Here is a 138115-nt window from a genome sequence, read left to right as displayed (position 1 = left end):
TAGATAGATAGATAGATAGATAGATAGATAGATAGATAGATAGATAGATAGATAGAAAGCCATGGTGGTTGGCCAGCACCTTAGTAGCATCCGTCTCATTTTCACAGCTGGGTTCTTACAAGCAGGGCCAGGGGATGGCTCATTCTGTCCTTCTGATTTGAGTCTGTGCTCTATGAGTAGAAAGCCATGTGGGGTTTGTAGGCGAGACTTCAGATCCCCTCTGAGAGGCTGAATCCCCTCCACCTGTGGGTTGCAGGATCTCATGGGGACGCAAGGATTGGCAATACCCATCTGGGGTGCTGGATCATAGAATCATGGAATCATTAGAGTTGGAAGGGACATCTACAGCTAGAACAGGATGCTCAGAGTCCTGTCCAGCATGACCTTGAATGACTTCAAGATCATTAGAGGAGAACAAGGAGAGCAGATTCTTGAACTACATCTTCACAGAGCAAGGAAATTGAGTGGAAAAATAAAACATCCTGCTGAACAGAACTGTGCTGGGGAGGGAGAGTAATCAGGAAGAGAGAGAAAAGCTCCCTTCTGCCTCCAGCTATGGATATGATCAATGATCCTCATGGAGCAAGGCACACCAGGAGGGAGGTTTGGGTGCTGCTGGCAGAGAAGTGCAGCTGCCATGGCAGAGCTACAGCTGAGGGCGCAAGCAAAAGACCAAAGTCAATGTGCACGACACAGGTATCATGTGGAACCATTCTGGATGGGGATACGATGCCTGCATCACCCACCTCCAGCCAATGCCATCACCCCCTCACTGTCACCACCACCTGCCCCAGCCCCTACAGGAGCCACATGTCACATTTGCCATGTGGGGGTTTCCATTTCAGACACTGTGATTCAACTTTTCGGATAAAGTTATTAAGGCAAATTTGATCACAATGACACATGGATTACAGTGTGTGTTGCAGACTCTAATCCTGTTTACTGTTCTGGGGGAATGGGCAATTATTACAAAAGCTGGGACAGAGTGTTTTTAATAACATTTCTTGTTAAGATTTAATTACAGGAAATTGTATTTTCTTAATCACTGAAAACTCAACTGCCTGGGAAAATTTTTTATATAATTTCATTTGCAGTTTATTAAATCCTTGGGTTATTTCTTTTCTGAGGCTTTGTTTTAGTCATTTACTAAATGCTCCTTAACATGTGTAGGAGCAGATTGCTCAGAAGCACAAAGAAACAAAGGGAAGCAGAGTCTGGAAGGGTGGGCTGGCCTTTGACAAAGCAGATTTCTGAGCAGGATTTACAGGTCCTAAGGTGTTCTTTAAAACAAAATTCAACCACTTTTCTGCCCAATCTCTGCCTACGCTGCAGCCCAACATGTTGCCTGGGATGCACCTCAGCCTCCTCCTCTCCTCACCAGCTGATCTGTCCCTTCCCAGAGTATCCAGGGAACAGCCCTACAGAAAGCATCTCCATCCTGCTGGGCAGCTATCTCATTCCGTCCATGCTCATGGATGGTCTGAATGTCTACCTCCACCTCTCTGCTATGAATGAGTTCACCCATCTATCTCCCTTTCTCCAACTGTGCTTTAAGGTGCTGATTTTCTAAATCTTTGAGGTACAGAAGAGACAGCTGGGCATTTCTCCTCTGCTCTTTGATGTGCTCTTCTAGTGGCCTTTGTTTTCTATTCCCAAGCAGAAGTAACCCAGCCAGAGAGGACGGGATGTGGAGAGTGCTGAATGCACTGCACCCTGGCCCCAGCCCAGCTCACATCCAAGCTGCTGCAGTACTGGTAGACTAAGAAACATACTGAGAAATGTCTGCCCAGCATTCTGGGAGAGAAGAGCACATAACTGTCAAGGTTGCCTCTCTGTGAATGATGAAGCTGTAGGTGATGTTTGTGTCCAGAAAACCTGCAAATCCTAGAAGGCAATGCACATCCCACATGCTGAACATGGCATCCCCTGGCACCTGTCTCGGTGCACACTGAGCACCATTAGCTCAACACTCACAGCTCCGTCCCTGCTCCATGGCAGTGACAAGCAGCGATGTGACAGCTTTCCCAAAGCACTGTACTCTGAATTTCAGGACATAAGTGTTGAAAAGCAGCACCACATACAAACATGCAAGTCAAACCTTTATGCTAAGCCTCTCTTGTAATGTTGTTCAGCTCCAGCAAATTCCAGTGCACTCTGTTCTTCCAGCTCTGTCTATGTGAATTTCAGTCAGGGCTGTTTCTTCCAATTCATCGTCACCTTCCTTTGTCTAGTTTTTTAAATCAGAGCAAGCAATTTCCCCCATGAGAAACTTCTGTGTTCACAGATCAGAGACTCGTATTAATTAAACAAGGTGGGCTTATGTGGAAAGAGCATGGGGAAAGGAGGAGGTAGAGCCCCCATTCCGACTGCTTGCTTCAGGTGATTGGAGGAGAGAACAGCTGTCAGCAGAACAGATCCTCACCCTCATCCCACTGCCCATGTCCTTCCTGTTCATCCCATGGATCTGAGATGCCCAATGATACATGGCACTGGGAGCTGATGCATGAGCTTCTCCAGTGGCTGTGTGTGAGCCTGGCAAAGGTCGTATCTCAGGTGATTGCCTTTGGAGGATCCTTGCTGCTAAAGTCTTGCATCTGTCACAAGGAGTATTTCCCATCTGCTGCGATTTATTCCAGGTTCTCCTGGACCCAGCTGATTCCTGCCTACCCTCCCTGAATCAAGAGCAGTCACATCAATCTCTAACCTGGCTTCCAGTGATATCTGCAGGGCAGGACCTGTCAGTGGGAGCGCGTGGGCTTGCACACCATGAATTTCAGATGGGAACCTGGCCGATTACTTTGCAGAGCTACAGCAGTCTGGGTCTCTCTCATGTCACCCAGGTATACACACAGTGCTGGCCCCAGGGCTCACTCCTAAGGTGCACTCTTCCCGGGATGCTCTGGACTTGCAGGCTTCCCTCTGCGAAAGCTGCACGGGGAGACTGCAGGCATGCAGCAACATCTACAGAAAATCAGGGTGTACTGCAGGCCTGAAAGAGGAGCAGAGCCAGCAGGAGCTAGGAGCCAATCGGTGCTCTTCTAATATACATCAGCCTTCCACATCACCACCTTCCCATGGCAGCCAGAAATGTGAGAGACACATCTCAAGCGCCAAGCAGTAATTAGAAAAGGCGAAACCGAGCTTGTTTCCATATCTTGAGTATCACAGCTTTGAAGTGAGGGAGGCTGTGGTGCAATGAGTATGGAAATGTTCCCTGCAGTCTCCTGAGCCCCAGGAAGCAACAGCTTTGCCTGCTTCTACAACGGAGAAGGACACAGTGGGCTTGGTGTGACCTGTCTTTGGCACTGCCAAGTCCCAGACTCTTCCAAGGGAGACAGAAAGACAGCCAAAGGCATAACCTCCTCCTGGGGAAGCTTCCCCCATCCCAGAGCAGACAGTGTGCCAACCCAGAGCCACTTGAGGCTGCAAATAAGCAAGGGCATAGTCAATCACACTCCCAACTACCAGGCCCACTGAAAGGTGATGCCCCTGCATATGAGCAGCTTGGCCACCACCCCTGATATTGCTCTGCTGTGGAGTGCACTGCCCTTTCTGGCTCTGGGTGCTCCCGCCAGTACTGGTAGGCTGAGCCAAGGCCAACATCTCAGGCTGGCTGAGTGCCTATTAGAGCCAGGAAAGCCAATACATTCAGCATATTCATGGAAAGGAGAACAGCTTTGAGTAATAGCCACAAGTGCAATGGCATCATTACTCTAAGCTGCAGCCTCGGGGCTGCTGCTGCAGAGGCTCTTTGTTCGGCTGGGGAGATGCACTGTGACATTGCTGTTTATCTATGATGCAGAGAGCAGAGGAGCACAGATCCCCAGCATGCCAGGGATTCTAGTCTCTTAGCACAAACATCATTGTGTTGTTCTTTCACTGCTGCAACTATCAATAAAATACACACCTCTATACCAAAGAAAAAAAAAAAAGAAAGAAATGACACTTCTCATCGGACTGATACATCAGTGCTTTGTTGTTCCCTTTGGCTTGTGATTAACTGTATGCCACAGCTCCTCCATTAACTCAAAATGAGATGTAATAGTGACCAGCATGGGCACGCTGGGCTGAGCATCTTGCCTTGGATGAAGGCACTTGAACTTCCTCTGCCTCTGCCCTGTGTTCGTACGCTCCCAGCAGTGACAGCTGGGCAGCAGTGACTGATCCAGAGCTCACAGCAGAGGTTGGGGTGGGTATGTCCAGGCCTGACATGGACCACTTTCTTGGTCAGAAACCTCAGCTCTGCAGAGGCACAGCCAGGAGAAGGAGGAACAACACATCCTGCTCCTCAGGCTATAGACAGCTCCAGGAGAGCAGAGTAAGGCTGAGGCAGTGACCTACAAACAGTGTGAACCACCATGCCTAATCCAGAAAGCTCAGAGGGAACATGGATATTTCCTGGTCCAGTATGAAGAGTGGGGAGCTTTGGTCTGCTGTCCATGCCATCAGAGGGCTGTATTTCTCAGCTGTTTGCCCAGAGGTGTGTAACTGCCAAATGGAGAGTTTTTCCCAAAGAGCACAGTTAAAGATATTTGGTGTATTATGGGGAAAGATAACTCTCCAACAGCAGGAAATACTGCACAAATCCCCAGCAGTGAGAAGGGAGCATCAGAGAGGCAGCCCAGGCCAATTATAGTGACACATTTGATTTCCTGGAACCTAGATTTACAGCAACTTAGAAAAGTAGGGAAGATTGTATTATAAGTCCGCTATGACTGTGCTTCTACTCCAATTTGGGAAGCCAATAAGAAAAAGTGAACTTTCAGCAAGGGCTTAAAAATGATGATTTAGAAAAAGAAAGGGTATAAAACAGAAGAGTGACTTGCTAATACCAAGAGACCCTCTCTGAATCTTGGGGTTTGGAGAAATACTCTAAAAGCTGGATTTGTCCTTGGCAGTTTAACAATACAGGACTGCAACTGAAATACCTGAGCTCAATCCCCTGCTGCCTCTGGCAAGCAAATGACCATGTCCTATCACATGTTGACAAGCTCCTTCTTAAATCCCACTAGAGTTTCTTCTCTCTGTTACATCCGCTGGGAAACTACTGCAGAACCTCACAGCTTTCTGATGCTTACAAAGCCTTTTCCAGCCTACTGCTATTTGAAAGCCCTCCTTCCAATGGCAGTAGCAGTTCCCAGTCTTTGCTGGAAATACCTGATTTGAAAGGACTGGCATTTGACGTTCTCCTGGCTGACTCATTTTCACAGAGAAACACAGGAAGGTTGAGGCTGGCAGGGACCTCTGGACCATTGGGCCCAGCCCCTGCTGCAACAAGGACACCCAGAGCAGGGAGCCCAGAGCCATGCCCAGGTGGCCTCTGAAGATCTCCAAGGATAAATCTCCACAGCCTCTGGGCAGCTTGTGCCAGTGCTCCATCAGCCACACAGTGCAGAAGTGCTTCTTGGTGTTCTCTCGGAACACCTCCTGTGTGACAGTTTAGCCCACAGCCTCTTGTGCAGGCACTGGGTACCACTGAGAAGAGCCCAGCTCCAACCTCTTGGCATCTTCCCTTCAGGTTTCTGTACACACTGCTGAGAAATCAATCCTTATCTTTCCAGCCAATACGCAGAACCCCCAGGGTCTCCCTCTTCCTGATCATTTCAAAGACACCAACACTCAGATTATAGCTGAGCTTTTCATAAGCAGTTCCTAAGTGTCAGACTTTACTACCACTATACTATCCCACTCGTCAGAATGATCCAGTTCATTTTGTGTGATATTCTGATCCTCTTGTGTCCTTGTTGATGTCTCCTGTCTTTGTGTGAATAACAAACTCCATCAGAGGACAGCTACACTTTCATTAATGAAAATACTAGATCAGTCTTCAGATTCATCCCTAAGAAACACCATTAGACCTTTAAACCTTGTCAGTACACTCCTGTGAAACACACTCTGCTGTCATATCTCTCTCGAGACAGTTTTTTTTACTCCACTTGTCATCTCTGCTAATCTCAAAATCCTTCAGCTCCACTGATTTCTCAGTGGCACCCCATCAAAAACATATTTGAAGTGTACAAAGATCTTCCACATCCCTTTTGTCTAGAAAATCAGCTGCCTTCTCAAAGAAAGATATCAAGTTGCTCTCCTATCATCTGTCCAGGACAAAACCAATGCTTCATCTTATGACCTTTTCCATTTACCTCTGCTAATTTGTCCGTCCTTCACAAGTTTCTCAAAAGCTTTAAATATTGCTGAGGTCAGACACGGGCACGTACATGCCCAGAGCACATTTACTGCCTTTATTAACTAAAGATACTACCTGTGCTAATCTCTAATCACATATTATTCACAGTTTGAAAGATGTATCAAAGCTCCATGCCTGCTGCTTGCCATTTGCATGCAAGTCCTCCCAACATCTGGAAATGCTGATTACCTGTGCCTCCCAAACTGACTGTATCCAGCACTTGAAGTCACACACCACCTTGGGTGTGATCTGGTACCTGATGCTCTCAGTTGGCCATCAAAGGGAGAAAACGTGCTGATAATTTAATACAGCTGCTTCCAGCCAAAAAGCAAAATGAGAAAGTAGCAGCATTGGTAGCTTGTGACTGATGGGTGCAGGAGGCTCAAGGGTTCTCATGGGTGTCACTGTGACTGCTTCTCCACAGGCATCATCCCCAGGCATGGTCTAGGGCTGAGGGGAGCTGCAGAACAGAAGGAGATGTTTTATTTTATGCCCTGCTTTAAGAAAGGCTGTTCAGCCGGCAGATGGGTAACTGTTGAGCTGAAAGGTTGTGTTAGAAATTAAGTAGGTTAGGAGTAGCAGATCAGATTAAGAGAAAAGCATGCTAGTAACTTGGCTGAGGAACAAATGAGGACAGCATGTAGCATCAACAGTTAGAATTAAACATGCTGTCCTCATTTGTCCCTTAGCTAACCAGGCAGGGCTTTGTAAATGTTGATGTTGGATTATCATCTGTGCATGCATAGAAAGAAAGTCCAGAAAGTATCAGTGTGATGGTCCAAGTCTCCAGAAGCTGTGCCATCAGTCAGTTTCCTCAGGGTACTGGCTTTGTGTAGGCATTAGGTAGATGGGTATAAAAGAGTTGTCTGGCTCCATACTGGGGATATTAGAACATGCCTTTGTCTTTATGTTTTCCCCACTCTTCCTCTACTAGAAATCCTGTTGAGCAAAGAAGCAGTCTCTTGTGCATATTCGTGCAATTGCCATTTCTAACAATATCTGTGAGGACTCTCATTTTTAAGTTTGAGAGCTTTTACAATTGTTTTAAAATTTTCCTCTCTCTGCACTTAAACTAAATAGGTATCACACAGTAGAATGAAGGTGTTCAGACACCATAGCCTGAGATCATAGCAGTGTTTTCTACTTTCTGCTGGCTGCCTTGACTCCATCCCTTCTGCGTGTTGTAGGAAGACTAAAGCCTGGCTGAGCATTGGATGTTCAGTGCCTCTCATCCCAAACTATGGACAATCCAAGCTGGACAAGCTGGGAACTTCTTGTGGAGTACAGCACATATCATGAAACCATCTTAGCTCCATCTCCAGACAGGTTTGGACACAAAGGTATGTACCTATGATGCTGCTGATGAACATGGGGTTATTAGGTGTGATTAGCTATCATAGATTACCTAGTGCCAGCAAGACAGAGTATATTTTTAAGTGCAATACTCAGATCCATATATTAAAGTTCCTAGGTGTGACATTAACAGGAAAAAATAGGAGAGAATTCTGCTGGGGGTTATGGGAGCCGCTGTTGTGAAACCACCATTGGATTTCTGATATAGCAGCCTACAGGTATGGAGAAGGCTGCTGAAAGGCAGATACATACACATATAAAATCAGTATATTAAGAGGCAAAAGACTCATTTGGCAGATAGCAAGCTTGAGAAAATGAAAAGGAAATGGGATGCTAAAATGTTTTACGTTACATACTCATCACAGAGAAGGGGAGTTGTGTTTTTAATGAGCAAAGATGTATCATTTCACTTTTCGAGCCTTCCAGCTGATGATAAAGAGACTTGCTTTAGAGCAGCAGGATTAAACAAGGTACAGATATGGATTATAAATTGCTATGTACCAAATGTGAACAGATTGCCCTTAAATGTCATTCTTATCTACATAAATCAATCCTAGTAGAGAAGAACAATTCAGCATGGGAGGAGGTGAAGGAAAAGACAATGTACCTGGATCCTCTTATACCTCATGCAGGATCCAGTTTAACTCAGAAATCTGCTGCAGGCTTTATCCACCCATGAGGTCACTCTTAAGGCCCTGGCACGTGTGTTGCCATCTCCACAGTACAGAAGGAATCTGGACAATAAGAGGCTCTGGTGCTAGCCCCCTGCACAGACCACACTAAGCTTCATCAGCCTCCTGCACCTAAGCTTGAACCACGCACCGTGCACTAGACAAGATGGCAGCAGCCTGCATGCCCTGAAAGCTATTTCACACAGTTTACCCGGTTCACACAGAGCTCCTCATGTTAGAAATGTAGGTCTTGCCGAGGCAACCTGAGTGGCAGGGGAGCATGAGAAGGCAGCTGGCCCAGGGTCGCTCTTTTCAGGCAAAATGGTGGCATGATTTTAAAGGGCTGAGAGAACAAGTGCAGGAACAACCTCACAAGTTCACAGATCAGGAAGGAGAGCCTCAGTGGCTTATGCAGGTCTTCTAATTCTTACGATATTTCATTAATATAAGCAACTGTACTGAAGGAGGATTAGAGGGCAGTAAAAGCATATCTATCTTGAAAATTGGCATTAGTGGTGATCCTGGGAATTACAGACCAATGAGTTTTATTCTGAACTAGGCAAATTAGCTGAGAAGATAATTAAATTGCAAAGAATAAAACATCTAGATGACAGTGATGATATAACAGGAACAAACCAACACCACTTCAGCAAAAGTATTCACGCCTCACACGTGTAATAGGATGCTTTGTGCATGTCAGCAAAACAGCAGATAAAGGGAGACTGAGGTGGTGGATTATTTGCATGTTCAGAAAGCCTCCATCCACTCTCCTTCCTCTGACTCTCACTGTTTGAAAGCAAAGCAGTCAAAAGAAAGATGTAAGCAGCTATTGAAGATCAAAATCAGGTTGAAAGAAGTGCTAAAACACAATCAGTGGTCAATCTGGTGAGGATTTCAAATGCACCAGCACCTGTATGGGTAATAGAATTAACAAATGATCAAAGTGGTAAGACTTGAGCAATCTCTGCTTTCTGCAGCTTTAATATGAGAGTACCTCTGTCAGCTCTTTAGATCACATAAGTGATCTGTCTTGGAGAAATGTGTTATCCATGGACTTTACGTGTTTCTTCCACAGACTTTATGCTACTCAACAGATAGGAAAATGGGAGTCTCAAATCCTCACCTCCTGGAGGTGCATTTCTTCATCATGAGCATCTTGAGTTGTTTTGCCCCTAGCAGTTAGGAAAGGAAAAAAAAAAGTTAAAAGGAATCTCAATCCAAAAAAAAAAAAAAAAAAAGTCTTAACAGCGATGTGACTTCAGGGACAAGTTTACTTTGGAATTGCCTCCTAACTGATACATTAGAGGATTGTAATCCCATAAGAATGGGGCACAAAGAACAGGTCCTAATGGAGCAAGCAATGCTGATGGGCAGAGCACTGTCCCTTGCAAGATGTGGCATCTCAAAAGGTGTCCATAAGGCCAATGTCACCCAGGCTGTGTGCCACCAATATCAGCTCAGTCTCTGGATTCATAAAGGATGGGATTAAAAACAAACAAACAATCAAAAAAAAATTTAACTTATAATGGCCGTTCCTTTGTCATTTCAGTGCAACCCTGTCTGATCCTGCAGGACTGAAGCCTAGGACAGGATGAGTTTCTTCTTCTGGGTTTGACTATGATAGCTCAGTTGCCAGAATGCCACAGCAGAAATAAAGCAGGTAGAAAAACAATTAGGAGGAGCAAGTATGACCTCCTGAATGGGGGGACAGAGAGATTGAGGCAGGGTGACATAGAGAAGGATGGATAAAAGTGATGTGAAAACCAGGTACGAAATACCTGGAAGGGCAGAAGTAAATCATTCCCTCACATAGACTGTCCAATAATAGAAGAACAGAGCACACACAATTAGAGCGAAAGGCACTGCATTTCAAACTGATAAAAGGAGAGACTATTTTTACACAATGAATAATTAACCTGTGAAGTTCACTACCACAGGATTGTACCGAGGACAGAGGCTTAGCAGCATTCAGAACAGGAAAAGCCATTGATATGAATAATGAAAATATCCACCATTACACTTGACAGAGTAAAATCTCTCTGTAAGGGGTTTTAACTCATCCTGGCCCAGTGTAAGCCCTCCACTGCCTGACTGGCAGGAGAGAGAGTAGATATCTGCTGGGTGCTGATGGAGGCTGCCATGTCCACCTCTGCAGCTCTTGGTGCTGGCAGGAGAAAGGGGATGGAGACCAGGCAGGGGGAGAGCAGAACTGCTCTCATATGGTAATTCCAGTGCACTGGTAGAAGGGATTTCAGTTGCTTTTCATTTCTGTTTCTGCTTTGTTCAGCCATCTGTTTGTTCCTCCAGCCTGAGAAGCCTAAGGTCTCTGGAGGAAAAGAGACTGCAGCCTGCTACCTGCCAGATGAGGCTGTTGCTTTATCTCTTGCAAATTTGACCAAAGCATTCCCCTTTAACAGAAGAGTTGGCCAATTTTCAGCTAATCATCTTGACCTCATCTGTGCTCCTTAGAGTTTTCAAAGGAAAACCAAAGTTATAAAATACTTCAGTTATCTGAAGATAGAGAGCAAAATGGTGCAAACGACCATGTAATGGATTTACAGAGGAGACTGGACTTGTTTCTGTGCCATTTTCATTCAGCTTTTACCCTTTCTCATGAGAGCTTGGCTTTATACCACCATTCAGCAAAGATGGCTTCCAGTGAGATGGAGATGCATTTTCTCTCCTGTCCAAAACAAAGTGTGTCAGAGGGATGTGGCCCACCTGTCCCAAAGAGGAGAGCCACTATGGATCTTATAGGCCTTCATGCAAAGGCCACAACTCCCCTGTCGATAAAACCTCAGCTTTTGCCTCTGTAGATCATCTTCTACCCTAAGAACACAAAACATTTCATCAAGATTACCTAGGCAGCACAACATGCTGAGGAAGCAGGTGGGTGAATACCATCTCCATTTAGGACTGAAAAATTAACCCTGTGAATTAAGCAGCATGGGTGAGCACAAAATACACATCCTTAAAACATCCCTACAGAGCCTGCAGGCTGCAGTTTCTGCTTCATAAGCCGCTAAAAGCATTGCAATATATAAATCAGGCATCCCTCCACCTGCATCCTTCTCCCTGCAAGGCCTCTTCAGCACGTACTGCCAAAGCACAGCTGGGCAAATAGTGCTGCTACCCCACAGTGCCGTAGCTCGGCAGGTAACAGGCACAGCCCAGCTGTCGTTTCTGCCCCAGCAGAACTGGGGAATGGCCTACTGTCATCAGCTCTGGTGTTCTGCTCAGCGGCTCCAGTGAGATGTAGACTTGACTCCAGGGAGCTCAACTTGTTTCCCCCAGCTAAGGTGCATGAGCTGCATCCTGACACATTTGCTCCCAGGGATTGCTGAGGGATATACCATGTCATCTCACAGGGTCACCTGTAGCATCAAGCCTACATGGTGCTAGGGAGTAAAAACAGGCAGAACCTAAAAGCGTAACGCAAAGCAAATGAAAAGCAACTGTTTGCAACAGAGCGCTATTATATTATTGGAAGAGGTGCTGAACTTTGCCTTAAAGAACTGTGCAGTATGTACCAGGCACAGGGAATAGTCCAGAACCCATGGGGGTTGTGATAAACCCAGGAAATTATGAATTTGTTTAAAGAAGAGGGAAGAAAGAGATAAAAACATTCTTCCTACAGAGGCTAAAGTGGATTTCTATAACTCAAGTCACAAGGTATCGGTGCTGTTTTTGTGGATTACTGCAGGAGATTATGTACAAGGCTAAGTAGGATGAAGTCAGACAAGGGTTGATTGTCTTCTGGGAAGACATGAATTAAAGAGATTTTGGAAGATGAACAAAGAACTCCAGATAAGGCTCTAATGGATCAGAAAAGACTACAGCCATGCTGTTGCTACTTTAGGGTAAGAGCTACCTGGGGGAAGCTTTTCATTAGCAATAAACCCTCTTGTAAGTAAACCTCTCTAAAATGAGTTGCAAAGGCATGGTGCTATTGCACTGCCTACAGATTTCGCCTTGCAATGCCTCATCTCATGTTTTTTTGTGTTGTGCAGACAAAGGTAGCCAGCAGACACTTCAAGGAAGGCCATGATTTGTCCTCAAGAAAACTAGGGAAGAGCACTGCTGGTGTCCCACCCTCTGCCTTGCTTTGAATTGGATCTGGCCTCAGGTTTTAGTGTTCCAGCTCTCAAAGAATGCTGAATTCCTTGCTGGCCATAACCAGAAAAGAGAGAAAATCTTGGTTTTTGATACCTGTACCTACATCCTGGGATGTGAACTGAGGCCTTACCTAGGCTGACCACACAGGAGCTGCCATGCATTTGCTGTGCCTGGATAATATCTGCTGACAACAATTTGGCTACATAGAAAACAGTCTTTTTCAATAGAGGCTAGAAGACCTGAATCTCTTCTTATCTGAATAAAGCAGGGGACAGTTAACTTTCTTTTTTTTCCTGAAAAGTTTCCTTTACTGAACTTTATGAGGATGGGAAAAAGCTAAAGTAAATAACCTTCAGGCTTCCTGCTGTGACCAAAACCCCTGGCCTTTGTAGCAGGACTTGGCCAGGTCTCAGACTGGCTATCTGAGCAGGATCGCTGGGTAACAGATCCTAAGGAAGTTGTGCTTCTCAGAAATGCCCCTTCTTGTGGAGGGGAGGACACTGAGAACCAAAGGCAAGGAACATTTCTGCAGGAGAGACAAAGCCTCCTGCTCAGTGGCGGGGAACTGAGCTCAGAGAGGGGAAGGGAGAGAAGTCTGTGACAGCTGATGCATGTGACTGCCCCCTCAGCTGGGAACAGCATGAAGTCCTACAGCTTGTTTTATGCAGGCAGGATGAGCTAACACTTTGTCTGGCTCACAAATCACTGTCTGTGCCTGCGTGTCTCTGAAAGAGCCATCTTTGGAGTGGCTACAGAAAAGTAGCCTCCCATCCACACATCCCTGTCCTAGCCAGGCTGAAACATGACAGGGGTCACATCCAACCTGGGCACACTCCAGCTTCCTGTGATGACCAGTGCCTGGTCACCTGCAGAGCACAATCCTTCTGCCAGCACTCTGACAATCAGAAGCACCAATATCACCTAGAGGTGCACCACAGAGGTAGGAGGAAATGCACTGCACTTGTACCTCAGTCTCCCTAGGCACAAAAGACCAATTTTTTAGCCATTTTTCCCAAGTAGTTGCAACCAATTACTAATTAGTGTCTGCAAAATGCTATCAAGCTCCTCAAAGGGAAGGTGCAAAAGAAGGACTAACTATCATTAACAGCTTTATTTTACACGCAGCAGAAATTTAATGAGGTGTTTGCTCCTTGTGAACTGCAACTCCTGCACTGCTGAGAAAATTCTGCTTTCATAGCAGGTATGGACATATCTCTGTTCCTGGAGAGGTATTGTTTGAGATGTTATCCTGCAAACGGAACCACACTAGCTCCTGCTGCTTGCTCTCAAGCCAAGGCTGTGGAGCTGCCATTCACAGCTCTCCTGTTCATTTCTCTGGAGTTCCTGGGGTGCTAGTAACAGGACACAGAAACTGGAGGGGGAGAGCCAGGAGATATTTCAAAGGAGGTGCGGTGTCTGCTTCTCCAGGCTCCTAATAATAAACTGCAATGGGTGTCAGAAATCAGCTAGTATCAGTGTCTGAATTGAATGGCTCTGAAGACTTCTCCAAGCGGATCATCCAGACTGTTTCTGTTGCCAGTCCTCCCTTGCCAGAGCTTTCAAATGGCAGCTTTGTGTTCCTGCTGCTTGCAAGTGCTGGCAGCCATTCAGGTCTGCAGGAAAAGTCATTTAAAAAAAAAAATAGCTCTAGATAATTTAAAAATCAAGTCTCCTGTTGAACACCTTTGGAGCTGGAAAGAGACTTGCCTCAATGCACACAGTTCACAGAGTGGGTCTTACCTCTGCTGGCATACTTGCTGCCTTCACGTGCCAAACACGTGCCTGCTGGGGACAAGGACACAGTAGGTGCCAACCAGTCCCCAGGCCATTCCAGGGCTACGCATCCAGGGCTGGGTTTGGGGGTCTATTCCTGCAGCTGTGCTGCACCCTCTGCACCCCAAGTCTTCCCTATCCTCTCTTTTACCCCGAGGCTGCAGCTGCCACACAATGGACTCCCAATCACATCATCTTTCCTTGCCTAGACACGGGGCTTCATTGGAAACAGAGGGCTGAGACAAAGCAGCCAAAGATGCTTGAAGCCAGGACAGTCTAAGCAGGAAAGTGTTGCCTTTGCTGCACCCCAGTGGACATGCATATGGAAAATCCCAGCAGAATTAGGATGACTCTCTGAGTCCTTGTTTCTAATCCATTGTGAGTTCTGCTGCTGGCAGCGACCTCCAGAGGCTTCAGAGGCATGCTTTTTCAGGGAAGGAACTGAATGACAACCATCTGTAAATTTCCTTGCATCACATAAGCAGTGTGGCAGGGGGGTCTCTCTGTCTGGATGTGCTCCAAGAAAAAGATCCAGACTGGGTCCTCCTTTAAAAGGTGTTACAGCAACCCTAATGCATCAGAGGCTGGTGCTCTGTGCCAAGGTCTCAAGACATTCCAGTGACATACGAGTCATTTTATTTAGAAAGCCCTCAAGAGAGCATTTGTCAATGCAGATGAGGTCGGTAAGGTATGATGTTGGCCAGGCTGCATGTGAACTAAGAGAAAGCAATCCCCTTTGAGATAAACTGCAGAGACAAATGCATGGAAAACACTCAAGAGCTCTCCACCTGAGAGCAAAATATGGCTAAGTTGTGTTTGTCAGTCTTAGCAGCAGCTGGTACACAAAAGGGCTCTACCTAATTGCTTCCTTTTTCAGTGCATTCCCCAGTTTTGTGGCACTTCTCCAGCCTCTCCCAAGCCCCTGACAATGTTTCTGAAGCAGTATGCTTGATGTTATTTCAAGGACTGGGCATTGGAGGTTGCAGTTAAGTACTCTGGCTTATTTCCTTCTTCCTCCAGGTTGTGAAACCTGGGAACAGTTGAGTCCGTTTGTAAAGTCATCAAAATGCATTTAAATCCCACCAGCATGTGCCACACACGCTTCAAATCCCAAATTAGAAGAGAAAATGCATGCTTCATGATGCAGACACCCTCCTCTACTGCTTCCCTTCATGCCCTGGTCTCCCTCCTGCCTGCCAATGCTGCTCCCATGGCCAAGGGAGACACAGCCCAGGGCAGCACAGCACACACTGGTATCTGGCTTTGTCTTAAAGATGTGCATTCTGCCCCAGTTTTACTGCCATCAGAGGAGCACAGAACAGTCATATTATTCCTGGGAGAGAAATGAGACAGCCAGGGTAGCTGCTCTATCCCTAATTTGTGAGGCGGGAGAATTGCTTTTCCTGATGTTCTAGCTGTTCTAGCTGGAAAAGACAGATGAACTTTTGGGTGTTTAAACTCTTTCTCAGGTCTGAGATGCATGTAGAGAGAACATCAGGCAGAGGATGGAATGGAGAAAATGGTACTGATTTTTAACTTCTTTCATTAATCACCCAGATAATCTGAGAGGAAAAGGCAATGAGGCTATTAACTTGCCTCACACAGCCACTGCCTCTGCTGTCCACGGAAGGAAAACCTTGTTGAAAAGAGAACTCCCCTTTCACACCAGCATCCTGACAGCTGAGATTCCACCCTTGAAATAAGTCAGGGGTCCATCAAACTGTGCCTGAAGCACGTCCCAGTTGAGCTAAAAAGTGGCTCAGAATGTATTCACACTGCTCTATCAGAGCAGCCTCCAAAACCTGCAATAAAAGGGAAGGGTACTTCCTGCACCCAACCAGTGCAGCTTGTCCACAAGGCTGTCAGCACTCAAGTAATGCTGAGAGACTGGCTGCAGGGGTGAGTTGGAACGAGTTCTCAGCAAGGGCAGAGAACCTGCAAGCATTGCGTCTGAGCTGAGCTCAATTCCTGTTCCCTCAGCCAGAGCTGTTCTGGACCAAGGAATGGCACCATTGTCCCAGTGCAGCGCACAGCTCCTCCAAAGAGACAGGATTATTGTTGATGCTTTTTGTGTCAAGAAACACAGTCTTTGGGACTCACACACAGCTGGTACACCTGAGCAGAAGAGGAAAAACATTCGGTTCTTAGCACTGATTTTAAGAAGATGCATCTCTTGGGAGGCACATCCAGCAGTCTTGCTTAGAGGAGAGAACTAGAGGTGCTTGACCATGGGTTCCTCTGACATCTTCTGTTAGGGACCTGCAAAAGCTGAGGAGGTGCAAAGCATCTGTATGGCAACTGTTGATCGTGGCCTGAACTTCTGATTGACCACCTGAGGCAAGCAATGAGTCAGACACGGAGCACAGGTGAAGGCAATTCACCTGCACTGACGGAAGGGGTGGAACCTGGCTGCACCTCTCCTAGACCTATTTAAGTGCTGACTGCCTCTAAGGAGGGATCTCTTTCTGGAGATTGCTCCTTGTGGAGGTTTTTTTGTGAGCCCATGGCACTGGTGAGCGTTTCCATTTATTTTGATTCTCTTTCCATCGTGATAATCTTACAATGTCTAACCTTTGTACACCTATTGATTGTACAGCATCTCTGAAATGAGGGCAATGTCACATTGCCGGCAGGCGGAAGGAAGTGGAAACAGCCCTATCTTGCTAGCAATTTGACAAGAAGCGTGCTCACGCTGTGCCGGAAGAATCCCAGCAGCAATTGACAGGGAGGATTTCAATCAGAAATCCATCTCCTATAAGGACTACTCTTGGGGCCAAATGGAGAAAGCAACCTGCAATCTACTTTGTATTGCTAAACAATAATGGGGCTGGCTCAGATGGAAAGCACAGCTCAGAGAAAGTGAAGATGGCTCCCCAACACTGGGGAGAGTGGATACCATCAGAGCACTGAGTGCAGCAATATAGGCCAATGCCTCTTCAACTAACTCTGCAGTAATCAGAGCCTAGCTCTCACCCCCCTCTACGCTTGCCTTGTGACATTCAGCTAGCGAGAAAACATTTTCCTGACCACAGACTAGATTTAAAACTACTTTGGTTGCATTTTATCCCAACGAATGAAAGAAACAGAGTTGGTCTGAGTGTGTGACTCTGCTCTGCCAGCAGACAGCTCAGTGCAGAGCAGCTTCTGATCTTAGCAGAATTAGCACCCAGCAAACTCACAATGTGGTGATGAGGCACTGCCTGACCATTGCTCTGTGTGGTTCCTAAACCACAGGTGGGATACTGGCCAAACCAACAGAGACGCAGACCCATGTATGACTCTGCTATACATCACCTGGGAGGAAGAAGCACCCTGCTCTCCTCGCCCTTCCTTCTCCATCTCCATTAGGCATGGCGCTTGCCACAGCATCCCCTCGAAGCTAAGGCATGGTCAGAATGGACCCCCACTCTGCCTCAGGACCTCTGTTCTTCCTAAGGAGCCTTCGTAGCTCCAGTTACACCTCTGTATGGGTGGATAAAGTCTCTGAAAGTTTTATATAACAGTGGAACCGTTTCTCAGGAAGTGGTATTTGTGTCATCTTTTTATATTTCGAGCCTGTTCCAGCTCTCTTATCTTCTTCTTTTTTCTTTCTTTCTTTCTTCCCCCCCCCCCCCCCCAACACTAGCAGCAGCAGTGTACTTAGCCTGGTAAATAATGCATACTGCTCTGACTGCTATGCAGACAGACAAAGGCAGGTAGTGTATCAAAGAATAAAATTGTACAGCGAATTGCAGTGTAATAGCTGTAATTTAGTGCCCTGTGGGTGATCAGAGATTCAGAAAGTATCAGAGACCCATGCTCTGCGCTGACTGGCAAGGTGACTGGAGATACAGCACGGTATTTGACCCCTGGATTGTTTCCAGCCTAAGTGAAGCCATAAAAAATTCAGGAGACCACGCTGTCTCCCAGCAAAATGGTTTGTGGGGTGGATAAATAGATGGATTTTGTGTGTACGCACACACAGTATTTTTATATGGGCGCACAGAGATAATCAAAGAAACACTGATCAAGACCCAGATTTACTTATATAACAGAAATGCCTGGGGATGCTGGGGGTGAATCTGGGTTGGTTTATATTTTCTGCTTACAAGAACGAAGGGAAGTCTTCATTAGCGTGCCAGCTGGATCCCAACTCAGGAAATCTCAATTCATTTCACATACAGCTAGTGGCTAACGATGTATGTGTGTGTCTCTCTCTCATTTTGGCTCTTTGGCCATCTCAGTCTTGGGGGCATACAGATTTTTTTCCAGGTTCCAATTTTTCGAGCATTTGTCTCCACCAATCACCCAGGAAGTCATCTGAGGAAGCAGAAATGATGGCAAGAGACATAATGCTATTTTCAGACTCACTAGTAGCCCCTTGATCAGAGGCAATGAGCCGCACGTTCCTTTGGAGCCCAGCAGATACCTGGAAGGATGTAATCAAGCTCCTTCTACCTGAAGAAATGACAAGCATGCAGGGATGCAAAGTGCTGTCCCCCCCCTGTTTGCAGGCATCTCTGCATAGGAGCAAATTTCTTCCTTGTGTCTGTTTGGAGCACCTCCATCTTCACAAGTCTGTCCTGTTGCCCAGGGCAATCAAAAAGCAAGGGATCAGCACATCCTCCTAGAAGCACGGGGTCTGCCCACAAGCAGTGAGCACCAAGCTGAGCAACGGGGCTACAAAGCAGGACCATGGGCAGCAGTTAGCACAGTTACCATGCCCTTTCTTTTCAAACATCCATCCTGAAAATCACAGAATACATAACAGGACAAGTCCCCCATCAGTCCTGCAGGTGAGAACAGACTCAGCCTTATTTATGCTCAGCAGGTGGCTGAGCCAGGGAATACATCTTACATAGTTGTCCTCTCTCATAACAAGTGACAGCTCTGTTTGCATCAGCCGTGGCACTCAGCAGCCTTTTCAACACACGACAGGCTCTCAGAAGGAACCATGTAGTAAGAGGTACAGATTTGGCTTCTCCTGCCTCTGATAGCAATGCTACGAAATCCTCAAGCATTCTGCTACTCCAACAGGATCTGGAATCTCATAGGACACATTTCCCATCGGACCCAAACAGAATGGTGCTGTTGATGAACAGCTATATGGTTCAGCATCCTCATGGCTTTTCATCAACAAAGAGGTAGGGCAGGTGAAAATGTGGTGATGGGAGCCAGGAATGGAGGTTGTGTACACCAGATCACCATGCCAGAAACTAGCTGTCCAAGACCAGAGATGTTATTGCTGCCTCAGTTGCTGAAACGCATGTGAGCTCCACCTCACCAGGCCAGGCTCAGCAGCCAATGCCACTGCAGCCTATATGCCTAATAAATAATTTTTTATTTTCTTGAACCCTTTCAAGATTCATAAATCTCCAAGAAAAGCTCAGGCTTTTGTGCAGGATTCCCACTGAAAAACACAGCTATAAAGTCAGCCACCCAATTCTGAACTGGCATGGAAGCCATCAGGTGTTTCCTCAAATGACCCTCCAAGCTTCCACACACATCAGAAACGAACTCATCCTGAGGAGCTGTGACAGTCACGTTTTTCCTCATCTGATGCTTGCCAAATGTTAAAAGCAGGGCAGGCTGTTCCACTCAGCCATGCCCTAATTTAGAAATTCACAGCTCTCCGTGACTTCCCGGGCAATCAGTGAGGCCCTGTACTGTCTCTGCACCATGGCACGCATCTCTGTGATGGATGCACCTCCACTGGCTGCAGAATAAACTCAAGTCACAGGGTTGTGGCCCCAATAACACAGTACTTCATAAAGCTGCTTAGGTCTCTCTGTTCTCAGATATTTATAAGGAACCCATGCCCACAATATATCTAAGCACCTCACAGCCTATCAGATATTTCTTCCTGTAACTATGCACTTATCCGTGTTCAATAGATAGGAACTACGCCTGCGCGGCTTTTCAGACTCATGAGGTGCTGCAGCATGTTCACAGGAGGATAGCAATGCTTTCATAGAACAAGTAACACAAGTGGCTGGGGCAGGCTCAGAAAAATGCCTGCAAACTAGAACCTGGCATAAGAAAACTAGGGCTGGTACATCCTGAGTGAACAGAGACTAAAGCAATAGGGCATCTCCAATTTTCAGTAATACATTCAGGCAAATCAGAACCCCAGGTTTGCAGAATGGGACCCCCCAACTGGACCCCTGAATCCCCCTTGGATCACATCTCTAAAGGCCATTCCAGCTCTCCTGTATTCTCCAGACTAACACAGCATGACTTGGAGTTCAGCTTCATTCAGTATCAAACTGAGATCTATGACTTCATGCTGTCTCTGGCTCTGCAAAAAGCAGGACTCCATCTGTTCCCTGCTGCAATTACTGCACTGCATGGATAGTCAAGATCTTGCATGAGGCGCACAACTCCTCAGAGCTCCACATGTTTGACCGAGGCATGTAGGACACAGGATTTCATCCAAACAGAATCTATTGATGAGAGCAGACATCATCCCTGGCTACAGAATCCCTTCTTGGCTCAACTCTGTATTTCACCAATGCTAGTTCTGTCTCAGGGTAGGTTGTTTTGATTAATTTCATTTAATTATTTCCATAATCTCAAGCTGTTCCCAGAATCTGTGTGGAGCTCATCAAGGTGGAAGCAGAGAATATGATGCACACAAATGAAAGATACACTCCACTGGTTTCTCTATATATATCTTCCAAGAGGGAAAAAGCACTCCAGTACAGGAGCATCTTTCAGCCTGCGGAAGCCTAACAGTGCTATCTGTCACTCTTCTGTTACCCGGTGGCACTTAATTCTGCTGTTGTCCCCACGAGGGGCAGACATTTCTGCACTGGAATTCACTACCTGGTCATTATTAGAGAACTGGAATTTCATCCCTGCTTATAGAAAAGGAAGGGGAATATATGAGTTAGTCATATAGGAAGGAGATGGGAGAAAAGCAAAGCCCTTGTTGACAAGGCATCTCTAAACACAGGGTATTTGTCCAGTTTCAGCTCAGCATGTCTTAGCAGCCATTCATCAGCTATTCCCAAGCTCTTCATCATCCAGCTCAGATCCAGCTCACAGCATCTCTGTTTGCTTTCTCTCTCCTGATCACTCAGCCCTTCCTTCTTCCAGAAGGTCAACACACATCTCTATTTCAGCCCTGGTGACATTTTCTGCCAATTCCTTTGTCATGGGTATCCTGTCCCAGTGACCAGCTCCATTTAAACAGCAAGGCTGGGATGGGAGAGGAGTGAAGGCACCGGACAAGGCACCTGATATGTTAGAGAAATCTGTTCTCAGAAGTTTCATGGGGGTCCCTCCAGTTCCACAGTTCACAAGGCACTGCCTGACAAGATGGAAAAGGAGATGCCGGGGGAATGGAGGAATGGTCTCCATAGTACAGTCTAAGATAAGAGCCCAGGCCCCCAGACTCAGCATCAGCTCAGCTACTTATTTGCTGTAAAGAATGGGCCAGATATTGTCTCATTCTTCACATCTATAAAGTCAGGTGTCAGCCTCAGCTTCCTCTCAGACTTGTCAGAGGATTGATTCATTTGTGCCTAGAGAGCACAGTGAATCTTGCAGATGGAGAAGGCAAAAAGAGGTAGGAAGATTGTAAATCAGGAGTGCCCAGGAACATTCTCCTAGACGCATCCTGCAAACTAGCATTGAATGGCTCACATCCATATTATTAAACCCTTTCACCTCTGAAACAGTGACCTCATGCAAAAGCCTACTGGGAATGGTGCTTTGCCTGTGATAGCATCCAAATCATGCCTAACTGCTGTTTCGGACTGTCCTAGGGGGACCAAGCCAAATCACGCTGAGGGTGTGCTGACACTTAACACAGATGATTGAGTTTGTATTCTGGGAACATTGCTTGACATTATTTGATTTACTAGTAAAGTCTTAATTAGTAGTGAAGACTTAATGTCTGTTCTATTAAATTACCCTCAAAGTCAGCACTGCCCTGATAAAAATCAAGCATCCCTAAGCCTTCATGAAAATATTGCTTCTTCAGCTCTCAGCCATTACCTTTCCATCTTCTGAGTGAATGTGGAACAAATTATTAAATAACCTAGGGATTAAAAAAAAAGAAAGAAAAAAAGGCAGCTGAGTGAAAACCAAGAACAAGCCACGTCAAACTAGGTAACTTTCTTTGCTATAGTAACTGGAATAGTAGATATACCAGGAGCAGCACTGAAAGCTACTGTGATGCATAGTAAGGCTTTCTGAAACAATCCAGTATGATAGTTGTTATGGGTATGAACTCTGAAAGCAGTTACCAGTATTCTACAGTTAGAACAAGAGGACTTACTGAGATCAGTTCCAGGGATGCCACACCAGAACAACTGAGTATTTTCTTCAATAATTCAGATAATGAAATACAGAGGTATACCAGTCCCATGCCTGGAAGAGCTTGCAAGATTCAGCACTGCAAACCAAAAGATCTTGAAAAACTGGAGAAACATCTCACAGTCAGTCAGCTAAAATTCTGTTAAGAGTGGTATAAAATACTGCATTGAGATGTATGAAAATTAAATGCACCGGTAAAAAAAGGAGGGGGAGAAGAGGTGACTAGACCACAGCACTGAGAAAATGGATCAAGGAGTTACAGGGATCAAGAACTGAACACCATCATTGTGAAGACGTTGCATAAAAAGGCAAATTTCATTCTTGGGTATGTTAATAAGGCATACTTTATAGAAGACAAGGGAGTAATCTTTTCTTTTCTTTTTTTTTTTTTTTTACTTTTTCAATACCAGCAAGGTCTCAGTTAGAGAGGCTTAGTGCAGATCGGGAGAGGAAGAAGGTAACAAATGCTGATGAATTCTTCCTTGTTTCCTGAAAACAGGTCGAGATGCAACAAGCTCAATTATGTTGTAAACAGGAGGGAAGCCTTCCTGGGCAAAGAGCAGTAGAATGGGTGTCAAAACAGTGGTAGCATCCCTGGTGTGTAGGTAAAGCAAACATTCACTTGGGGGGCATCAGTACATCTGATCCTACCTTTTGGTGCGTAGATGGAATGGCCAGTGAACGTTCCTTTCAAAAGCTGACTGAAAACTACCTCATTCTTTTACTTCTCTTGCAACAAGCATGCTCCACAATCTGATTGCATTCACAGCCAGAAACTTCTGATTTCCAGTTTAAATATGCATGTGGCTTGTCAGCAGCCACTTGATATGGAATCATTCAAATTCATACTCATATGCGTATATATTTAAAAAAAAACACAACAACAAAAGATTATTGCATGTGAAAAGCTTCCAGAACTGTTCTTCAGGTTTCAAGAAGGAAAAGATTAAAAAATTGCAGAGGAAGTTTCTTTCTTTTTTGTGTTAATGTGTAGGTGACCTGAATGATATTAAAAAGGAAATGAAGATGTAATGCAGGAAAAGGCTGAAGAGGGGGCGCCTGCTCAGGGCAGAACAAGGAGATCTAAGACCATGAGAGTGGCATAATGAGATTATCAGCCTGATGGATTCAGAAGGGCCAGGAGGAACAAGACATGAATTAAAATCTATAGTTTGTTCATGAAGAAGGAACCACTTTTCCCCTTCTGTCTTCCCAAAAGATGTGACAACACATCTTTTGTGGTCACACTCATCTGCACGCAAAATAGGATGTGTGTATCTGTGACAAAGCGTGCATGTAAGAATTGACAGACCTCCTGTGAATCAATAGTCACCTTCGTAAAGGAGAAAATGCTTTCTGTTGAGTTGCAAACCATAACAGATGAGTTTTCTTCAAGCCTTTATGCATTTTAAGATTGTATTTACACTCACTAAGCAACTATTCTGTCTAAGAGGCGAAAAAATGACAGACTCCTGCTTCTTCATTTTCTCCCTGCCCCAGTGCTTTTCCTAGGGCTGCTCGCCTAGTCCTGCTCAGGTTCTTCACTTCCTTCTGACTTTCTTCTGTGTCCTGGAAGGTGGAAGTTCAGGCTCCTTTGGGTTCACACACAACACTGCCAAGCACCTGAGTGGGAAGCTGAAAAAAGCACAGATGCTCTTACATTAGTTTCTACAGAGAGAAAATTAGGCTGCTGCTGACACATGCCCAGCTAGAGTTGAATGTGTAACATGGGCGCTCAAAGGACCACTGATGGCTCCCATCAGAGGAAAACTGCCCTGTCAGTCCAGACTCGCCCTCCAACAAACCCAGAGGCATCTGGCTTGTCAGATGACAGGACATCGCTGACTACTGCCAAAGCCCAGCCGTGAGGAACCAGGGGTCACCTAGAGAGCGGAAAATCCAATTTACTCGGACACCACCACACGCCCCGCCACCGCCATTTCTGAACTAATGGGCCGTGAGGCGGCCAAGCAACGCCCTCACAAAGATGGCGGCCGCCTCACAGCGCGGCGCCTCACCAAGATGGCGCCGGCCGTGCGGACGTGGCCGCGCTCGGATGGGGAAGCGGGGCGCCGCTCTGCTCATGCGCGTGTGCGGACGGACCCGGGACCATGGGCAGGAAGCGTGAGGGGCTGAGCGTGGCCCAGGAGGTGAGGGGTCGGCGGCGCGGGGCGGCTGAGCCCGGGGAGTGCTGGGCTGTGCGTGCCTGCAGGGCTTGTCTCTGTTGTACCCACGGGGGGTAGGCAGGGGGTGGAAAATAAAATCCCTTCAAATCAGAGAAAGCGAAGCTTCTGTTTCATTACTGACATCATAATTTCAGCTTTCCGTCCAGTGTTACCTCCTGAGCTGCTGTGGTTGATAAAGCTTTCTGAATGAGTCTCCACGTGATGTGATCCCGTCTGACTGCTGCCCTGCAGAGCTGCTGGGCTGATTCGGGGCAGGCTCGCTAACTAGATAGACTCGAGGCTCAGTGAAGAAGGAGACCCAGGGCAGCTTTAAGTGGGATCCGGCCCTTTCTCCTTTCCCAGCACAGCAAGCTGATCTGCTGGATCTATTTTAGACCGTAGTATGGTGCCTGGTATGTATTTTCTAGCCTGCTGTGGGTACAGCGTTTGTAAAATGATTTGCCATGAAATGAATTATTCTAAAAGTGTGGTGAGAATGGGTGTACGTCCGTGAACCACGAGTTAGCATTTAAATGTAAACAGTTCAAAAAAGTAATCTCTGCTGGACCTACTTTAACAACGTAACCTAATTTGTAGATGTAAGAACCACTAATTCCTCCGTGAAAGGAGCTGCTCGAGTGTGCTGGCGGGTGACGAGGCTGCTCGGGGAACGTCTTTCTTCTTCACCCCCACCTCTTCGTTTGGCTTTGATCTGTTTTATGAGGGTCAGAAGACAAAAACCTCATTACCTGACACTGCTGGATGTCAGCGTATGCGTGATACGGCGCTTTGCCAGTGTCTTAATTAGGGAATTCATAAAAGCGGAGGGTGGATGCCAGTTTCTGAAAAGTGCTTTTAGCCTTTCTGCTGGAAAGAAAGCTTTTATTAATTCATTACAAAATGTATTAAAAGGGATCTAGCTCAACTCTGTAAGCAAAGCAGCTTCCCTCTCTCTTTTCGTCTGCCTTTATGCAAGCTGTTTCAGGCTCCCTGTCCAATGTGGTCCTGACAAATGAGATTTAATAAGGGTGTAAGTCAGTTTGGACTGAAGTGCACTCTGGGTTCCTCTGTTTTAAGAAGGTCTCCAGATTACAAGTAAGCATTGCCAGAATTCAGTGAATTCAGAGGCTCTGAGCCTCATCATATCTTTTGTAGTGAGGGAGGCAGCAGGCCTGAGATGTTTGTATACAAATGAAGCTGCTGGGACTTGACTTTCCATGGGGAGAGGAAGGACAGCTCTGTGTCTCACCTTATTTTGCAAGCAGGGAAACTGAGGCACTGTGAATACATGACTTCTTAGGATCCTCACTCACAACCTTCCTTCCAGTCCCTAATGCCCCAGACCAGCCTGAAGAAAAGAAACAGCAGGATTTCAGAGGAAAAAAGAATATTTTTGTTCATTCAGCAGTCTATTCCTCCTCCTTTGTCTTTCTTTCATTGTTATTACTTTCTGTCCCTTGTGCCCCTAGCTCAGCAAAGCTGATGGTGCAGTTCAATGGCAAGTGGTTTATTAGCAAATTATTGTTCTCCAGCAGGGGAGCCAAACTTTGGGTTTGATTTAAGAGCAGTAAAAACAGCTGCATCTTTTAAAGCATTGTGTGGAATCTGGAGATTTTTAGTCAGCAGAAAGTAAGAGCACTGACAGAATTGGGCAGAATATCTTTTGTTATTCTCATGAAATGATGAACCAATGGACAGAGAGTGTTCCATTGAGAACGACTGCAGACTGAGCAGGAAGAATAGTTCTGGTGGAGAGGATGGAGAAGGCAGTGGCATGGATAATTTAGCAGTGGGGCTAGCAGCTTCCTAACCAAAGCTGCTCTTAAATTGTATTAACATGGTTTTTAAGCACTGGTTTCAGAGAAGGCATGGTGTATTGTAATATGTTTACTGTCTAAGCTGCATCCAGGTGACATAATGCAGAACCTCTTGCTGGGTGTTTATGAGTGTTTCCAGCAGAAGTGCCTTTTCCTTCTGAATAGAGATAGAACCATTTTAGCTGGGAGAGGAAATGACAGTGACTGATGTGTTTTCCAGATTGATGAACTGGAGGAAAAGCTGTCACTTTGCAGACAGAGCATGGAAGAAGTAGATCTCAAACTGCGCAGGGAGAAGCTCAGCCATGAAGGAAGGTATGAATGACCACTTCCATTCACAGCTGTGGCTGCACACTTCAGTTAGCTTTCATCCTGCTGTGGCGCTGAGCAAGAATGGGAATGCATGCTTCCTCTTTACAAGACTGTCTCCTCCCATCTTGGAGAACTTGCCAATGTGAGAAGTTCAGTGATACATGGAGAGAGCTTTATCTTACAGCCTCCCTCTGAAACCTGCGTCGCACTTAGCCAAGCAAAGCTTAACTGTTCATTAGCAAAGCAGGGTCCTGTCCTGCTGGGAAACATCTGTGTATGAAAGGCAGAGCTCACTGCCACACTGCTACTCAAGCCTAACTGAAGCTGCCTGAGTTCAGCTGGGGGAGATGTGCAGCAACTACTGATGGCCCCAACCAGGTTGTGCTGCAACTGAAAAAGGGGCTGAGGGAAATTACTCTGGTTGTGGCAGTGTTGCAAATATGTCTGGATATAGGGATGCAGTGACACACTGACTTTTCTTGGGAAAGGGTAGAAGGAAAAGTGCTGTGAAATCTGTTACAGATGTAAAAGGGGCAGCTGTAAAATAGGAACTGAGGACAGGACTTTCACCCTACTATTTTATAGTAGGCACAGGCAGATCTTTCTTTCGAATGTTAAGCAAGAGATGGTAGATCTCCTACATGATTCTCAAATTTATGTGTCTGTGGATGTTCTTCCAGCATCCTATTGCTCTGCTTCTGTCAAAAAGGCTGGCAAATTCAATTGCAGGCCAAGGAAAGGAGATTTCCTGTTGCCTGTTTAGTTGTACAGAGCACAGTTACAAATCATCCTTGCAGTGACAGTGTTTTCACACCCTTATGTTCACCACCCTCAGCTTATATTCTTTGTTATTCTCTTCTACTCAGTTGCCTTGCTCTGCACTTTCATTAAGCCACGCTGTTTTTTTTCTCCTCCTTTATTGGTGTCATATCCCTCATTTGTATTTTGACAGGGTCCTGTGTCACCCTGTCACTCATCTCTAGCTCCCCATTTCACCAGTCTGTTATCTAGGCCTAATTTTTTTTTTTAATGCTTGTTGTCTGCAATCATCTGCTACTGAAGTGGCCAACAAACCAACCTATGGTTGCGGTAAATTGACAAGATGGGATATATCTGTATGAGTTCTCCTTGAAAATAAGAGCAAAGAATTCAGATACGGGAATTCTGGGACCTTTTCTAAACTGTACAACTTCTATGGAGTTGGAAGTGGAAATTCTGTTGCCTAATTCAGTACATTCACAAACCATGTCAGAAGGTACCACGATCAAAATTCCTGGCGCAGCATATAGTTCGTGAAGGAGAGCTCTGCTTTCCCACTTTGAAGTTCAGTTACCCATATTTTCTTCCTGTCTCATCTTCCAATCAGCTTTCTTGACTCTGTTTACAAAGAAAGTTTCTAAGCAGCAGCTCAGCCTTGTTGGCAAATGTCTTCTCACTTCCTCCTGGGTGCGCTCTGCATTTCCTTTCCTGACTGCATGTAAAAGCGCTTTACTCTCCAGATGCTGATGAAGCCTGCTTTCTTGCTGTCTCTCACTTAAGAAGATGTACACATAGGTTAAGAAGATGTACACAGGTATGGAATCTGTTTCTACAACAGCTCCTTGCTCTGCCCCATAGGGAACAACAAACTATTATGCTTGCCGCCTTTTCTGTCTGCTCTGAACGAGGAGATGATTTGCTGGTACACATTTGTTTATATGCACACAATCTGAAAGGAGTGGCCATGTCCTCACTGCTGTAATGGGAATGCTGCTGCTCCTAGGCAATTTGTTTTGCTTTTATATTTTAAACTGTGTATTAATTAATCATATTGTGCAAGAGCTGGTAGGCCTGAATTGCTTTTTATTAGTAGTACCTTGGGACTTCAGTCTACAGCAGGTTGTTTAGCTGGTTGTTACGGGCTTGGATTCAGCTCGTTTCTGGGTTGACCAAGTTGTATAAATTGGATACCACTGACAAAGGGATCCCAGCTTCAATCAGTGAAAAGAATTAGCATTCCAGCACTGGGACAGATGTACCAGAGGGGCAGGATTCCATAGAGAGCATGTGTGGATCCTGCCCCATCTTGAAGCCACGGCAGAACTTATCCTACCTAGAGGAACAGAGAGAATTCACTGTTGGACAGACACTCCTGTCCTGCTGACCTGTAATGACATTATCCTGAAAGAGAGACAAAAATATCTTGAAAAAAGTAAAAAGTCATCTAAAACTGCCTTGTCTCTTCTCTTGCTCAGTTGGGAGATTCTAAATTGTCACCTATACACAGTGAAAGTGGTGATAAGCTCATTCTGTTAGCAAATATTCCTGCTAGTGGGACAGTCTCTCTTCCATCGTATAAGTAAAGAAGTAGGCTGTTTTGTGCCTCACGGGTAATGAACTTTTCTTCTCATTACAGAAAGTCACTGGAGAGAGAGAGAAACCTACTAATGACCAAAGCTGACAACTATGGTAAGAGCTTCATTAAAAATGGTCCCTCTGGGCTGAATGGCATCCGTGCTGCAGCTGAGCTTCATCTTCAAGCTCCTGCCATCTCTAACTTCTGCCTTTGAATTTAGGCTCAACCAAAGGGAGCAAGACTGGGGGAAATCTTTTTAGCCCATTTTGCATCTACTTGAGCCACGATATTATAAGGGAGAAAAAAATTAGGTATCAGCTGATGAAGGAGGTAAAAAAATCCCTTTCACATACCCCAAGCTACCACTATTTATAAAGTCTTAGCTGACAGATTGGCTTGAGAGACTTTTAACAATTTCTACCCTTTCTTTAAAAAAAAAAAAAAAAAAAAAAATAGAAAATTGCTGAGCAATCTTTTAAATGCTGACTGGAGTACAGCCAGGTGTACTTTCCTTGGGGAAGCTTCTCCCTGCATTGGTCTCTGGGGGCTATGCTACGCATCAGCATAAGTTCACATTGAATTGCTGCCTACAATATCAGAGCACCAGGGTCATTCCCTACTGCAGACAGTTAAAACAAGAGTCCTCTTGAGCTCCTGCATGTTTGACAGTATTTTCGTGCTGCTGGGGATGCTGCCTTGCATGTTGTCATGCTCTGGTTGTTCACAGCCCAGATTTCCTAGGTGAGCATCAGAGCAAAACTGCAGTTGCCCGGAGCCCTACTGTGCGCACTACAGGAAAGCACTTGGAGTGAGGGGCATCATTGGACCCCACTCCCTGGGTACTCAGCCCATGGCATGTATATTTATAAGGGAAGATGAGGGTTCTGCCTCGTTCACAGGAGAGGAGCTGGAAAACTTAGGCTCCACCTAGGCTGCTCGAGGGCAGAAGGTGGGTGAAGGGGATCTGGTCAATATCAGCATCTGTGGGGGAGCCCAAAATAGACCAGATACAGCAGAATGTGTACTTCCACAGTGGCCATAACCCATCTATGTTGAGGCTGCTCTGACAGAGATAGATTCATGTAGTAAGCTAGAGGAAATTTAATTGCCTCCCAGCTCTGAACAGATCCACTCTGCAGCAGTGCAAGCACCAAAGCTCACCCAAGGGACAGAAGCACAAGTGTTCTTTAAGGCTCAGAGAGTTGAAAGTCAAGGTACGGCCACTAAATTTGAATTTAAAATTTTAATTGATGTTAAAGGATTGCTTCCAGAAGAAGAACAATTATTTTAAATACATTCAAACCAGTTCCCTAAGGGCCTAACACTAGAGGAGAGGCAGGCTGTGGCTGCCACCTCTGTACCAGCAGTCAACCATCACTGCAGCCATCAACAGAGCAGTCTAACAGGTTGCTCAGACAGCAGCAACAGCCTCATCTAATGATGGCTGCTCCTTCTGGAGCAGAATAGACAGTGCCTCTGCACACAGTCTTTTTAGGTCATCACTCTGGCCTCTAATTAAATCCATGCTTGTTCCAGCTGACATACTTGAGGCTATGATTACAGTGGTTGGGTGGATGTACGAACATGTACCAGGCAAAGAACAGGGGCAGAAAGAACAGCTAAAAGCCTCTTTTGATAGCAGTGCTAGTTTGTTGTATTTTAAGTTAGTTAAAGCACTGAGAAAAGATTGGATTGAGAGTCCTGAAATTACATCTAGAAAAGGGTAAAAATAACTCTCTGCCCTCTCTGTCCTCTTCTTCCTTCCCTAAAGGAGCAAACAGTTGTTCTAAAGAACAAGCCTATCCTTAGTATGGTCCTAGAACAAGGTCATTTGCAGATAGGAACTGGACTGGGACTGAAGCAATCCTAAAGACAGCTACTGAGAGTGACAGGATGTATTAGCAAATGAAAAGTTCCTGCTAGCCTCCTTCCTGCCCAGGATATTTTATAATTAGCAGACTCAAGAGGAGGCCTTGATGAGGTAGAATTGTGCTTGTAAAACAATTTTTAAAGGAGATTTTAAAGGAGATCTTCAGCAGCAAAACACAAAACAGCATTCACAGACTAGGGTTTTGATTTGGGTTTGGGTTTTGTTTTTTTTTTTTCAGAGAAAGAACTGAGCGTGCTTCGTAAGGAAAATCGCAAGAATGCTGCCCTTGCTGTGGCCATGGTGTTGTTGATTGCTCTTATTTACACCTGCTGGACAATGTGATTGCACTCAAGAATTCTCCCTGCTGACCAAATGATTCTACTGCAAGGAGCTCTTCCTTCTCACCACTGCACCTTTCCTGAGAGTGAGGATCAGCATTTCAGACTGCTGTTCTTGCTTATTTTCTCAAAGCCTCACCTTAGGGAAGCTAAAATATTCTCTGAGAACTGAGGAAGCAAACTAGAAATCACATCGCACTCACATTGGGAAAACAAGTTGAGCAGAACTCCAGCTGGAACTCTTACCCAACTTGTAGTCAAGACACTCAGGCCTGATGTAGGACTGTAGTATGTTCTCCCTTTTGAAGAGGATCTCTCTGGTTGCAGACAAGTGCTCTCTGCCCAAGCTAGTCAGAACACATGCCACCTCCTTGGTTGTTGTGTCTCAACCCTAAATTGGAGGGGCACCAGGCTCTTTGAATCAGAGTAACCTTTTGCACTGTGACATGGACACCACGTGTCTCCAAAGCTGAGATAAACACAGATAGTTCTTCTTCCATTTCAACATAAGAGGACTGAAACCACCCTACCCCTATAAAAACAGATGGGAGGTAGGCATCTTTTATGCAGGCACATAGCAGCCAACTTGAGATCTTCAGACTTGGACTTTGAAAATACCTACATACCTCTCTTGTGTGTCAGCTTGGTAACTATTTTGTGCCTCAGTCAACATATGCAGAAAAGATTTTATTGTCAACTCCCAGGGATGGAAGTGCCTTTGTAGGGCTTTAAATAAAGTAATTTGACATTGCAGCTTTCAGCTTTTCATTCCCCTTTTTGTTGCACCTCCAGTTTTGCAGCAGGCCTCGTCTCAGGCCCCTGGTTAGGATCCTGTCATCCTGCAGCCTCCTCTGTTTCTGGTCCAGTGACATACCTCAGGTAGCCCTGAGGGAGCACTTGCCAGGAAAGCCTTTAGAAGGGCACCATCTTCAAAATTTTAAACTCTGCAAGGTGTTTCCTATTGCCACACTAACACAGGCTGCTAGCCCAAATTTTGTGGGAAACAAAGTAAACAAGCAGTGAGGTGAATTAAAGGGGCTGTATTGGTAATAGAGACAACAAAAGCAGAGAAATCAACACAAAATGATACACAACCTAATGACAATACATTGTACCATCCACATACATAAACATTCCCTTAAGCAAAGTAGCATGGTGCCTTACATTTACCTTCTTGAATTGGGATTCAGAATCAAGGTTCAGTGCATCAAAAATAAAAATAAAAGCAAATTAAAACGGGGAGGAACTGGAGGCAACAGGGCAAATAGAAAATACCTGCAAAAGCCAGACTGCTCATCAGGTTTCTTTTGCGTCCTCAGAAGCCTACAAGCTCTACAGTACACTTCCTAGTCACCCTTTTTTCTGCTGGCCCAGAGGAGAGTCAGAAACCCCAAGTGGAGGACATAATACTTACCAACGCAGCCTGGCAAAGGGAGCAGCATGCTTTGCTGGCATTACAGCAGCCTCAAGGCAAATGCCAGAACTCAAGTTACTCACTTACAAAGCCAGCTGCTCACAGGCCTGGAAACCACACACCTGGAGGTGCATTTTTGCCCACTAGAGAGTCATAGAGAGTCCTCTTCATCCCCTGTGGAAGTGCTTTTGCCAGCAAAAATTACCAGTTACAGAGCTCTTGTTCTTTGGGTGGGGGGAAGGAAGCCTGCTATTTCTCTCATAGATGTATTAGCTATACTTGAAAAGAGGACAGACTGTCATCCACAGGACACAGTAACAACATGCAGTCCATCAACTGTTCCAGTAGACCTGTATCTAGGCATTAATGACCACCAACATGGGAAAAGATCCTTTTATCCACTTCCATCACTTTAGGTCGGAGCTTGAGAGAAAAGAATAGCTCCCTTGCACTGTATTCAGGGCAATCTATTACCAACCCAGCCTCCTATTCACTCCCCAAGTTTTGCTTCCACTTTTCATTCACCAACAGACATGCCAGCTTCTGCGCTGCTTCCCTAGCCAGGAGCTGTGGTTCTGCAGTGAGTGAGCCCGCATCTAAACTTGCCTGGTGCAAGGACTTGTATCTGTTACTTATACCAAACTGATGAAAAGAAAAAAACAAAACAAAAACAAAACAGAAACTGTGGTTTTATGGAGATGATGCGCTTCTAAAGACGTGGAAATGCTCTAAGCTCAGAGAGCACAGCCACCTAGCAGGATGACATTCACTACATGCTGATGCTGAAGACAAAACTCATGCAGTATGCTGGACCTTAGAGGGTGGCTGAAAACAGGACTTCTACAATGTGCACCTTGTTATGGCCTCTTTGGGAGTGGGGCAGGGCACTCATCCTATCTATAGAACCATGAGTGAAAATTTCCATGTCTTACTACATAAAGCTCGTTAAAATATTACATACAGATTTGGAGGGAAAAATAAGAATCTAAGGAACTGCTATAGTTCCAAGGAGACCTATAGCTTTCTTTAAGGCACAGTTCAGACTATCCCAAAATCAGTTTCCTCCCTATTGTCAATCTATGTTTAAAAAGAAACAAACAAAAAAGGCAACTTTGCTGCTTGGCTGAAAGCAGTCAACTTGTGTTAGCTTCTGATTTAAGTGGAAGACCTGGCCAAAAGCCCCATGGAAGCCAGAACTGAAGGTACGTCATGCAACGGAAGAATATTTTTCAGCTCAGCGCAAAATAACACTGAGAAGTCTGTTGAAATAAGTTTCATGCTGAGTGTCACAGCACTGTCTTCACCCTCTTCACCCCAGGTGTAGCTCCAGGGCCAGATGAGACATGGAGAGTGTCAAAGCTCACTCTGACATTTAAAAAGGAAAGTCTGATAACCTTTCCAGTGGGCACAGTCAGGGGAGAGGATTTCTTCTAATTAACCAACGTGGTCAAAGTCAAGATCTCTCTTCACTGAAGCCCTGGGTCTTTTAACAAAAAAAATCAAATGTACCCATGATTTCCTCTGAACACTTCTAGCATCCCCATCTTCCTATGTCTTCCCTCCCACATCCACTTTCCTTCCTGAAGATTTGGGTAACAGCATGAAGTACTAAGAACCAAAGCACCTTGGTCTCAGAATTACCATGAGGCATAAAGACTTGCATGAATTAACTGCAGGCTGCTGGTTCAGGATCAGTCACTGACCTGCAAAGGAAGAATCCTTGAAACAGCAGCTTGTGGACATCTGTGAAAATCCTGGCACTGAAACATCAAATTCGTGCCAGGAAGTCTACTCATCACCTGTGCTGGCTTCTGTCCAACAGGATACCATCACATCGGAATTGCCATTGGCAAGCCAAGTGCCTGGAAAGCTGATGTGTTGGAAACACCAAAAGAAGTTCATGTTTGCACCCCAATGCTAGCATTCCCCAGTGAATTAATAGCCTCCACTAGGCAGTGAAGGCCTTTAACAAGCCAAGGGGACATACAGCTGCCAGGTACAACGCAGGGTTGCATCGACGTGCTGTTGCCCAGCACTGCCACTTTCGTCTGCTCCTTCCCACTGCCAGGGAAGCACAAGCCTGGAGAGTCCTGACTCACAGAGCTCCACAAACCTTGCTGAATATTTTAACAGGAGCAAAGAAAGCTGCTAGCCTCTTGGCCTCATGCATGCAGTAGGTCAGGACAAAAGGGCATTAGGCCTTCACTCCAGGAGCCACCAGAAGTACTCCAGCAGCAGGCACTACCTGGGTCATACTCTTATATACACTGCCAAGTTCAGAGTCTTGTCCTATGTCTTCTGCACGTCATTTCCAGGTTAGACCACATCCAGGGAATCAGCTCTGGAAAAGGCTAGGACAGTTGTGGAGTCTCCCAGTCTTGTCAGTCCCTGAAGAATCCGAGCTGGGCTCAGCCTCTTCCCAGCACCCTTCAAGAGAGCTGGGGCTAGGGGTAGTGTGCTTGGATGAAAGACAGGACATTCTCCTTTGATAGCTTCTCTGGATCTTGCCTTTTCTGAGAGTCATGCACTTTGACGCCATCTCCCCACTCCCAGAAGAGACGGCTGTAATGACATACACTGTGAACAGAGAGGAAAGTGAGATTAATATGGCAAGAGAGTGGAAGAACACTCATCACAGCCAGAAAGTGGAATACAGAGAGCTTCTCTTGCATTGGGAGTCACACAAAGGTACTGTAGATCTAAAGAGTGCCTTAGAAAAAGACAATGCTTTCATTCATTCACCTTGCAAACTCCATGGCCCATAAGGTACAGAAATTTCCAAGCCTAAGAGATTTCCATGGAAACAAACTTATTAATTTCTAGCTTCGCTCAAAATTCGGTTCAGTATTTGCTGGAAGGAGACAGATCATTAGGAAAAACATGCCTTCCCCCCACAAGTTTTTTCAGAAAATGTCAATGCAGGCAATAGAAAGGCCTTAATGAAGAATTTAGAAAGTCTGCCAGCAGCAGCAATCTAATCACTCACCATAAACCTACTAGAATCAGTAATAGCTGTCCTATGGATCTTTGCAAATGAACAGCTCTTTGTCCTGTACAAAAACAGCTAGGATCATTCCTCCTCCTGTGTGAAATAACCAAGCTCCATCAGCAGCAGAGAGTTCTGATCCTACAACACCATCTCTCACTTCACCCATCAAGCACAGCCCTCCCTCACTGCTCTGACACAGTCCCAGCCATAATGAAAACAGAGCTGCTAATTACTGCTGACACAGCAGCCTTGAGTTCTGTACAATTACTGACAAAATATTCATAGCTTATTTAGTGCTACTGTTCTAACAAAGCGATACTAGCACAGTGACAAGAGCACATGTCAGTGGCTAATTACAGACACATTAGTATTCACTAACCACAATACAGCACAACTCTTCCTACACAGGCAATGCAAGTCCTCAGCCATTCCTACAGGTTAATACTAGCCTATTTCTGAGTGCACAGGCCAAACTAACTCCACCTCGAGGCATGAAAGGAAAAAGCACCACCTGCCTCTGCTTTTACAGTTTTAAGCCCCTTCTTCTATTTAGCTGGTTAAGGGAAACTTAAGAACCCTATTTTCAGAGGCAAAGTCCTTGGTAGTGGCAGGCATCTCCTGAGACCAACTGAAGGCAAAGAATCATGGAAACATCTCCACCCAGGAGCCCTGACATGCTAGACAGACTCAAAATTTTCTGTACTCAAGAGATTGCCTTGGCATGGTACTCAATCAGATACCAGTGGCATTCAGCAGCCACAGTGCTGACTGCCCAGTGCCCAAGGAGACACTGCTTTTCTCCCTCACTCCCTCATTAAACAACTCCCAGTTACCTACAAATTATACCAGAGTTTGGGCTAAATCAACTGAGGCTGACTTTTCAATTAACAACTTCCAACCAATTATCATCACATACAGAGATGTAACAGATTACAGTTACTGGACTCAGCCTCCATTTCCTAGGGTGCCAAGAGATTCAATCACTTGCGTTCTGCTGCAGACAGAGGGAGGAAGTTGTGAGATGTGTTACTCATAGCAAAATTCCACAGATCCAGATCAGCAGCTTTGTGCAACTGAGGTTGGTCTATGCAGCATGCTATGCTTGTGACCAAGCTGTGCTTACAGTGCAAACCCAGCTCTCGTTCCTTAGTCTCAGCTCTGGCAATTGCCAGAGCTTGTACTCACTGAAAAGGTGCGATGGATTCAGATGGGAGGTCAAATGTTGATTCGTTGGTCATCTTGTTGAAGAAGAATTTCCTCTTGAAGTTTTTGCTGTATGCCATAGTCCAGGGATCTGGCAGAAAAGTGTCACGGATCAGACAGAAGATGGAATGGGGAAAAGGGTACAGTTATAAATGCACATATAGTGCAAGCAGGAACAAGGAATCTATAATGATGGTGATTCTCCTCTTACTTCTTTTCCCTTTCCTCCCTCAAAATCACCCACTTCCCAAACTATTTGCATTTACCGAGAAAACTGTTTTCTCTGCATTTAAAAACTGACATTCCAAATAGGACATTTTCATATATTCTTAGGGAAGAACTATGATATTAAAAAAAAAAAGTGAGTCATGTAAATAAATTGAACTACCCACACAATAGCTAATCCAACTGACACAGAAAAAGCTATCACAAAAATACCCTGAACCATGTCCCAGTCCAAGCTATGTTCACTACAAACGATTAATCTCTAGCCACTGGAATACCACCATTAAATTTTTAAGAAGTTATAGAAGGAGTAAGCTTCTTCAATTATTTTTTTTAGTGGAAGATACAGAAAAAAGCAAGATAAGAGCAAGAGACTCTCTCTTCCTACCATTCACAGTCCGTACAATGTAGAGTCCCGTGGGTACGAAGTGCCGGTCATCTCTGCCTGTGTAGGATAGCCGGGGTATTCCCCCTGAGCCCTTGATGACTTTCATCTCTAACCTGAACGTTGAGAGAAGACAATAACAGAGTGATGCCAAATGCAGCATCTCCTGTTTCTTCCTTTACAATCATCTTGCACACAACATGCCATCTGCACACTCTTTCCACAGTGAAAATACACCAGGATCAATCATCACATCCCTGGAGCATCCAGTCTCTTGCCTCCCCTATGCGTCTAGGGAAAACAGCCTGAGCTGTATGGATATGGCAGGTAGCAAATCTAGCACTGCTATGTGGGATCTGTGATAATCTACCACACTTAATCCAAATGGGATTCCCATTTCAGGTTTGAACTCAAACTTTCAAGCCACTTCTGCACAAGTACTGAAGTGCAGTTGCTACTTCTACTACTGCAAAACACTTTGGCTACGTCTATGGTATTACAACTGAGCAGGAAGATTCTCTGAACCAAAAACAGTAGGTATTAGCTACAAGAGCTGTACAAGCTCTTTCTCCAGGACTCCTCAAGCACATCTCTCACCTATGATGTCCATAGGCCCTGAAGTGCTTCATTTTTGCTGGTCACTTACCTCACAAAAATCTTCTCCATCTCCTCCAGTCTGTACACTTCCTTCACTCTGGGGGGAAAGCAGAAGCAAGACAGAAATGTGTTGTAAAAATATACATTTTATTTTTTCTTTTTTTTTCTTTTTTTTTTTTTTAAAAGAATCATCTTTTCCTATCTTAGCCACAGGGAGCAGCTGAGCAGTTCATTTTGTACAGCACAAGGTGGTCAAGTATGACTAAGGTCAACCTTTCTCCTCAGCCTAATGCCTTATATTTACTGGCTTGAGAAAATGTGACATCTGTACACTCACAGCCTCTCTTACACTATGAGCAGACAAGGATGTAGAAGACTTTGCAAGGATAACACTAACTGAGCACTAGATCTACTACAACACACACCTGAGATCTGCACCAACCAGCCCATCTATGATGAAAGCACAAACACCTGCTGAGTGAAAGGAAGGTACAACTTCTCCACTACCAACTTTGTTTCAGATATTTAAAGATCTTCCAGCCTTTTTCCAGTGGATGTAACAGAACTATGCATTTCAGTTTGAAATTTAATTCCTTCAGCTCCTGATCTTCACCCTCCACCACAGTGAAACCAAAATGTGCAAGGCTGAAAAAGAGAAGCACTCACCGGATCGGATTCATATCTGGTCGGCTAGGTTTGGAAACCGCTTTGACAAACTTCTCTGCCAGCTGAATCCTGACCAAAAACAGAAAGAGAATCCTACAGTCTAGCTAGATCTTTGGCACACACAGAAGATAACAGTTTGATTAGACACTTCAATACTTGCACACCATCCCCACCCCTAAGCCAAATAGGTACTGAGCAACAGGGGTTTGTTTTTTTTTTCACCTCACTCTCTCAGTTCAGTGCCCAGTGATACTGGCTGCTATCCATTAGGAATGGGTCTTCATTGCCTCCTCTACAAGCCCGTGTGCTGTTGAACTCATTGACACACAAGCAGGAAAATAAGATAACTGGAGACATCATAATGCTAATGAAGGAAACAGGGGAGTTCTTTCCTTCTCTCTAAGCCACCTATCAGCTGTGTTATACATGCTCCCAAGATGTTCTGTTTATCCATATTGTGCATCACCCCAGACTAAGAAAGGAACTAGACCTGATCTCAATACATAGGGACAGTATACACACACACAAAAAAAAGCTCTACCTACTTCACTTCTGAGATGGTTCGTTCACAGTGCATCTTTACAGAAGTGGTTCAACCAAATGCTCTCACCTACCTGTGCTCAGTTCTCTTCCATTAGTATGAACAATGTTTCTCAGTCACTCCTACTCATGTAGGAGAAAGAAGCTTCTCCAGAGATTACATACCTCTGGTTGAAGTGCTGGTTTCGGACATCATTGCCATTGAGTACCAAGACATCAAGTATGTGGATAGCACTGATTTTTCGTTGAGCTTTCCCCTGCAGAAAGGAATAGACTTACCACTCAGATTGTAGTCCATTGCTATTTCAGTTTTGGTTTATAGCCCATTTGTTGTTTTTTGGGTTTGTTTGTTTTTTTTTGCCAGTATATCATTATTTTCTAGCAAGAGAGTAACTTCCCAGATACTAGAAGCAACCAAATTCCCTGCAGCCCACTGTACATTAACTTGCCATCCTCCAAGAACCAGTGTGTGTCAACTACACAATTGTCTCAATGGAGGGAAAGACAGAGAGAGCAGGACCATAGCTATCATCCTTAGCTCTCTGGCATTCTCTCTGAGAATACTGCCTCATCAGGGAGCACAGCATAAAGCCCAGTGTACCAGCATCTTCATTTGAAATGCCAGAAGAGAAATAAACTCCCAGGTAGCAACAGTTTGCATTATGAATATACCTTAAGGATGTTCTTCCAAGGCCTGCTCTCTCTACTGTGCAGTTATGTACCCAAACAAAGATCACTTTAAGACTTAGTGGCAACATTGTCATCTGCTGCATGTAGGCCAACAGCATGTCAGGTACAAAGGAATTTCAAAACAGTGTTAAAAGCTCATCTCTCTGACACTGGTCAGAAGGAACTTAATCCAAAATCATTTCTCTAAATAACAAATGCAAAAGACTCTCACCTGTCGCACATGGAACATTTATTTTGCAGTATCTTGAAAAGAATAAGTGAGATTGCACATTATATTTGTAGTCACTCTGTAACAGAGAATAGCTTCCTACCTCTCCTTTCAGCTCATGGACAATCTCCACAGACAGAAGGGTATCTCGTGGCAGCTCAGTTTTCAAATCCAGTTTCGTCCAGCGGTCTGACTGGCGACCATCCCAGGTGTAGATCTGTGATTTCTGTGTACAGAAGGCAGTCAGATTTACCCAAGGCTTCATGAAGGGATGTGTGGAAGAGAGACCTCTGACTAACTCCAGAGCACCCCTCAGAGAATCTTTTCATCCTAGGCTGTCACAAGCAATTTCTTTGTGGAAAATTTTAAGGAAGAACCAATCTCTACAGCAAATGAACAAAAACATTGATTCTAATCTGTCAGTGTCTTTTCATATCTACACAATGAACGAAAAATAGAACATCTTTAAAAGGACAGCGAAGATAATTAGAGACACTAGCAAGAGTACAGGTCTCTGTGTAGGCTGGAATTACAAAAACGGGGTTAATTACTGCGAACAGCACTGAAGTCAGGAGGAAAAAAAACCCATACAATAACTAGCACTGTTCAGCGCTGTCAGTGAGGATTCTTCCTGACCTTTGAGGTCAGGAAAGAATGGGATGAATCTGCAAGGCAAAACAGTACCATTAAAATGAACCAGCAGAACTCCTACACGTAAAGTCTGACTGTTCTCAGGCCTTACCCCCAGCCCCAGGAGGAACTTCTGCTCACTTCCAGACACCATACACCGGTAATCAAACACTTGGCGGATTTTCTCCAGCGTACTGGAATTCAGAGGAGTGGGTTTGTAACTGAAGGTATCAATGTCTGTGCCCTAAAGAGCAACATATAATTAGACAAAATACATTAACAAGTAGGTGAGTGCAATTTTTGCACAAAACAATAATCCAGATAATCCAGGACTAAGTTCTTCATCATTTAATTACTGCTGGAAAAGGATCTATTTGCATGACAGAATTCAAAAGAAACTTCCATGTAAGGTCCCACCTGAATCAGTTCAAAAAACTTGGACTTGGGATCTGAAGATGAGGGAGCAACACGAGCCTGATCAGGAATCTGGAAAAAAAAGTTCAAACAATTGATAATAAAGGTTATTCATTTGCACGTTCACACAAACCGTTCTGGTTTCAATGTGTGACAGACCATCCTGCCCCCTAAAACTACTGGTCTTGGGACTCCAGTTACTGGAGAAGTTACCTAGCAAACCAAAGTCTCACATTTTTCTCAAATTTAATGCAGGCATGCCACATTTCATAAGAAACAACGGACAGCTTCCAAAAGTTTCAGGCTAAATCTTTGATTCCATCCACATTTCAGTGAAACACTACCGTATGTATGATATGACTGCAGTCAAAGGCTCAGGAAAGAGACTCTTCAGATAGCTCTACCACCTGGAAACCACTAAGTGCTAAGTTCATTCAGTATTATATAAAATCTTCTCAATTGCAGCAAAGCAAAGCAATTAGAAGCCCACTCAGTTAAGTCATACACTGAATTCACAAGCACCATCCTCTTTGTTTACGTGAATAGCTTCAAATAATCTTTGACTTTCCTGAAGGACAATGTATTAAACCTCTGGCTAGAAAGTTTCATCTGCACAGCAGCTCCATTCTTATTTCATCACAGCAAGGAAGCCTTCATTATCTCTCTGCTTTACAGCTTACTTACCCCCCATAGTTGGAGACACTCCTTTCGGATTTCAGCCTGTCGAGGCTCCATCAGTGTCCTCAAGAGAAAAGCAGCAGACTATTAAAACAGCAAAGTCTCTTTCCTTGTTCTTGCAGCATTAGCATATCCCAACCCTATCAAACTTGCATTTTTCAGTGTCTGGTTTGGGAATGACAAACAAGCAGTGCTCCTCACAAGGTTATTCTCAAATTGAGGATCCTGCTTCCCTCTCCACACATTCCCAACACCCTTGTTTAGTTTTGCTTCAGTATATATCACTGATACTCAGCCTCTATCTGAAAGCATCATTAGGCATCAACACTTTGAAGAAGTGAAGTGTTCGTATGAATTTATGATTATCTCCAAGAACTGGAACCTACTAGCCCTACTTACGAAGAGCAATGAAGACAAAAAACAGTGCTAATGTTAGGATTAACTCTTATGACAATATCTGGCTTTCAGGCTTTCTATTATGTATTCTCTCTGAACGACACCCAAACTTAAAAGCCACGACAGGGAAACAGCTATACATTGCAATAGCTTTAGTTTTATATGAAAGACATTTTTGTCACGTGCTGTAGGTAGTTCTAGGTATGCCACTTAAGTATACTGAATCATCCTTGAAAAATTAAGAGCTATGGACCACAACGACATTAGGTGCAGAACTGAACATACCAGCCAGGATGGTGTTGCTCACATTTTAAGCTCACAGTCCTTCTAAGAAGCAGGCCCATTTAAGGTACTCAGAAAACATGCAACACATGGAAGCCATCTCAGCAAGGGTGATAACAAATCAACTTTCAGGACTCCAGCTACCCACACTTTTTCTCAAGGAGCTCAGGCAGAGACACAAACAGAGCTACCTAAAAGCATTATTAATTTTCCTGGCTCTAAAGGCCAAGCAGTGTACCAGCTCAAATTAAAAACACATTGAAGAAGGGCAAAACAATTTGTTTACGGTAGGTTAATTCAATATCCACCAAAAGCCAGAGGAATATACTCACGTATCTTGAACAAAAGCACGAATTTTAGCTAGTGCCTTTATCTGAATTTTGCAGTGGCTGAAAGAGAGGAAAGTTTCAGTAAGACAACAAGCTGATTACTGCCATCAACATTATTCTACGTGGAAGATCGATGGAACAACTGAAGGAAACCAGCCTGACCCTCAAAGGAGTGACTGATCATCATCAACATAAATCCAAATGATATGGTGGCCACTGGAAAAAAAAGCAGGCGGTAGCCCCCTTTCTGCTCTATATAGGAGGACAGCATTCAGAGACCAAACATTCACTGACAGCATAAAGTATTTTTCTGTGCAGCATCTCTTTGCTCTGCTAAGCCCCTCGGGCAGCAAAAGCAGAGCAGCGTCAGCAGCATCAACAAGCACCTCCATGAGTGCAAGCAGCTGCAACTGAAAGCCAGCCATTTTGGCTGATCTGCCTACAGCAAGCAGCCCTCGCTGCTCACAGGCACTCACTTTTCATTGGACTGGACAATATAATCGTAGAAATCCTGGTCATCTTTGATCACATTCAATGGCACGACTAGATTCACATCCACATCGGAGTTGCGCAACTGGTTGAGTCTGATGTTCACCATAAAGAGATATTCTCGCACGTCATCAGTCCCCAGCTTTAATCCTTTGCATACCACGTACCTGCACAGAATGCCAGAGACAATTTAGGTTCAGGTTTTTTTGACACAGTCAGTTTTCCTGCCATGCTGTAACTGTGAAGACAGTATTCCAAATCCCAGGAATTCTGCCCACCCAAGTATCCCCAAGAAGGTGAAGTCTAACCAATCACATCATTACATATCACTTTCTACTCTCTGAAAAGATAGAGAAATTCAACCCTACTAAGAAAACATCACAGAACTCCCTAAAATAGTAAACTAATTGCGCTAAACTTGACAGGTATAAAAATACACATAATAATTTCTGGCTTCGATGGAAGCCTAATTGCTTCATGCAGAACAGACTTTATTACATACTTAGTTCTGCTGTTTTCTTTACAGATGAATCTCAGTACAGGCAGGGAAAAGCAAGCAGACTTTGGCAAATACTTTCTTTACCTTGTCAGAAATCAGAATTTGCTAGCCATCTAAAATATTTCCTCCTACAAGACAGTTGACAACTGCGTGAAGTCACAGAGTTTCCATTTAACCAAAACCATCTGTCATTGTAATTAGAGATCAAACCTTGTTTAGCAGGCCCTCATGCTCAAGAATCTCACCTCTCTGAGTTAGCAGGGCGGCTTGTCACAGGTTTAAAGATGCACACACGCTCAAAGCAGCAATAGAGCAGATAAACAAGCCCCACGCTGAATGGAGTAAACAGATCAAAGGTTTTGCAGACAAAATGTCCTCCTGGAGCAGAGAGAAGAAACAAACCAACATCAGCAGACTATAAAGATACAACGACATATCAGGCATCTCCATAACCTTATCCTCCACAGGAAAAAAAGATAGGTGGTTTTGTACAATAAAACAGCAACTAAAACACTTTCATGAAGCAGGTTAGAGGGGCTCCATGAACCATCCGTCCCGTATCTCTTCAACAAAGGGACAAGCAGTTCTCTGACCATGCTCAAATCAACATGCATTCTGCCTCAAGAACAAACTTTCCACCCATTCTACACCACCCTTTCCCAGGCCCAAACTGTACCCTATGGTATTGCAGCATGCTATATAAAAGCCTTTGCAGACAAAGAGCTCTGACATGCGGACCAAGAAGCTTCACACTGGAGGAAGAAACTAACAGATACCACCAAAATAGAATAGAAAGAAAAACGTTTGTGCCACCCTTTGTCCTCAAACAAGTTTCCCCATTACCCTAAGCAAAAAGCAGTCAATCTTACAAAGTTGTACCTACACAGAGAATAAAGACTTCCAAAAAGGTTGCTCCTTTCACCATATTATGCTCAAGCAGATACTGCTAAGCAGATCCTTGGCTCAGATGTTGTTCATCTGAACACAAGGCACAGGACAAATGATAATATGATAATTATTTTTTATCTTCTGCTCCTGCATATGTCAGTGCCAAATGCTAACTAAACTCTGCAGAAAAGAGGAATCATCATACAACCATAAAATCCATCACCTGGCAACGATGGAGTATACCTTAAGACAACATGAGGCATCAGCTGGTGTTGATCACAGAGATGGCAGATTTAAAGGAGAAAAGCCACAAACTAAAGGGAAAATGAACTGAATTGCTACTGCTCAGCTCCAAACCAGCCTGCCAGAATATTCATAAAGCAGCTGGCCCAGCTGATAGCATAAAACTCAAATATACTGTCCAACAATTACACTAGTGACCTTAGCCCAAGACAGCTACATAAACTATTGTTAAAATGCATTAGTTCAGAGCTTTTACCTTCTGCTTGTAAAGAAAAAGCAAAATGGACAGCCTTATTTTTCTGCCCTAGTTCATTTAGCTTTGTGACAACTACCTCAGAATGAATGCATATACATTCAATCCTGTGCAACCTAGCCTGACAGCACAGCAGATGTTATGGTATGTTAATAAAAGTCTACAGCACCCTTCTGCAATACCACCCACACCTTAAAGAAGGAGGAATAAGATTGATGGATAAAACATACCTGTCCGGACAATGGACAGTGCCATAAGAAACTGACAAAGCATTAGCTGTTTGCTTAGGATTTCTTGCAAGTTCTCCTGACCCTCCACAGAGAAGCCCTACAAAGAATACAGCATATAATTAGCATTTCTTTCGCTCAAGCAAACAATTCTGTACAGCTGACTCGTGAAATCACAATGATTTCTTTACAACACAGAACACTGCCACCAGGAATTTTAATGGCAAGCCTTAATACCACATTGATACTACAAACACATGTCAAGTATCTTAACGCACACAATCTGAAGTACTAGTTTTGGTCATGAGTGCAGAAAGAAAAGGGAAGGGACCAACCCCATCAGCCATTAAGAAATGCACTCCTTTGTGATCTGTATTGTCCAAAACAAAGTTCCGGAAAGCAGTAATGTTCTCAGGGCGAGTGATATCTCCATCCCCATCAATCCCTCCTTCTCCTGTGGGGAAAGAGCAGACAATTACTAACATGTTTGCAAAGCCGACTAGAAGAGGTGATCTGTTGTATTCAATCAGTACTTAGTCAGAAGCTACGAAGACCTTGATAGGTGAGTAAGCATAAATACATACATTCCCTGGTTCACCACTAAAGATGCTCGTTAGACTAGGAAAATTATTCAAATGTTGTGGTCAAGGCTAAACAAAGCCTAATAACCAAGCTCAAAAGACAACTTGTATGTTAGCTGCAGCAAATGACAAATCCCTCACTGCCCTCCTCTGGGTAAAGAACTGCATTACAACATAAAATCCTCAACCAAGGAGAAATGGCAAATAGCTGAATCTACTAAAAACATAGGAGACAATTTCACTGAACAGCTCACCTGGTACTAACATGCTGTTTTGTTTTTGTTTTTTTTACAAGCAAGGCAAAATTATTCACATGGTGCACTGGTAACCTTCAACTAAGAATTAGCATCAATCCAAAGAAACCTAATTATCTACATCCAAACACAATCTAACCTAGAATTTTAAAAAGCAGCCTCAAAAAAAAAAACATTCATATATAAACAAGTTTGTAAAGGAAGTAGGAAAATAGAAATATAGCTTATATATATTATATTTATATGAATGCAAAGTTTTTCCATATGTTTCCATAAAAGGATACACTGTCCCCTAGCCTGGCATTGTAGAAAGCTAAGCTAAGGTATATTCTAGAGGCTACCAATTTTCACTTTGAAGAAGCCTGAACTTCTAGTTGGTATTAGTTTCTAAAAATCTTCTACAGCTATAGTTTCTATTAACTATAAGAAGAACTGCAAGAACAGAAAGAAAGATCAGGATGCACGATTGTGCTTTGATGACTAAATTCCTCATCAATCATGCTGTCACTAAGCAAAGTGACACTAGAATTTGTTACCATTCTTTACAACACAAATATCACGGCAGCCTACTTTCTTCCCATCACTCGGAAGAGAGTTTGTACACATCTCACTAGACTTTGCAGCATAGCAGACAGAAAAGGAATCAAGAAAATGCATCAAAGTCATGGGGCTACTCATTTCTCCATGTATCTTCCCTCCCTCATAAAAGCACCAGTCTGCAGTGAGTTATGAAGATCCAAACAGTGCAACCACTAGAACAATGCATTTTGCTGCCTTGCTACCCTTACCATGAACCTTTCCTTTAACTGATCTAATCTTGAAGCACTAATTATACTCCAAGAGTTCATGCTTAGAAGCCACGAGTGGCAAATTGGCTTTTACCCTTTTCTCTGTAGAACAAACACATTTGAGTTTCCTTCACATAGCCTGAAATAAGCAGCAAGACTATCAAATCCTTGTATTTCCCTTCCTACTCCAAGAGGCTATGCAGAAAGGGGGCACACACGTATCATACAGTGTAACAGGCTACCACACACAAGGTAAGATGCAGTAATTGTCTGTGTATGCACAGTCTATCTCAAAGACACAGTAACATCTTAAACCACTTTAGATTACACAGGTCATCTAGTCACAGTGATTCAGATACAGCTTCTAGCTTTAATTTGCTTTATTTAACATTACTGAGTGTCCACAATAAATTATCAAAGTAGATTTACAGAGGTTTGATACAGAAGCATACTGCCAGTCAGGCAAGTAAGGCTTCTACCTCTGGCTTTGCTAATAGTCTTTGGGCAAGTCATCTCATTCTTCACATTTCAGAACTGCATAAGTGAGAAAAATTATTGTCAAACAAGCATGTCCTCTGCAGCTTTCAGATGTGCTCAAGTACGAACTACTACATCAGGACACGTTTTCTTAGCAGAATGGAAAGAAGCACAGAAACATGACTTGATGGGCAAGTTCACCAACCTCAACTCCCTTCCCCTGTCAAAGGACAGCCCTTTCCTACCTTGCAAAATGATTCTCCAGAAACAAGCTTCTCTCAAATCCCCAGGCTGGTATCAGTACTCCTGATACAGAAGCCAGAGCACAAGCAAAAACATCAGACAACACTTATGCACGCATTACGTACCATAGTAAGGTTCAAAGAGCTCACTGGAAGCAGAATAGAAGTCCTCAAGTTTAAAATCGTTTGGTCCTTTCAAGGTCATGCCAAATCCTTTTGCATGCCACTTCCTCCTCCACAAGACGTACTCAGAGAAGCCCCCAGGCCCAGCACACACATCAGCAAAGTAGAGCAGCTCTGCATCTCGCTCCTTTATCAAGGGCCTCTACAAAAGGAAACTGAAGAAATTCTACTCGCCCAGTAACAGCTTCCATCAGTCAAACCTATCAGCTGCACTGCTCAGCCAGAAAATGTCTTTCAAAAACTTGTTTTTCCAGCTAGTGCTCTAAGGATTCTCCTTTCTCCCCAGTTTCTCCACTCTAAGAAAGCACTGCTTTGAAAATTAAAAAGAGGTCCTCACCCCCTGGAAGTCCTTAGGATTTGTAAACATGTAGTCAAAGACATGGTCCATATTTGCCATCTTCATCGCAGCTCTGTGAACACATAAATAGAGACCTGTGAGTTTCAACTTTGGCTCCCACAACTGAAAGTGGACATAATGGGAAGAAGACCTACGTAACCACAAGTGCTACAGACCTGTTCAGAAAAAAGACTCCACGGATCATCTCATAGGGGTTAGATCTTGTTCGGGCTCTGCGCATTTCTTCTCCATCCAGCTCATCAAATACACTCTGTGCAAACAGAAACCAAATTAACCTGAATTTGGCAAAGGCTTAGAGGACAGATATTAAACTTAAGGAGAGAGAAGCATGAGGGTAATAAGATGCTTAGCGTTCTATGCTACTGATTCACCAATATAGAATGTTTTCCTGCCACATACTGATACAGAATCATCGAATCCTTGGAGTTGTAAGGGACCTCTGAGGGACATCCAGTCCAACTCCCCTTACAATGAACAGGGACACCTTACCCAATTCTTACTCAAATTTAATGACACTGAAGAGCTCTGTACAGACAGCTCCCGAGACTGGCAATGCGGTAGCCATCTTAAAAGTAGTCACAGGTGAAGGTATTTCTCTCACACATACATACATACACTCTGAAATTCATAAGGGCATGATCAAATCTAAAAGGAAAAATGGAACACGCGAGAAAAGAAAGGAAGTTCAGTTTCTTAGCTCATTCAAGCCTACAGTCTTTCAGTTGAACTGACTAAGAAATGGACACCAGTGTTTTCATTCATCTCTTTGAAGGCTGAGGTGTAAAAACAGGCATCTGAATAGACAGTGGCAGCCAAAACTCCAGGTCACACCAGTGGCACAGATGTGAGAGAGGATGTATAGAGCTCTTGCTGATCACCTAAGTAAATTCAACTATTTATTTCACAAAACTTCAATTCCTCTCCAAGAAAGGGGACTCACCTTGCACCGCAGGACATTAAGTAAAAGCTCTTCATTGCAGAACTCTGTTTCATCTTCAATCACCATCTTCCTCTGGAGCAGGATGAGAATACGTAACAATTAACAAATATGCTACGAGTCATTTCAGAATGCAACATGAACATGTGATGGATGGAGCCTGCCAACCACATACTAAGTGTTATTAGCAAGAGCATAACCAGCAGGCTGAGGCACTATTCTCTCCTATTTGGCATCTCACAACCACACTTGAAATATTGCATCCAGTCTAGCACTCCTCAGTACAAGACAGACACTGACATATTGTAGTAAGCCCAACAAACGGCCATCAAGATGACAAGGGTGCACTAGTATCTTGGGTTATCAGACCCAACTGTGTAGTAGATGCCCAAACAGGCTGTAAGACTTCCATTCTTGGAGATATTCAGAACTCAATCAAACAGGCTCTAAGCAACCTGATCTACCAGGATCTGCTTCACGTAGGAAGTTACAGTAGCAGCTTCCAGTTTCCCTCCACCCCAGATTATCTGAGGACTCTCTGACAAGGCATTGGCTCAGGCAGAGTATTCATTCCTGCGCCTTCTTAAGCCGAGAACTAGAATCTAAAAAAACTACCTTGCCCACAGTCATCCACTCCTTCAGCTCCTGGGCATCAGGGATTTCTGTGGTACACTCAAGGCACCAATCCACCTCCTCATAGGCACTAGGCTGAAAACACAAGACATAGGAAGAGTCAAGGAAATTTTCTGCTAGCAAAATGTAACAACCAATTGCTCCCCAATCCTATCATAAGGGGTGAAGCCATGACTTGCGGATCAATCTCTAATATTATTACTAATTACTGAAAAACAACTCAAAGAAAGAGAGGAAAGTACAATCAAGTGCAGCATAAATAACTTGACAGCACTGCTGCCCTTGACTCACAACAGCTGGGGCCTTTTGGCTTGCCCTCCAGCTGACCAAAGCCCTAGGATTCTGTGCTGTGCTCTTATTTTTTTGGCTTGTTTGTTCTTCAAATACAAACATATAGCAACTATGTCACATTGAATAGCAGCAGAACGAAGCTCTGCTTTCCAGACAGCACCTATTTCAATTTTCTTCCCTGTTGAGGAGCTCGCCAAGATACAGGAACAGGACATCTCAGCATTTTTTTTTGGAGGATTATCATACAGAAACAGAATAAGATACTAAAAAACATCACCTATTTGAGTATGAAAAATGATGACATACAAAATAAAACAAAACAGCTTGGTGAGTTTTCCATCATGTTCACTGCTACAAACCAGGAACAAATCATACAGATCACAGCAACAATCCATCTGAAACTGACTTGGTGCCATAAAATACACTATACCTGAACAAAATAGAGTGTGGTTCTATTCAGCTGAGCCACTTGACAGAAGTAGTAAGTCAGCACTAGAAAAACATTCCCAGCGGGCAAATCCTGAACACAGCAATGGAAAGGTACTCAAAACAGTAAATACTTACCTCTGGCTCGTCCTGCCAATCAATATTCAGCTCCCCATCAAACCCTTTGAGGGTAAGCCCAAAGCCTCTCCTTCCCTTCTGATTGGAGGCTTCAACAATATCCTTCCTACCTTGGCCATATTTTCCCAAACCTTCTCCTTCCCGGAAGCCCATCTTGGCCTACAAAGATAGAAAAGGGAGCACAATGAGGCGAGTAGATTTAAGACTACATATTGCATGTGGGATGAAAGACTAGCCCAAAAAAAGAGCCACATACTGGAGTGGCTTGGAGCCACGGCCACCAAAAACAAACAACAGAAAAAGCAAGATGTAAAGAACGACGTTTGGAAATAAAATGAAGGAAGGAACAGCGTGCTCCAACAGACAGAGACATTCACCACTGTGTTCAGTGGGTTTATAAACCAAGACGCTGGCACAAGAACAAATTCATATTGTGGTATTACTTGTTGTGAACATGTTGCCACATAAATTACAAGAATCGGTTAAAATGCACCTAATAGTCAGAGAAGGAATGCAATTCTGAAGACAGAATTTTGACCAGAGTAAAGAACGATTTTCCTTTTACCTACCAACTCATCTAACCAGACATTCAATCTTTGTATTCAAATTTAGGAAACCTTAAAAAGGAAAGCCTTCTGAATTCAGAGAAAGACAGTCTATGTTAGAATCGGCAAACTGCAGCCCAGCTACAAAAACACAAATGGACAGATTCTGAACGATCAATGACCAGCAACAGGATTTATTCACAGAGGAGCACATCAGCAGCCCTCGGCCTCTGGATCCCACTGAGTTTTGAATTCAGCAAGATTTGAAATTTCCTGCTTCATACAGATATATGACACAGCTGCTAGCAGCAATTTGTTTCCTGGAAAGGCAGTACCTCCCTGTTCCCACTTCTATTAAGAACTAACACTTCCCAGTTTCTAGCAGCAAACTGATCTTCTCACTTGGCAAAGGGCAGTACGTGCTGGCATACCACTGTGGAGCTGACTGCCGCTCCTGACAAAGCAGCACAAAACAGAGACCCCAATTCAGTCCTCCTTTGTGTCCTGGACTTCCTCTCACATTTTGAGTAATACACAACTGTGTCTCACCATCCCGTTGCCCCAGGAATATAATTTTTATTTCTCTTATCAGGAAAAGAAATTCTTTCAGGGTAACGGGGTATTCCCAATGGCAGTGTTGGAGTTTGCATAAGGAAACACGTAACAGCAAAGACACAGAGAAGCTTCACTTCTCTAGGGCTTACCATTGCCTCTGTAGTCAAAAAAAAGTTGTCAAATGCGAGACTGACATGAGCAACAGTCCGTGATTTCCTTAGAACTTTCTAAAAAATTCTCTCTCCTGCACCATCACTCTGTAATTAGGGAGCTGGTGATCATCCCTGAAGTTTGGCTGTTACAGTTACTATTGTGCACAACTCCATGCATTTCCAAGAAACTTCTGGCCCTATATAAACTGGGGCAGCTCTACTGGAAATAAACACCTTAACAGTTAAGGTAATAATTCTACAAGGGTATGCCTGTCAGCTTCCAAGACCAAAATGAATTAATATCAACACGAGAATTTCTTAAGGTCTTTGTGACAGATGTTTGTTAACTTAAAAATAATTGCAGAATAACACAAGATAGGACTCTTTTCCAGCTCAGCAAACTGCCTTATTCAAAGATCTCTTTCTTCACACTCATCGCCCTGTTCGAGTACCTGGAACACGAATCAACTTTTGTTTTTGTTTTTGTTTTTAAACAAATTCCCCTAACAAAGCTGTCTCTACCTCCCTGAACTGCTTACTAGATGGATTAAAGAAGCAGAGAACCCTGCTACAAGGAGGACCAGAATCAGAATCTCAGAAAAGATTAGTCTTTTCAGTTTGCACTCATGAGGTATTAATACTTTGGTTCAAAACTGTTTTGACCTACCATGAGCTTTTGGGAGACACTGTTATACATTGAGTAGCGGGACGAAGTACCCTCCACCAGAGAGTCTTGTTTGAACTCATTGTTGAAGACAAGTCTTTTTTCATCACTCTCACTCTCAGACCCACTGCTGCTACTGGAAGACTCTGAAAACAAGAAAAATGAAAGAAGTGAATGCACACTACAACAAAACAAAAAAACCACCACCAAGGCTTCTCAGTAATGCCATCAAGAACTACACGATAGGACGCACCAGGTGAGTAGGGAGGGAGGCCCTGCAACCCACTGAGTACTTTCCCTTTTCCTGTGCTGTGATCGCAATGAGGATGAAGCAATGGCACAAATTTCCTTCCAGAAATTTATCTAGCACCACAGCAGTCCTACTAAAGTCTGTACTGTGGGGCAGGCCATAAAGATTACTGAAGCAGCAATCCACAACGAGCATAGCCACACTCTTCATTAGACCTCTGCCTCTTGAGCATCCCTTGTTCAATGACTACTAGAATTCATTCCATGCTTCTTTGCACAACTAGGTGTTGAACCATAAAAGCTACCTCAAGATAATTGTTGTCAGCAGAGATTATCTTTCCTTGTTTATCACTTCAGAAGGAATTAGATAGCTGCACACAGGTATTAAAAAAAAAAAAAAATGACAACCTAGAAGAGATTGAACTTTTCTTAATTTTTTTCTAATTTAAAAAAAAAAACCAACTCTATTTCCCTGTTATGGATAACTGAACCCCAGTGAAATAGCAAGAAACAACTGCAGAATTAGTAAAGAATTGCCATTACCAAGGTAAATTACTAAAGGTCATTAGTCAAGAAAGTGAAAGACTCAACAGTGAAATATGTGGCTGTAGTTGTAATTGTTTCAATGTGTACAATCTCTGCCGTTTAATTATCAGCCTTTAAGACAGCTATCACGCTGGAGCTTATAGCATTAATATTTGAGACTTTCAGCTCAAAACAAAGAAGGCTGCGACGTAGCATGTTTGCAATGGTATATTCCCATCTTACTTTTCAAGCACCTGTCACACAATTTACATTTCTCCTTCACAAAGGTCTCAGAGATTAACAGAATCAAAACCATTTCACTTAGGGCCAGTTACTGCTTTCTGCTTCTCCAGTCCTCAGCTTCAACAATCTTTGCTACGTGCTTTTGAGCTGCGTTTCATTTTCCAGGGTTCACAATGGGTTCTCAAAGACAATTCGGACTACATAATCTTAAAAAAGTTTCTTTGCAACTCTTCCTGCTTTTAACATTTGCAAGGACATGTACACACACCATACCCAATCACTGCCACTACTCTCAAACCAATCATTCACCTTTCATGCATTCTTCGCCCTCTACTTTCACTTCTTTCTATGTTGACACCCTTTCCTTACTAACACTTGACTACCATAGGAAATACCAAGACTGAGAAGTACAAAGAGTGTGAAGTAACATGAAGTATCATCCTGGAAGAGATTAAAGCACCTCATAATAGGGACAGCAATTGCATAGGGCAATTGCTCTCCTCATCTCTGGTATACTAGAAGTAAGAAAGCACTCTCCAGCTTGGGGAAGAGGGAAAGAAGGAAACAAAACACTAGGCAATTTGTTTAGGTAACTCTGAAACAGTTATTCTTTCTGAAGCGAAATAAACGTGAACTTTCACAACTTACAAAACAAGAAAAAAAACAACTTTCACACGGATCCAATAAAAGAGATAGCACTGTAATGCAGGAGAACATGATAACATCTAATGCCTAGTGTTTGTTTAAAAAAAAAAGCAACACAAGGTATTAGACATTACCATTATTATTATTGTTACTGCACAACACACAACTCCTCACTACTGAAAGCTTCCACAACAAATATATCTCCTGAGACTGAAGAGACTAATGCTGTCTACATATGAACAGAATTTTACAGCTTTTGGCCATGGACTTGTCTATTTCCTATGTCTGCAATCATGAAATACCCAGACCAAAGTGTTTGTGAGAGTCTTACTTTTAAAAGCTTAAAAAAAAAAAAAGAATTGCCACCAAACAGATTTGTGAATTAAAAAAAAAAGACACAGCTTTTCTACTAAAGACAAAGTGCAGTCTTGAAGTTCCATCCATCAACCAGAGATGCCAACCACGGTTTGGGTTGGAAGTGACCTTAAAGGCCATCCAGTTCCAAACCCCTGCTGTGGACAGGGTTGCCAACCACCAGGATCAGACTGCTCTGAGGCCTTGAATGCCTGAAGACATAGGGCATCCAAAGCTTCTCTGGGCAGCCTGTGCCAGCGCCTCACCATCCTCTGAGTGAAAAATATCAACAATCTTTTCAAAGTTTAAAGTCATTCTTTCTTGTCCTACCACTACCAGTCCACGTAAGAAGTCTCCCTCCTTTATAAGCTCCCTGTAAGCACAGGGAAGCTGCAATGAGGTCTTTCCAGAGCCCTCTTTCCTCTAAGCTAAACAAGCCCACCTCCCTCAGCCTTTCTTCACAGGAGAGGTGCTCACGGCCCTGCAATTCCTACTTGTTAGTTAGATTCCCCACAGCAACACTTACAACCTCCAACTGTACCTTGAGTAGTATGGTTACTAAGCTGAGCTTCATCATCTGAAGTAGAACTGAGAGTTAAACCCAAGTCTTCTGCCTTCTTCTTCTGCTTCTTTTGGGGACTGCTAAATTCAGGCTCAGTTCTTCTCTTCATTTTTTTCTGAAAGAAGAAGATTACACTTAGTTAACACCACACAAATTAACATTCTTCTTGATGCTGAAGGGTAAGGCACACAACTCATGCTGGTAGCACGGCAGCACAGACTGCTTCATGCATTATTCTGTGTTATACTTCACAACCTGACCTGCCTTCAGGTAAAACACCAGGTTTTGTGAACCTACCTAACAGCTAGTTTAAGTAAACAAACAAAATCTATACAGAAGCTCATTTATTACTAACAACCATAGCTTGACATCCTTTCTATGAGCTACTTAAACGCTAGTCAATGAGGACAACCCAGACGCCAGCACATAAATAAATTAAATATACGACAATTAGCATTACTACCGTATCAAAGACCCGTTTAATCCAAACACACGAGAAACGAGCAACCATTACCTACAGAGGAACGCCGCAGCAGCAGAGATGCCCCAGGGCGCTGCTTCTAACCACCCCCTCTATCAGGCTGATTCCCACAGCCGCACACAGCAACCCAACACCCGCGCTTTTCCTCACCCCCACCAACAGCACCTGCTGCACTACGGCACAGCCCAGAGGGTTTCCTTTCCCTCCCCTCCCGGCTCTCCTCGTACCCGACCCTGCCGCCCCGCGCCCCTCTCTCCGCACGCACCCAGAGGCCCGGCCGCGGCTCCGCAGCGCCCTCGTCGGCGCCGCCCCCGCCGGTTTCGTTTCCCCGCTGCCCCCGCCCCGGCCCCTCCCGCCGGTCCTTTCCCTCCCGGCGGCGCGCGCCAATGACGCAGCTCCCGGCCGTGCCGGCACCGAGGGGCGGCGCTCCCGCAGGCGCGCAGCGGGCAGCTGCGGGGTCGAAAGTGGAGCGGCTCTCCCTTCCCGCCTCAGCGAGGCCCCCGCCGCGTCGCTGAGCAACGACTGCGCGGGCTGGGCGTGACCGCCTCGCTGCTTTTCCTAAGGGGAAGGGCGCAGTTACAGTGTTTTCTGTGTATATAAAATACATATGTTATACGTAAAGATGTATACGGAGCGTTGGCAGTGTCGTTAAAGCACCCCGTTATTCAGCCTGGTGGCACTTAACGAGGGAAAGAGCCCCCCGTGCTTATGGCAGAGCTCCGCCCAGCGGTACCGCAGCCTCGGCCAGGGCTGAGGCACGGACTTCTCGGAGCCCCGCCGGGCATCTCCCCGTAAAACAGCCGCAGCTCATTGCCGGAACTGGTTTTGTGAGGACAGCAGCGCTGCAGCTTCTCGCTGCACATAAAGCTAGTGCGCGCCTGTGGCAGCCTTGTCATGAGGACCTGAGGCACTGTTGTCTTTGCTTCTCACCAAGCTTGAAACCTATGGGCACACCTCACCCTAGAATCAGCAGCAGCGGACAGGCGTACTGCTCGCTATGAGGGAAGTGTGGTTTAACCAGCTGATATGTGCCTAAGTGCATGAAGTTACAAAAGGAAGAGGGAGCAGAAAGGAAAACACTGACTAGCTTGAGCACATCTTTAGGAAAGACAAAACAAACAAACAAACAAACAAACACTCAAGCTGGGGTGAGGGTATGTGAAATGCAGGACTATTGAATTGGTTATTACCTGTTCTCCAGGTCCAGTGTTCTTAAACTGTTGGAATAAACAAAACATTGATATCTCCCTAATAAGGCAATTTATAGCAATTCATTTTATTCTTCTCCAAATCTATGTAAAAGATAAAGGTTTGATTTTGTAAGGAAAGAAATTGCACTAGGCTTGCACCATCTACTAGAAATTCATGCCAAATCCCATGAACATACAGAGGAGTACAATTATACCCTTCAGTAGTAATTTCCAACCAATTATTTCAACATTTAATAAAGATTGAAGAACTCATCCTATAAGCAAGACCCATCTTCACAATACCCAAAGAAGCAGGATCAATTTTGCAGTGACAGCACCACTAAAAAAAGAATAAAATACTGATATTCCTCCTGTGTAATCCCTCACCCTTGTCTGGATGGCCATGCAGCAAATAGCAGGCAAGGTCCCACACAGCCACCACAGCACCACTCATGCAGGAGGAAGCCAACCAAGTGACTTCAGTCTAGGCAGCGAACTTAGGTACTGGGACAGGGGAGAATGGCTTGCTCCAAATAATCACAGAAAAAGGGACTTTGGGTAGTCACCTAATATTCCAGAACATAGGTGAGCTATATACAAATGCAGCATTTTTTCAGTTTGTGAATCCCAGAAGTTTCCAGTGGGAGTAAAGACACTACCTTCAGAAACTGTCTAACTGGATTTTCTGAAAGTAAAAAAGTAGTAGTATTTAAACTATTACCGATTTTGTTGGAGGTGGAAGGGGAACAGATGGAAAAAGATGTAACAGAAGTGTGCTTGACCTGCCCATAAAGGCTTTTTGTGTTGCAGAATCCTGTTTCCTCACAGTACTACAGTATTTCATTATCTTTACTTGAAACACTGGGAGAAAACAAGTGCTACCAGAAATCTTCTTATAGCAATTTAAAATAATCTCATTACTTTTTATGCTAGTCACTCTGAACCTGGAAAAGAAAACTACTCATCTTTGAAACAGCTTTTGATGCATTTGAAGACTTACAGTTGCCTCCGCTTTTTTATTTTTTTCAGACAGAAAGAGAACTGGAGTTTCTTAAACCGTTTGCACGAGGTCACATTTCTTAGTCTTCATAATCTTTCTGTTTTTCCTGCTGCTCCAAATCCATCTAGTAGTGTAGTCCCTAAGATCAAGCACAGCACTACTATGCTGGGGTCTTGTTAGTGCTGAATAGATTAGGAAACACCTACTGGTGCATATGACTTTTCCTAACTTAAATGCTCAGATACATATCTTTGCAGCAGCATATTGTCTGGGTAATACCCCCCTTATTCCATTCTCTATAACTGCTATCTGACAGATATCTTCTGTGCAAAAGTTTAAAATTTTAAGCTTGATCATAGCCAACTAGATTGCCAAAAAGAGAAACGTGTGCACTTTAGATCTTTCTATCACTGAAAACTCGTTTATGAAAGGCACTAAGCTGTGAACAAAACTTGAAACAGTCTCACTTAGTTTACCTTTCCACAGCTTCTTTATAAGCAGTATCAGAAAGCACACACAAATTTAAGATACCTACAGCTTAACTTGTCCTCTAAAAAAAACCAAACAAACACACACAGTTTTGGTATGTTTTCTTCCTGACAAATAGGACGGTGGAGTACCTTCATCACAACTCAGCAGTTGGAACTCACTTCCATACATACAGTCAACAGCTCTGGATCAGACAAGTTTTCCCAAAGAACTTACAGAACTGGGAGGAAGGGTCTGTTTTTGTCAATTATATGCTTTTGCCAGTGAACAGCATTATTGCTTAGCCTCTCTCCTTGAACCTTTACAATTTAGGTACCTATTGATAAACAGAAAAAGTTTATTACTCCATGTGTATCTTGTTGCAACTATTGGTAACAGTTTAAAAGGGTAAATATTCCACTTTTACTCAGTGTGTCCCCTCTCACTAGAATATGAAGAATATCTCTATATTCTAGTGAAAATAGCACACTCTCAAAGCATACCAAAGAACTCTGTTACCAGAAGAATCATCCTTTTCTAGTATGTGCATAAACACCAACATAAGAAAATAAATGTGTTTAGCAAAATGAAACAGGGAAAATTAAAATAAAATAAAAAAGCAAAGCAACATGGAAGAGCTACACAGTGCAAGAATTCACAGTCCTTAGTCCTTAGTTCCCTTGTTTAAGTCTTACCACTCAAATCTGCCAGAATGCACTATTTTCTTAGGAAAGCATTACCATTTAAGCACCTTTTTAATGGCATCTTTTTTTAGTAGGAGAAAATAAGAGATACAATTGTATATTCTAAATTACTGGTAAGATAGGCACTGCTAACACAGGCTTGAAGAGTTAGGACATCTTTTATCAATTCCTGCATACAGTGTTTCAAATAATTTTAAAACAGTCAAACTACTTACAGCAATGAAAACGTGAAGCAAAGTCATTAAAAAGAAACAATCTGGGTTTTCTCAATAAATTCAATGATAACTAAGAGAAAGACATTTATCTCATTGCTTGCATCAAGGAAGACTAATGCACAAATGGATTTATATTTTCCTTCTTCAGCAAAATAAACACAGAAACAAGAAAAGTACGTACAAACAGCCAAATAAATATTACAAATGAGGGCTTCCCTCATCCTCCTCTAACAGTGACGTAACAGCCCCATCTAAAAGCTAAGTCAGAAATATATGCTGCTGAAAATGGAATTTCATAGACAATTTCATACTATTTCATAGATGTGATTGGACGAGGCAAGACTTGCTTTGTCTTGGAGATGAACTCTGAGGGTAGCAAAGCCACAGCTCAATAGCAATGTTTTGTAAACGACAGAACTAAGTAGTTACTTGTGGTTGCCTACAGATGCTGCTTAACTACCCTGTCAACAGCACATTTCATTCATTCAGGTAGTAGCTTAACAAAGAGGCCAAGATTCCTCTCTGCTGCTGACAAGAACTGAAAGTATCTCTGAAGTCACTGTTAATAACTTCTGGATGTGCTGTTTCACAGTTCTAAAACTCTTTATGCAGGGAACAAACCAAAGATGCTGTATGAAAAGAGCACAAACTAAGGAATTCAGGAAGATTTAATCTTCTCTATCCCCATTCAACAGAAAATGAATAACATCAACTGAACAAACAAGCCAGCAGCTCACCTTATTTTATATTTAAGCACTTAAGGCTGACATGGTCCACAACCCACCCTTTAACTTAATGGCCAGAAAGCCCTGGGATTACTCCAGCTGAGATGAAATCAAGAGGAAAACCCGATGTTGGGATGCTTTTCTAATATATATCTCCTGTTAGCTGGTGCAAATGACCGAGTTCTCAAATATCTTTAGTTATGCTCCCTGCTGGATGAAGTAGGGGAAATTGGTACGCGCATTTAAACGTGTCATTCACTCAGAAAACAGCAGTGACGCATTCAGATATTTACACCACGCTGAGTATGTCGGAAGTGATCCTGGAAACCTAGGCCTTATATGTCAACCATCTAGCATAATAGCAGTTTGTTCTCCCACGGTCCCAGTCTTGTTTGAGAGATCAAGCTTCTGTACATTCTCTTAAAAAATAAGGTCGTTCTTCCAAATGTTGCTAATGCTCAGCTCCAGTTCCAGCTTCTTCACTGAATCTCTCCTTCCAGATGCCCAGTCCACTCAACCAGCAGTAGTAAACCAAACTCCATTAGACTGTTTCCGGTCAGCACGCAGGCAAGCCAGCCTGCAGTTACATTGTTTAGATAATGCAGTAGCTTCCATTATAATAAGAATCCTCCTCAGAGTCCTCACTGTCACAACTGCTGATTGACAAGATGGAATAGATGGAAGGAATGATGCTGCTGTCATTGTCTGTGGCTGGGTTCACCAACACATTTCGTTTCTCTGCATTCAAAACAGATATAAAAATTAGCATTAGTCCCTGTACCCTCAAATGCTCCCCCCCAAAACTATTTTTCTTTGATTCTTCTAGCCTCCCACTAACAGTCAGTATGAAGTCCTTCAAGCTGCAGGGCACAGGAATTTTTTTGCTTCAATTTTCAGCATTAAAAGAACATTGTTTGTTGTTTTAATTTTCCTGTAAGTCTCCTCATGTTAAGATAGCACAGATGAGGAAGAGACATTCTGGATCCCTTCAGTAGCACATAGCTGACAAAAGGCAGTGGTTAGTTATTACAACACCCTGCCAGGTAAAATAGGAGTATGCAACAGAATGTGGTAAGGAACAAGTAATGGCTGCTCAGGACTCAAGGCCCCATCAAAACCTCCACACATTTAAGAGCACACATTGTTATACTGGTGTCCATTGTACTAAAGTTTATCATCTGACTGGGCTTTTCAAGTGCTACTTCCTTCATTATTTCAATTTCAACTGATTTCTTCTTAGGAGTTCACAGTGAGTTAGACACATGGCTGTCTCCCTCCAAACCACAAGTTTCCGTCACTGAATGAGCAGATCACACAGAAACAATTCTTTCTACCTCCTGAAGTGCACCATGGTGAAGCTATATGATTTCCTACTACTAACCATTTTATCTAATTACAGCCTACATTCACGTGATAAACACTATTAGCCTATTTCCTTTTTGTCTGAACAAGCATGTAGACCATATTTTCCAACACGTGAAACCCAAAGTTTCATTGGAGTGCTGCTCCAATAAAGGCAGCACTTCATCTAATCTCCATCAGATATCTGATGAGACATTTCAATAGTGCTACAGCATATTCTGAAGCAGTGCGTATTATGCAAGAGCAGTATTAGTTCTGCAAAGGTGAAAGCAAATCAAGAAGCCATGCTGGACAACTTCCAGGCAGCAAAGCATTTCCCGAGGGAATCAGAGTGGCTCGGTTAAATGGGCGATGATTTCAGATAAGAAATAACACTGTTTAGCCATGTCATTCTATGTCACCATGCAGAATCTGAAATATTTCAAAAGCACCTTCATTAGGAAGGATTTCAAAAAGGCTTGACACACTGCAAAACAAAGGATCATGCATTCACATCTATGAGGGGGTAGCAGGAAAATTATTTAAGGGAACACAATAGAAACTTGTTAAGAGGTAGCAAGAAGTTGTACATTTCAGCACCTAGATACCAGAGTCAATTGCTCTAGAAACAACACTGGAAGATGTAAGCAGAAGAGGAATACCTCCATATTGGAATTTTACTCACAGCCCAGATGGTCACGCACAGTCTTTTAGCTACAACAATTTTTTGTGTTAAAATCACATAGATAAATTCCTTAAGAATTAGTATGGAAGAGTAACTGTCATTTCAGCCATGCATTCACTTACATGACATACTCCCCAAATTCCCTTCAGAGATTTCTACACAAATCTAGCATGTAAAAAATAATTCAGAGTTTATCATTAGGCATTGCTCTGTTGTGTTTTTGCAATGATGTGGTTGACAGTTCAATCAAAAAGGTCAATTTTTTAAGTCTCAAGTTTTGCTCTTCTTTAGTGATCTCTTTAAAATCTCTTGGTAGGACCACTAGCATGTTTAAGTCTTCCAGATGGACTGTGAAATTCATACTGAAGTCTTTCTCCAATGTTTTTTTTTATTTTACCATGCAGTAAAGCTGGTAATACAGCATATCTTAAAATCATTTTCCCATCTCAATTTGCTGATTCTACCAATAATGAATATTGTCCAGTACATCTGCTGCATTTCCTGAGCATCTCCTTAGTATATAGGTGCCAAAGTTGGACGAAATAGATGAAATGAGAGATTGTGCTCATCATGCCACATCCACCCACCTCTCACCTTTCCGCTCTCTGATCAGGGTCAGGCGATGCTCTTTCATTTCCACATCCAGATTTTCTACCATCCTGTCAATGCAGTTATCCAGCACCAGAGAGCGTGTCTTCGACTTAATCTCCTGCCTGCAGATGGGGCATTCCACTTTGCGCTTTGTCCACTCGTCTATACAGTAGGAGCAGAAGCTGTGTGCACAGTTCAGAGTGACTGCCTGTGCAATTTGAGGGAGAGATACTTATGAGAGCGTGCTCACACAAGCATTGTAAAGAAAAAAACCTCAAAGTCAGAACACGTTGACTGAATGCTTCCTATGAGAAAAGGCTGGGGAAGAAGCACAAAGGCCCTTTTTTTCAGTCTCTGGAGGGGCTGCACTTAAAACAACTCTCACAAGCCAGAGTACAGGCAAGTTTACACATTAGTGGATTCACCATAATCACAGCAACCCTACAGCTAAGTCAGAAAAACTGACAGAACAAATGAATTGCATTATAACATCCCCCAGTTTGAAAAGGTCAGATTATAGAATAACTCAGGTAATTTAAGATAATATTCTGCATCTGAAAAAAGAAACTCAAATTCTAACCGACTCCTAGGTCATTTTAAGAAAGCTAACAGGTTTCCTACAGTAGAAATGAATTGAATGAAACTGAAATTCCAGTAAAACATGAACAGACAGAACAGTCTATCTACATTTCAGGCATCATCTGCCTATTCCTTCTCAAATCAGTTTCTCAACTTTACGTGAACTACATAAATAGTTTAGAACTCGATGAACACTGCACTTCCCTTATAGCCTGCTCTTACATCTAACACTGAAGCTGCCCAACCCCAGTCAACTTGAAGCAAGGTCTACCATAGAATGACTGAGCAGGCTGCCAGCAGCACCTCAAGAGCACCAGTTCGAACACTAATAGCTCCTGCAAGCCTGAATGCATCTTGGGATTAAGCATTCATACCTCTGCAAGGAGAGACATTAAAGCCAAATTTGTTGCCCAGAAGAATTTTTAGAGCAGACAGAATGGGTTTCTGGATCAACCCTTACCATAAGTCATCTGTTGGGTCTGCTAAGTTACTGAAGTAAAGAAAAGAAAGCTTGACTATTGCTTTAGCAGAACTAGAGAAAGCTTTTCAAGTCTCTTCTTTACTGGCAAAGCCATACTGGCTTAAACATACCTCAATGAAGTGCTCAGAACAGATCGTGCACTGCAGCTCATTCTCTAGCACATCATTCATCTGATTCAACACTTCTTCTTTTTGGGCTTTCACCTTTTCCTTCTCCACCTATCAGAAAAACAAACAGTTCAGTTATGAACAACAAAGCTTAATGCAATAATGGTGGAACTGCATGTGTTGAGGAAGGTAATACAAGTAAAAAAATCACGCAGCTTTAAGTTTTTCCATGTTAAGTCTGTGTTATGTATCCAGATTTGTAACCTCCCTCCTTTTTGTAGTTGCAGCAGTACTGAGAACGTTCCTGTCCATTATAGAGTATAGCTTCCAAGAAAGAATAACAATTACTAAAGTCCCCTTCAGCCTAAAGAAACTACAAACCAGATCAGTCTTCTCAAAATCTCTTATAAGCTCTTTTTGGCCTGAGTTTGGATTAAGTTAACATAATGGTTTGATGTCTAATGTAAAGAGCAAAACAAAGTAACACAAATATTAGAAAAGTAAATATAATAAATTAAAACATTTACTTGTGTTTAACTGACCAACATATTTTGCTGTTAAATTAGGCTTCTAGGCATCTGCTACATCATCTAAGAACTATCCTTAAAGCAACAGTTGCAAAGATGACAGAAGAAAACAAAGCAAATAGCCAAAGGTATGAAACATCATAATTTCCAAGTGTAGAACATAACACAAGATCCCTTGAATTATCTTCCATTCATCAAGTTGACAGAGGCTGGAAGAAACATTCACTACTAAAATTTCATGTTGTTTCAATTCTGTACTCCCTTGTTTGACTGCAGGAACACACTGCAGTTCCTCTCGAGTCCATGCAAACTCAAAATGAAACACCCACTTTTCCCATACAGTTTTTTATTTTTAAAGAATGGTGCACAAGATGTTGTTCAGATGTCCTGTGCTTTCTGTTTCATGGAGAAAGATCTGGTAATAACTCTCTAATACTACTTCACAAACAGAGCAGAGAGTACGTCTACTGATGATCCCCACCCTCACCCCCCACTCTTTCATATTTCCATGCAAATTCTGGAAATCTGAATCAGCTGCCAGACCAAAATACAAGAGCTTTTCACCACAGAAGGCAACACACAGTCAAAGCAAATGTTAAACCATTTATTCTGCCACAGCATATTGTATTTCAGTCATGGAGAACTTGGTTTCATTCCTTACCTTGGTTTCCTCCAGTTCTTTATTCTTGGCTCGAATTATCTCCTCAAAATCTTTTTTACTACGGCTCAGTTCTTCCATCAGAGCATGATGCTGTAATGACACCATCCCAAAAATAAGAGTGTTATTATAAGCTACCCTATTAAATATACATGGCTGTAACCATGAGGTTCAGCATACTCCTTTCTCCTGTCTTCTCCTAAAAGAGCAACACCTGTCTATATGAGCCAGGGTGTTAAGGCAGTTCACCCTGAACTTACAATTGCAATGTAGTGTCAGTTATTTATGATCTTCCCAGCAGCACGATACTTTTAATTTCCTCTCCCAAGTTACTCATTCTCGTCTATCATTAGACATCTCCCTTCTTGCAGTGACACAAATGGCATGTAAAATCCTGTAGTTTTACAAGATAAAAGCAAGCAGCATTAAACAAGAAATACATGCCATACAATAATGAATGAGGAGAAAAAAAGTCACAAAGTCCACAGCAAAACTCACTGTAGGACACGGTAGTAAAAATTAAAATGTGATAATAAATGACTCGTTGCCCAAAGAGGCTGTGGATGCCCCATCCCTGGAGGCATTCAAGGCCAGGCTGGATGTGGCTCTGGGCAACCTGGTCTGGTGGCTGGCGACCCTGCACATAGCAGGGGGGTTGAAACCACATGATCATTGTGGTCCTTTTCAACCCAGGCCATTCTATGATTCTACGCACTGCAGAATGAACCTGCACATCAGACAGTACAAAAGCAACTTTTCTGAGCAGAGCTTACTCAAACTACAGAAGTTCCCTATGGATAACCAAAGCAGCTGTATCCTGTACTCTGACTCTAATTGGAGTTGGAGCTTACACAATATTGGACTCTACCAGAAATGATAGGCAGGACTGTCACAGGACATGGATCAGACAAGAAGAAAGGTTGTTCACATAATTATTTCTAAGCATATCTAAAACTTATTCATAAGCTCCATATGACTTGGCGGAAAGCTGCAGAGAGGAAAATGCCCAAAAGTACGACCTCAAAGTTTTCAATAATTAGCTGGATTTCTCCTGACTTTTCCCAGTTATGGCACTGGGGAAAATCTGCAAAGTAGTAGCAAACAACTGCTTCATAACCAAGAGAAACACCTGCAAGAGCGGACAACACTCAGAAGGCTGTGGGCTATTAATACAGCTTATGAATGTTCTACCAGACACAGCACATTCCAGGCACCACTCCATGATCATAAAATGAATGACTCCAGCTGCTATTGCAGCATACTGGATGCATAGTGTGTTCTTACATCTTTGCTCATCTACTTTGATTGTAAACATTTCAAAACAAAGATTGAGCCTCTGATATGGTGTGCAATAGCACTGAAGTTCATAAAGAAAACTCAACATACTACTCCAGTCACCTTCCAGTATCGCTGAATAACTGACTGCATGATTTCATTCCACTTTCAAAGCCTGTCTTAACAGGCCACACTATTTTGAAAGGCACATTAAAATTCAGCCTAACGACTCCAATGGTTTGGCAACATCTGCAATTTACTTTACATTTCAGCTTGGTTTTCTGTTTGCAGTCTTGAGTGCATCCATCACATCTGAGTGTCATGGAGCATCTGACACACAAGTGTCATGAAAGCCTGTCAACACATGCAGCAGGGCTGGCTCAATCTCTTTTTGGATTAGCCTTCCGAAAGGAAAGACCTTTCAGACAGAAAGCCTAGGAAAACTAAGCATGTGACAATCTCTTTCAAAAACACTCCTAACCAAAACTAATTCTTCTTCCTGTGGTTTAAATCTTCCAAGGCAACTTTCCCAAAACAGATAACCAGAGGACAGACCTCATAAAAATGTCCACCAGCACGTTGACCAGATTCAAGTAGAATCACTACAGCTACTTAATACTTTCTAAAAGTACAGATTCTCGTGTTATCTGCTGGCAAACAGCAACTCCCAGAAAAGGAGGCCTGTCACTTTCTAACCATAATTTGGTCTGTAGAAGATGAAGACCACTCCAAATGCACTTCACGCACAGTCCTAGTCTTCCACCAAGAGTGGAAGCAGTAAGATTTAAGTATATGAGTTCAACAGTTAGACCAAGTAGACTTAATTACTTGCCTCTTGCAGAACCTGGGCCAGCTGCTCCTTCAGATTCTCTTCCCCATCTTGCCATTTCTCTCCCTGAAAAAGAATCAAACACCAAAACTAGATGTTTTTGTTACTGGAAGAAGAAAAAAAAAATACTTGAAGATAACACAGGAATGAAAAGAACTGTTTTGCACATTTAGAGGATATACTTTAAGCAACAATACTGATTTTCAGCAAAACCAAAACCTGAAAAGCCCCACTCTAGCAATTCATGTGCACTACTGAAATTACAGCTCTCCTTTACTGTGAAGAGCTAAAATGAACGTATCATTTACAGTTCCATACTTGGAACAATTCCATGTTACTGTAGCTCTGAAGACACTGCAATGTTGACAGAAGCCAGGAAGCTGGCAATAGCTTACACGTGAGAAAAAGCTGCAGCTCTATCTCGGAACACATTTAAATAGGTCAGACGGAGTTACAGCTTCAGCTGAACTTCCTTTTGTCCTAAGCACACAACTCCAAACCTCCTGCACTTCTGATACAGTATCCTGCTTTTAGCAGCAGACTTTAAAGGAAGTAACTGATAAGTCTGTAGGTAACTCCCAGAAGAATTCTTACTTCCTTTAAACCAGATTTCAAATAAAGCCAAACAGAAAGACTTGTAGCTTCCTATCTAAAAAAAGTTATCAACATACACATACTGCTTGAAGGCATTTGCAGGTAGCAAGAACAGACTATTTTTCTTACGTTAAAACAAACAAAAAACAAAAACATCAACACAAAACCCTCCTTCCTCAAGCTCTGAATTAAGAGAGAAAGGCAAACAATGATGCACTTGCTTGAAAAGGAAATGGATTCCCCATATGAATTTAGCATTAATTCAGAAAAAGCTATATACTAGAAAAAATTCCCACTTAAGGTGAACACTTTTTAACTTGTCCTCTTTGTAACCACACAGGGTCAGAGTTTTAATTTCAAAATTGAAGGAAAAAAAATCTCAAAACACACAGACCAAAATGATTACCACCATTATACCTCTAGCTTCTGCTTCTCTTTGGAGAATGTCCTTTCCAGCTCTTCCACCTGCTGCTGATGCTGTACTTGTTCTGTGCACAGCTTGTCCTGCAATTCTTGCAGCTCTTTTTCCATCGTTAGGATTGTCTTCTGAGCAGCCTTCCTGCGCTTCTGTTTCGCATTCAGAACTGCTGTCTGTTTCTCCTGCACTTTGACTTTTAACTTCTTTATGTCTATGAGAGTTTTCCTCAGCTTTTCCAGGCCAGTCCATGACTGAGAAAGAACAGAGTGTTTCTGGCCCTCATGAGCAACAGCCACAGCTTTCTCAGAGCAATCAGGGCTACCACGCACTGGACCCCCATCATCCTCACTTGACCCAGCAGAGGGCAGCTTGACCTCCATCTTGTCTGTCAACTGCTTTGTCTCTCCTACTCTTGCCAACAGATTACTCAAAGGTTCACCATCACATGACACTCTGTCCCTTTTGGATCTGGAATTTGAAGGGCCTTCTGAGCCAGACGTCTCCGATTCTTCCAAAGTAAATTTACGTTTAGACCTTGAGCTCTTGGTTTTACCCAGGTCACTCCTTTGGGCTAAAAAGGGTCTGATTTTCTCCCACTCCTCTCTAATTACTTCATACTCATATTCAGCAGTCTCTCTGTTTTCCAAAGGCACTCCCAACTGGATGCGGTCTCCTTCTGCTAAAGGATAGGTTTTTGAAGGATCCAGACGTTGTTTATTAAGCCAAACTCCATTTAGACTCTGAATATAAACAAAGAATCAGCAAGATTTAATATATGGGCACAAAGTCATCTGCAAGTTATTTCTGGCAACTGTAAACGTATCCAGTCTCTGCAGTATTGCAGTCAGAACAAGCCACCTCTTTAAATAAACCTTGCAATATCCAACTTAATGGCCCAATGCCCCATTTATTACAGTCAATGCATTATACTATTTACCTTGTATTATTACCACCACATTGCAGATTTTTGTGTACAAGAACAAAATTAATATATGCACTTCTGCAGATGGAAAAGAAGTAAGTCTAAGGGAAAGAAACTACCCAAAAGCTTCAGGGGAAATAAGAACTATCCAGCTGAAAAATTCTGCAATACATCATTGACAAGAGCAAAGAACATTGCAGTAATTATTCTTGACAAAGTCACCTGAAATCCAAGAAGAAACTAGAAAAGAAAAATGACCATAGCTTACACTGCCTAATGAAAGAAAAGAAATGAGACAGTTCTCATAAATACAAAGGAAATACAAACAAGGGAAAGATTCTTCAAGAGATGATGCTCTAATCAGAAAACGATGTGGGTTTTTTTGTTTGTTTGTTTGTATTTTTAATTAAGCACTAGCTCAAGAAATTGTTTTTAGAAACAGAGCTGTGCTCAGGATGAACTGCAGAATCACAAGCAACTGACATACCTCAAAGATATTCAACAAAACAACTTCACAAAAATGGTAGCAGTGATTACATTGAGGCATTAATAGCTACTCTACCATAGATATTTCCAATCACACACAGTAAAATCTCAAAATTGTACAATCACTCCACTACAGCCTTGTTTAAGAGTAATTTTAACAGCAGCCAATCCCTTCCTTTTTGGCTAATCTGTTGTTGACCTAAACATCCTTCAAGACTGTATGATGAACTGAACGTTTTTTGCTGTGCTAGTGCTATTTTAAGGCAAGTTACTGATTCCACAGCTTTCAGCACGACTGTGAAAGTGCAGAGTTCATGATTAAAAAAAGGAATCGCCACTGGAAAAGACAGACCAAGCTGAAGACTCTGGTCTCAACAGTTTTTCTACATTCTAATCAGCTGAGGAGGACTTTAACTAGAATACATTTGAAGTCAATGCAAAGCATGCTTTTTTTTTTTTTTTTTCTAACAACAGATTCTCATTGTAGTTGGTTATAATCAAAGCAATTTTGTCACTGCAGCATCAGTGTATCCTTTTCATAGCAGTACAATCACATTTATCTTTTTGAATGCTGCTAAATTATTTATTTTAAATTAGAGGAACACAAAGCAATTTCACAAACTGCAGAGTGCTCTGTGTAGGACTGTAATTGCCTGAAAATGCTAGACCAAGGGATAAGTCCACATATAGAAAGCAATAAGGCCTGTATCCCAACTGCAGCAGAGCAAAGCTTCCTGCTACAAGTGCACAACAGACACAACGTGCTTCCACAAACTTTCCATCACATTCACACCGTATTATAATCAAAGATCATACATTATTTGATGCCAAACAGGCATCAAATAGTGATACAGTGAATAGTGAATACAGTGAAACTAAAAGGTCTTTAGTCGGTCTCTGTACCTTATTATCCTTAACAGTCCACTGCCCTTCTGCATTTTGCTGGAAAACACAGTGCTTACGAGAAATCATCAAGGGACAGGTTTTTGACACCAGCTGGTACGTGAGATCTAATCCCCGGCCTACAGTTACCTAAAAAGTAAAGACGTTGAAACAAGAATCAGCAAGATAATAAATAGAAGTCGCATGAGATGAATATAAACACAGCAGAAATCTACCTTGATTAGCATCTTATAGCTATTTCCCAACAGTTCAGGATAGTATGTTGCTACGTTCGTTTGTTTTTCTTTAAATTCATGAGTAACTAAAAAATGAAGTTTGAAGGACTCTCTCTCCCACTGATAAAAACTTGATTGTTGCAAGACAGGTTACAGCCTTGGTCTCACAGAAAATTCTCTCAGCAGCAAAGCTGCTAAAAGTAGCTCTCACTTCATCCATGCCTTACCTCATTCATATCCTAACTAACGAGTATTTCTTCAAACCAGTGCAATAGTGTGGGTCCCAAACTTATGTCTTACCCTCTTCTTTAGCTAACAGCATCTGTTCAACTCTCTGTAAACAGGAAAGATACGGGACAAAAATAGCGCAGAAAACTGTCATGATACCCAAACTATATGCTGCTTATAACCAGTCTGAAAGTAAGCTAAATAATCTGATCAGAATCCAACAGCATCTTCTGCAAGAAGAAGGCATAAGGGCATGGTACAGTTTCATAGTAGCTTGTTAAATCTGATCTAATTGCAGGCTGCCGTTTAAAGCACAGCTCCATTCTCCCTCTCTCCTGTGAAAGATCACCAACAGCAGAGTGCTGCAGCAAAGAGAGCTTCACCTCAGCGAGATTCTCCATGCAATTCACACAGCCTGTGATGCAAGTCTGGCACATTCCATACTCAGCAACGTGCACCTGTTGCTGAGAATGTGTGCACACCTCCCGGTTCCAAAACCACCCTTGAACGCTTTTCCCTATGTGCTCCTGAGATACGATGGAAGCAAATACAAAGTATCACCTAAGTAACTGAGGCACAAAAATCTTATAGGCCGTACAGCGCTAACCCCGGAAAGTGAGGCCTTTTTCCCTTACACTACAGTCGCATAAACAACTTCTATCAGACGTGAGCTGACGTTAAGGACCGTAACAGCGAGGTACGCAGGAATTTGAGCTTCAGATCCCGATCTCCCCCCTTGCCCCCGCCCCCCCGCACTGAAAGCCCAGCCTCGGCTTTTCCCCTCGTTCCACCACCGGGCTCCACCACGCCCGCTCTAGGAGGCCTCCCCCCAACCTTCCCACTGAAGGGCCGCCTCCCGCGCCCCGCTGACCTGCGTGCCGGCCTCCAGCAGCAGCCAGCCGCCGCCCACCCCGACCCTCCGCAGGCACCAGGCCGGCCGCGACGCCCCGCACGCCGCCATGCCGCCCTCGGCCCGCAGCGGGTTGGGCTCCCGGCGCTCCTCCGCCGTCCCGTCGGCCCTCGCCTCTGCCGGAAGTCGCCGCACTGACTTCCGCCCTCGGCCAACATGGCGGCGGCCAGTCCTCTGCGCCTCCCGCTGCTTGCGGTGCGGCGGTCCTGGCCCCGCTGCCCCCGCCGCGGTGCCGCCTGCCCGTCTGCGGGGCGGATTCGCGCCGCCTTCCTCCGCTTCTTTGAGGAGAAGCACGGCCACCGCTGCCTGCCCTCCGCCCCCGTACGGCCCCGCGGCGACCCGACCCTCCTTTTCGTCAACTCGGGCATGAACCAGGTGCGGGCCCAGCCCTTCCCGGATTCTCTCCCCGCATGAGCGTGGGTAGCAGCCGGCGATAGCTGCTAGTGTCTCTTTCCCGTGCTCTCTAGTTCAAGCCCGTTTTCCTGGGCGCGGCACATCCCCGCAGCGAGCTGGCGCAGCAGCGGCGAGTGGTGAACAGCCAGAAATGTGTGCGTGCTGGGGGGAAGCACAACGACCTGGAGGACGTGGGCCGTGACACCTACCACCACACCTTCTTCGAGATGCTGGGGAACTGGTCCTTCGGGGATTACTTCAAGGTGAGGTGGCAAGAATAAGTCCTCATCTGGGGGACGTGCAGGCCTTTTCTTCAAGCATCGTAGCTGTACTGTGATACCAGTGCTGCACTCTGTCATGGGCGCTACAGCTCCAAACTCTGTGGTGCAAAGCTGAGGGGTCAGGTGCTGTGCTGAATCACTGCAACTGCTTACAGAGAGCTAGAGCTAAACATGCTTCTCTGGTGCCTGTCATTTTGAAGAACCCCCTTTTCTCACTCCACTCTGTATTCCTGTGCTTCCTTTGTGTCCCTGTCTGCTCAGGAGGAGGCGTGTAGCATGGCCTGGGAGCTCCTGACAGAGGTCTACAAGATCCCAAAGGATCGTCTCTATGTCACGTATTTTGGTGGAGACTCTTCACTGGGGCTGAGCGCAGATGAGGAGTGCAGGGATGTATGGCTCAGCTTGGGGTAAGCATGCTGGAGAAGGGGCTCTGAGCATTAGATACTGACATCCAAGTCTCCATAGTCTCTCATTTTTTCTTTAATTGATGGAAGATAGATGTGGCAGTGAGTCTTCAACTCATTTAGTTTTTTCTTCCTTTGGGTTACTGAAAGTTGGACTCTTCATCCTCTGGATCATTTTACCTTTAAGCTACTGCTCAGGTGCAGTTGGTCTGTGGCTGTATGCCTCAGGCTTTCTAACCTGGATGCAGTGTGCTAAAGATGTCTGTGATCCTTTACTTCTTCTCCACAAGGAGTTGTGCCGTCTGCATTCTGCTAGCAATTGCTGCTTCTAGGCTGTACGTGAGCTTTGGGCCCAAGGCAGCCAGCTCAGTGCTATTTGTAATGGTCAGTCTTGTTCCTCATGTCATGGCTCTGGTGCAATTCTTTCCAAGGAGAAAAGTGGCTCTACAAACCCAGTGACACATCTGTCTCCATCAGCAGGAGCCATGCTGGTTTTGCTGGCCATTCTCAGCAGTGACGAGGGTCCTGTCTGGTTTGATACAGCTTTTTGCTGCTAAGGAGGCTAATTCTACGTGAACAGAAGCAAACAGGTCCTAATGCGTTTGGATTCTGAGTTTGTAGTAGTCAGGGAGGATCTATCCTTTTAATTTTCCTTGTGATATAGTGTAACGTGTGCTTTGCATGTGCACACCAACATTGCCACCTCTGTTGTTTGCCTTTCCAGAGTGCCTGCCAGCCACGTGCTGCCTTTCCCAATGAAGGACAACTTCTGGGAGATGGGTGACACAGGTCCCTGCGGTCCTTGCACGGAGATCCACTATGACCATGTGGGTGGTGGAAGAAATGCTTCAGCACTGGTGAACCAGGGCAGCCCTGATGTAGTGGAGATCTGGAACCTGGTCTTCATGCAGTATAGCAGGTACCAGGAACCTCCTCTGAACTCCAGTGCCTTTCTCTGTTACATGCCATCTAAATCATGCATGTATACTTTTAGGCACCTCACTGCTTTCCAGGAGGTGGCAGTAGAGGAGCAAAGGAGAAGCTGGGAGGATGTGTCCACTGAGAGTCGTGGTTCTCCTTAGCTTTTATCCATTCATCCTTTAAATTATTACACCAGAGATCAGGTCTGCAGCAGTACAGAGAAACTTGGAGGGTGAGAAGACTGCTGTTTAGAAAAATCCTTTTTCCATCTATTGCAATATATCCTGATGATCTGATGACCAGAGCCTGGCTACCAGTCAGTGCCAAGGCAGGCTGCTGTTAGTCTTGTCCCTGAGTTATCATGTGTTGGATTACCTGCTGCTTCTATCCCATCACTCCCTTATTGCACTCCCATCCTCTGCATCTCAAGTACATCTCTTCTTTGCCCAGAACTGACTGGTACTTTTCTTCTGCCTTTTATTTTTCCTAACTTGCTGACAGAGAGGTGGAGGGGAACTTGCTTCCCTTGCCTCAGCACCATGTGGATACAGGAATGGGCTTAGAAAGGCTGGTGACGGTTCTGCAGAACAAACGATCCAACTACGACACAGATCTCTTCACTCCCATCTTGGATGCCATTCACAAGGTGATCCTGTTTACAGTCACAGCTAAGTGAAAGCTCTTCTGGAGCAAGCTATTTGCCTCATGCCATACTACAGCCTTGCCTTCTTTACACAGTATTTTGAGACAGGAGGTATGTCTGGCCAGGCCCCACACGGGGAAACTCGGGGTCAATTCCACACTGGAAATCCACTAGTACAGCAGCATTGATGATCCATTTTTAATTCAAAGTGTCTTAGATTTCTTAGGGCTAGGACACTGGCTGACCTGTCTTAGGTACAAAACTTTTGGTCTCTAATGTTCTGGAAGGATTTAATCAATTTGTCTTACATTCACAGAGTAGTTGAGAAGCATGATGTCAAGTGTAGCTGGCTGCCTGTTGCATTGGAACTTTTCCTTCTGCATCCTTCTGCTGATCTGTGGTCTCCTCACTTTCTCTTTCAGGGCTGTGGGGGGCCCAGATACCAAGGTCTGGTTGGGAATGCTGATGTTGGGCATGTGGATATGGCCTACCGTGTGGTGGCAGATCACGTGCGGACCTTGTGTGTGTGCATCACTGATGGCATCTACCCAGGCCTCACTGGAGCAGAGTAAGGATATATGGAAACCGCGTAGTTTCCAGTAGGGAAATTAGGTCCAGAAGGGAATGGGAGCCGGGGGAAAGGTGCTAATGTGGACCAAAGATATGGAGAGATTCATGTGAGAGCCTGAAAGAGGTTCAGACCTGCATCTCATCCTTGGATTAGGTATAGAGTATGTGGAGCAACCAACCTTTGGCAGTTAGGCCAGGCCAAATAGGGGTTGCATGTGGGGGTGCACTGGACTGTGGGTGCTGGGCAGAGATGCTCACATGCTGCTTGGGGAATTCTGCCCTGCTTTCAGACTGGTGCTGCGTCGGATTCTACGCAGGGCTGTTCGCTTTTGTTCTGAAGTCCTTCATGCTCCACATGGGCTCTTGGCCTCCCTTGTGCCTACTGTAGTGGAAGTGCTGGTAAGTAAGAGCTACTGCTTTAGAGAAGACAAGTGTCAGACATTCTCTTCAGCTCCATGTTTGTATCCTGTGCAATGTCAGGAGACAACCTTGGACAGAATGGAGTACCAGGAGGGTGTATCTGGTGCACTGCAACAGTAAACATCTCTTGTCTGTGGATCGCTTGTGATGGGGAGCTGTGCTATTGTAACTAATGATACAGTCAGCCCAAATAAGCATAAATACATGCAACTACGCACTTGTTTCCTGAGGGCAGCAGTTTCTGAGCTGTCATATCTGGTTAAAGCTTTCTGAGATTGGTCTCTGTGATTACTAACAACATCTTAAATGACAGTGCTTTCTGCGCGTTGTGAACCAATGTGTTTGCCACAGAGGTGCTGTGCAAGGGTTAGCTGAGTAGGGTTATGGGGAGATAGCCAGGAGACAGCAGCTGTAAGTATGGGTGTGACTCTCCCATGTGATACTGTCTGAGGTTGGTGTTATCTCTAACTGATACTCACTCTACAGGGAGATGCCTATCCAGAGCTGAGGAAGAGTGCAGACCAGGTAAGCAATGCAGAAACCCTGGAAAGAGACCTCCCTCTCTCATAGACTTTGTAAGGCACTATTCTCAGAGGCAGAACCCTTTCACAGATCTTAGCTGGAGGATTTTGCATAGCCTACTCCATAGCGGGGTTCTCATGTATAGGCTGGGACGTGTTGGGACCATGTCTGCATCGTGGGCACTGCCTGGGCTTGAGAAGTATATTTAGTGGACTTTGTTGTGGGAGCTCTATTAGATCATTAGCAGGGACTCCTTGTTCTGATAAAAGGCAGCTGTTGCTCTGGAAAAGCTAGGGCAGCTATTTTGTTGAATGCAAGTACAGTCTGTTCTAGCCTGAGTACCCTTTGTCCAAAGTGGCTTGGGGATTTAAGGCTAGTCCCTGCTTGCTTCTGCTGACAGCAGCTGTGAAAGGCAATTTCTCTGTCTGTTTCAGCCATGCAATTTTAATTGGGTCATAGATAACAAAAGTGTAACAGGGAACATTTGTTTCAGCATCCATCTCTTCCCAGGTGGACGGTAAGTATTATCAGGGATGATGATAGGAGACACAATGACTTTGGCACTGTTTAATAGTGCAGCAGAGACACAAAATAATGGATGCTGGTTCAGGCAGACAGAGCACCCATTAGACATCCACTTGATTTGTTTGAGCTGTCTCTAGCAGCGAGCCCAGAGGTGGCAGGGCTGAGCTGAGCTGGAGAGCTTCCTGTGATGTTATGGGTAACCCTTCTTCTGTTCTTTGGGCAGGTTATGGATATCATCAATGAAAATGAAGTTGCTTTTCTGTCCTCCCTTGAGCGTGGGAGGCGCATCATTGAGCGGACAGTGCAGCAGATGAAACCTTCTGAAAATTTCCCAGGTAAGCCTCCTACCTCAGCCAAGTTGCACTTAAAGATGGTTTGGTCCAGGTCATCGTGAGCATTGCGGTCAAAACTGTAGCTGCCCTTCTCCTTGTGCTTTTGATGACATTCCAGCCCTGGGCATTCCAAAGCCAAATTTAAAAGCAGATATTTCTCCCTTCTCTAGACTGCAATTGTTTCCTGGTACATCATTCCCACAACGAACCAGGCACTGGGGAAGTTAGAAACTCCCTTTGCTGCTTTATTGATTAAATGGATTCTTACAAGACACAACTGAAAGGAGGTGCTCAGGGCGCAACCATAGGAGCTGCCTGCTTAGATGTGCTGCACTGAATATTGGCGGAGATGTGGCTATGTGGCTCTGTTTGTACTCAGTCCCATATTAAAAACTGTGTGGCTTCTTTGCCCTTTCTCATTATCAGTGCATTTGCACACAGCCCACATGAACCTAGTTGCAAAGGCACACGTCGGATTGATCCCACTCAAGCAACTCTGGAGATGCCTTTACCTCCCAATGCTCATGCATAGTTCATATCATTCTTTTTTGCCCTGCAGCTGAAGTAGCCTGGTCTCTCTATGGGAATTTGGGGTTCCCTCTGGATCTAATTGACTTGATGCTTGAAGAAAAGGGAATCCATTTGGATTCAGCTGCTTTTAATGAGCTTGTTCTAGAGGATGCTAAGGTAAGAGATGCGCTCTTCATGAGGATAACTCAGAGCCTACCCTCTCCTGTGTGCCCAGAGTCAAAATTCCTGTCACTACTGAGACTTCTTAGATGCACCACAGGGCTATGCCCCTTTTCCCTGGAGGGGAAGTGAATCTGAAGCAGCAGTTCAGTCCCACTGCTCTTTCCTGTAGTTGTTTAACTGGGAAGTATTTGCTGGTGATTCTTTTCAGATGAGTATTGGTGTTGTACAGTATTGGCTGGAATGGAGGTCATCACAGAATTACATACGTTAGGGGCAACCTCTCGTAGTCATGCAGTTCAACACCTCCAAAGCAGAGCCAGCTTGGACAGCCCAAACAGCAAGTGAATTATGAAGAGTTTGTATAACCCCCTCAAGCTCTGTAGTGCTGGAAGATTTGTACTGCCTGCCCTGTACAGTAATCAGATCAAGACCTCACTGTTCTGAGCTTTAATGGCCTTGAAGTTTCACAGCTACACAGCAAGCTGTGCAGGTAGTTTTATGTTAGCTGTTGCTTATGGCTTGCCTAAAAGCTAGCACAGAGTTGTATTGAGTGCTTGTAGGGCTGGAAGGGACAAGTTGGTTTAGCAGTAGCCTGCATCAGCATGGACCTAAGTTAGTCTTTCCCAGGAAGATGGCAGAAGCTGCTTCTAGCCTTAAAGCTCCAGTTACTGGTTTGTATTTCCCCAGCTACCTCGCATCTAACTTTGCCTTTACTCTGCTGCAGCGAAAGGCTCGTGGCCCACAGGAAGGACGACAGCTGGAAGGCACCGTTGTGCACCTCGATGTGCACTCTCTGGCTCAGCTACAGAGAGACAACATACCTGCTACTGATGACTCTCCAAAATACTCCTACAAGCTTGGGCAGCATGGTCAGTATGGTAAGTGTCAAGATCCCATGTGTTGGGCAAACTCTGCCTAAGGGAGCAGGAATCCTTCATGACCCTGCTGTTACTACCTGGTGCGTGCAGGAGAACACGTACTTCATAGTTCAAACCTGTCCACCTTTCTGCTGCATCTTTTCTTGGCCCTTATAACTTTTCTCAAAGTAGCTGCTGTTATTATTGCTGGGCTGGTAGTAAGGCTGTGAGAAATGGGTTGGTCTTACCATGCAATGCTGAGGCAGTGACTGTTGATTTCTGCCAGAGATGAGTCCGTCCCCAGCAATCAGGCTTCTGGGTTGAGTGCTATGGAGAATGAAGATTATGCAAGGTGTTCTGGTAGCTTAAAGCTGTGCTCTTGCTGTTTCTTTGGCAGGCCACTAGATGCCAGTGCAGGCTTTTTATCCTTTGGGATAACTGGGGCTGCTGATGCTCTAGGGAAAGCATAAAGCTGAACCATAGAGAGTGAGAGGTGGTGTGACTGTCGCAAGCAATTAGAGATAGCTGTGTACAGCCTGTTATCCAGTGTACTGATGACAACCCCCAGCAAGCAAAATGTGAGGTAGTTCAAACTGTACATCAAGTACATAGCTCAAACTAGACGAACTACAGAGAGAGCACAGTGGAGGAAAAATGAAGACACTGGCTGAATTTATTAAGCTAGTACTATATTGCTTCATCAGTCACTGAATCATGGAGTAGTTCAGACTGGAGGGAATCTCTGAATGTCCAGTCTCTTGGTCTAAGGAGGATCAGCTTCACGCTCAGAACAGGTTGCTTGGGGTCTTCTTTGATTAGGCTTTCAGTATCTTTAAGGATGAAGATCCCACTGCTTCTCTGGTCTTTGTTCCATTATTTTTTTTTTATCACTCTTAGCGTGAAAGGTTTTTTCCTTATGTACAGTCAGAATTCCTTGCACTCCAGCTGTTGTCTCATAAATGCCACATACAGAAGTGAATAATCATTTTCCTTGACCTGCTAACTGTATGTTCGTACAGCCCAGCAGGTAGCAGTCTTCTTTTCTGCAAGGGCACCCTGCTGACTTGTGTTCAGCTTGCCCTTGAAAAGCCCAAGGTTGTTCTCAGTCCATTTCTTTGGCCTACCAAGATCTCTCTGAAAAGCATCCTTGGTCTTCAGTGTATCAGCCAGTCTCACCAATTATTGCCAGACACAAGCAGGAGAAGCATGCATCCCATCCTATCATAGACAATCGTTAATGAAGATGTTAAAATGTGTTGGCTATAATTTCAGACTCCAGGTAGCTCTGCTAATATCAGTTGGACTTCAGAATATTGAGCAATTTTTTCTGGGGCCCAACTGTCCAGCCAGTTATACGCTTGCCTTATGGTCCACCTGCCCAGTCCATATCTCCTGAGTTTGATTTCAAGGATGCTACAAGAGAGTAGCTTGTTTAATCAGGGAAGATAATCTCCCTTGTCCATCAAGCCAGTTTTCTCCTTGTAGAAGGCTGTCATGCAAGTATGCAATATAACACGATGCAGGCATGTCCACCATGTCTTTCTTGAGCTCGTGTGAACCTAGATTGGGTGTCCCTGAGCAGTTACCTACTCTACAGTGGTAAGTAAAGTTTGGGATGACTTGATTCTGAATAGCAGATCCCTCGTCCTTTTGGCCAGTAGCTGTTCCTCTCTGATCAAGTCAAAGGGAAGTGCTAGCTTTCATTATAGGCTGTGTGTTGGTAGGGATGGCCAGAGAAATGGTGCTTCCTTTCATGGTGTGATCTGACAGGGTGCTCGCATTGATTGCTGCCGTCTTCTTCCCCTTGGCAGAGTTCAGCCCGTGCCAGGCCACCATCCTGATGCTGTACAGAGATCAATCTCTTCAGAAGGAGGTCGGGGCAGGGCAGCACTGTGGCGTCATCTTGGACAGGACTAACTTTTATGCAGAGCAGGGTGGGCAAGACTCTGACCAAGGTTACCTGATACGCTTAGGACAGCAGGTGAGACACTTTGCTGGTGGAACCCAAGGTTTCCTAGATAATGAGGCCAGACAGAGTTCTCCAAGTGATGGGCCATTTTACTGTCTTAATTTGCAAGCTGCTAACTCTTAACAGTTTCCCTGTCCTTGCCTTGGGGTTGGTGGGCTAGGGGAGAAACAGCAGTAATCTCACAGAAGTGGGTCTGCTGCTCTGGTTGTCTCTCTCTCTCTCTCTCTCAGTTCTTCACAATTTCTTCTTGCTGTGAAAGTGTTGGAAGTATTCCTAGGATTTCCTTTGGTGTGTTGCACTCTTAACAGCTATGGCAGCAATGCAAAGAGAATGCAATTAATAATCAGAGAGTCCATAAGAAGAGTAACTCGTCTCTGGCCAGTCCTAGACAACTACAGTGCCCAACCGAAGACATACTAGAAAATCTGTTATTTCTCTGAAAAGTATTAGGGAGGATTCTACTTCTGAAGCAAGTTTTTTTTTTTAGCCTGCCAGAGGAAGGGCTTTGGCCCTAGTTATGTGGAATGCTGTATTTCTTCCCTCCTGCATTCCAGCTTTTAAGAATCACCTTTGGGCACTGATGCTGCCTTTTCAGCCTTACAGAATGCAATAAGTGCATCTTCCTAAGCTGAAGGGGAGATTGAGTTCCTCTTGCCAGCCTCATGAGGCAGAAGTGACACCTTGGATGCCTGGAACATGTGCCTTGGCATTTTCTCGGGCAAATATCCCTGTTAGGAAAATTCATTAGCACAGTTGGTGTGGCTGCCTCTACACTGCAGACTGGCAGTCTCAACATGTGCAGTGATTGGCTGGATGCAGGGAAGGGATGAGGCACTCTGGTTATGTTATTTTGTCCCTGCTTTTCCCATCCCATTCCTGTCTCTTTGGAGCTAATAAGAGTTACGTTTCCCAGTAGGGTCGAACAGGTATCTAGCACAGGTTGTTGGATGTTTTCTGTGACCTAACTCACTTTTCTGTTTCTCTTTGCTCAGGACGTACTCTTCCCTGTAGAGTCAGTTCGTCTCTGTGGTGGTTACGTGATCCATGAAGTCACTGCTGTAGAAACCCTGCATGCTGGAGACCAAGTGCAGCTCTTTGTGGATGAGGTAATCTTAACCCTTTCCCAGCCTTGCTTTGAGAATCTTGTAAAGTCCTGAGTAAGGTATTCATATCAGAGCCTTGTCTCTTGTCTTGACTGTTCTTCATTACAACGTGCAGCAGGAGGGGCAAACTTGCAAATGACTTTGTCTGTAGTGTGCTATGAACTGCAGCTCTGTCTGGAAGTATCCAGCCTAGCTTTTGCTGTTTTACAGAGGTCATCCCATGGGAAAAGATGTTATATCTGCCTGGTAGCATAAGTTCATTTGACAGCTATGCTACTTGTTTTTTTTTGTTTTGTTTTTTTGTTTTTTTTTCCACCATCATCTTCCATCCCCTCAAATACAACCTTTTCTTACCTCTTTGTGCCATCATCTGCTCCCCCAGGGTGTGGAGTACCAGCACTCCATGCTAAATCATCTGGTGCTTTCAGGTCCAGCGGCTGGCCTGCATGACAAACCACACTGCTACCCACTTGCTAAACTTCGCTCTTCGCCACGTTCTGGGTGACAGCACAGAGCAACGAGGTTCCCATGTGACAGCAGAACAACTGCGCTTCGACTTTAATGTCAAGGTGACTGGACTTGTGTTTCTTTGGTTCTCAGCAGTGCCAGTACCGCAGTGCTAGCCTTCTCTTCAGGGATTGTTTCTCCTCTCACTGTAGTCACTTGATGCTCACTATTCCCTTTTACAAGCAGAGAAGATGAGACATGGGAAAGTGACGTTGTCCAAGCTCCTTTGTTCTCAGGAGGCTTCTCCTGAAAGCAGACTTACTTCTTCAGGGCCCTGTGACTGTGGAGCAGCTGCAGCGAGTGGAGCAGGTGGTCCAGGATGTGATCAAGCGAAATGAGGCTGTGTATATGGCTGAGGTCCCACTTGCACTGGCAAGAAGAGTTCAGGGACTCCGTGCTCTAGACGAGGTATGACAGGAGGGCAGGACGCCTCTTTCTGAGCCTTCTCTTTTAGCTGAAATCATCAGGGTCATAAAAGATATTGAAGCAGGAGGTTTCCATAGGGAACTGATTCCTAAAACTCAGGGGTGTAAATGGGATGGAGGTGAGCTACATTATGTGTGGAGCACTACATTATAATGTGTGGAGACTGGTGATGCACGGGCTTTCTACTTACTTCTTCAGACTTAACAGCTGTTGGCATCACCCAGTTGTATTTATCCCCATACAGGCTACTTATGGTGCCTGACTTTGAAACCACTCTTGAATAAGAATAGAGTAAGGCAGGGTTCTGAAGCCGTATGGTTAGTCTGTAAGTGTCCCTGAAGGCTGTATGGTAACTGCTGATCCCTCTCTCCTTTGTCAGGGGTATCCAGACCCAGTGAGGATAGTGTCCTTGGGAATTCCTGTGGAGACTGTGCTAACCAGCAACTCTCAGGCTGCAATGCAAACCTCTGTGGAGCTCTGCTGTGGGACGTAAGTGTCTTTTTACTAATAATCCAAAAAGGTGTGTTTGTGGGCAGACTGTGTCCTTGTAATTCTCAAGTTGTTTCCCACCCTGATGCCAGGTCCAGGCCTATGTGAGGAGCTCTGTGAGGATCTTACAAGACCTCATATAGGAGCACTGGTGGCTTAGGTAGAGAGAGATGTTTCCAAGTTCCACACTCTGTTCCTGTGCAACTGAGTTTCTTTACCTGAAACAGGGACAGAGTAGGCTTGTTGTGGAGCTTTCAGAATGCCAGGGTGAGAAAACAGTAATGAAACACAGAGCATTTTTCCTTGTTTCATAGTCTGAAATCCACTTGAAAGCTGCAAGGCTGCAGCAGAGTGTGAAGCAGGATTTGTGTCCTGTCACACTTGGTTTGGTTTGGGGCTTGCAGGAGGTCTCCAGACCCTGCAGAAATCTCTGGGACAGTTGTAAGAACTATTGTCCAGCCTGATTATTTTAATTATTTTAGCCCTGTTCTAGCACTAGAGTAGAAGAAGAGTTAATCAATCTTAGTATGATGCTGACATGGAAAAAATGGAAACAAATTGGCATTTGAGTAGATAAAGCTGGAAATGAGCAAGTTTCTAGTCACGTGGGAGAAACAGGACAAGAAACTGCGTGGGAGTGGAGATGATCACTTCTAATTAAGCTATCTGAAATAATTGCTTGTGGTAACAGAGTCATTGAGACACTGTAGTATTCATATCCATTTTTGTATAGCCAAGGAAGAGAGGGAAGGTGATCAGTTCCCTATGTCTGCACAGCAGCAGTATGACTGCAGGCCAGTGGCTTCTATGTGATGATCTATCAAGGGAGTGGAAGAGCTGGAGATGAAAAATGGCTTTCCACAAGGTTCAGCAGTAGCTGAATAGAAGGAAAAGATCCCCATCCAATCTACTCATAAATAATATATATATTTGTCAGTAGCCTGCTGGGAAGGTAGCACAAAGATTCTTCTGCAGTAGCCTCAGCTCTGCTGTCTCTTGCTCGACCAGGAGTTTAGGCATGAAAAAGGTTTGAAGCTGTTGGGACTGAGTAGAGACTGTCCTCCTGGAGATGTGGCTAAAATGAAAGCAGTCTTCCTGATGATTTCTGTTCCCAGTGAGCAGCTTGTGTCTTCTCTGTTCTCTGTCAACTCTGCAGACACCTTCTACAGACAGGAGCAATGGAGGATCTGGCCATTGTCAGTGAACGTCAGCTTGTTAAAGGGATTAGTCGTGTCATTGCAGTGACAGGGAGACAAGCCAAACAGGTAAGAAAGGAGAAACAGATTTCAGCTAAATCCAGCTTAGTAGGCTCCTGTTTGGGCAATTAAATTCCCTCTGCTTGGGCTGGAGCCTCGCTGCTATGTCTGATCTCACTTTCTCTTTTACCCCTGAACACAGTTCTGCTGCTTTCCCTCACTGTGCATATCCACTCCCCAGCTGCCCTAGATTTCAGTCTCTTTTGACCTTTGTTCCTTCCCTCAGACCCCCTTTTCCAAGATAGACATTCAATGCAGAGTGCCAGGAGACTTCTGGACTATAGAAATTTCAATCACTGGGGAGGTATTTAAAGGTGTAATCCTTTGTGCTTTGGTTTTACCTCCTGTCACAGCTGGACATTTGTTTTTTGTAACTACAGGGTTCTGCTCTCATTCTTACAGACTTTTTTCTTCTTTCTGTAGTCTCTTTCTTGCCAAACTGTAGTTCTGATCTGATAGGGTCTGTATAAAAATTAAGCAACCTATTATTGTTCCTGTGAGATCCTTGTTGTGTATGCAGAAGTGTCAGGGTCCCTGTGCCTTGACCATTTCCTTACAGGCTGCAGTCAGAGGGACTCACTGCCAGTGGAACTGGGAGGACTAGATGCAAAGGCCACCCCTGCAAATCTATTGCTTTTTGCCTGGCTGTCCCCTGCACTGCTGTGTTTTTACTGTGTTTTTTCTTAATGCAGAGAAAGGAAAAGCTGCAGGGCACATCTGCATACTTTGCTGGAAGTGTTAAACTGAAGAGACTCTGAAAGGAGCTAAGTGTTAATTAGACAAGGAAGGCTGCAGGTGTGGAGGAGTAACCTGGAATACGGGATGTGTATCCAGCTAGGCAGAGCAGTTCTCTGTTCACAGCTTTTCCTGTATGCTCTCTGCAGTCCTGGTCTCCCAGGACCACTGTGGGCACAAAGACCTGCCAGGGAGTGCAAAAAGCTTGCATTAGCTTTTGTTGGTGAAAGCAATAAGAAATGGGCCAAGACCAGCTGAACTCATCTTCAGGAAATGTCAGGTGTGAGGTTTCTTTAGTCTTAATGTTACTCAGTTTCTTCAGTTATTAATTTCAATAATGCATTTGTTAATGCACTAAAAAGTAAAAGGGCCTCCCAGTTTTTTTTGTCATTGAAATCCTGAGGAGGACTTTTTGCTGAACAAACATAGCTACATGACAGTGTTGTCCCACAAGTGTGACCATCTAGCAATGGCTGCAGATCTAGAGGGGAGCTCTCTATTCCAGAATCTCTTGGGGACAGTCGTTCTTAAAGCTTGACTGTAGATGTCTTCCCATTGGATACTTAACAGCACTTCAGTGCCACCTCCCTCTTTTTTCCATCCCCGATTGTTCTTTGTCTTGCTGCATCTGAAACATTTTCTTTTCCTCTCTCCAGGCCCGAGAAGTAGGTCAGTGCTTGGCTATGGAAGTGGACTCTGTCTCAATACGGATGAAGCAGAGGAGGAGCACCTCTGTTCTTGAGATGCAGAACCTCTCCAAAGAAGTGGGACAGTTAACCAAAGTAAGGATTACATTCCATACAGAAAGATCCCAGCACTGGCTGGCTCTTGAGACAACATGACTTCCCTAGGAGATTCACTATGGTCAATAGAAAGAAGCTGCAACTTGCTGGTGCCTCTTTGTTCATAAAGATTTCATCTCGTGTCTTGGTGCCTCTGCTCCCAGAGGGAATATCAGAGGAGAGTTAAGCAGTAAAAAAGGGTTTCCGGGCTTTTCCCCAGGTTTTAGATGCCCAGCTGAAAAAACTGTTGCAGTGAGTGACTGGCATGATCAGGTATGTGTATAGGAAAGTCTGGAAAGAGGACAGGCTCCAGTCTGAACTTCCGGAGAACAAGCAATTTATTTCTAGTTACAGTTCAGTATCTTTACAAAGCAGACTGTCTTCCAGGTGGTGGCCAGCACTACAATGCCCCAGTGGCAGAGAAAAGAACTACAGAGCATCCTCAAATCGCTGCAGCGAACCGCCAACACAGCCATCAAGAAACTGGAGATGCAGCAGGTACTGTGACAGCAGCACACTCACTGTAGCTTGCTAATAGCACTGTGATGTCCACCACTGAACTTCATGTATTTGTCACAGTTCACTGCAATTCAGTGTCTGGAGCCTCATCAAATGTGGGTGCAATCACACGGTGCTGTGTAAGCCCTGTCTTGAGTTGATTTCACTGACAAGGCTGTTATTCATAAAATGCAGTGACTTGACTGCTTTTCTGGTATATGCAAAATCCTGATGTCTGTCCTATCTGTGAGGATAGGACTTCTTGCAAATACCAGCAAGTAGATAGGCATTGCCTACTTGTTAATGCATGGAGAAGATGACGTTGCCCTGAAAATGGTCTTTACAAGATCATGCAGTAGAGTGGCAGAAGAGCCTTTCTCCCATTCATATGGATATTGCTGTGATTTTTCCACTGTACTTGTTACTAATTTACATGATTATATTAAAAATCCTTATGAAATTCATAATGCAGACTTAATGTTCTCATTTACTTACAGTAGCAGTATCTTCTCAAAGGAACTTGCCTTGATACATGTGGCAGTGCAAAGGCCAAGGAGAGAGTCTGAGAACTGAACTTGTCACTGTCCCTTTTGAAATCTCTGCTTGCTTTTGAGGCAGAAGGGTTGTACAGGTCTCCAGACCTCTGCTAACATAAATCTCCCCTCTGTCGTACAGAACAGCACTTCCACTCCCTATATACACATGTTGCATACTTATATACTCCTCCCCGTCACCCTTTGCCACCTGTAACCCTCAAGTGCTGTGTGTTTCTTCCTCCAGGCTGAAGAGAAGGCACAAAGGCTGCTAGCAAAACACTGCAACCATCCTGTCATTATTGATACTGTCCCAGCTGATTCCCTGTCTGTGAGTAAAGCACATGGCTTGTTTGCCCAGCAATACTTCAGATGCTGACTGCAGTCAAAGGTAGCTGCACAGCATTCTCCTTTGCTGTAGCCTGACCCTGCCTTTTCCTTCCTCTCCTAGATCCTAATGAAGGTAGTGAACCAGCTTTGTGACAAGTCACCTGGCACATCAGTCCTGCTGCTCAGCCCTCAGGATTCTGGGGAGGTGCTCTGTGCCTGTCAGGTGTCCAAGGTAAGCACAACCCTGGCAGAATCACAGGAGCCTGCCTGCAGAGAAGGATTGGGTACGCTGCTCAATAGGTCCCAGCTGATTTTTTTTTTTTTTTTTTTCCTGGGTTTCTACCCAGTGGCACTGATTAATTAAGTTGAGGAATGACCAGAGATGATTGTGCTGGGACCAGATAATCTTTCAGCTTTTGCTGGGCACAGATATCCCTGGATCCTCCAGGACGTGTTTGCCCAGCAGCAGGACGTAGCGCTAACACGTAAACTCAGCCTCCTTTCAGTCACGTCTCCCCCAGGTAGCGAGGGTCCAGGCTGAATGAGAGGAGAAAGGTGTTCCTTCTTCCAGACTGCAGAGTGCTCCACAGACCAAAGTGTGTGTCTCTTCCCCAGAATTGTCTCCCCGTGTTCTCTGCTGCTGACTGGGCCGTGGCTGTCTGTACACAGATGGAAGGCAAGGCAGGAGGTTCTCCTATCGTTGCTAAGGGCAGCGGAAATGCCAAGGGCATGCAGGGAGCCCTGACTACTGCACTGGAATTCGCTCGGAGTAAACTCTGAAATGACTGTGATGCTTTGGTAGCAGGACAGCTGTAAGCTATATGGATACTCGATGCAGAGTTGATATGAAAGGTGTGGCAACTCTCACAGTGAACATTGCTGCAACCACTGCATTGGAGCACTTGGCACCTGGCCATCAGGGCTGAGCAGAGAGTCTGTTCCTGATGCCACTAACAGAATGATGCTGCCTGTCCTCAGCATGGGCATATGGGGATTGAGCCTCAGAAGGCACCAGCTTCTTCTGGAATAGTGCAGTTCTTGCCATGAGACCAGCACTGGGAGGTTCTAAGAGCATGACTGTCTTATCCCAAAGTTATTAAAGGATGGAGAGCGTTTGATCTCTCTGATGTTTTGTTGGGGTTTTTTCTCATATCTGCACTGTTTTTGGTTTTTTTTGGTCCCTGTAAACCCAGAAAGAAACATATGCTCTAGTCTAAGCAGTCCCATCCTGCTGAAGGACTCACCACACCCTTCCCTGATAAAAATGCTACTATAATTTAGAAATGGGAAAAGCAGTTCTCCTTGCTTGTGTGCACGCCCTTTTGCATAGCCTATGCAATGGTTAGTACTGTAGTTAGTCCTTGGTACTAACACACAAAGGGAAAAAGATCATCCCAACCTCCTCCTCTTTGCTTTGAGTGCACATTCTTACACATTTTTTACTTCTGCTCCCTTTTAAATCCTTTCTTCTCACGCTGCTTCCTCATTCTTTATTGTTAGAGTGATGCTTCGAGTTCCTGACCAGAATACTTTTGTGTTAGAAACCGGCCTAAATAGAGAGGTCACACGTGGTAGCTGATTGGGAGGTACAACAGGATAGCCATGCAGAAAGGCTTCACTCTGCGAGCAGGAGCAGCAACCTGACACAGATGAATTTCACCAGCAGATAGGACTGCCCGGCGTAGTGGAATTAGAAGGAGGCAGTATCTGTGTGCTTTAGGGGTGGGGGGCTGAAAGAACAGTGATGTTAGTGGGTGAGAAGCAGAAAGAGGGTAGCGGGATCAAAAGTTATGTTAGGATGTTTGATGCTGTGGAGGAAGGGCACCCCCACAGTGGTGAGGATGATGAGCCAGGAAGTGATTTTTAGCAGCTTGGGTAGACCGATATAACGAGCTTCTGGTAGCTGAGAGCAGACTGGTAGGTGGCTGAGGTAGGCAGGGTTCTAACAGTGTTGCATGGCAGGAACAGAACTGAGCTTCACATGCATGACCCAGCAGTTAACCCTTTGGTCAGAGGGATACAGCAGTGCACTTGCACACAGCTGCTACTCTCAGCTTAGGTTTGTAGGGCAAGCTCGGCAGGCTGATGTATTTGCCCATTGCTCTGTTGTCACGTAAATAAGGCAAAGAGGATATAGTGGGGAAGGACTCTGTTTCCTGATTAGAGACATCTGCTACTTTTCTTAGCAGTCTGCATCTGCTGTGAGCACAGCCTCCTCTCCTCGGTGAACAACAGTTCTCCTGGGGGAGAAAGGTGGTGGATTTAATTGTGTTTAGAGGATGAGGGATTTCCTTCCTTATCTCAGCAGCTGTCCAGTCCCAAATCGAAGACTCAGTGTCAGTCCTACACATCTTTTCTTAGTGCCAGAAAGGTGGCTATCTAAAGAGCAGGAGCTTGCACTTGGTTAAGTGCCTGATACTGATATGATGTCCTGGAGGCAGAAGGAATGGGGAGCAGCCTGCAGAGGTGTCTTGTGTTTCACCATAGCACTGACAGCTCCTACATCTGCACCAGGAGGATAGACCTTAGACCTCCTGCATTAAACATTACTTCCATCCAGGAAGCTTAAGGTAGAGCTTTTAGTAAAGGAACTGGTGAGCCAAGGTTCCTGGGTATCAGGATGACAGGGACAGTTCATACCATCAGTTAAAAATACTGTTAATGTCTGTTGTTGAACACCTGCCGTATTTCATTCCAGCCACAGCAGTACCAGGTATGGGGAAGGGAAAGGAATGCTCTGTCTTACTGGAAAAATGATTTTCCCGTTTCCTTCTGCATTCATGTTACTATATTAATAGCTACTGCTAGAGATGATGTCTCCTCTCGGTACTGGAGAGTAGGTGTGTGAAGAGGAGGAGAGGCTGAGCTGCTTCTGCATCCAAAAGCAGAGCCTGAGCTTGCCAATAGCAGCCTTATAGCAGTGACCCAGCTGTATGACATCCCAGCTCTGTTATCCTCCTCCTGTATCCCATGGGAAAAGTGGCTCCCCCCACACAGGGTGGCAGAACCAACTGTACCATGAGAAATAAGCCTCAGGTGTCCTGAGAAGAGGCATGAGGGGAAAGTTTCCTCTTTCTGAGCCTGCAGGGATTTTAATGGGTCATCTGCAAGGTTGCAGCATAACTACTAAGTCATGCTCTTGATGTAGCTCTGTAGCACAAAACCTGCCCTGTAACTGAAGGGAAGAAAACATCTCATCCTACCAAACAGCAGTTATGTGGAGGCACCAGGGCTGCTGCAGTAGAAGTGCTGGCTTCTGAGATATGGCTGTGCTGGATCATCGCTGATCCTAGATGAACACATTTTATGCTGTTCTCCTGGTTAAATCCCAGTGTACATCCTACATCCCCCTACTCCTGTTTTTATTCCACAGAAGGACAACACACATCCATCCCATGTTACAGACATAGCTGCCACCTTTCTCTGTTTCAGCAGTAGGTAGAGCAATGCTCAGCTGGGAGAGCTTGAGGGGATGAAACATGAATTTTAAATATAGTTCTCTCACCAAAATAGCAGCCTACGTTCCCTTACTAGAGATCTAAGGTGCAAGCAGTTCTCTGTGCACACACTGCAACTCCAAACAGCACGGGCTGCATGCACACACGCAGGACAGTGGAAAGCAGGAAACTAATTAAGAAGTGATGAGGTTTTTGCTGTGAACAGGTGCAGTCAAGTTGGCAACTGTTCTGTAAGTCCAGATGGACCTCCAAGGTCCCTGAAGGGCACGCGCAATGCATGTGAGTGCCAGCCCAAATTCCAGGCAGCTACCTGACTTTGTGTAAAGGACCAACCATATTAGGCCTTGCCTAGCTGGAAGAGCTGCACAGATGGGATGAGAGCTGGGGCTCTGCAGGCTACGTAACCCTCTAACCTAGCGACCATGGGTCCCTGTCCTGCTCTCTGGCAGTGCAGCAGCCTCAGCACAGGGCTGTGGGGTTGGAGGGTATGGAGCCCTAGATGGATTGGTATCTCCAAAGAGAGCCTGCTAGCAAAGGCATCAGGAGTACCTGAAAGGCAGCCTGCAGGGAGAAATGGTGGGACAAGTTACTCAGGGTTTGCTGAAGAGAAGAGTTGGCAGCAGAGCAGTGAGCACAGGCTGGGTTTCTCCAGCTGCACGTGTAATCCCATGAGGGTCATCTTCAGCATGTGTCTCAGGGACATCCCCAAGACTCCTGGCATTGCTGCAGGCCTGTGTTTTGCACAGTTCATCGAGCCTAGGGGAAGAGCCAAGTTGGATGTGACCCATAATTGTCCAGCTGCCTTGGGGCCAGCAGAAGCTGAAGACCTCTGTCACACTCAATAGCAAGATGGGTCACTCCTTATAAACCACCTCAGTGACATCCCTTCCTAACAGCAGCTGAGAAGGAAGGAAAAAATAGTGAAAATATAGGGAGGAAAACCTGCAGGGAACATCATGCTGCCTGCCGTGGGTCAGAGCAACCCCTGGCCCAAAGCACCTCTCCAACCCTGGCTCTGGTGGCCAAGCCCTTGGTGTATGGCTGGGCATGAGCCAGAGCAGCACAGGCCACAGGCATTTCATGGAGGATCCCGGGGCTCACCTGTGCTGCCTGCCCTTCACAGCTGGCCAGCTCTCTTTGTGAGGATGACCACACTTTGCAGTCAGCTCTGGAGATTCAATTACAGCCCGTGTTTCTGTGCCACTTGCTGAGAGCAGCAATTGATAGGCTGCAACCTGAGCTCCTCTGGAAAGCATTGGGAAAACCCAGAAGGTAAGCACAGCTACAACCATGAGCCAGCCCCGGGTGCTGGGCTGCTGCTGCCCACCACATGTAATGTCTCCCCTGAGACTGCAGAGGGGCTGCAGGGAGGCTTGTCCTGTTGTGTTGGGGCAGGCTGAATGCAGCTCTGCACTGCACCCTGTGCCCCTGTAGCTCTTGCAATCCCTCCTGTGGGAGTACTCCAGAGTAAGCTGTGAAGTCCCATCCCATGCAGGCAGTCAGGGTTCCTATGGGGGCTGTCATCCTCCAGGCCTTGCCGCTGTTTTCCACCCCAAGCCCCCCCCACCTGTATTCTCAGCTGGCCATGACACTCCTGAGGCTGCACGGACATTGGGTTGCTATTGTAGTCCTTGACACAGGTCTGCTATCTCCATCTCACTCACCCAGCCTCCCCTCACATACTGCCCTGTTCCTTTGCACCAGAGGTTACATGGGTTACAGCTCCAGGAGCAAGAAGATAAAACAGAAGCTACGCAGACTTTCTTTTCACATGGTGAGGAATTATTTACACTCGGGTTGGGATTTGCTGCTCTACTAATTTTGTTGTCTCCTTACTTGTCCCACATTGCAGCCGGCGTTCCTTGCCTGCTCCCTTCCCTCACTGCCCCCACTCTCATTCTGCTTCCCCTGGCCTGCTTCGGCCCAAGGAAGGTGAGTCCTCACCTCAAATATCACTGAGTTTTACAGAGAGAGAGGAAAGGAGATGCAAAACTGTCTGACCTTTAAAACAGCCACATTCTCACATTTCCTCCCCCATCTCAAAGCAGCTCTTTGCTCTGCTGTAACCTTCTCTTCCCCATCCCAGCATTTATTTATAAGTGCAATCAATAATTAAGGAGCTGCCTGCCTTCCTCGGCTGCAGTGTTGACAGAAGCACCGCTGATGCTTCCTGGCTCAGCCTGGCTGCTCTGCTCACTGAGGCTTTTAATTTTCTCCACTGCCTTGCTGGAAACACAGCGACAGCCCACCCAGAGATGGCAACAGCAAGGCAAGCCCTGCCACAATGAGCACTCCCTGTATGCAAAGAGAATCCAGGCGGCTTTCCCTGCAGAGAGGACAAGAGGGCACGAAGAGAGGGCTGGGACTCTGCCACCCGTCACTAGAGGGAGGGCGATGGCAGCTGGCAGCTCCTCAGCCCTTGGCACCAGGCCATGCAGCCCTGCAGGGATGAGGTGCATGAGGGGGAAAGAGGGCACCGAAGGACAGCATCAGCTCTGCAGCCCTCGGCGGTCCCAGGCTGTCCTACCCCATCAGTGTCCTCCCGCCACGCTGACATTGTCCTCACTGCGTTGGGCTTTGTTTTCCCACAAGGAAAGGGGGCGCTGCCCTCAGCTGGAGCAGCCCCTGGGTCTCTGAGCTGCTTTCTGGCAGCCATGTGAGGGAAAGGGGCTGTGCTCCCCGTGTAAAACCACCTGGGCTGGCAGACTTGATCCCCCCATGCTTCATGTCCCTGCATAGCGCCTACCCCTGTTGCAAATACTTCGGGCTGATCAAAACACAGCTGAACAGGGAGAAGCTGGAATTAGGGCAGGAGAGGGAACAATACGCATCCACAAGCTGAAATGCACATCATGGACTTCTCAAGCAACTCAAGAGACCATACAAAGTGAAGGAAGTATCTCCATGGGGCTCTGGAAAACAGTTTCCCACCAGCTCTCATCTCCAGCAAGGGAAGGAAAAGGCTTCACACCTGCTCTGAATGCTGCAGAAGCTGCAAGAAACAGAAGGAAGAGAAGGTGCTCACCAGATCCTGTCCCTCCTCCACATGGAAATCCCACCAGCATTCCTGCAGCAGCTGCAGGGCTGTGGCACCAACCCATCCCCCAGGAACAGTGTTTGGTGACCTGCGAAAGTGTTTGGTGACCCTGGTGACCTTCCTTACAGCCCATCCTGCTGCAACTAGCACTATTTCTGAGCATTTCTCCTAGGTACTGAGAGGCTTGTCTTCCCCATCCCCATTCCCCAGCTAAGTGACAGTGAGGGGACCTGTACTGCAGGGAGAGGAGCTGAGGGGCCCGCTGCAACACAGAACTAACAGTGGGAGACCCCAGAGCTAACAGAGAGGCCCTGGTGCCGCGATGATGGCGTTCCCTGAGTATCAGGAAGAGCCAGCAGAAGGTGTTGAAGTCCCTTGGAGAGAGAAGGGATTGCTCAACGGGTCAGCAGGTGTTGAGCCAGCAGCAGCTGTGGCTGCATCCTCAATTTTATCCATTACTTACAGCAACCTGGGAGTTGGGCACAAGGAGACCAGGTCCTCTCTTCTTTAGCATCTCCCCCCTCAATCCCACACAGCTGGGGCTGAAGTCCGGGAAAGCATGACAGCTTGAAGTCTGCATCTACTGGTAGAGTTGTGTTGGTTCTTCACCATTTTTCTGTAGCTTAAAGGGTGGAGAGGAAGGGAGGAGGGCCTGGCACAACTCCTGCTGAAGCTAGTTTGCCATCTGGCATTTGGATGAGATGCAAGGGGCTGAGCGGGAGTCACCAGAGAGGCCTGAATCTTCTGGCCTGATGCTGGAGAGATCTCAGCGAAAGGAGAGTGTGCTCCAGCAGCAAGGAGAGGGGCTGCAGGCAAGAGCTGCTGGGTCCCTGGGCACAGCTCCTGCCCGCCTGGAGGTTTTCAAGATTCTGTCAAGAAAGCATATGATCTGAAAAATGTATTTGAAATACGAGAAGAGCCAATTAAACTATCTAGCCTAGGGAGTTCCAGCACCAACATCAGAAAATGCATCCACCCTGCCATGAGCAGCAAGCATCCTAGGAGGAAGTGGTTCCCCATGGTGGAGTGCTGCCAGCTGCTAAGCCTCCCACCTGCCAGCATCCTCAGGCTCTTTACTAGGACCACTCCCCTCACCTCCTGCTTGGTTCCTGTGTCATAGTGGAAAGGCCAGGGCAAAATGAGCTTCACAGCTCCTGCTGCTCTCAGTACCCAGGAGTGAGCCTGCAGGACACACTGGGATACAAGCACCGCTCTCCACCATGCAGTGCAGGCAGCAGCTGGGCTGGCTCCTGTGAGCAGGGCAGGGGGCTGGAAGGTGGGAGGTGGAATCAAATCCAAGCTAATTAAGGGTAATTACTGCTCTTCCCAGGAAGCAGTAGGAGACAGAATTCACAATCAACCCCTCTATTAATAGCTGTCAGCAGCTGCGTGGTTCCTGCTGGGACCTAGGGGGAGAGCGGAAAGCTTTGTGGGAGAAGCAGCACACATGCATGCAGTGCTTCTCACCCCATCAGCGCTCCCCATTCCTTCAATGCTGACTTTGCAGGGAACTATTTTCTCTCCTGTTCCTTTCACCACTTCCTCTAGGAATGCAGGAGACGTCAACTGCTTTTTAGCAGCATTTTTCAGCGGGAACCAACAGGAAGAAGGCTTGGAGACAGAACCTTGAATCTTGTCTCCACCCCTCAGCATCTTCATTTTGTCCAGCCCCCATCAGTCTGGCAACTTTCTGTGCTTCTCTGAGCTTCCCATTGAAGCAACACAAGCCGCTTTGCAAGGAGAATCCCTAGAAGCAAGGACAAACTTCACCAGCTCCTGCCCAGGCAAATCCCTTTTGTGCCAGGCACGCGCTGATCAGCAAATGCCCCTCTCACAGTCTCCAGCCATACCCCAGGAGTGTGCACGACACAACAAACCATGCCTGACAGATTGGGGTGCCCCACTGCAGAAGCCACCCCATATGGCATAAAGAACTTGGACAAAGTTGTGTCCTAAACTGCAGTGAATTCTGACCATTGTGATGTCACATGAGGACAAAAGGGACTGCAGGAGATGCCCTAGCAGGGCTGGCTGGGAGGATTCATGCATGGATTTTTTCCCCTTCCACTGCTGTTCCCTCCAGATGCCACTACAAGCACGCAGCCTGCCTCTTGCTGCAGGCAAGAGCCTTGCCAGATGCATTGTGCAGTCCCCGAGGAGGCAGCTGGTGCTCTTGTCATCCCATCAGGGAGAAACCCAGCAGCCCATTAGAGTCCAGGAAAGCTGCTGTGCTGCAGGAAAGAAAGCACCTGGGCAGCTCAGTCACCTCCTCTGCTCATGCACACAAGCACACACACTACCCCTTGGAAATGGCAGCAGTCCCTGCCCAGTGACACTGCCACAGGGCTGCTGCCAACACTGCACGGCTGTCAGCAGTCCTTATGCTGTGTGCTGCTGGGAGAGGACTCTCCATGGGCTCCTGTGCCCTCTCACAAAGCCTGAGATTTTGGTGCTGCAGAGATCATGCTCAGTTATGAGTTTAGCTCTGTGGCAGATCAAGCAAGCATTTTCCCTGCTCTCCTCAGAGTGGTGTGGTGCTGCATTCGCCCTTCAAAGCTCGACTACCTGCAAGTCCTTACAAAGACACGCACAAATCAGAGTGGGAGAAGCCAGGCAGGATAACATATTTCTAGTCCCATGCCTGGGACACCAAATAGGTTGTCACCATTCAGCCATCAGCCTCAACAGCATCCCAGCCTCAGATGCCCTGTGTGAGACGCGTTCCCCCCATCAGTGCACAGGCTCCACTCCTAGTTAGTTGTTGTAGTACTAGTTTCTAACAGAGTTATGCTGTTCTCTAGCTCATTTGAGGAGCAACAGTGCCCAAGACTGCACACCCTGATGGAAGGCATGCATGAAAATAAACAGAGGAAGAGTTAATGCAGCCATTTTGAAGTTGCTGCTCCTTGTTTTCAATGATTCAAGATCCGGTTGCATCCCATTCCACAGCTGACTGCAGTATGTGAGCCATACCATCTCTGGGATCTCATGGCTCTGGGCAGGCAAAGCCAGACCCAACTTCAAAGCATAGCATCTGCATCTCGTTACCATGAGGTGGGCTGAAGGCTTTGCCACTTCACTGCTTGAAGGCTCTGCAAGAGAGAACATTCATGGCTAAGTATTGCCCCCAGTCTTACTTTTTCAAGCTCTAGAAAGCCCCAAAGATGTTTAAACGCCAGCCTGGCCCATAGGCTGCCTCACTTGTCCCCAGATCTGGAGCACAGCAGTGTCATCCGCCTACAGAAGAAAGCACATTGCTGCTGAGGTCCTGCTTCACACCGCTGAAAGTCACGCAGCACGCCTCAGGATCTTGATGCTTTTTTAGGTCTAAATGCCTGTTGTTTCGCTGTGAAGTCTTCAGGGTAATCTCAGGTCACATTCATCACATCCTCACAACCAGGAGGTGTATTTTGAATGAAAGGCAGTGCAGCTTCCCAAGAACACCAGCTATCTCGAGACTAGCGAGAGTATCATGAGAGCTGGCACCAGCGTTGTGCGCATTCCCACGGGGCACGCAGTGGCTGAGATAGTGCTGTACCCACTGCTGAGCCCGTCGGCGCTACGGAAGTCACATTTCAGCTGGAAAATCTGTGGGCAAACACCGAAACGCTTCGATCTGAGAAAGGGGAAAAATGCGACTCGCGCTTTCATCCCTTTGTTGACTCCGTATCTTGTGTGCAGTCCCTGCATGTGCTGCCGACGATGCTGTTCCCTAAGCCCTGCCTGCTCCCCGTCGGTGCCCAAGGCGCTGTTGCCGGGCTGGGGCCACGGCCAGCCCTGCAGCCACCGCGTCCCCGGATACCGGCGGCAGCCCCGGCAACGGCCGCTTCCCCGACGGTGAGGGGCGGCGGGTACGGGGCCGGGGGCGGCGGGGAGACGGGAGGGTGGGGAGAGAGAAGGGGAGGTGGGCTGAGTGTCTGATGGGCCGTGGGTGGGGGCAGCCCGCTGCTTTCCTTGCCATCCTGTGAGGCTTCCCCCCACCCCCCTCCCCAGTTCCGAAAGAGATTTCCTGCTCCTGAGGCCCCTCCCGGCAGCGACCCTCATCTCTGCTGGTGTCACCCAGGACCGTGTTGTGGCCCTCGGCGCTGGCTGGGTGGTAGTGACCACATGAGCCCTATTCCCGAATGTCTGCCTGGCCTCATTCTTCCTGATATCCAGTTACAGATAAATTCCATTATATTTGGAGCTAAGTAGATTCCTCGTCTGACATGCATTTTTTCCCTTTACTTAAGGCCCATTGCGGAGACTCTTTAGGAGCTGCAATATGCTGTCCTAATGGATCCTTAGCATCAGCCCTTTTGTGCGAGTGCCAGAGAGCTCTGCAAGGCAGTGCTGCTGGCTGTGGGACTGCCGGCCCGTGCCTCCTCTCACCTGCACAGGGTGAGCACAGCACACAGGCAGGGAGAGCTGCCAGCACATCCAGGGTTCTGAGAGCTTCATCCAGTTTTGAACTGCGGTGTCCATTCCCAGAGCAAAGCAGGTGCGACTGAAAGGCTGCTCTGCTGTTTAAATATGTGCTCACCATCTTCCAACCCTCTTCTGACCACAGAAAAGCCATCAGAAGCCCCATTTAGCTGTGAGTGGCCTGGGGGACAGAGTGACACAGATGCTTTTTGAATAGGATGAAGGGCTGAGCAAGGAGAAAGCATTTTCCAGTCACCTCACCTCTGTCAGTGCCACCTCACTGCCATCCGACCGTGCTATGCCCTTCTGCAAAAGCCCAGCAAGCACCAGGAGCTCAGTTTTCAACAGGGTTGTGCAGTCGGTTCTCTCCTCTTTCCTCTCAACAGCAGAGGCAGCAAGCTAGCAAAGCCCACTACAAAGCTGTTAGGGAAAGGGATCATGCTGGCTGAGGCAGCACAAGCTGGGACAGCAGAGAAGGAACTGAAGGGCTGTAGGGCTGAGGAATGCCGTGGGACACGATGCTAAGGGGCTGTTGGCTTCTATGTATGACATGATACTTTTGACTTTGCCCTTTGCCCTGAGCCATCCTCTTGGTCTTATATGAAGCTGCCCTTTCTTCTGACACTGCCAGTCCATGTTCTGCCTGATGCTGCTTTTAGGTGCCTCTAACCCATACGGCCCAGTAAAGGTCAGCATGGCTCTGCACACCCTGACAGAGGATCAACAAGCCTGGGTATTCAAGAGGCAGACTCATTGCTCATACCCATCAGGGCTTCCAGACAATCACTGCACACGTGGATGATGCACACAGCTGAGGTTACAGCTCCTGAGATTGGGGTGGGAAGCAGCAAATGGGAAAGTTTAATCTGGGAAAGCTCTGCATGGCTAATAGGACCGAGCATCCTGCCTTCTGCTCCAGGCTGGTTCTTTTAGCTCTTATCTGCTGATGTTCAGGGTGGGTCTGGACAGGTCTGAACTGTCTCATCTGTTAATGGATGCTTGGAAGGAGTTCAGCAGGAAAGTAATTGAGCAAAGTATTAAAAAGTGCATGCACTTATAGTAAGCATCTGTCTGTAAATACAGGCAAACTGGATCAGACCAGAAGATGATCTGGCCCAGTATCCCCTTCTAGCAGTGACTATAAGCAGGTGGAAAACCACAAGTATGTGTTCCTTTCTTCCAGTACTCTCCCCACCTCCAACCATCTTCAACTCAGACTGAGCCAGATGTGGCTTCTGAGCATTGACTCATTCACAAGGGGTTTCTTTTCCTTGAATTTATCCTGCAGCTTCCACAGATTGTCAGCCCCTGCAATATCCTGCGGCAAAGCATTCCCCAGTGAAGAACCCCCTTTTTCTTTTGTTTTAAACCCATCCTGACAGCTTTGCCTATTTCTTTTCTGGAACAGACAGCAAGCAATCAATTCTTGTCCATCCTCTTCAACAACATTTGAATTAATGCCACCTTATAACCTGTTCATTCCATGCAGTATCTAAAGACCTCTTTGTGCAAGGTACTGCATAAAGATAAGCTGTTTTGTTGTGGTGCTCCAGGTGCAAGCAAAGAAGCAGAAGGGCTGGCTGAAACTGTATGATGAAATAGCACAAGCAGAGCACCGTTATGGCCGGCCTCCATCTAAGGTTGCCTTTTTCTTAATCAGGCAGCCTGGCTGGAAAGCACAGTGGTGTTTTCCTGATCCCGAGCCATTTTCCTTGTGCTTCTGCTGAAGGAGAAGCGGGCCCTGAGCAGGATGCAGCAGGCAGCAGGTGGCAGGGGCAGAGCCATCCCCTCTCTGCGTCCCTCCCAAAGCAGGCTCATGGCTGACTCGTACTGCATGCACCGCATCGTCGAGGATCCCGAGTGGTGCCTCATCACTGTCCCCCCACTCACTGAGCTCTGCCTGCAGCACATCGTCCAGAATTTCACAAGTAAGCATGGTGGGGAGTGCTGGTTTTTTGGGAAGCGGAGGGGCAGCGAGGCAGGTATAGGCAGCTGGAAGGCGCAGTGTGGTACCCAGCCCTGCCAAAGGAGCAGATGGGGAAAAATATCTCCTCAGGCAGCTAGTTAGACAAACTGCTTAGTTGCTAAGTGTGTACTTGTATGCTACAGGGATGGCTTTCGTCTTCCGGGCTGCTATCCAGGACGTGACTCTACCCTAACCTTGTCCTGTGGCTTCTTTTTCCTGCTGGACTCAGCTTGGCTGCAAGCAGGGCTCTGAAGTCGCTGGTTCCTGGGTCATGCATTACAGCAGCAAACAAGGATGCAGCCCCATCGTGCCAAGTGCTTATAAAGAGATGCAGAAATACTTCCATCTCAGAATACATGTGCTCACAGCTTCAGGCTTCCTCCACAGCCCTTGGTGGGGACGTGACAAGTTCTATCCTCAGGCAGCAAATGTGCTTTTGAAGCAGGTGCGTAGATGAAGCATAGTATAATATAAAAAGCACGTCTCATCTGGAACTGCCTGGGAGAGGGAAAAGAAAGGGACAACTCATCACTCAGTAGAGCAGCAACAAGGATCAAAGACAGGACTAACGATGTATCCATGCTGGGACTGTAACTACATACATGCACAAAAAAAGAAAAAAAGAGTAATTTTTTGCCAGCTTAGCTCCCTGCACCATCTGCCGGATACTGAGAGGTGAATCAGCATCAGCAGGGGGCCTAGGCAGAACTGCAGGGCCACCCCTAGTTCCACAGCCCAGACCAACCTCTCCTCCTCTCCGTTCCCTCCAGACAACCCTGTTTTAGATCGTCTTCCACCTGAGGACCAAAGGAAGGTGCTGGCCAGGCTTCCCACAGGCCTTCCACTCACTGTCACTGCCAACCTTGTAAGTGATGAGGGCTACTGGAAGAGGTGCTGCACCGACCGCTGGCAAGTGTGTGACGTCTCCAACCATGGAGGCAGCTGGAAGCGGATGTTCTTTGAACGTCACCTGGAAAACATCCTGAAATGCTTTGTCCCCAACACCACAGACCCTGACCAGGTCCTGGAGCTCATCCCGCTCTGCAGAGACTATGTGCAGAAACTGGAGGTTGATCAGTTCCTGCCACCAGTGCAGGAGGATCAAAAGGAAGAGACAGATGACCTTTCTGATTCAGGGAGTGATTTGGGGTTTGGTGAGGTCTGCATTCATCACTATGACCTGGGAGCCCTCGTTCCTGCTCTCCCTCTCCTTGAAGAGCTTAATCTTACTTACGGAGTGAAGGATTGTGGCATGAACTTTGAGTGGAACCTCTTTAAGTTCACCTACCAGGACTGCTGCAACCTGGCTGCTGCCGTGAAGATGTGTCACAACTTGAAGGTAACATATCCCAAAATGAACCTGTCTTCCTCAGCTCAATCTTGAAATTGCCTAGAGGAAGAAACCCAGGGGCAAGTTTTGCTTGCTGTCACACCCTGACCTTTTTAAAGGGAAGTGAATCCTATCTCTGCTGATCCAGGGGCTCGAGGGGTTGTGCAAAGGCCATCCCAAAGCACTGGTTGTTTTTCTGTCCTTTACCCTCAGATTTTCAAGCTGACACGCAGCAACGTGGATGATGACAAGACCAGGCTGCTGGTCCGCAACTTGCTGGATCACCCCTCCTTGGTGGAGCTGGACTTATCCCACAACCTCATCAGAGACAAGGGGGCACGAGCTGTCAGCAAGCTGATCAACTGCAGCAAGTTAGAAATCCTCCATCTGTGTAACAACCAGATCTGTAATGAGGGTGCCCAGGCTCTGGCCCAAGCGCTGGCAAAGAACTGCACCCTGACCTCCCTGAATCTGCGCCTCAACCACGTGGAGGACGAGGGCGGGGAGGCTATGGGCTGTGCTCTGCTGACCAACACCACCCTGAAGTCCCTCCACCTGGGAGGCAACAGCCTGGCAGAGCCGACAGCTGTGGTTTTCTCCCAGGTCCTCACTCACAACTCCACCCTGACATGTATCAACTTCTCGTGCAACCCCATCGGGCCGGTAAGAGAAGCACTTTCTCCGGGCAGCTTGGCATCCTGCATGGATGATGGTTTGATGTCTGAATGTGGTCCTGGGCAAGCTCATGGGGACCCTGCTTAAGCAGAGGGTTGGACCGGGTGACCTCTATAGGTCCCTACCATCCTCATCCATCCTGAGATTCTGTTGCAAAGCAAATGCTGAGCCTGATCTTCCTCCAAGCCATGGGGCGAATGTATCCCTTGCTATCTGCAGTCTTGCTGTGATAACAATCAGCTGGAAGCAGTGAATAGACAACAGTAGACAGGAGGATGGAGGTTTTCCATGGTGACACACATTTGTATTACTCACAACATGTTTTTATGGGGCTCTCAGGCAGGAGCTGGCTTTGGCTTCTGGGCAGAGGGGCTTTCCCCATGAGAAACCAAAATCCAGGCTGTGTGCTTGGGAAAATCACAGTCTGTTTACCCACGTGGGAGTAGATGAAAACGATAGATGGCACGAGATGAGCACCTCATTTGTACCCTCATTTGCACTTTGAATCTGCTGTACCCTCTGGCACGCAGCAGAGCACAGTTTCACCCTTCCCAGAATCTCTCCTGTCCATTACACACTCAGAGGAGATTGTTAGAAAACTGACTCTGTTGTTGAGCCCCTTTAATTCACCCCACAGCTCTGGAGCAGTGCAGTAGCTCTGAAGTGTCACATCTGGATTCTTATATGTGGCTCCTGAGCCATACGCTCTCATTTTGCAGGCAGAGGAGCTGCTGCAGATCCTACTGTATCCCTAAGAGCTGCAGTGTGCACCATGCCCACAAAGCAGACCATTTCTCTTCTGCTGATGAACTTCAGAAATCTGAAACTGGACAGCTAAATTCAATCATGCCGGTTCTCAAACTTTCTGTGCTGCTTCAATTTTTCTCACTGTCACAATAAAGAGACAGCAAGACCAGCTGTCCCTGCTGGCAGGAATATCGGCATCATTATGTTTGACAATGGCTTTAAAAGGATTTGATGGCAGAAAACCTTTTGTGAGATCTCATTTTCTTTTGTTCTGGACATGGAAAACTGCTGGAGTGTAACGATACAAAGGGACATGGGATGGAAAGGATTAGAAGGGTTTTTGCTTTGTAAATAATAATCTTTGTGGTTAGCATCTTCCATTTGATGAGCTTTTTCAGAACCCACTTGTGAAGTGTTTTTATCTTTATTTTATATATAGGGAAATGGGAATCTCTGTGAGGAATGCATCAAATTCTGACCTCTGTATTCCTTTAAGAAGAGGCTTCTCTCTTTTCTCACGTTCTGTCCTTTAGCAAAAGGTCTAACAGTCAACGTGCTGAGGAGAGGACTGCCTGCACAGCAGAGATGGGGTCAGGGCATGTGTTGGGCACCTGAAAGAGATGAGCTGTGGGAAACAAATGTCAGATTGCTGCATACCTGAAGACAATGCTTCAGGCAAGGGAAGGAAATGCAAGGTGTGCTGCCTCCCTACAGCTGTCTACATTGGAACAGTTTGGAGCAGGCTGCCCAGAGAGGTTGTGGGTGCCCATCCCTGGAGGTACTTAAGGCCAGGTTGGATTGGGCCCTGGGCTGGTGGGTAGCAGCCCTGCCCATGGCAGGGGTTGGAACTGGATAGGCTTCAAGATCTCTTCCAACTCAAGCCATTTTATGATTTTATGAATCTGCATTGCATTGTCTGACCCATGCAGCATTAATTGTGTGAGATGTTCCCCCACAAAAGCCAGCCCTGCCCAGGAAATGGCACCCAAGGGAGATGAGCAATGCATCTAATCCCACTGCTGCTCATCCCTACCCAGCAGGGTGCTGGAGACTGAGGGGCAGGGCAGCGCAGACTCCTCACAGGTTATCCTCTGCCCATGCCATTACCCAGCCTGAGCTTGAGGACTCCTGACACGATACCCAGAGGGAGTCATTAGCATGTGTCATATCACTGTGTGCTGCATAAGGCTACACTCCTTCCACGTCCCTCTCTAGTGAGCTACGTTTCAGGCTTGGGAGAAGCCTTAGGCACTTTTGTCACTGACGGGCTCTTTCTCACCTGCTGCAGGATGGTGGGAAGCAGCTGCTGGAAGGGCTCAGGTGTAACCAGACCCTGACTGAGTTTGATCTCCGCCTGGCAGAGGTGGGCGAGGAGAGCGAGTACCTCATCAGCCAAATGCTGTGGGCCAACAGGGATGCTGCCCGCCTGCAGCCTCTGCTGCAGCAGCCTGCTGAGCCTCTCTGACCGGACAGCTGCAGCAAGCAAGGAACTGAAGGTATTACTGACTGCTCACATAGTGTCTGGAATAACCAACCTACCCCTGCACGCGTGGTGGCAGGAGGCTTCCAGCACCCTAATCCAACCCCTGCCCTCAGGGCAACACAAGGGTTTGGGTCTTTCCCAGCTCTGAGCGACCCCACACCCACAGACCCACTGCTGACAGCCGCTTCCATGAGTCATCTGAAACTTTTATTACACCGATTTGGTTTACAATCTTTGTACTTTGATATTTCCAACAAAAAAGGCAACATTGTGATATACTGTTTGTACATATATAGAGAGACGGACAGAGCTAGATCATATTGACATAGTTGAAGAGTAAAAACTGTTCCCAGTGCTCACAAAATAATTTGTTCACCGTGTACCCGCTTGTGCCTTGCTCTGCCTGATGGACACAGGCCACCCGCTTGATGCCATCCATGGCCATATAGATCAGAAAGGATCGAGTGTGAGGCTGTCCCCGCTGCCAGCAGCCACACAGAGGGGCCCTGCGGGTCACCCCAGAGCCCTTGCAGAGTATTGTAGTGCCTTTCTGAACCGTTTGTGGATGCTTCAGAGGCTACATCTGCAAGAAAATACAGCCAGGGGCAGTTGCTGCGAAACCTTCCCACCCGGGCTCCTCCAACTACTTGTTGTTACATCCTCGAAACCGAGGTATTGAATAGATTTATTTGCATTTACAAAATATTTCCACTGAATGACACACCTGAATGAGATGAGAACTCGTGTTCAGGAACAGCAGAAAAGACGACCCAGGTCAGCTTCAGGCTGAAGGAGCAGCTCTAGCAGTGAGGGTGGGTTGGGGGCTTAATGGGAGTGTCTGGCCCTGGGAAAGCCCACAGGTAGCTCCAGATACAGGACCATGCTGGACAGCCAGTTGTGTGATGAAGGCTGATGCCAGGAGGGCAGGGATGGGATGGCGCACGCACTGGCCAGCACAGCCACTGAGGAGCAAGGGTGGAAAGAAAAGGGCTTGTGAAAGATGCAACACCTGAAAAAACGTTGACTTGCTTTCCAGAATGCTCTCGGCTCCTTTTGCTGCACACAGCCAAGACTGCCAGCACCACCTAACCACCATCCAAGCATGCTCCTGGGCTGTGTGCCTCCTCTGTACTGCTTGGACACGACAAGAGACCAGCAGCCTATTACCGCCAGTGTGCGAGGCTTCAAATTATGGATGAATTGGTAACAATTAAAGCCCCTACAGCTGATAGCACCAGCAGTTTCTCTGTGTGATGCTGCCATTGCTGTTGGGTCACTCGTCACCTTCAGGCTGGATTACAGGTGCGAGCAGCACCAGCCGCAGGTACCCATGCAGGCTGGGAGCATCCAGCCCATGGGACATATGTGGGTCTGCGTCAGACTGATGGGGGGATGGAGGAGGAGGCAGAGGAATGATAGAGGTGCCGGGGGCTGGCTGGCAGTCACAGCAGATGGTGAGCCGTGCTTCGTGCAGGCAGGGTGAGGAGCCGGTGGCGGCTTCCTGAGCCTCTTGGCTTCCGCTCACAGCAATGGAGGTTTGCAAGGTGTCGTACTGGCATATGTTGCCAACAGGATGGCAGGCTGCTTTCAGGCACCAGCTGGGGGTGGAGGAGCAGGAGGATGCGTGGGGATTGGTACTGCACTCAGCATCCCTTTGCTTCGGCAGGGCTGGATTTGTCTGTGTTGAATTCCATCCCTGCCTGTCGCCTACATGCTGGCCATAAGCACAGCCAGCCACGGTGTTGCTGAGTGGTATTCAGATACAGGGGAGGGAGAAGGGGACTGTGCCTGACCTATGGAATGGTGTAGTAGAGCCAGCTGTGTCTCCTGACAGAGGGGACATAGCCCAATCCCTCTTCTGGTGACAGTGGAGAGGGCTGAGGCCTGAACTGGTGTGTCTGGGTAGATGGAAGCAGCACAGAGCCAGGCTTCACATCAACCTCCCTGGGCAGAGGGGACAGCAGAGATGTGAAGCGAATCCTCCCTGCAAGCTGTGCCCGAAATAGCCAGCCCTATCACATCCCTGTCCCTGGCCATGATGGATTAGCCTCTCCCAGGCACAAGGCAATTTATTCATTAGTGACATTTACACCTTGTGGCTGCATTATCCATTGCGGTTTGTGACACGTGCTCCAGCTGTCAGTGCTGGTCCTGGAGGCAGCAGTGTTGCTCTGACGACACAGTGAGGCCCTGCCTGGGCACCTCAGCTGGGAAAAGCCTCCTCCATCCAATGTGTCTTCAGGCAGGAAGGGCTTACCCTGAAAGTCCACTTTGCCCCAGGTCTTCTCCATCCTTGACCCAAAACACAGCTGCTGCAGTATAGCAGCCTCCTGCCCTGCCTTGCCTCATGTCTCCCACAGAAATCCCCACATCCGCAAAGCCTCTGACAGCTGCTCTCAGTCAGCCTCTGTGGGCACAGGGCATGTAAGTGGTGCTCAGCGAGCAATGCTCGAGGCAGTGCAGCCAGACTGGCAGGTTGTCCATAGGTTGCCCTATGCTTGAGGTCACTACGAGTCCACTGACATCTCCCAGGAGAGGACTGGAATGGTGTGAGCTCATGGCCCAGAAGGAGCTGATGGAAGAGGGGCGATTTGGGAGCTTGGAGTAATGCTAGTTTTTGCATTGGATTTGAGGAGGGTGAGAAGAGCTGGAGAGCATTGGGCAGGGAGCAGATCCAACAGCTCTCTCCTCTCAGCCAGCCAGCAAGGGATTAGCTTCATCTCAAACACAGCTTGTTCCATGCTTTTATCCCTGCTCTCTGCCAGTCACTGCAGCAAATGTGACACTTTGCACCATCTTCTTGCAAAAACCAGGTCAGGAGTTTCCTCTCACAGATCATTAAGCAATGCCCTGCCACGCTGCAACCCACTCTCTACAGGACTGAAGGGGACATACCAGACCAAAGCCGCCAACACATCCAGACTTACCCTTGGAGGTGCACCCAAATAACAGCCAACCACTTCTCCTCGTGCTGAACCAGAGGGATGTCTGCTTTCAACTGACACCCTCTCTGCATGTGCTCTGGAGATGTGCACAGACTTAGGAGTGGGTCTTCCAAACCTTTTCACCCCGACAGGGTTCGTGGGCTGCCACCCAAAGTCTGAACTCATGGCATGCCGGCTGACAGCACTGTTAATGGATATTTGGATGGTGGGACTGATATAAAACACTAAGTCATCTCAACACATTCTAGCTAGGCTTTTTTCTTTCACTAATGTAAGTAGCTAAGATTGCAGAAGCAGCTTGCACTGATGGAGAGTGAAAGAACCTCGTGTCTGTGTGTGAAGTTACTTTGCTCTATGAAGTCCACTACATTATAACCACAGCAGGCAATGCATCCACTTGCAAAGTTCAAAGGATTGGAGAGGCTTCAGGATGGGCACTGATTTCTCATGAGCTTCATTTCCCTAGAAGTTGGAGGTTTACAAAAAAACAACCAAACAAAAGGCCCCAACAAAAACAGTCTCCACTGGAAAGAGGGGAGGAATAAAAGCCGGTTAGCTTTCCAGCAGCAGCTGTGCTTATTCTCAGTGCTGGATGAACATGCTGCATACTGTCATGGGCTCCTCAAAACTCGGCAGTACCTGGAAGTGTTGCATAGGTTAGTGATGCATCTGACAGTAGAGCCTGGTTGTGGGCTGCAGGAAGAGGAGCTTGCTGAACTCCACAAGGAAACTGTCCTTCCCCAGGTGAGACAGATGGTGTGAAGAGGGAAGGAAGAAGGGGAGGCCATGAGTCTTGCAGGTTCAGTTCTGTCCTTGGAACTTCGTTTCCCTTTGCATGTAGAAAGGCTGCAGTCCTGTGGGAGAAGTCTCCTCTCCCATTACAGCATAGGTCACTTTTCTCATTAGCTGGCTTTTGAGGGAGTAAACAAGATCACAACCATGAGTGTAATGTTTCCCTTCATGGAGCAGCTGTGATGGAGGCAGCAAAGCAGAACAATTCAACCCATTGCTTGAAAGACAGTAGAAATTCAACATCCATTCATGTTGGCCAAGTCCCAGTGTGAGCTCTGTGCTTCAAAGCAACACTGCAACAGCACAGTTTGTCTGGATTCAAGGACAGATCACTCTGAAGAGTTGCTAAGCCATGCTCGCACTGGCATAGCACCACGGGCTTCAAGAAAGTTACACTAGGAATGAATGCAGCCTATGTATGTCTATCTGAAATGTGACTGAACGCCTTTCTCATTTTTCCAGAACACCCATGGAAACAAGAACCCTGAGTGGGCTCATCCCTAAGCCTTTAATGGGCTCCCAGGCCCTACAGCCTTCAGTCCCCAGGTATACCTGGCTCAGTGGAAATTATAGGCCCACATGCAAGGCAGGAGGCAGTGTTACCAAACAGAGCTAACATCTAAACCGTAACCCATTTCTGTGACAATACGGATCCAAATCGCTCTCGTAGAGACCCATCTTCATATTCACACAGACCTCATTGTAACCACTGAATATACATGAAACATGATTAGAAGCCCATGCCACAAGTTGAGAATTACAGTTCTTTGGTAGCACGACTTCTCAGTGCTATTGCCATGTCTCGGAAATGTACCCTACAGATGCTGCAGCAGAGTAGGAGCACATTGCAGCAATTTTGCCCTGCTGGAAGTAAGGCAGCATCCTGGTGAAATTAGACAGCAGTACCAAAGCCATAATTGGAAAGGCTGGAAGGAATGCTTAAAAGGTATTCTTCTTTCCACAAGCTAATCAGCAGGCAATGATTTACTGCCATCACATGCTACCTAACTTTCTTAAAATTCCTCTTAATAAGCCTCATCCTGTAGTCTCCTCCACACAGGCATCCACAAACAGCACTGGAGCCTCTCGAGCATGAATGGAGAAAGCCACCAAAGAGGGCAGAGGTGTGCTGGACGCTATCTGAGAAATTTCTAGTGTGTGCTGAAAGAGATAAATGGGTGGTGATGTGCCTTGGAGGTCAGCTAACCCAGAGCTCCTCGCTTGCTCATTCTTTCTTTAGTTCATGAAAGCTGGAGAGCTTCTGGCAGCTACACTGGAAGCAAAAGGAAACGCCAAACAGTGCAAATACATTTTCCAGCCTTGTGACAGGGTAGAAGAGCTCTCTTCTAGGGACATGTCAGCAATGTGAAGTGCCAGGACAAGGAGCTGGCAGCGCTCCCACCTCCCCCATCCCAGTGTAAGAGGAAAACTGCGGGCAAGTGCAACCTGAGTCTGATTCCTAGCCCATGGAAAGCTGCAAGGGGTCAATGGCATATTGAAAACATCAAAGCCTTCTAGAGTGTGGGGCACTCTGCTCCTGGAAGAACCTCATGAAGAAGCCCAGAGAGAGCCAGGGACCAGCAGAACTCTAAAGGGCAGGGCACAGTCCCTCTTCAGAGGACTTTTTGTGCCCTAGGGAAACTAAAATGCCTGCCAAACCTTTGCTGAATCCATCTGTCCAAGGCAACTTGGGGGCTAGCTATACTGCAGCCTGATTTAAGCAATGTGTGGAAGATTTCAAAGAGACTATATTGGAAAGGACACAAATTCCTCACTAGTGACCCAGTGCAGCTCCACTGATTGAACGTCTCCTGATTCACCAGGACATAAAAGCCCATGCACACTGTGAGGACACTCAGCACTGGCTTGGGCTTGCATTATGCCCTTGGAAAAAGAAGCACAAGCACCTAGCGAGCCATGGGCCAATCACTGAGCACAGAAATCCCAGGGCAGTGAGTGGGGTGGTATCCACTTCCACCCAGTCTGAATTTGTGCCAATAATACCAGGAACAAAAAGCAGAGGAGGATGTGCCCACACCAGAGAGCTAGTGCTTCCAGGTTCTTATGGAGGCCCTCTTATTTCAGACATCTATGTCTGGTTGTTAAAATAAGGGTAGGTTACAAGACAGAAGCATAACAGAGTAAGATTTTAAGAGATTTTCTGTTCAAACCACTGTTGTTTGGAGCATAGCCCTTGAGATCCAGGAGGACAAACTGACTTGAAGGGCAAGAGATACTGTCCAGGGCACACCAGCACGAACAGCGGAAAAGAACCGCTCTGGAGGCAAAGCCTTACAGATCCTAAGGATGTGATCTCTCAAAGCTTGTCTTTGTATCCTACAGAGATGTGATACATGTTAGAGAAGGATCCTGCAATAGGTCAGTTTCATCACTGGAGATGATTCTCTAACATGGGCTGATCTGGTGGAACAAGACATCTTCACCCAAGACTCCATGACCTGTAGGTGAAGCAATGCAGCATGGCTGAAAAAACAGATCCTTTGTTAATGCCTTGCTGGTTTACTTCTGACAGTGTGAATGTCCAAATGACCACAAGCTAATGGACTTGCTCTTGCAATCCATGACACATTGCTCTTGGCCATCACCTGCCCAGGTGGATGAAGGAAGTGTGATGAGCCTGAGGAAGAGGGCTGTCTTTGCTCCCCATGTCCCCAGTCTGGGGTTCCCAACGCTCCAGTGTGTTTTTGCATTTCTCCCTCCCTGCCCCTTAGAATTTCCTGCCAAAACCATGCTGCCAGAAGATTGCAGCTTGGAATGCAGCCAGAAACCAGCCTAATTTTGTGCAAAATTCCCTCTTGCAAACATGCACCACCCTGCTGGTCTACTATCAATAGCTGATCTGCAGCTGAACTGGCCAGAGCCTTCCTTGATGCACGTCTAAAGCTACTGGGGGTACAATGGGACCTCCACCAATTGACATGCCAACTTGACATCCACGCGCTGCTGTCCCAGTGCCATCCCTTCCCCTTCCCCAGCTCACAGGGACCTCTCACTCTCCTTCCAGCTGAGCCCTCCTCCAGTCAGCAGATCAGCGTTGCCGCACTCCATTCCACCTGGAGGCACCCAGGGCTGCCTGTCCGTGGCTATCCCAAACAGGCAGTCTTTTACCCAGGGGATGCTGACACTCAGAGTGCCAAAGCTTTCTAAGGAGCTGTACCTGGTGTCCTCCAGAGGTGATGCCTTTCCCAGCGAGAGCATGTAACAGTCGGAGCATGGTCTAAAAAACAAACGGGGAGGGTGGGGTACAAGCTGGGGGTCAGGCGAAGCTGGATTTGTGGTGCTCAGCCTTCTCTCTAAGCTGTCGGTCAGTGCCCCCACCCTGGGTCTGGCTGCAGCAGGGGGAGGAGGGCAGCGAGGTGCAGCAGGGTCTGTCTGCTGGTTGCTGCTTCCTCCAAGCACACGCCAGCCTGGGGATGGAACACCCACTGCAGCACCCCCTCCCGTGCCAGGCCTGTCTTTTTCTTCCTCGCTCTGGATCTTGATGCTGTGAATTACGGTTTTAGGATGATTTTTTTTTTTTTTTTTTTTTTTGCATGTGGTGGTCAATCCAGAGTTCTGTGCCAGGCCAGGGAAGCGCCATCACTCACCCCTCCAGAGGTCGGAGCCACTGCTCCATCCCACCTCTTCCTCCTGGGCCACCTCCCTCCCCAGTGCTCCTCTCTCAAACCCCGCGCTGGCTCAGGCCAGGCCCTCGGCAATGAGATCCCACTGCCCTCCGCCTTCACAGTGAGGTCTCCACACAGGACCCGTTGCGGTGGAGGTGACGGTGGTCGTGGTTCAGGCAGCCTTCATTGCGGTGCACAATGAGGATGGGGAAGTAGAGGGCGTCCTGATAAGGAGGGGGGTCTTCCTCCTCCACCGTCACTTGGCTGGAGAGGCGGGTCTGCTCCGTGGGGCAGCTCTGCTCATTCAGGCTCCCGCTCCGGCTCTGCCAGAGGCAGCTGCGCCGTGAGCCGTACAGGCGGCCCAGCGAGAAGCGACTGCTGCTGAAGGGGATGCGGGGGCTGCCGTTGCAGATGCTCAGGGCGCTGCGGGAGAAGATGGAAGAGCTGCTTATAGTCCTGTGGCACCGCTCGCAGTTCTGCCGGTAGCCCCCGTAGCGGCACGCGGAGTAGCTGGTGCAGCCGGACAACCCCACCAAGTCCATCAGGACGGCTTCCGAGTAGCTGGGCACCAGCTGCTGGTTGGATCGGATGTGCCACTCCAGCTCGGTGCTGTCCACCGTGTTGACGCGGGGCATCCTCCGGCAGAAGGAGCGCTCCTCAGCCGGTGTCACCGCCACGTAGTCAAACCCAAAGAGTTTCTCCACGTGGTAATGGACGTAGGAAGTGCGGTACTCATTTAGCACCCGCAGGGGCCAGGATAGGGTCAGCAGAGCAGCCACCCAGAAAACATAGTGGGATACGTACCAAGGCAGGTTGTCTGGGTCGGAAAAGGCCACCATGTATTCCTTGAAGTCCACGTTTTTGAGGTGCATCCCCTCCCTGGCCTCCATATAGTCATCCAGGCCCTCGTTCTCGGTGAAGAAGCGGGCCCGCTGGGTCAGGTAGGAGTTCTCTGACTCCACGTTGGCAAAGCTGAAACACTTGGTGAAGCGGAGCCGTGTGGCTGGGTAGCTCTCCAAATCAATGAGGTCCTTGGAGATGTCCTTGACTCCACAGTTGGAATAATCAAACTCGGCCTCTGCCACGTGGGTGTTGACCCGCTCGTGATACACTTGGGTGGTGGTGTAGGCATCCCCATTACGATAGCGGGTCACCTGCCGGGTCCTCCGGACATAGTGGTAGCTGATGGCCTTCCACCAGATGCACGGGGTCGCCTGCTGCATCCGCTGCACTCGCTCGTGCACGCTTTCCACATCCACTTTGTACTGCAGCTCGTTGCGGGTGTAGCAGTGCCAGCACTCCACCAAGTATACCACGTAGAGCATCACCAGGAAGGCCAGTGGGATGTAGACGTAGCCATTGGAACAGGGGCTGTCGTGGTACATCATGGACTTGCCCTTGTAGGCACTGTCAAAGGTCAGCCGGGTCACCTTGGTGACGTGGCACCACGTCATGGCTCCCATGCAGCCATACATCAGCAGTGACAGCAGCAGGCATTTCCAGTGGGACTCTCGGCACAGCGACTTGCTGAGAGACTGCTTCACCGGCCGCTGCTGCTCCAGAGGGCCAGGAGAAGGGGAGAGAGAACAAGAGGAGAGGTCAGTAGGCTGGAGGGACAAGAGGAAGGCAAGCAGGCAGCAGGATGCCATGGGAAACAGATGTCAAGCACAGCAAGATGGAAGCTCGTGGATCTCCTCTGCATGCCCCAGCTTTCTGCACCAGTCCCACCAATGCAGCCAGCTCCAATGATGGCTCCTCTCCTCCAAACACCACACTGAACCTCATCCCACTATGTCTGCGTCCCCTTGCACACAAGTCCCCTTTTCCCAATCACTACTCAGTTCAAGTTGCTCCTGCTAGGTCAGCACAAGTGGTCTGGAGCACCTACAGCACAGAGACCTTTGCAGCAGGGAAGGCTTCTGGCCATAGTGATCTTCACTACACCACTTAGCAGCCCAGAGGCTCCAAAGTGCTTCTGAAATGCTTCAGAAACAACACAAACCGGTGGCTGACTGAAGTGCAGCCACCTCTGGATAGAGAGAAGGCAGTATTGAATAGCATCCTAAAAGATGCTCGGACTGGAAGTGAGGAACACCCCACAGACCTGCAACAGCTCGGAGAAGCGAGACATAAGGGCATGGCTGGCAGCAAATTGTGTGCACTGGGTTTTGAGTGAGAAAGCCCATCTTTACAGAAAAACTGCTCTCAGGTCTACAGCGATTATTAAAGGTCAGGATTTCAGCAATAGCACTTCTTAAAGTGATTGCACTGGTGCATTCACAAAGACCTGTGAAATCCCCCTACCTAAGGAAACATCTGACACATTCTCCAATATCCTGAAGTTTTGAATATTGATCCATCATGTTGCTTGTTTGGTCAATGAGACTGACATTATCAAACCCAAAGAAATGACATGCAAAGAAGCAATTTACTTTCTCATACAAAAAGACTTTGTCCAGCATAGATGTCATCCAACACAGCAATCCCCAAAGGTATGTCCCGAAAGAGGTGATAAGAAGCCCAGCCTTGGGCACATGCCACAGATGTCAGCTTTCAGCTTTCAGCTTTGCCCATCTTCTCCAACTGCACGCAGCATGGATGGCTTCAGACACTCTTCTCTCTGTATGCCTTACTTATACCTTGAGCCCAGCTTCCCTCTGGATGTCAGTGGCTAAAGACATCAGAGCCATGCTGCCCTTTCCTGAGCTCACCTGCACCTTTGCATTACTGCCAGCTGTAATGTCACCATTCATGGCAACAATCCTCAAGCTTGGCACCATCCCTTCTCTGATCCTGGATTTGCCAGCAGGCTCACTGCAGAACCAGGGCAGGACTGAGGATATGTGGAACCCCTGCAGACTACGACTCCACAGTCCAGCCACTGTCCTCCTGTTTCCCAAGCCACTGGATGCCAGAAGCCTGTCATTTGAAGATCCCATAGAACTTAGTGGATTCCCACTGCCAGGAAGGATGAAGTCACTTTCACTCTTGGCATGAAAAATAACATTTTAGGAAGAACCAGAGATCACAGAGCACTGGCAGGCCTGGAAAAAGATCTAGACCTCTTATTTCCTCCATAAATTCCCCCTTCTCTCGTTGAAGAGCATCCCAGCCCTTACCTTGGTCCCCTGGAGCCCTACACACCAATCTTTCCTCCCTTATGGGACCACAGCCACAGTGAGCAGCACGACTGGCTCCAGCCCAACTCCAGCAGAGATTTCTCTCCTGGAGGGAGTGTGCTGTCCTTCCCTGCTGCCTGTCTGTCATGACTGGAGCAGGCAGCCATGCATCAAACGGATGCTGGCACCAGGAAGAGAACAATGGCACTTCCCTCTGGGGGGTCCCAACCTTTGGAGGCACTGAGACCTCACTCTGTGGTAACCTGCTGAGAGCAAGAGCTAGTGGCAGGGACACAGATCTGAGGAAAGCATGCAGACAGTCCTGCTCTGCAGGCAGCAGTGAGAACTGCAGGTAGCTCTGCCTGGGAGAATAGGCACCCTACACTCTTCCCAATGCAACCCCCAGCTACAGCAGCATCACATTGGGAAAGATGCGAACTGTGGGAAGAGAACCTGGAGCAGGGAGATGAAGCAGGGATACCTTGCAGAGCTGCCTGAGCTGTGTCCTGCTTTCTCAAACCTTCACTGCAGTCATGAGGGTCTCGGCCCTGACACAGCACAGCTCTCATGCCACCACTCCAGCAGCTGAAGATTTCCTCTGCCCCAGCTGCCTTCTGCCTTGCAAGCTGTCCCCAGCAGCAGCTGGTGCAGAGCCGGCTGCTGGTCTTGCTCAGCAGAAGGGCAATGTGGCCAGAGCCCTGCAGAGCTCCAGGCAGAGCGTGCTGCAGGTAGGGACCCAGGGCATGGCACCAGGAGGATGATGCAGCCACGGCTCGCTTCCAGGAACTATGTTAGCAGGGCTCTAGTCCACACAGTAGTCTCCTCCTAAGACTACGCAGCATTCAGACACTGCAGCGCTTTTACAGGGTCACACTAACCCCTGCTGTATGTTGTTTACATTCCCATTTTGTTCTAGGCTTTTGAGGTAAAATACATATGCATCAGTGGCACCGGTGGGGCTTCTGAAAGCCGAACAAGTGCCAATAAAGGGATACAACTACAGCAGAGATGGAGGAGGAGCCAGCTGCAGAGCCTAATCCTGGCTGGAAATGCAGCATCTCTGCTCTTCTCCAGGGCTGCACAGGGCTCATGGGAGCACGCAGCCAGCTCCAAGGCTTCCCCACAGAAGCTGCTGAATAAGGTCACCTCCTTGGGCTCTCACCCAACCTTGCAGAAGCCCAGAGCAGCAAATGAAAACATGAAGATGAGAAAGCTGGGGACAGGGAAATCCTTTCTGTCCCAGAATGGTGTCACTCATAGGAGCGCAGGCTGTGACATAAATGCCACAGTCGCCTGCTTGCTGCAGTCCGGTGGGATGAGGTGAAGGCCTGCCCTGCTCTGCTGCAAGCAGGGTATTCCCGTGTCACCATGAGCTACTTCCACTGCTCACACCTGAATTGGACAGGGGAGCAAATATGCTATGCAGGTGTACCCCAACACCTCTGCTGGAGAGAGAATGGAGTCAGCCCTGGCTGGGCCAACACCTCTGTGTGACCCCAACCAACCTCTCGCCTTCTCCAGTCCCACTGCACAACCTCCCCAATGCCTGCAAAAACCACCTTTCTCTGTTCATGTGTGTAAAGTGCATTTGGGAAGGGCAAGGGCAGGTGGATCCCGTGGGCCTCACACACAGTCTTCTGACATCACCCTGAGGTGAAAGAAGATGGATCCTTACGCCTGCAGCTGCTGCTTGGGGGAGGACAGGAAAGGATGGTGGGATGACTTATGAGCGGCCACAAATGAAACTGAAATGTCCACAATGCACAGGGCAGAAGCAGCATCCAAGAGGGGCCCATTGCTGAGCTGAGCTCTGTTGAGCATTTGCTGATACTGATACCTGGGGAATCCTTAATATCCCCCTCAAGGGGATAACCCTGCCCAAAACCCTGATGGCCAAGCACATAGCAGAAGTCCCTTTATTGCCCTTACCTCTGGGGTCCTGCAGCTCTGTTGAGCATTGAACAACACCAGAAGCGCTGCAGGACCCTGACACTTCTAAGACCTGCCACCATCCTCCTGTGCTCTGTGCAAACAATGGCCACTGCTGCTCAGAAGGATCCCAGCTGGGCCCAAATGACACCTCACCATCACAGCTCAGGAACCGCTTCCCTGGAAGCAGCAGCTGGTTCGGCCCAGGCTGGCAGTGCTGCCAACTGCAGAGGAAAAGGAGAAGCAGAATATCTAGGAGGCAGGGAACCCTGCCAGCAGTCAGCTCCTGCGACGGGCCCAAGGTCTCCATTTTACAATTGGAAGAGAACCAGTTCCCTCCATTGCATTCCATCTCAGCAGTAGGATGAGGGAATTTTTTAGCTTGTCCTCAGGCTGAAGAGCCTGTGTCTTGACATTTCATAACCTGATGGGTGGAAATGTGTTGCTGAGAGAGATTCAGTGCGGCGCTGCTAAGTGTAGGTGTATGCCTGTGATGCCAACAGGAAGCAAGTGCTTGGATGGAACAGCAGCTCCTCTACAGCTAGCTCTGGCTCACTGTGTGCCTTGCTGGGATGAGCCAAAGGGCCCTGGAGACTTACGGGGCTCCTAGGTACAGTGACCTGAGACATAGAGATAAGGCACCTTCAGACAGGACAGATCTCATTTCCCCTTTTCCAGACCCCAAACATCCATGTAAGGAGAAGATGCAGCCTCCCTCTCCCCATGGCAGCTCCATGGCAGTTGCTGACTGAGGGAAGCGAGCCCTTAGCCCCACGCATGCAGGTCACAGACTCCAGCCCTGCTGTCTGCTCCCACTGAGCACAACCACACTGACAACATGACTAGCAGCCACTGCAGAGCCAACACAGCCTGGTCCACCTTCTCATGACTGTGAGGCAGGGGATGCTGGAGGCCAAAGATTCTCACCCATGCTGCACTTGTGTCATCCAACCCAGCTCTTATGGTGGCACCTCTTGGAAGGCAACATGCTCCCTTGGACATAGCACTGGCAGGGCACAGGAGACAAGAGACCATGTCCAGGAGTGATACATGCATGTATTTGCCCTACTGAAGCACCATGCTGCTCAGGTTCTGTCTGGAGCCCCGGGGCTCAGGGGTTGTTGGACAGCAGCAGGAAACGGGAGCTGAGGAAGAGCCTCAGAGTACACTCTATGTGCACAGCTCCCCAGACCTTGAACTTCAGCATTCCTCTCCCACAGTTATTTATATCTAAATACACGACTGTGTATGTAGGACAACTCCACGCGCACGTATGTTCTCCCCAAGCCGAGGAGGCAGAGAACACGGCACTACGCAGCACCGCCAACCGCAGCTCCCGGCAGCAGCGGACGGCGATGCGCAGCCCCGCGCACCCCCACCGCGCTGCCCTTCGCCGCCTCCCGCAGGTGAGGAGCGCTCCGCTCTCCCTGCGATGCCGCTGCTCTCCAGGGACCGCGGTGGCCCCTAATCCCCATGGGAAGCCCGATCTGGGGGTGGGACAAAGAGGCTCACCCCGCTGCCGGCCGCGTCTTCCCCCGCATCCCCCCAAGGCAGGGGCGAGGAAGAGGGGGACTCGTTTTCCCAAGCACGGCCACCTCTCCCCACTGCAGCAAGCCAAAGCCTCGCGCTCTCCTTTTGTGACGGTCCACGTTCCTCCCCCCATCCCCGGCATTCACATCCAGGCTCCGTTCCCGTCTGCTGCGCTCCTTCCAGCCGCGCCGGGGCCGGGCCGGAGCGAGCGGGTGCGGGCGGCACCGCGGGGCAGCGGGGCCGCGGCAGGGGAGGGGGCTTCGGGGGTCCGTACCTGTGCGGGCACGGCGCGGCGCGGCTAGCGGCGGGGCGGTCAGCGAGCGCGCCATGCAAAGCCGGCCCCATGCAGACGGGTAGGGTGGTTGGGGGCACCTCACCTCCTCTCGGACCCCCTCCGCTTCCTCCGGCGGAACCGACGTGCTGCTGCCTCCTTCGCTGGCCGCGGCCGCCGAGGCCGGGGGGGACATGGCGGCGGCGGGGGCTCCCCGCTGGCGTCGCCTCCGGCTCCGGCCCGCAGCCGCATTATCCTGCCCGCCGCCGGGCGCTGCCTCCCCGGTCCCCGGGCGGGCGGCGGGGCGGGCGGCGCGGCGGCATAGCCGCACCGCGGCACGGCTCCAGCCGCGGCACGGCGGCAGCGCTCGCCGCCCGCCGGCCCCCGGCCCCGCCGCAGCGCAGCGGAGGGCGGGCGGAGCCGCGGTGGGAGGGACGCCGTAGAGGGGGACGGGGACAGAGATGGAGGGGGGCAGGGGGGGAGCGGCGGGTCACCTTGAGGAGGGGATGCGGGGAGCGCCGCACGGCCGCCCCGAGCCCCTGGGCAGCGGAGCCGCACGGGAGAGCCCCGCTGCCCGCCTCGCCGAGGGCCCCCGCTCCCGGTTGGGAACAGCGACGTGCGGGAGCTCTGGCTGCGTTTTGCCAGTTCCTGGGGATAACTTGGCTGGAGGTTGTCATGCGGCCAGCTGGCACTGCTGGCGCCGCCTAACAGATCCCGGATCGGGACTGGGAGACAGCAGCATCCTCAGGGGATGCACGCAGCGCAGGAAGGGCCCAGATCCAGATACTGCAGGTACAGACCTGCCTCCATGCCAGCCTTGGGAAATACGTGTCTGACTTTTCATAGAATCATAGAATCACAAAGGTTGGAAAAGATCTCTAAGATCATCTTGTCCAACCACCAACCCATCCCCACCATGCCCACTAACTGTGTCCCTCAGTGCCACATCTGTGCATTTCTTGAACACCTCCAGGGGCAGTGACTCCATAACCTGGATTTCCCCACATAAGCTGCAGAATTTGCTGGAAATTGCTTTACTTTTTGCAAGCTCTGAGGCTCAGCCTTGGGGCTGGGATGCGTGTTTTCTCTGCTGCCTAAGACAAGAAAGGAAACATCTGTAGGCCTCATGATCTCACTCGAGGAGACCTGGGAGAACTGCAGCCACTGCTTCCCGTGGGGACAGGTGTGGCAGCGGGGCGATGCTAGGGAGCTGCCTTCCAAAGAGGCTGGGATGGATTTCCTCTCTCCGTTCCCCTGTTTCCATGGGAACAGCAGCACGCAGGAACAGCCTGCTCTGAATTTCACTGCCTCTTTTTCAGGCACCCCTTTCCCAATCCTGCAGGCAGGTTTTGGCTCCCAAAGGGTGTCAGCCATCCTCTGTGCTGATTCCTGTGCTGCCGAGAACTCAGTGTTGTGTGCACCATGGCACAACCCATTCCAGCCAAGGTGTCTGCAGCAACTCTAAGCATTATCACACGCACACTAGCAGACATTTGCAGATCATCTGCATGCATATATGCATTGCTGCTTTATACAGTGATGGGGACTCCTGAGGGAAGTGACATCAGGTGGACCAACAGGAGTGTGTGAGACGATTGTCCTCCAGGATCAGTTGTTCTCTGTTCACTGTTGTTCTCCCAGATGTGGGAAAGTCACCCAAAAAGTGTGGATGGAGGAGAAAAAGAGTGGTACAGGTCTGCATCTTTGTATTCAGACCACGGTGGCTTTTACTCCAGTGAATTTGTCCATTCACTGTTGAATCAGTGGTAAATTTTGACTCTGACATTCTGCACGTACACTGGCAAGGAGTTCCTCAATAGCACCACAGACTGCAGGGAGCTGCTTGCTATGGCTTGCCTATTTTTGGTTTGTTCTCTGCTTGGTGGGATGGTGACTGCCACCAACCCTACGGAGCCATCCATGCAATACATCTCTTATCAGTGCGTACTGCAACTACCAGTGATCCAGGAGGATGCTTTTTTTTTTGTATCGAATGTCTTCTGACCCTGGCAGAACAGTTTCTGTATCTCAGAGACACCATTGATAAGCACAGCCCCAGCTTTGCTATTTCTGAGTCGGGATGTCACCAAGAAGTTCTGTGACTTGCTCTGTCTCGACTGAAATGTGTGAGTTCCCAGCCATCGAAAGAGGCACATGGCAGGTTTCTGTGCTCAGAGGGGAATGCAGGAGCATGGTTGCTATGTGCTGCAGAGAGCACAGGGTTCCCTCAGAAAAAAGGTGATATGACATATAGGTCCTTTCCACCCTGCTCACCTTCCTGCAGGCTGGTGGCCAGCTGCATATGAAGGAAGGTGTCTGGTTGAAAGGCAGGGTAGGAGGGGCGTTACCTGCTTCCCAGATTACTTCTTCTGGACACCCTTTCTCTCTAAAGTGAAAACACTTGGATTTGGGGATGCTGGAGCAGAAGGTGATGTTGGAGAGCTGTGCATTTCTGGTACAGGGACATTTCTGAGTTTGGGAGAAGCAGGAAATCTCCCAAGAAGACATGGCAACTGAAGCAATATCCCTAATGGGACATTGGCAGGTTCATTCTCCAGATACCCCATATCTGTCACTCTGCAGAGACATTCATATCTGTTCCAGGCAGATACAAAGCTCTGGGTCATATTGGCAGTATGCTCTATTCATTTTCCATAACATGTCAATCCAGAAAACTTCTCACACCTCCATCTCTGGCACTGACAGGAAATATCCTTTTCGTTTCTGGTTCAGTATGCATCAGTTTTTACCCCGACATTTAAATCTACACTTCAGATCTAGAAAATGTTTTAAAGAGGCTTTATGTCATACGAGGCAGGCACAGATACCTCTCCTTGTTCCAGTATTTGTACCATAGGCTTACAGTGAATGTGCTGCAACATTCTGTAACACCATATCTGTATAAATACTGGTTGTAGCTTGGTTGTGTCCAACCGGTCAGGCACGGTCAAGCCTCAGTCTTTTGTTCCTGAGCAATCAGTGATTCTTGGTGGTTTGCCTCTTCTTCTCTCTTAAGAAGGTGTGTCACAGAGAATCCCCTCGTGTTGGCCACGGGATTTTCTGAGCTCAGAGACTGCAGCCAATTAAATTCAAACATTTCAAGGCTATTTTGTGCAGCTGTCTGAGCCTTCCAGAAAGTGTCGCTCCAATTAAATTGCTCCTCAACAATGCAACAAAGGGAGCATGGGTGCGGGGACGTGCTTTTTGCTCCAGTTAAATGCAGCCTTTTGCTGCTGCTCTTCAGACTTACGGACAGCTCTTTGGCCATTCACCTCTTCAAGCATGGTGTTCCCATGAGATGTCCGCCATCACTGAGATTTCCCTTGGCTACAGCCAGGCTGCTGGGAGGAGGAGAGTGTATTTTTACCTTTTTCACCTCTTTTTTTTTTTTTTGCAGTGGAGAGGAAACCCACTGAAGCCTGCAGGGTTCTTTGCTGTTGGCCAAACTGCCAACCTGTGGGTGAGGAACCAGCTTCGAAGGTCTTTTAAAACAGCATAGTGAAACAGCACAGTTAGGTGCAGTTGTTTGAAATGTTGTGAGGTCCTGCTGCTTGTGTTCTGTGGTACCTTTCACACCTGGGAAATCTCTGACGCCTGCTCCCATCCTTCCCTTCCCAGTGAGCTGCCTGAGAGCAGTTTGTTTTCTTTTCACTCAGCCCCAAGAGAGGCTTTTTCTCCATCACTGCAATTATTTGTGAGGCTCCACAGAGGTTTCTGACACAGACAAGTGGCTTTCCTCTCTGCAGCACCCCAGCAGATGATTAACATCCCCCTCAAGCAATGAGCCGACCTGGGACGGCCCCTCTGTCCCAGCGAGTGGCAGCACTGTGACTTGTGCTCAGCCCCTCTATGCTGCATGTCAGGATGCCAGCCTTCCTCTGCCTCCCAGGCCAGCTCTCCCTCCTCTCTTAATCCCTTCCTGGGCTCCTTGTTTGCAGCGCTGTGGCTCGACCAAGTCTATTCCAAGCTTACAGGGATGCAGGCATAGAGACACAAGCCCTAATGCAGCCTGGCAGCTCGGCGCGTTGGCTCTCCGGAGAGCAGCACTGAGCTGCATGAATAATAGCTCTGGCAGCGCGTGCAGCTCGCTGGGAGTGGGACAGCCACCTGCAGCAGTGCTGGGGGAGGTCTGGAATGAAGGGGAACAGGGGAGAGGTGGAGCAGGTGGGAGGGTGCAGCCAGTTGGGGGGCAGGCAGTGCACCAGCCTGCCTCTGGCAGCGTGTCTGGCTTCCACAGCTACAGAGGGAGCCCCAGGTGACAAGATTTCTCACCTCAGGCAATGTCTCACCATCCAACTGTGCCTGCTTTTGATTATCTGTCCTCCAAGACCATCTGCCACCCCCTTCCTACATCTGTCACCTCCCTTGGGAGGGCTCTGGAGCCCGCAGCAACGTCAATGAACACGCAGCGAGGCATTCCCAGCCATCTGCACAGAGGTGAACGGAGCCCTGCTGCTGCACTCACAGACCAGACAGTGGTCCCACAAGAAGGATCCAGTTCAGAGGGAAATGCGGTTAGCACGTCTGGGTTCTTTGTTCACCCAGCCTGCAAGCTAGCTTGCTGTTCAGGGCACTTCGAGACATGCCTGGTGTTGGAAATCGCACAGCGGGGCCTGGCATCTCCGTGGCACCGCGTCCGAGCTGGAAGCCTGGCTGGGTGGCTGCCGGTGCCGTGTGCGGACACTGACCTCTAGTGGGAACGGATCCCTTCTCTATTTCATAGGACCGTGGAACCGTTTGAGTTGGAAGGGACCTTTAAAGGCCGTCTCGCCCAACTCCCTCGCAAGAACAGGGATGTGTCTACTTGCAGTGATAATGATGTTCAGTGACATAGCAGAAGGGGATTGTAGAAAGCCCAGAATCATAGAATCACTACGGTTGGAAAAGACTTCTTAAGATCGTCTAGTCCAACCGTCCACCTACCACCAATATTTCCCCTCTAAACCACAAGTCATAGCTTTATGATAGAGCTGTAATACAGTACAGTATAGTGCCATATAAAAACCAGTAAGGGCATCCGGGGAAGTACTTTATGGATAACACAAAGCTGAAAGAGCAGGAACTCTGTACGTGTGGGAAGAACTTCCAGGGGAGGTTCAGGTTGAATATTAGGAAAAAAACTCTTCTCCAGAAGCGTGATAATGCAGTGGCACAAGCTGCACAGGGAGGTGGTGCAGTCACCATCCCTGGAGGTGTTCAAGAGCCATGTGGCTGTGGCACTGACAGACATGGTCAGTGGGCACGGGCTGGTGGTTGGACCAGATCGTCTTAGATGTCTTTTCCAACTCTAAGGATTCTGTGAGTATTTGAAGAAGGGGGAGCTAAATGGCTCTCACAGGAGATGTGTAAGAGTTTGGCCTATGACATGCAGACCCCAAGCTGATCACTGCCCTTGTGATTTCTGTGCTGCGCTTTGGGCTGGCTGTGACAACTCAGTAAAGCCCAAGACTCAAAAGAGGCCTAGATGAGGCCCATAAGAGGCCCTGCAAGTTATCAGCTGTGTGCAGCAGGGTCAAAAACGACATCTGCAGCGCTGTTGAGCTGGGCTGCAGCCACCAGCAGGGTGCGAACGGGGGTGCCGTGAGTGTATGACCCAGATCCACGGGCAGAGCTGGGAGGTGTGGGAGAAGCTGAGCAGTTGTCATCTTGTATTCAGGCAGAGCCAGTGACACGACCAGAGAAACCAAAACAGAACCTGAGCGTGGGAGGACAGCTGGAGGTTACTGATGCCAGCACAGACTTCCTCTGCCTGCTGCCATGCTGCCCCTGCCCTCACACCCTAAACCCTCTCTTTCCATCTGCTTGGAGGCACTTTGGGAGCAGGGTGCATTTAGCAGGGCTGCAGATGCAAGCCTGGCTGGGCAATGCTCAGAAAGTGATGCAAACCTGCAGCAGGCTGCAGCAAGAGGGGAAATACTCAGCACGCTGCATGCGGCTCTGAATCCACGTGCCCAGTGCCACCCAGGTGAGCTTCCTGCAGATGTGGGAACAAGCAGGTCCTTCCCCTTCTGAAGGTGTGTACCTTGCAGGTGAGAGAGGAAGAAGTGAAAATAAAAGCAATGAAAACAGCAAGTGAAACCTGATTTCCAAGTGCGTCACCCACGTTCAGAGCTATCTAGATTGCCTTCTGTGGAAAGCCCACTGCCTGCGGTGCTGGGAGGTAACCAGATAGAGCCCACAGATCCCTGAGAGATGCGGCTGGATGGCCTTGATTTGAGACCTTTGAAGGCTATCTGGTCCAACTCGCCTGGGATGAACAGGAACATGCACAGCTAGGTCAGGTGCTCAGAGCCCTGTCCAGCCTGACCTTATGTGTCTTCAGGGACTGGGCAACCTGCTCCACTGCCTCACCACCCTTACTGTAAAACACATTTTTCTTATACTCAGTCCCAATCTCCCCTCGGCACGGGGACCGCGACACGGCTACCATTCAAAGAGCCAAACCAGGACGGGGGGAGACTGCGGCCACACTATGTCCCGCCTGGGGGGCACGCTGCGGCCCCGGGCTGCCGGTCCCGGCACACGGGCGTCAGCCCCGCAGACTCGGGAGTGGCCCCCGGCTGAGGAAGGGCCCCACGGAGGCGGTGCGGGGCCGCTGCCCGCAGTGGGGGGAATCCCGGGCGGGCGGGGCCGGGCGCGGCTGAGTCAGTGCGGGCGGGAGGAGGAGGAGGAGCCGCGGAGCGGCGTCGGAGTCGGCGGCCGTTCGCTGGCTTTCCGGCCATGAGCCCCCCGGCACCGGGGCTGGGGCCGGGACTGGCGGGCGGCGGGCGCTGAGAGCGGCGGGATGGCGCGGCCGGCCGGCGGCGAGTGCTGGGAGGGCGAGGACGGGCAGTGCGATTCCGGCATCGAGTCCCTGCGCTCGTTGCCGGGCGGGCGGGACAACCCGGCTCCTGCCGACACCCCGACCCTCACCGAGCCGCCGACCCCCGCCGGGGAAACTCCGACCGCCGCAGGAGAGAGCCCGGCCCCCTGCGAGCCGCCGACCCCCTCCGAGGAGCGCCTGGACTCCAGCTACGGCTCCGGCGCCCTGCCCGAAGCGCTGCCGTCCGCCGAGCCGCCGCCACCGCCCGACGGCCCGAACCGGCGGCAGCTGGAGGCCCTCACCTACGTCTCGGAGGACGGTGACACGTAAGTGTGCGCGGCCCCTGCCCTCCTCTGCAAGCCCGCGGCTCTGCGACGCTCTGCGGGCTGGGTCCGCTCTCGGGGAACGACCTGGGAGCCGCGGGGATGCTCGGCGCCTCTGGCACAGGGAGGCCCAGCTCCTGGCAGGGCAGGGGGCTTTCCATTCGCCCAGAGCGCTCCCAGCGTCAGAGGCGTCCCTCCAAGGTAACACGGTTTGGCTGCTAAGAGCTGCGTTCAGCTCATCACGTCCCTCTGCCTGCGTTCCCTCCGCGGGGAGTTTAATCACAAACACACATGGCGTGAGCACAATGTTCTCACAGCTTCGCCCCAAGCCCAGGCTGGCGCTTAATGCTAAGTAATAGGGCAGGAGGAAGAGAAACCAAAGGGCGCCGATACGAGCAAGTCAATGACTTAATAGCGACTGAGGAGCGGGCTGGAGAAGGGGCTGCGCGGAGGCAGAGCTACCAGCTCCCAGGACTGCTGGAGGTGGGAGCCAGCTCCGGTGTTTACTTCCTGCTAAGGAGGGAGCCTGCACTGCTGCTAATTAGCTTATTAACGTGGGATTTCTGCTGAGGATTTGTGGCAGGTCTGGCAGCAAGCAGGGCTGGCTGCATGCAGCTCCCCCGCCCCCGGCCATAGTGTTAACAGCCAGCGTGCCAGCGGGGAGCATCGGGCAGGCCTGGGGAAACAGCGCTGCCGGAAGGCAGTCGGTGGGTGCAGCTGCTTGGGGATGCGTGTGCCATTCAAGTCTGTCTTGTAGGGCAGCTGAGCCTGCTGCTCGCCTGACTTGCTTGGCCAGAGCCTAGTGCAAACAGCTCATTAACTTGGGAAGCATCAATTGGCGGTGCCTTGGCATCTCCTGCCTGGAGTTACTCTCTCAGAGCTCTCCCAGTGGCTGGAGCTGCTCTCCTGTTTTCTCTCAGCTACGATGCAGTTCAGAACAGGAAATCTGCACAGAGTGAGGCGGGAGCCTGCTGTACACTGGGGCTGGGGGTGTTGGCACAAGGCCTCCTGAGCCTGCTCCCGGTGCTGGGAAGGAAATGTATTCTTGAGGTCGCCGCGGCTGGGCTGTGGACTTCTGCCTTTTCTATTCCTGTCTCTCCTCCTGACTCTGTGGTGGAGGTGGGCAGCATTTATATTTAGCAGTGCTGAGCATCCAGCGCTCTGCTCAATGCAAGTGGGGGCTGCCTGTGCCGATAGGTCCTTGCAAAGTGCTGCTGGAGCATAGGGGGGCCCCCCAAAGGCAGAGGGGCTGCTGGCGTAGGAAGGAAGTTGCCTAATGGGGAGGTGTGGGGTGCTGGCCACTGAGATGTGTGGGTGCCTTGACACAAGCCTTCCAAGAATCATTTGTAAAAGCCTCAGCCTCCCCAGCCCTCTCTGCGGTCCTTCCCCTGCTGTCCTGAGGAAGTTGGGGCTGTAGCAGTGGGGCATGTAGCTCCCAGAGCTGCCAAGGCAGGCATGGGCACGGCCCTGCACTTAGTGTAGCATCCCGCTTGTTCCATGTCAGGCATAGAGACGTGCTGCTTCTGCACTTTCAGGCAGTCTCCTCCAAGCATTTGTCTCTTCCTTTCAACCCAGCTCCTGTTCTGCTAGATGGGATTCCGATGGGACCTCTCTGCGTGGAAGCCGAGAGAGGGGCTTTCCAGTCACAGGGATGGTGAGCTCGGTGCAGGCAGCTCCGGCATTGTGCTCTGGCTTCCAAACAAACACAGCCTTTGTCAGGAGCTGCCGAGGAAACCCCCTCCCTCCCAGCCTTACCAGGCAGATGTGTAAGCGCGATGTCCTGGGACAGGAGTGGGTGTAGGACCAGCTTCTGTGAGGTGGGATGGGGAGGTATAGAAAATCTCCTCACTTGCTTGTGTTTTATGGAAGCCCCTGCTAGCTTGGAGAGACAGAGCTGGAGTTGCTCAGGGAAGGAGAGATGCGGAGGAAGCCCAACTTCCTCCTATCGGCGATGAGTGCTGCCCCGTCTGCTGATAAGAAATCATGTGCCAGTGAGTTGTGGGCTGAGGTGCATTTGCAAGGGCTGGGGGACTGTTCATGGGTAAATGTGGGTTCCCACTGGCGGTGATGCTCTGGGCTTCGCATGACTGTGGAGCAGAAGGGCGTTCCCACCCTGCTCCTGCCTGCTTGGGCAGCGGTTGGGTGTGAGGCTGTCCTGCAGGGTAAGAGCTGTTTTTAGGCACTCAACAATATGTGGCCATCTTAACTCCCTCGTCTCACGTGGCCCTTCTCTAGAGATTCCTGCCTGTATGCTGGGGGAACCCTGCTTCTCAAGATAATGCCAGTGAAATGTTTTTCCCTGTTCTATGGCTTCAGTCTGGGCTCAGGGAAGTGTTTTCAGACTTTCCGCATGCTTAGGTTTACCCCAGAGCTGGCAACAGACACAGAGAACTTCAGGATGCAGGAGGAGGAAAAAGGGTTGGAAATTTCCACGTGCTGGGCTGCAGAAGCCTGATGTCAGGCAGTACAAGGGCAGGGAGGTCTTTCAGTCCTTGCTTGGTTGCCACTTGGGAGGCATGAGCTCAGCTGGATTAATGAAGGAAGCTTTGATTTCTGCCAGTTCTGGGTTGTCTGAGTGGTTTTGCATTCAGTGTGGATACGAGAGGAGGCAGATGTGACAGTGAAGGATGGTGTCTGAGCCGGGTGCTATATGGGGTGGCCCTGCACCCCAGGGATGGGAATCCCCCCAGTGAGTGGGTGGTGGAGCTGAGCCCCAGTGCTGGTGCTTCATCTAGAGAGCAGCCCGTGGCAATTCGCAGTGTGTGCCAGACTGTAAGTGATGGCTCTGTACAGGCTCTGGCAAGGTCTAGCCACTGTACACAAGCAAGAGGCTGTTTTGAAGGGAGGCTGTCTGTGTGTGTGTGAGAACTAGGAGAATTGACTTGCTTCCTGATGAGCAAAATGGCATTGCCATGGCCAGTGGGCCTTTTGGGGTTTGAAATGATTTCCATACTCCTGGGACAGGCCGTCTTGCTTCTTGCACACCCCCTCCCTGCAGGGATGCTGGTGCAGAGCGGAGCCCCATTCTGCACGCAGACAGGCTGAGCTCACCTGATGTCAGCACAGGGCAGAACCACCTCTGCACGCGGGGAGGTATGGAGCTGTACAGCAATGGGCTGCAGTGTGGGACAGTGCCATGCCGCTTGACAGAGGTTGGGGCTGGTGTGTGAGGAAGCGGTTAGCAGTGCAGGTTGAAAGGCTGGAGCGGGGCAGCAGCGTAAGTGTGGAATTCCCCTTCTCTTTTCCTCCCTGCTCATGCTCCTCTGTGTTGCTGCTGATGCCATTTCCTCCTGGTAACAAGCTTCTCCTGTGCAAATTATGTGCACAATTTCCTCCTCCTCTGCTCAGACAAAACAAGGAGCCAAGAGCAAAGCATTCCTATTGAGCTTATCTGGAGAGGGATCAGAATGTGTTGGGGTGAATTCCATTGAATGCCTGGTCCCTTGAGACATTGATGGAGAGGCTGCTCTGAGGACAAGCTGTTGTCCTCCATAGGTGGAAGGATCTGCATGGTCAGCCCCTGTTCTAGAGAGATAGCAAAGGTTATTCAGAGGACTGGTGGAACTCTGCTTGTGTCAAAGCTGGGTGTCACTGTACCCTGTCCCCATGTCTCTGCTTGCAGCATCCTCAGGCCAGGACACTTTTCACTCTGGCAGCACGTGGGCACCTCTCCTTCCCCATGCCCGGGGTGGTGGCTTGCTGTGTGCCATCCCGGAGAGGATGGCTTTTGACTGTGGCCTGAAAAAAACAGCTTTCTGCATGAAGCCTGCACCTGGGGTCTCCTGGGCACATTTCTCAGCTTAGCAGGAGATGCTTCCTGGTTGCACACGTCTCCATGAACAAGGGTGCTACTCAAGTACTCCCAGAGGGTTCATCAAGCCCCAGTGTCTGCTGCACCATTCCCCAGCAGCTCATCACCTCTGCAGCCATTTCAGGAAGCTAAGGCCTGGCAATGAGGAAAGAGGGGAGCAAATACAGAAATGAAAGCAGGGGAGGAGGCTGTGCCTGGGTGGAGAAGCAAGACGGGTGAAAGGAAAAAAGCGATCTTTCGAAGCAGCTTCAAGGGAAAGCCTGAGATCTGACTGGTGGGAAGGGGCTCTGGTTGTGCAATTCCTGCAGCATGGATATCCAAACATGCTGAGTTGCAAAGCCCCTGGCCCAGGGAGAGGGGAATGCCGGCAGAGGGTTGGGCTTTTCATGTCCCCCTGTGACTGTCACACCTGTCCCCATGCTACGGGGCATTCCAAGGTACCCTCCCCAGTTCACCCTAGCCGGGCGCAGCTCTCTCCCCTGGGAGCCAAGTTTGGCTCTGGAAAGTGAAAGCGGCAGGGGTTTAAAGTTCAACCCGAATTGCTTCGGAAAGTCCCCGGGCTGCACGCGCTTATCTGCGCCATACCTGAGAGCAGCACATCCTGCCATCTTCTCGGCACGTGGGAGCAGGCGTGGAGAGGCAGGGACTGTCCCTGGCAGCAGGCAAAGGCCATCTCGAAGTGCAGCCTTGGCCTGCTGCAAATCTATTGGGGCGTCTCCCTGCCCACTGGCAGGCCTGAGAGCCGTGGGAAGCAGCTGAAGGCAGTGGAGCACATGCTACTGCTGCATTTCTGTATCTGGTTTTGGTGTATCCCCTGTCCTGCTCCAGAGCGTCAGCGGTGTGGGGCACCCAGCAGTCTCATGGATGCAAAATGTGGGCGGCTCTACTTCCAGCGGGGAATTCCCCGCAGCATGACCTAGGGCTTCCCCAAGGACACAGCTTTTCCACAGGCAGCAGGGCAAAGGGGAACTTGCTTGTTTCACTGTTGAAAATGGGGCTCTGAGGTGAGGTGCGCCTGCGGTGTCGAGTACTGGCTTGATCCACGGAGGAGGCAGCTTTGCTGGGCTGCTCAGGCTGTGCAGCCTTCCTGCAGCCCCTTCTGCCTCCCTCTAGCCTTTGAGGGATGTCCTACTCCTTTACACTGTGCCCATGCGGGGTGCAGCAGGTTGGTAGTGCTGGGCTGGAAATTCCCCTCGGGCCCACTGCTGCTGCTCTCACTTCTGTTCTGACTGCTCAGAGACAGCAAGGACCAGTGCAAAACCAGCACAAGCATTGCAGCAGGGGAAGGGCAAGGGAGGGTGGGCTGAGAACGAAATCTACCCTGGGGCTGGGGCAGCCTGAGCATTCAGCAGCGGTGAGTACCAGGGTACCCAGCTCTTTAGAGCACTCTAGTATCCCTCTGCATGCCAGTCCTGCCACAGCGGCACCAAAGGGGAAGGATGTGGAAGGGAAAGAGGAAATCAGTGGGGGCTGGAGGAGAGCCTGGCAGAAGGACTGTGCCACGCAGGTGATCTTGCACTGGTACTAGGCTCCTGCCCAGTTCCGGCTGCCTGCCTTGGCACAGGAGAAAGCAGAAGTGTCATCGTGTGGAGCCAGCAGTGGGGAACTGGAATTCCCCTGGCGGTTGCTGGAGTTCAAACCTCCTGCTCAATGGCCAGACCTGGCCCTTGGGCTCTGCAAAATGCTTCTCAGGCTCTGCCATCCTCCCCAAGATGGAGGGTGCAAACCCCCTGCATTCAGTGTGGCCCAAGGGAGGAGAGGTGGGTCACATCCCCTGTGGTCACCCCATGGGTCTGCCCTGGGGACCTTAGGCTGTGCTTCTGTCCCACCCTGCAGCTGAGCTGCCATGGGGAGAGGGCAGGGTTGGAAGATGCAAACTGGTGGGAAGAAGGTGGCTGGGGGAGGTAGGGAGATTATTTCAGCTACAGCAGTGGAGGATCTCTGCCCATGAGCGTATCACTTGGGACTGATTTTTGTCCTTCTTTTCCACCCCTGTTCCCTGTGCAGGTTGGTTCACCTGGCAATTATTCACTGTGTCCCAGATGTGGCACTCTGCTGCATTGCTCAGCTTCCCAGAGAGCTGCTGGAAATCCAGAATGACCTTTTCCAGGTATGACGTGAGTGAGATGGGCAGAAGGCATAAGGCAGGCAGGTGCCACTCTACTGGGTGCCCACTCCATCAGCCTTTTCCCTAGGGAAGCCTTCCTGCTTGCTGCAGGGCATGATGAGGATGTGTGAGCAATCTCTTTCCAAAGAGGGGGAAGGCAACACCTTGGGAGGGAGGAAAGCAGCTCTTGGCACCAGGGGTGTAGGAGTGCCCACCCCATGCCACCAGGCTGCTTGCTGGGGGCTGGCACTGCATCGCACCCCTGCCTCCTAATTTCTGCTTCCCTCCTCCAGACTCCGCTGCACCTGGCTGTCTATCTGGAGCAGCCCAGTGTAGTCGAGGCACTAATCCACAAAGGAGTTAACCCTGGGCTGCAGGACCGCAATGGCAACACCCCGCTGCACTTGGCCTGTGAGCAGCAACGCCTGCGCTGTGCCCAGCAGCTGCTGCAGGGCACAGCTGAGCCCCCTGGGCACCTCCAGGACCTACAGCTCCAGAACTGGCAAGGTGGGACCCATGGACAAGTCCAGAGGTTGTGCTGTAAATCCAGGAGGTTGGGGGGGACTGGCACTGATGCTGGCTGTCTCTTCTCCCCAGGTCTGGCCTGTCTGCATATCAGCACCTTGAAGGGGAACATCCAGATGATGTCCCTGCTGCTGCAGAGCGGTGCCAACATTGATGTTCAAGTAGGGCTGGAAGGGGCTACTGCGGGACTGCACCTCTCCACCCTGTCTATGGGGTGTGGGTGCTGCAGGGGACCTCACACCCATTTCCTTGTCACCCACAGGAGGGCACAAGCGGGAAGACCCCACTGCACATGGCGGTGGAGTGCCACAACCGGAGTGCTGTCCAGTTCCTGCTGCACAACGGGGCCTACGTAGATGCCCAGATGTACAATGGCTGCACCCCGCTTCACCTGGCCGTGGGTCGCAAGGATGCTGCCATCGCCGCCATCCTCTCACACTCTGGGGCAGACACCCTACTGAGGAACATGGAAAATGAGACAGCCCAGGATCTAGCTGATGGCAACGATGATGTGAGTGAGGCCAGTGGGGATGCCGAGAGTTCTGTCGGTATGTTGGGGCTGCAGGGTGGTGGCACAGACACAACAGGGATGCTCACAGCCCCGCACCCTTGGCTTTTGCAGTTCCTTGCCTTGCTGCCCTTTGATGACCTGAAGATCTCGGGGAAGCCCGTCGTGTGCTCTGAGTGAGCAGTGGACACGTAGACCACAGATGGCCTCCTTGCCCTGTGCTGTCACCCTGAAGCCTGCAATGGGAATGGAGCCATGTGTTATCCCTGCCTGGAGAAGAGTTTTGTGGGCTTCAGGCTGCCTTTCTGGACAGAAGGAGGTGACACTACGAGCACTACACAGGGGAGGCTGTGTTTTCAGATTTGTGCCCAGTGGGGTCTGTGCTACAGATCAGCAGGACTGAATTCCGCTCCCTGCTAGGGGCCTGAACTGCAGGTGCTGCAGGCTGTCACTGACTGGGGATGGAGCAGGAGAGGACTCTTCATTACAGTGCACAGGGACAGAGCATCATCTGGCACCCCAGCCAGCATCAGAACAAGAGTGGGTGAGCAGCTAGTGCTCACTGTAATAAACATTTGTTCTGGCTGCAGGTGCTCGAGCTCTCGTGTCACCCAACCTACTTCACTCCCACACAGTGTTCTCTTTTCCAATGAGCATGGGAAGATCCTGACCCAGCTTGTGGCATGGCAGGTTGATTAGAGAACATAGGGTTTTCCCTGGGTTCTACAGGCTGAAGTGGTGGCTGGGCTATCTCCACATCCTTTTAGTTCCTAGCCTCCTGTCCCTGCCTGTCTCCTGTGGGAGCAGCACATGATGCAGTGTGCTGGGGAACCGGCCCACTGAGGTGCTGTGTGAACAGACGCCCATGGTGCTGACCCCACCCCAGCCAGGGAAATTCCCCACTTGCTGCCATGGAGCAGCTGCTGTTGTGTGGGGCAAATCCCGGATGGCGCAATCACCCCCGATGCTGCAGAGCTGCTCGCAGCTTTCTTCCTCTCTTCTTGCAAAGGCAGATGTGAGGGAATGCTGCCAGGAACGCAGCACTCACTCCTCTGGTCTCCCCAGCAGCTCTGGGGCTGCCATTGAGTTGTATTCTACCCACTACCTCAGCAGCACCTGCCAGGGCCGGGAGTCCTGTGGCTGGGGGGAGCAACGTGTCACAGTAGCCAGGCCTGAAGGAGCAGGAGGACAAAGGCAGAAGCAAGTAATCTACACTTTTTTTTTTTTTTTTCCATAATAAAAGTGTTTTGTTTTGTTTTTTTAAATGAGTGTTGTAAACCGTTACTGCATGGCTGGGGCAGTGCAGCAAGCCCTGAAGCAGAGCCGCCGTCGCCCCATCCTTTCCTCCCGCCCTCCGGAATAGCGAGGCCATGAGCGCAGCCGCAGCTACGTGTGGCTCCGCGCCGCCCCGCACGGCTCCTCCGCGCCGCCAGGGGGCGCTGTGGGGAAGGGGGGGGGCGCGACGCTTCGGGCCGCCGGGCGGGAGCTCCGCCGCCGCCGGCAGCGGGCTGAAGGTAGCCGGCCGGGAGCGGGCCGGGCCGGAGCGGGCCGCAGGTGGGTGCTGGGTCTGCAATCGGAGCGGGCTACGCGGCGCCTGCGGACGGGGCCGCTGGGCGGGGACCGGCCCCATAGCCCCGGGAGCTTCCTCTTCCTATCTCGCCGTTCCCGGCGGCGGTCCCCGGTCCCTGGCGAAAAGCCGTGCGGTCTGGGGACGTGAGGCGGCCCTCCGGCAGAGTGAGGAGCTGGGTGCCCGGGGCCGGGCCGCAGGGGAGATGCCGTGTGAGCGAGTGACGGGCAGGTGGGTACAGCGGTGGTGGGCCGGCGGTTGGGTGGGTGATTTGAGAAGCGTTTCCAACCTTAACGCGATGGTGTGGTTCCGTGCAGCGAGGTCCTGCTCGGAGCGGGGCCTGGCTCTCTGCGCTCGAGGCTTCGCGTTAGGCGGAGCGGTGCTGCAGATGCGCCGGGCTGCGGCCGGGCAGCGCTTCGGCCCCAAATCTGAGCCCTGAGGCTCAGTCAGGAGCCCGAGGCGTGGGGCCGGGGCCGAGGCCTGGCCCGGCTCTGCGGCGGTGCAGCCGAGAGCGGCCCCCTGCGAGCCGGGGAGCTGCAGCCGCGCGGCGGTCCCGCTCTGAGGCGCCTTTCACCGCTCGGCCTGCCGCCCGTACGGCCCCCTCCCACCTGTAACACTGGCGGCCCTGTTCCCTCCGAGTCTCGGCGGGGAGAGCGGAGCCGGCGGCCCTGAATCTGCGTCTGGGAACTGCCGGTGCGCGCATAGAGAGCCATTGTCCCGCTGTATCCTCCTGTGGGAGAGCGGGGCTGCTCCTGCTCCCGCAACAGTGCTTGGGGGTGAGGGGAATGGTCCTGAATAGGGGTGGCTGGCTTTTGGTCTCCGTCAAGTTGATGGGATGCATGGCTATGAATGTAGCAACCGACTTTGTGGTTTGTATCAGACTTAAGCAAAAGCAAAGGGCTTTTCTGTGCCCTCTGCTTGGCAAGAGAGCTGCTGTGATCAGCCAGGATTACCTCATGCAAGCCTGGAGCACGTGGGCAGCATCAGCCCCCATTGCTACCGCTGAGCTCTTTTCCTTACATCCTCCAGCACCTGTGCAGCCTGCAGTGCCTCTCAGCAGGAGAGAGGTCTGAAGGAGGGGGAGGATTGAGGCAGAGGTGTCAGACTTTTTTTTTTTTTTTTTTTTTTTTTTTTTTAATGAGGAGAGAGCAGAGGCACAAAAACCTGCTCCAAGCTGTTTGCACTTCTACCCAGGATGGGAATTTCTGGGTCATGTAAGTCACAGGAGGGTGAAGCTCAGCCTTGGCTTATGTCAAGTTGTTGGACTCTGAGGCCTGTCTGCAGTGACTGAAGATTAGAAAAGTCCCTGAGCCCTTTCCCAGGGCATAGGAGGACAGTGGGAAGGGAGAGCTTGTTGCTCATGAAATGGCAGGGGACTTTTTTGCCTTTACAACCCTAGCTTTGTTAGTACAAGACTCTGAGATTCGTGAATACTGGAGACCACAGCTGCGGTCTCTGACACTGAGGGAAGGTACACAGGGCCTAAATTCCTATGAATCACTTGTTTTTTTGCAGGGGGAGCTAGCATCTTCTCTGGCCCTTTTCATCACAGAAGCCCAGAGCTTCATCTGGTGCATGTTTATGTACCCAGCTCCATAGCACCATCACTGGCCCCTGTGAGGCTTTTTCTGCAGGGGAGACTGGGGCAAGAATGGAGCATGGACCAAAGTTACCTCCTCCCCTGCTGCAGAAAGATGCTTTGAGCTTGGACCAGGCTGCTGCGGGAGAGGAGGATGCCAGCGGCCTTGGGTGCAGAAGTCTGTGCCAACTTCCTCCTTGTTGTGTATCTGCTGCTCTTGTTCTTTGTGTGGCCTACTAGCCTGGGTTTGCTTGTGCACTGAAGGGGACAGTGGGAAGTACTACAGGTGCATTACAGCTGTCATAAAGCTGACCAGATCATTCCTCACTCAGGACTAATGCTTCAGATGCCTTTGCAGATTGCACTGGTAAAAACCCAACCAGACAGCTGATAAGAAGGTTCCTTCCCAACCTTGCCCTCTGGCTGTGCCTTGTCAAGTGGGTGAGCCCTGGTAATTTCCTCAGAGCTGCAGGGAATGCCCTGGCGCACTGCCCCAGGGCTATGTGCTGCCCCAGCAGGGAGATGGGCAAGCCTGGCAGCCACATGCTCCCTTGGCTCTCCTCTGCTCACCTGGTGTAGTTGGAGGGGAAGTTTCTTTTTCTGAAAGAGAGGCTGCTCTGGATGCAGGCTTGTAACATGAGCTGCTAGGAATCTCTTTTCATTTCATGACCTTTTATTTTTTTCCACCCAGAAGAAAGAAATCTGCATTTAGCTGTGCTATAGTTTAACCTGAAAAGGTGAGGTGCAATGTGCTCCTTGCATTTGGAACAAAGGCGTTGTCATAACCTGCCCTTTACAACAGCATTCAAACATCCTCTCCAATCCTGGAAGCCCAAGCTTTTAAGTCCATGTGTTCCTAAGCCAGAGCAAACACTGTTAACAGATGCAAATATAAACTCCAGAGGGCCTTTCCTGCTCTGTATTCTGCGATAACTGCTGTTATTTGCCAGCGTGGGATATGGGTGCTGCCTGCTGGTCAGGAGCAATCTGGGAGGTAGGTGGTGCAGGTAGGCAGGGGGAGCAGGCTGTGTGCTGGTTGCCTATCGTCTGCCTCTTTGTCTCTCTTGCAGATTTTGTGTTCCCCTCGAGCTGGCTGCTCTCCCCATCATGGCTACTGGTGAAGAAATGCTCCCTGCCTTGCAGGACTCCTGGGGGGACTTCTGGCTCTTCCGTTTCTTTATTAACGCTGCTGGCTATGCGAGTATTGTAATACCAGGATTCCTTCTCATTCAGTACTTCAAGAGAAGGAATTACCTGGAGACAGGTAAGGGCAGGCAACAGCTTTCCTCAGATATCTGCCTCAGCGCTGACAGGTGGTTCTCTTGCTGTGCTTTGTTGGACCAGCGCTGAGCTGGGCATAATCTTCCATCCCTAAGAGCTATCCTGAAACAAATATCTCCCAGGCTCCCATACTAGTAGATATGGAACTTTATTCTGAACAATTTGGAGTTTGCCTGAGTCAGCTCAATCCATGGCTGCATAAGTAATATGACAGTTTGTCTGCTAAAGGCCCCAGTCTCCATCTGGTGTTGCATGTAGTGTAATGAACTGACTGTTAGTCACAGAGAAGGTTAGTAAGGAAGGAGCCTACACCTCTCAGGCTGGTGTGGCTTGTGGTTAATTCTGTGTCTGTGTTCTCTTGTCCCTTCAGGCCGAGGCATTTGCTTTCCTGTCATCAAATCATGTGTGTTCGGCTCTGAGGTGAAGACTGTACATGCAGAGGATGGCTCCCTGCCACCCCGAGCAGAGCCTACAGAGTCCTCTACAGCCCGACAGATCTTGAAGCTGCTCTTCTGTGCTGCTGGTCTACAGGTAGGGGCCCTATGCATGTGTGCGTGGCCGTCCCACTCAGGGTGGAGGGACTGGAAAATGAGTTTGTACTGCCAGTTCCTTGGAGATGCAGTGCTGTCCTTGATAGGGCAGAATTGGAGGCTGGGACACTGCCTCTCCATTAGGATAATCCACCAGGGCTGCTGTGTAACCTTTGAGGGACCATTCTGGTGTCGTCTGCATTGGGACCTCTCTCATCTGTCCAAATGCAGTCCCTTGGATCCATGGACAAGGAGAATTCTGCTACTGAGATTTGTAGGGCTGCTCTTGTTCCAGTTCCCATCAGAGCAGCAGGTAGTTAACACATGGGCTCTCTTCTGGGTCACTTTCTGGAGCTGAAGGGTTCTGCCCTTGATAGATTGATTTGGATACCAAGGAATTCGGCTACAAAAATAGAGGATCTTTTAATTTTAGTTTCCTCGAGTCTCAGCTACAGCCTAATCGTCATTAGGAATGGCAGCTTTTTGGTTCTTCGAGGACTAAAATTAATTATTACACAAAACTCACAAATCCTGCAGCCAACAGAAAATGCCTCTGCTCTGGCCTGCTATCCCAGTACCTTCAGACTTTCTGCAGGACGCAACTACATCATTTCATCTCTCTGCCTTAGTTAGCTGGGAGAGAAAAGTTCATGTTACTTTTGTCAAAGGCTCAGTGCTCAGTAGCACTGCGTAAAGTAGTGGAGGTGACAGCCAGAGCAGTGATTATCCCTGGAGAACAATTTTGTCTGCTAGAAAATAGAATT

At 47.8% G+C, this 138115-nt stretch overlaps 8 protein-coding genes and 1 long non-coding RNA gene across 12 annotated transcripts in view; 6 read left to right on the top strand and 3 right to left on the bottom strand.

The window, feature by feature from the left end:
• Positions 1 to 16566: 16566 nt before the first annotated feature.
• On the top strand, positions 16567 to 17763 carry LOC122194249. The gene is made up of 2 exons (XR_006183081.1): positions 16567 to 16612; positions 16697 to 17763. It is a non-coding gene; the product is annotated as an uncharacterized LOC122194249 (long non-coding RNA).
• A 6704-nt stretch (positions 17764 to 24467) lies between these two features.
• CCDC167 (coiled-coil domain containing 167) lies at positions 24468 to 31991 on the top strand. Its single transcript, XM_042879775.1, has 4 exons — positions 24468 to 24551; positions 26604 to 26698; positions 29091 to 29143; positions 31139 to 31991. The coding sequence occupies exons 1-4, from the start codon at positions 24513 to 24515 to the stop codon at positions 31240 to 31242; spliced, it is 291 nt and encodes a 96-aa protein (XP_042735709.1). The 5' UTR covers positions 24468 to 24512; the 3' UTR covers positions 31243 to 31991.
• Positions 31992 to 32263: 272 nt separating this feature from the next.
• On the bottom strand, positions 32264 to 56089 carry CMTR1 (cap methyltransferase 1). Its single transcript, XM_042879763.1, has 24 exons — positions 56032 to 56089; positions 55265 to 55400; positions 52711 to 52853; positions 50792 to 50950; positions 49919 to 50011; positions 49307 to 49378; positions 48522 to 48616; positions 48346 to 48418; positions 47952 to 48150; positions 45819 to 45937; positions 45487 to 45583; positions 44118 to 44250; positions 43361 to 43540; positions 42888 to 42944; positions 41884 to 41941; positions 41203 to 41271; positions 40898 to 41029; positions 40259 to 40381; positions 39423 to 39514; positions 38718 to 38786; positions 38101 to 38148; positions 37458 to 37570; positions 36827 to 36935; positions 32264 to 35229 (listed from the first exon to the last, which is right to left on the bottom strand). Exons 2-24 carry the CDS (start codon positions 55392 to 55394, stop codon positions 35097 to 35099), a joined length of 2496 nt encoding a protein of 831 aa, XP_042735697.1. The 5' UTR covers positions 55395 to 55400; positions 56032 to 56089; the 3' UTR covers positions 32264 to 35096.
• A 937-nt stretch (positions 56090 to 57026) lies between these two features.
• Positions 57027 to 71868, bottom strand: RNF8 (ring finger protein 8). Of its 2 annotated transcripts, none has more exons than XM_042893400.1 (8): positions 71779 to 71868; positions 70465 to 70593; positions 68153 to 68893; positions 67145 to 67207; positions 65041 to 65130; positions 63856 to 63963; positions 62689 to 62893; positions 57027 to 60806 (listed from the first exon to the last, which is right to left on the bottom strand). In XM_042893400.1, the coding sequence occupies exons 1-8, from the start codon at positions 71866 to 71868 to the stop codon at positions 60661 to 60663; spliced, it is 1572 nt and encodes a 523-aa protein (XP_042749334.1). In that variant the 3' UTR covers positions 57027 to 60660. The 2 variants fall into 2 exon arrangements, with proteins under 2 accessions (XP_042749334.1, XP_042749342.1); XM_042893408.1 differs by lacking the exon at positions 71779 to 71868 and adding an exon at positions 70980 to 70999.
• Positions 71869 to 71973: 105 nt separating this feature from the next.
• AARS2 (alanyl-tRNA synthetase 2, mitochondrial) lies at positions 71974 to 88124 on the top strand. The gene is made up of 22 exons (XM_042890373.1): positions 71974 to 72192; positions 72285 to 72473; positions 72753 to 72898; positions 73620 to 73814; positions 74318 to 74462; positions 74882 to 75027; positions 75320 to 75428; positions 75936 to 75974; positions 76720 to 76831; positions 77388 to 77515; positions 78246 to 78399; positions 80190 to 80359; positions 81340 to 81453; positions 81879 to 82019; positions 82228 to 82365; positions 82763 to 82872; positions 84029 to 84137; positions 85520 to 85645; positions 86033 to 86143; positions 86924 to 87007; positions 87128 to 87238; positions 87622 to 88124. The coding sequence occupies exons 1-22, from the start codon at positions 71974 to 71976 to the stop codon at positions 87784 to 87786; spliced, it is 2961 nt and encodes a 986-aa protein (XP_042746307.1). The 3' UTR covers positions 87787 to 88124.
• Positions 88125 to 99528: 11404 nt separating this feature from the next.
• On the top strand, positions 99529 to 105286 carry TCTE1 (t-complex-associated-testis-expressed 1). Of its 2 annotated transcripts, XM_042895012.1 has the most exons (5): positions 99529 to 99833; positions 100642 to 101210; positions 101415 to 101864; positions 103912 to 104119; positions 105143 to 105286. In XM_042895012.1, exons 1-4 carry the CDS (start codon positions 99656 to 99658, stop codon positions 104086 to 104088), a joined length of 1374 nt encoding a protein of 457 aa, XP_042750946.1. In that variant the 5' UTR covers positions 99529 to 99655; the 3' UTR covers positions 104089 to 104119; positions 105143 to 105286. The 2 variants fall into 2 exon arrangements, with proteins under 2 accessions (XP_042750946.1, XP_042750938.1); XM_042895004.1 differs by lacking the exon at positions 105143 to 105286 and having other exon boundaries at positions 103912 to 104410.
• Positions 104295 to 118514, bottom strand: TMEM151B (transmembrane protein 151B). The gene is made up of 2 exons (XM_042894993.1): positions 118425 to 118514; positions 104295 to 113022 (listed from the first exon to the last, which is right to left on the bottom strand). The coding sequence occupies exons 1-2, from the start codon at positions 118512 to 118514 to the stop codon at positions 111586 to 111588; spliced, it is 1527 nt and encodes a 508-aa protein (XP_042750927.1). The 3' UTR covers positions 104295 to 111585.
• A 6588-nt stretch (positions 118515 to 125102) lies between these two features.
• Positions 125103 to 133659, top strand: NFKBIE (NFKB inhibitor epsilon). The gene is made up of 6 exons (XM_042895340.1): positions 125103 to 125446; positions 131262 to 131364; positions 131655 to 131868; positions 131959 to 132047; positions 132149 to 132397; positions 132509 to 133659. Exons 1-6 carry the CDS (start codon positions 125103 to 125105, stop codon positions 132572 to 132574), a joined length of 1065 nt encoding a protein of 354 aa, XP_042751274.1. The 3' UTR covers positions 132575 to 133659.
• Positions 133660 to 133889: 230 nt separating this feature from the next.
• Positions 133890 to 138115, top strand: part of SLC35B2 (solute carrier family 35 member B2) — a 6684-nt gene continuing 2458 nt past the window's right edge. Inside the window, exons 1-3 of one of the 2 annotated variants that reach the window (XM_042886530.1) lie at positions 133890 to 133948; positions 136611 to 136804; positions 137192 to 137352. In XM_042886530.1, coding sequence (XP_042742464.1) covers positions 136648 to 136804; positions 137192 to 137352 — 318 coding nt within the window. In that variant the 5' untranslated portion in view covers positions 133890 to 133948; positions 136611 to 136647. Of the gene's footprint in view, positions 133949 to 134019; positions 134193 to 136610; positions 136805 to 137191; positions 137353 to 138115 lie in introns of those variants that run through there. The other variant, XM_042886522.1, reaches the window with a different exon arrangement.

The sequence above is a fragment of the Lagopus leucura genome, unplaced genomic scaffold (assembly GCF_019238085.1).
Source record: "Lagopus leucura isolate 7727_CA_CO unplaced genomic scaffold, USGS_WTPT01 Super-Scaffold_73, whole genome shotgun sequence".
Taxonomy (NCBI): domain Eukaryota; kingdom Metazoa; phylum Chordata; class Aves; order Galliformes; family Phasianidae; genus Lagopus; species Lagopus leucura.
This window is presented reverse-complemented; position numbering and strand designations above follow the sequence as displayed.

What these genes read in the sequence shown, in the direction of transcription:
- CCDC167 (XM_042879775.1), top strand. Translation starts at nt 24,513, where the DNA reads ATGGGCAGGAAGCGTGAGGGGCTGAGCGTGGCCCAGGAG. An exon ending in GGCTGAGCGTGGCCCAGGAG is followed by an intron (nt 24,552 to 26,603) that starts GTGAGGGGTCGG and finishes TGTGTTTTCCAG; the next exon opens with ATTGATGAACTGGAGGAAAA. An exon ending in GACCAAAGCTGACAACTATG is followed by an intron (nt 29,144 to 31,138) that starts GTAAGAGCTTCA and finishes TTTTTTTTTCAG; the next exon opens with AGAAAGAACTGAGCGTGCTT.
- CMTR1 (XM_042879763.1), bottom strand. Translation starts at nt 55,394, where the DNA reads ATGAAGAGAAGAACTGAGCCTGAATTTAGCAGTCCCCAAAAGAAGCAG. An exon ending in ATTTCTTAATGGCTGATGGG is followed by an intron (nt 45,584 to 45,818) that starts GTTGGTCCCTTC and finishes TATTCTTTGTAG; the next exon opens with GGCTTCTCTGTGGAGGGTCA. An exon ending in ATTGTCCAGTCCAATGAAAA is followed by an intron (nt 42,945 to 43,360) that starts GTGAGTGCCTGT and finishes CCTCTCTTTCAG; the next exon opens with CCACTGCAAAATTCAGATAA.
- RNF8 (XM_042893400.1), bottom strand. Translation starts at nt 71,868, where the DNA reads ATGGCGGCGTGCGGGGCGTCGCGGCCGGCCTGGTGCCTGCGGAGGGTC. An exon ending in AAGAGAAGCAGAAGCTAGAG is followed by an intron (nt 67,208 to 68,152) that starts GTATAATGGTGG and finishes ATTCTTTTTCAG; the next exon opens with GGAGAGAAATGGCAAGATGG. An exon ending in AAGAACTGGAGGAAACCAAG is followed by an intron (nt 63,964 to 65,040) that starts GTAAGGAATGAA and finishes TTTTTCTGATAG; the next exon opens with GTGGAGAAGGAAAAGGTGAA.
- AARS2 (XM_042890373.1), top strand. Translation starts at nt 71,974, where the DNA reads ATGGCGGCGGCCAGTCCTCTGCGCCTCCCGCTGCTTGCGGTGCGGCGG. An exon ending in TCAACTCGGGCATGAACCAG is followed by an intron (nt 72,193 to 72,284) that starts GTGCGGGCCCAG and finishes CGTGCTCTCTAG; the next exon opens with TTCAAGCCCGTTTTCCTGGG. An exon ending in GCTTCGACTTTAATGTCAAG is followed by an intron (nt 82,020 to 82,227) that starts GTGACTGGACTT and finishes TTACTTCTTCAG; the next exon opens with GGCCCTGTGACTGTGGAGCA.
- TCTE1 (XM_042895012.1), top strand. Translation starts at nt 99,656, where the DNA reads ATGCAGCAGGCAGCAGGTGGCAGGGGCAGAGCCATCCCCTCTCTGCGT. An exon ending in AGATGTGTCACAACTTGAAG is followed by an intron (nt 101,211 to 101,414) that starts GTAACATATCCC and finishes CTTTACCCTCAG; the next exon opens with ATTTTCAAGCTGACACGCAG. An exon ending in CGTGCAACCCCATCGGGCCG is followed by an intron (nt 101,865 to 103,911) that starts GTAAGAGAAGCA and finishes CACCTGCTGCAG; the next exon opens with GATGGTGGGAAGCAGCTGCT.
- TMEM151B (XM_042894993.1), bottom strand. Translation starts at nt 118,514, where the DNA reads ATGTCCCCCCCGGCCTCGGCGGCCGCGGCCAGCGAAGGAGGCAGCAGC. An exon ending in CGGAGGGGGTCCGAGAGGAG is followed by an intron (nt 113,023 to 118,424) that starts GTGAGGTGCCCC and finishes CCTCTGGAGCAG; the next exon opens with CAGCGGCCGGTGAAGCAGTC.
- NFKBIE (XM_042895340.1), top strand. Translation starts at nt 125,103, where the DNA reads ATGGCGCGGCCGGCCGGCGGCGAGTGCTGGGAGGGCGAGGACGGGCAG. An exon ending in GTCTCGGAGGACGGTGACAC is followed by an intron (nt 125,447 to 131,261) that starts GTAAGTGTGCGC and finishes TTCCCTGTGCAG; the next exon opens with GTTGGTTCACCTGGCAATTA. An exon ending in TAGCTGATGGCAACGATGAT is followed by an intron (nt 132,398 to 132,508) that starts GTGAGTGAGGCC and finishes TGGCTTTTGCAG; the next exon opens with TTCCTTGCCTTGCTGCCCTT.